The 144,179-nt window shown below is 36.0% G+C and overlaps 7 protein-coding genes and 1 long non-coding RNA gene across 10 annotated transcripts; 7 read left to right on the top strand and 1 right to left on the bottom strand.

Moving 5' to 3' along the window:
* Window positions 1–24,987: 24,987 nt before the first annotated feature.
* LOC111910406 (alpha-aminoadipic semialdehyde synthase) lies at window positions 24,988–31,529 on the bottom strand. Of its 2 annotated transcripts, none has more exons than XM_023906256.3 (24): window positions 31,224–31,529; window positions 30,835–31,142; window positions 30,672–30,758; window positions 30,458–30,587; window positions 30,195–30,368; window positions 29,971–30,053; window positions 29,667–29,771; window positions 29,470–29,545; window positions 28,927–29,098; window positions 28,742–28,838; window positions 28,487–28,647; window positions 28,350–28,407; window positions 28,128–28,268; window positions 27,695–28,039; window positions 27,466–27,612; window positions 27,246–27,363; window positions 27,045–27,174; window positions 26,880–26,959; window positions 26,200–26,358; window positions 25,859–26,102; window positions 25,670–25,778; window positions 25,436–25,597; window positions 25,274–25,343; window positions 24,988–25,183 (listed from the first exon to the last, which is right to left on the bottom strand). In XM_023906256.3, exons 2-24 carry the CDS (start codon window positions 31,081–31,083, stop codon window positions 25,131–25,133), a joined length of 3,150 nt encoding a protein of 1,049 aa, XP_023762024.1. In that variant the 5' UTR covers window positions 31,084–31,142; window positions 31,224–31,529; the 3' UTR covers window positions 24,988–25,130. The 2 variants fall into 2 exon arrangements, with proteins under 2 accessions (XP_023762024.1, XP_023762023.1); XM_023906255.3 differs by having other exon boundaries at window positions 30,835–31,139.
* A 13,698-nt stretch (window positions 31,530–45,227) lies between these two features.
* LOC111910405 (F-box/kelch-repeat protein At3g06240) lies at window positions 45,228–48,334 on the top strand. Its single transcript, XM_042895403.2, has 3 exons — window positions 45,228–45,420; window positions 46,538–46,658; window positions 46,816–48,334. The coding sequence occupies exon 3, from the start codon at window positions 47,277–47,279 to the stop codon at window positions 47,988–47,990; it is 714 nt and encodes a 237-aa protein (XP_042751337.1). The 5' UTR covers window positions 45,228–45,420; window positions 46,538–46,658; window positions 46,816–47,276; the 3' UTR covers window positions 47,991–48,334.
* A 3,008-nt stretch (window positions 48,335–51,342) lies between these two features.
* On the top strand, window positions 51,343–52,086 carry LOC111910156 (uncharacterized). Its single transcript, XR_002856459.3, has 2 exons — window positions 51,343–51,721; window positions 51,835–52,086. It is a non-coding gene; the product is annotated as an uncharacterized LOC111910156 (long non-coding RNA).
* A 6,331-nt stretch (window positions 52,087–58,417) lies between these two features.
* On the top strand, window positions 58,418–60,089 carry LOC122197928 (F-box/kelch-repeat protein At3g06240). The gene is made up of 2 exons (XM_042902126.1): window positions 58,418–58,480; window positions 58,571–60,089. Exons 1-2 carry the CDS (start codon window positions 58,418–58,420, stop codon window positions 59,699–59,701), a joined length of 1,194 nt encoding a protein of 397 aa, XP_042758060.1. The 3' UTR covers window positions 59,702–60,089.
* Window positions 60,090–73,059: 12,970 nt separating this feature from the next.
* Window positions 73,060–76,941, top strand: LOC111910404 (F-box/kelch-repeat protein At3g06240). The gene is made up of 5 exons (XM_023906254.3): window positions 73,060–73,218; window positions 73,974–74,020; window positions 74,721–74,836; window positions 75,233–75,395; window positions 75,473–76,941. The coding sequence occupies exons 1-5, from the start codon at window positions 73,137–73,139 to the stop codon at window positions 76,700–76,702; spliced, it is 1,638 nt and encodes a 545-aa protein (XP_023762022.1). The 5' UTR covers window positions 73,060–73,136; the 3' UTR covers window positions 76,703–76,941.
* A 4,847-nt stretch (window positions 76,942–81,788) lies between these two features.
* On the top strand, window positions 81,789–85,414 carry LOC111910403 (F-box/kelch-repeat protein At3g06240-like). The gene is made up of 5 exons (XM_023906253.3): window positions 81,789–81,921; window positions 82,700–82,746; window positions 83,243–83,358; window positions 83,723–83,885; window positions 84,006–85,414. Exons 1-5 carry the CDS (start codon window positions 81,840–81,842, stop codon window positions 85,257–85,259), a joined length of 1,662 nt encoding a protein of 553 aa, XP_023762021.1. The 5' UTR covers window positions 81,789–81,839; the 3' UTR covers window positions 85,260–85,414.
* A 23,060-nt stretch (window positions 85,415–108,474) lies between these two features.
* LOC111910155 (F-box/kelch-repeat protein At3g06240-like) lies at window positions 108,475–121,877 on the top strand. Of its 2 annotated transcripts, XM_052771775.1 has the most exons (4): window positions 108,475–109,045; window positions 109,831–109,877; window positions 110,609–110,691; window positions 110,784–112,078. In XM_052771775.1, exons 3-4 carry the CDS (start codon window positions 110,629–110,631, stop codon window positions 111,990–111,992), a joined length of 1,272 nt encoding a protein of 423 aa, XP_052627735.1. In that variant the 5' UTR covers window positions 108,475–109,045; window positions 109,831–109,877; window positions 110,609–110,628; the 3' UTR covers window positions 111,993–112,078. The 2 variants fall into 2 exon arrangements, 1 of the variants encoding a protein (XP_052627735.1); XR_008232572.1 differs by lacking the exons at window positions 110,609–110,691; window positions 110,784–112,078 and adding an exon at window positions 121,668–121,877.
* Window positions 121,878–136,994: 15,117 nt separating this feature from the next.
* Window positions 136,995–141,979, top strand: LOC111910402 (F-box/kelch-repeat protein At3g06240). Its single transcript, XM_023906251.3, has 5 exons — window positions 136,995–137,519; window positions 138,311–138,357; window positions 139,141–139,256; window positions 139,613–139,775; window positions 139,868–141,979. Exons 1-5 carry the CDS (start codon window positions 137,318–137,320, stop codon window positions 141,131–141,133), a joined length of 1,794 nt encoding a protein of 597 aa, XP_023762019.1. The 5' UTR covers window positions 136,995–137,317; the 3' UTR covers window positions 141,134–141,979.
* Window positions 141,980–144,179: the final 2,200 nt, after the last annotated feature.

Raw genomic sequence — 144,179 nt, 5'->3', positions numbered from 1 at the left:
TGGGACTTTAGAGTACAACAGTGAACACATCGTTCACAACACCTACAGGTTGCGAGTCTGCTAGTGTTCCACTGGACTGTCTAGAATAGTCCATGGTTGTCATCTATACTCTGTTAGATAACGAGACCATCATTTGGGTACAAGGCTTCTCACATCGTCCACCTCTCACCCTCACCTCATGGTCTATTTCACCTCTCACCTCATCATCCAACTCATATTTCATTTATTACATCTACCCATGTTTTACCCCAACATTTCGTAGATATAAAATACATATACAGTTTAAATCATTTAAAACGTGTATAAAATCGTTCATCTAGCATAGACAGCAAGTACTCAGATAATATGCACACTTAGCACGTAATTTATATAAAATACTTCATATATATATGTGTAAGATGAAAGTAACTATGCACTCACCTGATACGGTGGTGACTCGGTACTCGGACAGCACTTCGTTACTCTTAAAACAATTTCTCTCGATAAAACCAAGTATCATTACCACTAGGGTTTAGTTCAGTATTTACCGAGACTAATTTAATAGTCTAGTTGTTATTATTATTATATAAGCATTAAACAACACTATATAACTCATAATAATAGCCCAAATAATTATTTTAAGGTCCTAATAATGTTACTATAATTAATTAGAAGCTATATTAAAAATAACGTAGGCGTAGCTCACTTACAACGAATTTTATCGAAAACCGGGTTTCGCTTGGAGCAGCGTTTCCGAACCGAAAGACCCTTTTTCTTGGGACTCCGGGAGCCTCGGGGCTTCCTTCAGGTGCTAGGGGATCACCTAGGCTTAGGGAGGGTTAAAACCCTTAAAGAGAGAAAGTTTAGAGAGAGAGAAATGATTTTGGTGTGAAATGCTCGGATCCCTTCGCATCTATTTATCGGCCGGAGCTGCTGGGAAACGCGTTGCGCTCCTCGGACCTATGTTGGGCGCTCCTTGGACGCATGGCGTTCAGCAGCTACGCGGCGCGTAGCTTCGGATAAGAAGGCTAGGTGGCGAAGGCTCGGTGGTGCAACGTGGCTTCTTTCTGGACCGAGCAAGGCCATGCGAACACAGCGCGTATGAGATCGGACGCTGGGCGTAGCGAGGGGGCTACGTGTAACGATCTGAGGCGACTTCAGCGATCATCATCGGACGGCTAGGAAAGCGCCAAGTCAGCGACTTCGTATCACATCTCGCAAAATCGAGTGCCAACTTCAAAAATTCGTATCTTTCTCATACGAGCTCCGTTTTTGACGTTCTTTATATCTACGTGAAGGCGGGAACGTACTCTACAACTTTCTTTTAGACTCCATCGGCTAATTTTGACTTTATATTAAAAGTTATATTTTTAACAGGTCGGGACACGATTGGTCCGTTAAAAATTCATAACTTCTTCATCCGATGTCCGTTTTCGTCTGTCTTTTTATCGTTACGCTATTATTAATGAGATCTTTGATTCTCATTAAGGTTGTGTTGGCTAAAAACCGCTCGATCTAATATTCGAGTTTCGGGCTATACACTGCTAAGTTGAAACTTCGAAAAATCATAACTTCCTCATACGAAGTCAGAATTGAGCGTTCTTTTTATGCTCGATTTAACGTATTCTACGACTTTTGTTTAGATCGCTAAGGCTGAATATCGCTCCATCGTAAATTCACTCTTTATGCTTCCCGGTGTCGTGCCGGTTCCGTCGCGAAACTTCGACGGGTCATAACTTCTTCGTTATAACTCGGATTTCAGCATTTTTTATATGTACGGAACCCTTGAGAGATATTCTACAACTTGGTTAATATTATTTATTCTAAATAATCTTTTGTCGAAAAAGTTGTTTTCGACCCCTATTATCTCTAAATTGACTAGCCCGGATCTGCGGGAGTTACATCTTACCCTAAATCGGAGTTAATGGCGGCGATAAGGCAATGGGTGTTTGATGATATTAGTGGTGGCTCTAGCTGCCCCGTTTCTCTTCTTCCAGTAGAGAACGAGAGGGAGATGAAAGAGGAGTAAGGGGTACTTAGTGATCGGAAACGACAACAAGGTAGTAGTTGCGGATGTTGGAACTTCCCCAGCAATAGTAGGAGGCGGCGATGACAGTCGATGGTGACTGAACTCACGATAAGAACATCGATCGGTGGCAACTTTGCTTCTTTCTTCCTCTTCTTTGGTTGTGGACAACGAGTGAAGAGAGTGAGGGTAACAATGAAGATGGAGGGGTTATGGTATTCGAAAGGGGAGGTGGGTTAAGATGGTGGTGGCAGGCAGCGTTCCCAACTGCATGTAGTGTGTCGCTCTAATGCTCGTAGACGGGAAAGGAGGTGAACGGAGATAGGGATGGCGGAGGGAGGAAGCAACAACTTTGATCGATGGTGGGGTGTTTGGAATGTTGAGTATTTACATATATATATATATATATATATATATATATATATATATATATATATATATATATATACTTTTTTATTTTTCTTTTAATCAGAAAAAACATTTAAATAAATAAAAAAAAATAGAAAAAGAAAGTACCAAGGGTAAAATAGTCATTTTGAAAAAGTTTATAGAAAACTGGACCAAACTCACAACAAAATGAAAAGTTTTGACCTCTGGTGCTAGTTTAAACCTTTTTGGACCAAAGTGGCAATTTTCAGCTAACCATAGGGACCATTTATGCAGTTTTGTCTTTCGAATTTGACTTGACTTTAAATTTTGAAAATATCATTTAAATTTGATAAAAATGCAAAAATGGTCCTCATGGTTGGCAAAATTCTATAGTTTCGGTCCAAAAAGTTTTAATGGTGCACCAGTGGTCTAAAATTGGATCTTTTTATTGGTTTTGGTCCATACACACTTAAAAAAACGATTACGCCCTTATAATTTATGTTTTTCATTTTTTTAATTGCTAAAATACATTAATTAATTGTAAAAATGGTCCCTTCATCTCCAAATCCACCCTATATCACTGTTCTTTTGAACCACCTTCGGCAGCCGACATTCTCGTTGGAGTTCACCCAAATCACCACCACCACCTCCGCCATAGATCTCAAATTCCCCATCCACACTGTCCTCTCTCCTCCTATTTTGCTAGAATCAAATCTCTCCCCCGATTAAAATCACCAAAACCACATGCCGCACCACCAGTAATCATCGTTGAAGCTCACCACCATTAAAACCACCATCAATCATCTAAGCTGGTACACCAAAAAACGAGATCCTTATGTCACCGAATTACAACGACATTGGAAACAAAAACCTTCATCGCATCCACAGCCTTCATCACCATCTGTTAAACCTCACACAACACCATAAACCTCCATCATTCCACTAAAAACACTCCTTCCACCATCGAGCATCACCTCAGCTGAAACCCACAACAGAGCAGCACGTCATCTAACCTCCTACAAACGACATCAGTGGGGTTATGGACCGATTTGATCAGATCAGAGCAGACCTATGAGAGAGAGGGATGGGAAAAGTGGTGATGGGGTCGGTGGCTATAGGTGAAGACTGGTAGCAATAGAGGTCCAAAACTTTTAGGTTTAAATAGGATTTAGCGGAGGTAGTGTGCAACAAAAATTAGATTGATTCTCCGGTTGTTGAGCCACGACTTCCTTCGGTCTCGTAGATTCTGATGGAAGACGGAGTTAACATGGAGCTGGTTTTTTTTGGATTTTCCATGGCAGATCTGGTGGTGTCCGACAAAAATAGAGAGAGAGAGAGAGAGAGAGAGAGAGAGAGAGAGAGAGAGAGAGAGAGAGAGAGAGAGAGAGAGAGAGAGAGAGAGAGAGAGAGAGAGAGAGAGAGAGAGAGAGAGAGAGAGAGAGAGAGAGAGAGATTGATCGGAGATGGGGAAGAGAGAAAGAGGGTAGGTGGGTTAGTATGGGGTGATATTTTTTAATTAAAATTAATAAAGGGCATATTCGTCATTTTAGGTTGGCAATGGACCAAAATCACATAAAAATGTCATACATAGGGACCAAAACCACATAAGGTATCCGAATTTGGACCACTGATGCATCATCAAATTTTTTTGGACCAAAACCGTATAATTTTACCAACCACATGGGCCATATTTTCAATTTTGTCTCTAAATTTCAATAAGTTCTTACTGTTTTAAGGGTTAACTACACATACTAATAATTTTTAAATTTATGACATATCATAATAATCATCTTTCATGTGTTTTAGGCTAGATAATTAGCTTATTTTATACCATATAGCAATGTATTTTAACTTTTTTTTTTTGTCAATTATAATAATGATTAATGTATTTTAATCGTTGTATTGGTCTTTGGATCAATATTTGACATAAAACTCGTTACAATAGTTCTATGCGAAGTTAGAAAATTTCACTTAAACATAAATAAACTGAAAGTAGTTATTTACTACTTACTTTAATTTAGAGAAATATATTACGTATTTATCTTAAGATAGTCATTCTTTTTTATTTTTTTATATTGTTTTATATTTTTCAACTAGTTTATCAGATAATTTTTACCGAATGTTATTTTTATCAGTTGGCAGGTAATAGTTAGATTCTCAGTTAGCAGCTAATTTGTCAAACTTAGCTTTAGATCATCGTAGTAGTAAAATGTAAAAGATGTTTATTAATTATACCAAGCCAGCTTTTTCAATTTCATTCCAAATCAGTACAACTTGATATTCTTTCAAAAATGAATACAGTGACTAACATATTAACAACTAGTTTATAACCCGTGGGAACCACGGTTACAAAATTAATTAAACTTTTATAGTGAAAACTCAAAATTATTAATCAAATATTTTAAATAAATTATTAATTAAAAGATATTTTTTTAATTATATAAAATTATAATTGTTAATTTAAATAAATATATAAATTATATCATCTTATAATTTGTATTAATTTTATTGTAATGTTATTAATTTAATATAATTAGAGTGAGAAATTTAAAATTGAGAATTAATATGTTAATAAATGACATGCATTAATTAGGAAAACTAATAGGGTGACGCATGTCAAAAGTAGAATAGAATATGTATTTATTAAAAGGCCTAATAAGATGACACATGTCAAAAGAAGATTAAAGTTATTTTTTTATTAGAATAGGAAGATTATTTTATGTATTTTTTTAATCATTTATAGTTTAGAATACACATTTAAATAGTAAGTAACATATTAGTTAGTTATTTAAATAACAGAATATAGAATCTTATAAGAAGAAGTTCAACTTATTAATTTAGTAGTAAAAAAAAAAAATCTTTAAACAGGGTAATTATACCCAATTTGTATAATATTTACATATTATATACACTTTGATTAAGACCATTAAAAAATTGGTGCGCTGCTCTTATAAATAATAATATTAGATCCTGGAACTTAAACCTTACATGATATAGTAATCAACTTGCATTTGTGCAGCTTAATTTAATCAAAAATGTTTATATCAACAAAGTTATGCTTTGTTTCAACTTTATCAATGACCATCATGACTACCACCTGGAATTGTTTGATCATGGAGATCTTCATATTTCCATGGGACATACCTCGGACGAATGATAAAGCATATTGAAATATATGCAAGAGCGCTTTTTAGACAAAGAAATGGTATCGAGTGTTCTTCAACATGAAATATTTAACTTTGACAAATTTCACAATTGGTCCCTGTGGTTTACAGAATATCGCACTTTGAGAACTTCCTAGCAAAAAGTCACGTGACTGGTCCCTTTGGTTTGTAAAATTACATGAAAGGTCCTCCTGCCGTTAAATCTAACATTTCAGCTGTTAGATTTTAATGGAAAAGACTATTTTGTCATTGTGCCAATATTGCAATACACTACAAACCTCAAGGACCATTTATGTAATTTTATAAATTTGAAATTCTGTATATATAAAAATTATAAATCTAAATTATAAATATATGTATATATATTTTCAACAACTTGATAATTTTTTTTTATCTTTTTGACATTTTGTTTTAGTGACATTCTCATTTTCACGGCCAGAAAATACCGATTTGTTTATGTTTTATTTTGAAATCAGAGTATCTTTTAAAGAAATATGTTGTAGAATTTGTTCCCAGAAAAACATGATAAATATATTATCAAAGCATGTTCGAAGAAATGTATTTTATTCCTTTTTAAAACATTGGATGTCATCATCAATATAAAAACATAAGCATAAACAGACCTTACATTCATTTACACTGGTGATCTACATTTTCTTAGTCTCTCAGTATAATGTAGCTTCGTATCGACACATGTAATACAAATAAAGTGAGTGTGTCAAGATGGGAACCCTGGTGAGTACATAGGGGTTTCAATTCCACAATGTTATATCATATATATATATATATATATATATATATATATATATATATATATATATATATATATATATATATAATTAAGCAACTCTTACCACACCCCGTCGATCCTCACAACGACACTAATCCATGCTTTCGGATCAATAACTATGCCCATTCCATACTCTTGGACTAGGGACAAATGTCTAAATCCATACTCCCGGATTAATGTCAAATAACTATGTCCTATCCATACTCTCGGACTAAGGACAACTGACTATGTCTTAATCCATACTTTCGGATTAATGACAACTGACTATGTCTAAATCCATACTCTCGAATTAATGACAATTGACTATGTCCAATCCATACTCTCGGACTAGGGACAATGACTATGTCTAATCCATGCTCCCGGATCAATGACATATTTTAAAGTTCTATTCTTTTTGTATAACTCACTCGTACTCATAAGAAGATACTACCCAATATTCCCCATAATTAATTTAGGTTTACTCTTTATCCTAAATCATCATATATAATTAGGTATGTTCTTTAACACATATTTCAGGCAACATCAAATAACTCGCACATAAACATATATTTAATACTTCAATCAATACTTGTATTAAAATCATGTTCATGAAAGGGACTATGCACTCACTTGTGAAAGTGACGACTCGAAATTCAAGCAACGTTTCGCTTTTAACGATTCTATTTTCCTTCGACGAAACCTAGCATTATTATCGTTAAGTTTTATTCTAATCTTTATTGCAACTAATTATTAGTCTAGATTCATCATTAACTCAAAGTCTACTTCATGATCTATCAAGTAAGAAACAACCAGGTAGGATCATATCGGAGGTAGGGTTTGTTTGGTATATGAAGTACACTGTTTGGAAATCTCACTTTAAACACCTCACTAAATCACAGCCTAAACATCATCCCCATAAGTAGATCAATCAGTATAACGACTTGGAATCACTGATAAATCTTGTTTATAGGTTCATAATAACGATAATGAACTTAAACATAAGTTATACTTAAAGTAGGGTAAGCATAACTCACTTACCAGGGGTTTGGCTAGGAGCTGGGCTCTGCAGGGGCAGAACTTCTGAGCCGAAATCTCTCTTCTTCTCAGAGCCTTCCGGTGCTCCGGGACTCGCCTCTAGCACTTAGAAGTTGTTAGGGAAGGGGGAGAGGGTTTGGGGGTAATGGGAGAGAAAATGTATGAAAGGTGTGAGTTTTGGGGGTGATTAAGGCCTCTATTTATAAGTTGTCTGGGCCTTCTCATGTCGTGAGACAAGGTGCTCACATCGTGAGCATTGCGTAGGCTCCAAGGTGAAGTCTGGTGCTGACACGTGGCGTCGGACACAAATAAAACAACAAATCTTTAAAAATTCATAACTTTCGCATACGAACTTTGTTTTCAACGTTCTTTATATCCACGCATAGGTAAAAACAAGATCTACAACTTTTCTTTTGACTCCGTCAGCTAATTCTTGACCGCTTTTAAACTTAATAGTATGAGAAGATTATATTGTTAAATGACTGCGTAAAATTCATAACTTCTACATATGGACTCCATTTTTGTCTGTCTTTTTATCGTTGAGTCCCTATTTTTCAATTCTCATTTAGGTCGCGTTGTCCTAAAACCGCTCAATCTAAAATTTGAATTCTGGGTTGTGCACTGTTAGGTCAAATCTTAGAAAAATATAACTTCCTCATACAAAGTCAAATTTGGATGTTCTTTTTATGCATGCTCTCGTTTTAACTTATACTACGAATTTTGTTTAGATTGATAAGGCTAAAAAGTTTTCTATCATAAATTCACTATTTACTTCACATAACATCGTGCCGGTTTTGTCGCGAAACTTCGATGGGCCATAACTTCTTTGGTATAACTCGGATTTCGGCGTTCTTTATATGTACGGAACACTTGTGACATATTCTACAACTTGGTTAAGATTAATCCTTCTAAATAACATTCCATCAAAAACTCATTTTTTATGCTCATTGTCTTCAAATTGACTAACCTGAATCTGCGGGTGTTACAGTTTTCTATTTTTATTTTATAATTTTAGTTATTTATGGTTTTTTAATGTTTTTATTTATGTTGATTCAAGTAAATAAACCTAAATTTGATAAACCATATCGAAACCTTTTTTTTCTTAATTATGAAATGAAACGTTAATGTTTTTTTAATATTATGTTGTTACATTTTATTTTATTTTATTTTATTTTACTTTGATACTCCATAGTTAATATCGTTAGCAACTTTATGTTTGCATTTATTATTATCATTAGTTCACCTTTTGTTTTTATATTTTTCATTATTTGAATCAAAATAAATAAAAACAATAGAAAAATAATAAATAACCATATATATATATATATATATATATATATATATATATATATATATATATATATATATATATATATATATAGTTATTTACTATTATTCTTCTATTTCTTTTATTTATTTTGATTCAAATAATGAAAAATATAAAAACAAAAAAAAAAACAAAAACTCAAACACCAAAGCTGCAAAATACTCTAATATATTAATACATTTTACACCTTTCATATTTTTTTGGTTTTTCCGCATATTTTATTAATTTTTGTTATTTATGGTTTTTGTAACTTTTTTTATTTTGATTTGTTTAAATAAAAAAGTTATGTTTATTTTATTTATTTATATTTGTAAATATAACTATTTTATTTACGCGAATCAAAATAAAAAAAAAGTTACAAAAACCATAAATTACCAAAATTATAAAAAACAAAACCAAAAAAACTCAAACACCAAAAGTGTAATATACTCTAATATATTCATACATTTTACACTTTTTGGAAAAGGTCAAAAAAAGTTATCAAGTTGATGAAAAATAAAACGAAACAACGAAAAAAAATAGGAAATACTTAAAAAATAATATGAAAAAATTTGTTTAAAAATACTAAAAAATTTTAAAAAAATACGAAAAAACCAAAAAAAAGATGAAAATGTAAAATGTATTAATATACTAGTCGAATGTCCGTGCGTTGCACAGAAACACATATATAGTTGAAGTTTTTACAAATATATGATTTTTTAAATATAACAATAATGTCGTTGTTAAATTTGATATAATAATTTGTATATACTAAATTGATATAATATATTGATTATTTTGAATTATATGGTGATATATACATTTATTACACCTTCATAATCTCAATCGTTTGAATGACTGCTACCCGCGAGTTACACATGAATAAAATTAAATATAATATATGATTTGATGTTATTTATAGTTGTTTTTATTGTTAATTAAGTTTTTTAAAATTTATTTGCTTAATGTTTTAATTTCTATCATTATAGTTATTTAAAACATCAAACATTGTTTTTTTTTTATTTTAAAGCTAACAATATAATCATTTATATAGAGTTGTTTTTAACTATTGTTATTGTAAGTTATTTTAAGCTACTTATTTGGAAACTTTAAACGATTATAAAAATATATTTAAGAAATATTTTAGTTAAATTGATATTACAATTTAGTTTTTGCTTTTATCACTACAATTTATCACTTTTAGCTATTTACAAAATATTCTTTAGTTTTTTTTTATAGAAACTGAAATTTATATTTGAGTTGGCATTGTAATGCGCAGAAACACCTATATAGTTGAAGTCTTTACAAATATATATTTTTTAACACTAACATTGTTGTTAAATTTGATATAATCATTCGTATATTAATTTGATATAATATTTTGATTATTTTGAATTATATGATAATATATAAATCTATTATAACGTCATAATCCCAATCATTTGAATGACTTCCGCTCGCGAGTTACACATCAATAAAATTAAATATTATATATGGTTTAATATTATTTATAATTGTTATTTTTAACTAATTTTTTAAAATTTATTTGCTTAATGTTTTAATTTCTATCATTATAATTATTTAAAACATCAAACATTATTTTTTTTATTTTAAAGGTAACAATATAATCATTTATATAGAGTTATTTTTAACTATTGTTATTATAAGTTATTTTAAGCTACTTATTTGAAAATTTGTAACGATTATATAAATATATTTAGGAAATATTTATAGTTAAACTGATATTACAATTTAGTTTTTGTATTTATCACTATAATTTATCACTTTTAACAATTTACAAAATATTACTTGGTTTTTTTAGTAGAACTGAAATTTATATTTAAGTTGACACTGTAATGTTATATTTAAATTAACAATTTAAGTATTTTGTCTAAACTGTTCAAAAATTATAGTTTTAAACTGATAATGGTTTACATGCAACAACATTTTAAATCTAATAAATTAAGTATAATAATTAAAATTTAAAGACATAACTTTACAAATAGAAGTAAAGATATTATTTTAAAATTGAAATTTAGTCTATTTTTTATTACACTTTAGGTTTGACATTTATTTAACCTTATTAACCAACTTACAATCATTATTTGAAAGACACTACAATTTATCACTTTTAACTATTTATAAAATAATCTTTGGGTTGTTTAAGTTAAGTAAAATTTATATTTAAGTTGAGCCTATAATGTTATATTTTAATTAATAATTTAAGTATTTTATACAAATTGTTCAAAAATTATACCTTTAAAATGATAATGGTTTACATACAACAATATATTAAAACTAATAAATTAAGTATAATATGTTAAAAGTTAAAAAACATAATTTTATAAGTAGAATTAAAGATATTATTTTAATATTGATATTTAGTTTATATATGAATACAATTTAGATTTGATATTTATTTAACCTAATTACCAAATTATAATTATTATTATAAAGATATTGAAAAATCATAGGAGTTTCAAATGAATATGGTGAAAGGAAAAAAGAATGGGAGTTTCAAATGCATGCGATTCAAGAAAAAAATGCTAGCTTTATAAGTATGTATGATTAGAGTATATTAGAATTTGGTGTTTGAGTTTTTGTTTTTTGTTTTTCATTTCTCATTACTGGAATCAAAATAAATAAAAACAATAGAAGAATAATAAATAATTAAAATTATAACAAAAATAGAAAACAAAAGGTCAAATAATGATAATGATAAATGCAAACATAAATTTTCTAAAGATATTAACTATGGAGCATCCCAAAAAAACATGAACAGTAACGACATAAAATTAAAAAAAAAAAAAGAAAAAAAAAAGAAAACATTAATGCAATATGAGAGAGGGTGAGAGAGGTTCTGAAATCGGCCTAGGGTTCTCTTAGAATCAAGTGGTAGCCGATTTCCATAGCCTAGGGGTCTTATTTATATTGTTGGCTGCTAGGGTTTCGGCCTAAACCCTAATGGACAGCTTAATCACCAAGCAGCCCATAGAACCTTCTAGATTAGGGCCCTTGGACGAAAATATGATGGATCCCCATCATAATTTCGTTCCCCCTTAGTCCATTAGGTTCTCCAGCCCAAAACTCAACTATCATGCATTTGACAGTTTATACCCCTTTATTTAATTAATCTCTTTTAGTCACTAAATTAATTCCTAATTAATTTATGACTAATACTAATTAAATAAATATGATTTCTCCTTTAATATATTATTCTTATAATATATTAATTAACCATAATATTCTCTCTTTCTCCTTAAATTACCTTGTCAAGTTGCTTTGGAGAAGGCAACCCAAAAGGACCATGCACAACCGGGTCAAGTACATACCAAATATAGTTACGGGCTTAGACACTATTCCAACAGTCTCCCACTTGGATAATTCTAGTAACTATATCTCACATACGACTTCAGAATCCGATTAGCAATCGTATCTCTTATGCTTCGTTGTCAACTCTGATCAACTTGTCCTTCAGATAAGGGATCGTATAATCCTCTGTTCTGGATATCATGCTAACAATGCTTATTGTCCAGCATTTGTTCCTTGATTCCCGATTTGTTTGACATAGAATTTAGTTGAACACATCAACTTCATTCTGACCGGGCTTGGCACATAAGTCAAACCAAATCATCAAGTGGCCAAGATTTCACTTTTATTCTCATAGAATAAAAGGAACAGATCAACTTCGACTCATATGCATCTATTATTCACTAATTGAATCATGCACAACAATGCGTTTTATAACATCAAGTTACTGATGCGTTTACACATCATCAATGCATAACCAACCAGCAAACAACAACCATATCTCTAAGTTTTTAAGACTATATGATATTATCGCTTTGCGATCAGTTAAGGCAAAACACCACGAAGTGATACCAGCAAATGCGGGTTTATTCCAATGCTCAAATCATATTCATAAGCATTCATGAACTTCGCAGCAAACCTTTGCTATGCCCAAAACCTTTTAGACAATCTACAAACAATTCATGACACTCTTCATTCATATCTACTTCCAAAATATGACCGACTGTGGACTGTTTGAATAATCCTATCATTCAGGAAGTCAAAACATGCAAAACTGAAACAATAGATAAATAACCAACACAAGATAGTAGCTTTACTCATAAATAACACAATTTTATTTATTCATCAAATGTCAAGTATAAACTATCTATTACACGTTTCCTATCTAATCCAAACTTATATCATCCTTCAGCCCAATGCTCCTAGCATGCTGCAAGTGTTTGACCCTACTCAGTCCCTTCGTAAGGGGACCTGCTGGGTTTTCTTCTGATGATACCCTCTTCACAACGAGGAGTCCCTCTTCTACCCGATGTGTGATAAAATGGTACTTTCTGTTGATATTTCGAGATCTACCATGATCTCTCGGTTCCTTGGTCAAGGCAACCGCTCCTTCATTATCACAGAAAATTTCCATCGGCTCCTTTATGGATGGCACAACTCCAAGGTCTCCAATGAAGTTCTTCAACCATATAGCCTCCTTTGACGCTTCGCTCGCCACAATGTACTCTGATTCGCACGTTGAATCAGCTACGGTCTCCTGCTTGGAACTTTTCCAAGTCACTGCTCCTCCATTTAGGGTAAAGACCCAGCCCGATTGTGATCGGAAATTATCCCGATCCGTCTGAAAACTAGCGTCATTGTACCCTCATACCCTTAAGTCATCACTCCCACCGAGGACTAGAAACCATTCCTTGGTCCTTCTCATGTACTTAAGAATATTCTTAACTGCAATCCAATGGGCTCTACCAGGGTTCCCCTGATATCTGCTGACCATGCTCAAGGAGAAGTCCACATCAGGGCGAGTACAAGTCATAGCGTACATGATAGAGCCTACTGCGGAAGCGGAAGATACTCGAATCATATCAGCTATCTTTGCCTCTGTACTCGGGCTCTGAGTCTTACTCAACTTGGTATTGCTTTGGATTGGAACTTCCCCTTTCTTGTAATTTTCCATACTTAAATGCTTTAGTACCTTATCCAAGTATGTATCCTGACTAAGTCCTATCAGTCTCTTTTCTCTGTTTCTTACTATCCTTATTCCCAGAATATAAGCAGCCTCTCCAAGGTCCTTCATAGCGAAACATTTCCCAACCCAGGACTTGACCTCCTGCAAGGTTGGGACATCGTTTCCTGTGAGCAGTATGTCGTCGACATACAATACGAGGAAGCTCACTATACTCCCACTGGCTTTGACATATACACAAGATTCATCTTCGCTTCACAAAAAGCCAAACTCTTTAACTTTCTCGTCAAAACAAAGATTCCATCTGCGAGACGCTTGTTTCAATCCATAAATGGATTTCTCAAGCTTGCATACTCTATTTGGATGCTTCGCATCGACAAAACCCTCTGGCTGATTCATGTAAACATCCTCAGCCAATTTTCCATTAAGGAAAGCGTTTTTCACGTCCATCTTCCAAATTTCATAATCATGAAATGCATCTATTGCAAGTATTACCCTAATATACTTTATCTTCGCAACTGGCGAGAAGGTCTCATCATAGTCAACTCCGGGAGTTTGAGTAAAGCCCTTCGCAACCAATCGCGCTTTATAAGTATTCAATTTCCCTTCCATGTTCGTCTTCTTCTTGAAGATCCACTTGCACCCGACTGTCTTACGACCCGGTACATTATCAACCAAATTCCAAACTTGGTTGTCGTACATGGACTGAATCTCACTGTCCATCGCCTCTTTCCATTTCGCAGACTCCGGGCCTGCCATGGCTTCCTTGTAGCTGCTAGTTTCGTCCAAATTTACTAGTGTACTATCACTAATAAATGTATCCCCTTCAGTAGTAATATGAAATCCATATAACTGGGGTGGAACACTAGCCCTAGTGGAACATTGAAGAGGTAAGGACTCGTCAACAGGTTCAACAGGAGTTTCCTCCTCAAGTTGAGTGCCAGTGTTAGAGGTTTCTTCATCACTTTGATCTTGAATCTCTTCAAGTTCAATTTGCCTCCCACTGTCTTCTTGGCTTATCAATTCCCTTTCTCGGAAAACTCCTCTTCTAGCAACGAAGACAACATTGTCACTCGGTCTATAGAAAAGATAGCCAAAAGACTTGTGCGGATAGCCGATGAAATAACACTTCTCACTATGAGGTTCGAGCTTGTCATGAGTCTCTTGTCTTATGAAAGCCTCACAACCCCAAACCTTAATATGTGCCAATGAGGGAGCCTTTCATGTCCACATCTCGTGAGGAGTCTTGGAAACCTTCTTGGTGGGAACTAAGTTAAGGATATGGGCAGCAGTCTCTAATGCATACCCCCAGAAAGCTATTGGTAACGATGCCCGACTCATCATAGAACGAACCATGTCCAACAAGGTCCGATTACGTCTCTCAGCCACATCATTCAATTGTGGCGCCCTCAGAGGCGTCGATTGCGAAACAATTTCACGTTCTTTTAGATAGTCATGAAACTCAAGACTTAGGTACTCTCCTCCTCGGTCTGACCGAAGCATCTTGATTTTCCTGCCCAGCTGATTCTCTACTTCATTCTTAAACTCTTTGAACTTTTCAAAGGTTTCCGACTTTTGCTTGATTAAGTAGATATATCAACATCTGCTATAATCATCTGTAAAAGTCATGTAGAAGCAGCAAGCATCCCTCGTGGTGGATCTAAAGGGCCCACACACATCGGTGTGTATGAGATCCAATAAACCCTCGCCCCTTTCACAAGTGCCAGTAAAGGGTGACTTGGTCATCTTCCCAAGTAAACAAGATTCACACGTGTCATCGTCCCTAAGGTCGAAGGACTCAAACACTCCATCCTTTTGGAGTTGGGCTATGCGTTTCTTGTTGACATGGGCAAGGCGACAATGCCACAAGCATGCTTTGTCTAGACTAGTAGACGAATCAATATTCAAAACATTATTTCCTAAATTATCAACAACCATCACAGATTTATAAATCCCATTATAAGGTAATGCATTGAAATAAAAAACACCATTCAAATAAACATTAATAGAACCATTACTATTATCAAAAGAATATCTGAAACATTGTCTAAACAACCCATGAAATGAAATATTGTTTCTTGCCATATATGGCGAATAACAACAATTGTTTAAATCTATCCCTAACCCATTACTCAACACTAAAGAATAAACACCGACTTTGGTCACAGGTGACGATCTTCTGTTTCCCATAATCAGGTTCATCTTTCCATGTTCCACCTCCCTACTTATTTTTAGGCCCTGCATATTAGAACAAATGTGGTAACCACACCCTGTATCAAGAACCCATGAAGTAGCAAATGATGAGTTATTAGATTTAATAGAATACATACATTTAAAGGTGGGCTTAATCTTCCCATCCTTTATATCTTGCAGATACTGAGGGCAGCTTTGTTTCCAGTGGCCCTTTTGGTGACAATAGAAGCACTCTGCTTCCTTGGGATCGGATGAGGGTTTAGCAGGGCTTGCTTTGGTCCCACTTGAGGACGAACCATCACGAGGCTTCCCCTTATGGTGGCTCCTACATGGAGCCTTCCTCTTTTTACCCTTTCCTTGACCTATTGCCATCATAGGAGCGGCCACAGCAGGGGACGATGCAACGGATTTGTCTTTGAGGTTGCTCTCAGCGGTCCTCAAGAGTCCTTGGAGCTTTCTCAAGGAGACCTCCTCCTTGTTCATGTGGTAGGTCATCCTAAACTGGTTGTAGCAGGAGGGCAAGGAGTGGAGGAATATGTCGATAGCCAAATCCTCATCAAACTTAACATTAAGTTTGAGAAGACGATCGACATACCTCTGCATTGTTTGCAAATGAGAGGTTAGGGATTCTCCACTCCCCATCTTAGCGGTGATCATGTTAGTAATGATCTCATAGCGCTCTTGCCTCGCGCTCTGGTGATACCTGTCCAGCAAGTCCTGATGCATTAAATAAGGATACATGTCCTCGTAGGAGTTTTGGAGTTCGAGGTTCATGGTGGCCAGCATGATGCAGTGAACTTTTGTAGCATCACGCTCGTGGGCCTCAAAGGCGGCCAACTCTTCAGGAGTAGCAACATCTGGGATGATCTTTTCAAGGTTTTCATCGAGGACATATTCTTTGTCCTCATAGCGTGTGATCATGCGAATATACCTCATCCACTCGTTGAAGTAAGTTTGACCCATCAAATGTCACTTTCTAAAACAGGTTCATCAACAAGAATGACCCAGAAGCGTTGTTGTTGTTATTGTTGTTTGCAGACATCTGAAAAAGAAAGGAACAAAGTTTGATTAGAATTGAATCCCTAATTAAACACCCAAATGAGAAATTAGGGCTAGGATCCAACAACATTATTTACAACTTAGAAAGGGATGTCGTACTCTAAAAGTAAATAATTTGAAGGTAAGTGAATGACGATTCACTAATTCTCACCATGAAAAACGAAAAAGACATTTAGGTTTTAAATGTATTGAAAAATCCTAGATCTTTGAGATTCATTGAACTTTTCAATGGCATGTTTAAATCTCGATATGCATTTCAAATTTGCGACTGGGATACCGAGGATCGCAAAAAAATTGTGAATAACCATGCGAATCAACATGGTGCACTCAATGTCTCTATCACCTAATCAATGTGCCGGTAAACCACACATGCTCCATTGATCTATGACAAACATCGAGTCACCCTTCGCTACCAATGTCATCCCCAAATTGATGTGTCGATTAACCACACGCGCTCCACCAACGTTTGACAAGGGTACAAAGTGTAATTCCATGGATTAGCATCATTTTCACATTTTGCCCTAAAGTAACTAAGATTGGGAATTTGTAAAACGTGTAGTTACTTTGTATTTTACATTATACTTTTAATGAGGAGAGGGTTGCCCTATCCTACCCGTTCGGCTAACGACCCTCCACCAGTCAAGCAAGCGATGGGTGTGAGTGTACACCCATTAAGCGCCATTTTATAGGCAGCAACCTTATACCCACCTTATAGATTGGCTTCGTGAATGAGGTCTACTAACGGTAAGACTAGAATTTTAAGTTTTATATATATATATATATATATATATATATATATATATATATATATATATATATATATTAGTTAAACTTGTAATAATATATAATAGTATAGGGTTGAATTTTAAACTTGTAAAATTCTAAGGGTTTGAAATTTAAATTGTTCAAAATTAAACTTTTAATCACAAAATTCAAATTTCAAAACTTGAGGGCGAGTTTTTGAAATTTTCAAAACATAAGGGATCAAATAACAAATAATTTAAATTAAACAATTAATTTCATAATTATCTATATTTGACCTAATCTTATTTTAGTCATTAGATAATTACCAAATAATTTTAAATAATCCATATTTATCATATAAACAACCAATGTTCAAAAGATTTGAAATTATCTATTGTTTTGGCAAGGATGATCATTTAATTAAGATAAAATTCGGATTTTAACTTCAAAAAACGATTTAGGCATCAAATCCAAGTCAAAACATCAACTAAATCCCGAAGTACCCTCTGTCTGACGCACAAACTCGCTGAGTCAACTCTGAACTCGCCGAGTAGGGGCCAACTCGCCGAGTCTAGATACTGACTCGCCGAGCTGAGTCGGGTAGAGGCAAAAAACTCGATTTTCAGCAAGTAAAACAGTTAAGCATCACATACAATTGAAACCAATCAAGGCTCTGATACCACTGATGGGTTTTATGCATAAGAAACATTTCTATGTGCTCATACAAACCCTAATGCTTGGATCTAGGTTTCTCTATTGTACATGCTTTGATTCCAAGACTTACAAACCTAGATCTATCATATATAATTCGAAGTTATCATAAAGAAAACAGATCTAAGTAGTTTACCTCTTCCAAGTAGCTTGAATCCTTGTAATCTTCTTGATCTTGAGCTTAGAGTCACAATTGTAACTCCTCTAATGGTTCACAAACCCCGCAAGCAAGAAGGCAATATGAGAGAGGGTGAGAGTGGTTCTGAAATCGGCCTAGGGTTCTCTTAGAATCAAGTGGTAGCCGATTTCCATAGCCTAGGGGTCTTATTTATACTGTTGACTGCTAGGGTTTCAGCCTAAACCCTAATGGACAGCTTAATCACCAAGCAGCCCATAGAACCTTCTAGATTAGGGCCCTTGGACGAAAATATGATGGATCCCCATCATAATTTCGTTCCCCCTTAGTCCATTAGGTTCTCCAGCCCAAAACTCAACTATCATGCATTTGACAGTTTGTACCCCTTTATTTAATTAATCTCTTTTAGTCACCAAATTAATTCTTAATTAATTTATGACTAATAATAATTAAATAAATATGATTTCTCCTTTAATATATTATTCTTATAATATATTAATAAACCATAATATTCTCTCTTTCTCCTTAAATTACCTTGTCAAGTTGTTTTGGAGAAGGCAACCCAAAAGGACCATGCACGACCGGGTCAAGTACATACCAAATATAGTTGTGGGCTTAGACACTATTCCAACAAAAGGGAGTGGTGGTGAACGGTGACAGGTGGTGGAAGGGAGCTGGTCAGATGGAGCCACACAAGCAGCAACATTAGCACACGGTGTTTGGCTAGCTCTAATCAACAGCAAATAGTGAGAAACATGATGATGGTGGCTGGTGATATAAGAACGAGAGGAAGATAGGGGTTAAGAGAGAGGGAGAGAGGGAGGGGGGGAGAGAGAGAGAGAGAGAGAGAGAGAAAAAAAAAGAGGGTGGGACCCCATTTTCATATTATTTCATTTTTTTAATTTTTTTTAAAATAAGTGAAAACATCATAAATGGTCCCTGTGGTAGTGAAATGACAAAAATGTCCTTCAGTTAATGGACAAAAAAAGGATTTAGTAATAAGGACCAACCGTCAAAAGTTTTGAAAGCATAGGGACCAGCTATGATGTTTTTAAACCACGGGGACTAAACTTCAGATTTTGGGAAACCATAGGGACCATTTATGATGTTTTCTCTCTCTCTCTCTCTCTCTCTATATATATATATATATATATATATATATATATATATATATATATATATATATATATATATATATATAGAGAGAGAGAGAGAGAGAGAGAGAGAGGAATGATCATTTGAGAACCTATACTTTCCCGGGAACCAAACAAGGACCGTTATATCAAAATAACAAAGGGTTAAGATGATTTGTGGCATTTTTGTAAAAACTTGGAAATAAAAAACACGGGGGTATCTTATTTCAATTTGTTAGAGGGCATTTTAGGGATAGAAAACTTATACCCGATCCTGTTAAACCCTTTCCTTATACTATTTCTCTATGTTCGTCATCAAATCTCTCTCCCTCTCACGTTCTTCATTGACGATAAAGACGACTACCTCCTCCATCATCTGTCGTCGATCGCCTCCCTCCTACCATCACCAACCACCTCTACCTCTGTCGACCACCATACTCCTTGATCTCACATTCTTCATAGAAAAAATTCCATTGAAGATGCTTTGATTTTGAATCGTTTTATCCTCCATCAATTCGTTCCCCGGAGTACACCATAATCGCCGACTTCATCTCGGCCTCCTCTGTGGATTGAACACCTGAACGAAGAAGAAGATCCTTTGTTGATCAAGAATTCAAAGTGCAAACAATATGAAAAGTGCATCTGGTCTCAATCGCTATACTTACGCCTGAAGCACTTGGCCTTAGCCTATTAGACTATCCCTAACTCTCGATATTGGTCTCAATTTTCCTCCACTAGAAGTTGCCTAAACAAAGGTTTTTATTTTTCTACATTTCTTCGGTTTTTAGATCAGATGTCACTTTTGCTTTTTTGCATTACCAAAATTAATTTGTCAATCTATATGATTGTTCGTATTTTGATTTAGTTATCAAATTCAATACATTATGTGATATTGAAATTACTTAGAGTTTAGAAGTTTTCTTATTAAGAATAACATTTTCATGAAAATATAAAACTCTAGTGCTCTTTTCCTTCATGTATTGCCATATGAATATTGTTGTTCTCTTTAACATGGACCTTTCTGGTGAAAATATAGTCAATTTGTATTCAAAGTGTCGGGTTTTCTGAAGTGCACACAAGTTGCTCGATGAAAGTCATGAACCAGATTTAGTTCCTTTGCTTTAATTTTAAAGTAGATTGGCTTAATACAAGTATACAACTTTGCATTCCTTTATTCACTTCTAATAATCCATAATATTTTCTTAGGATTTTACCGGAGTTCTATTTGTAGTTAACCTTGTTTGTATATGAGATTCTATGAACATACTTAGTGGTGACTCCAAGAAGATCAACCCATTGGTAAGTAATATTCTAATTATCCCATTCACATATTTTTTTAAAGCATCAATAGCTTTTAATTATGTCATATCTTCGTATTTCCCAGGTGCCAGTAGACCTTGTGATTGACCATTTAATTCAAGTTGATGTTTCAAGAAGTTCAAATGGTGAACTTTGCAAATCCTTAAAGTTTTCAAATTGAAAACAGAAATGATTATGGATTTGTTAAAGTGATAAGAAATTTAAAACAAGGAAGGAATCTGGTATTTAGACAAAATAAGGTTTCTACATTCAACTTGAAAATTGAAATTTTTATGCCTAGTTTGTGTTTTGAGTGAAAAAAGGATGTATGAAATATGAATGTTCTAAAAAAATCCAAATGAAGTCATACACATGCTTTAAGAGTTTATATGCACAGTAAGGTGAAATTCAAAAAGTTGTGCATTTGATAGAAGGTCTATAGACGTTTTATTATGAAAACAAGTTTCGTTTAATTCATTAGATATTCTGAAAGTTGGTTAAAGAAGTGGCACCAATTGACAAGTTATCCAATGATACCTTGAAGATTTTGTAATTATTATTATTATTGGTGTTTAGAAACTGCTTTAAGTTTATTTGTAATTATAAGTTATAACCACATTTTTTTAATATATTGCAGGTTGATGTTATTATTGTTTGGATTATGAAAACTAGGAAAGTGTTGAGTCACACTCTTTTGATAATTGAACTCTTTTAGCGGGTAAATTCATTTTCCTTAGAGAAAGTTACACATTTGATCTTTGAATATAGCTGGTTTTTGCAAATATGGTACCTAATTCCAAATACTAAGACTTTATTTTTGGTACCAAAATTGCAAAATCAGCTTTACTCAAGGGATAAAGGTAGACATTTTACCGGTACGTGGACCAAAAATGTTACAAAAACTAAAATTGCAAGAAAAAATTTATCAGGACCAAACTTGAAAAATTCAAATATATTTGTGGACAAAAAAGGTTGATAAAAAACTACAAACATAATAAATCTTGAAAGTTTAGTCATTTACTATAGGCAAAAAAGGTTGATAACCTTCAATAAGAACACAACTTAATGATTTGATTGACCACTTCACCTCCTAATCACACATTTTACTTTCATTGTTGCCCTATTTCTTACCATTTCAATTTGTTTTTCAATTATAAAGTAAACAAATGAACAAAATTATGTTGCTATTTCTTAAGTTTACCCGTATCTTGAGTATGAATGATAATTTTCCATGTTTGATTAAATTTTAGAATTTATGATTTGTTTGTAGTTTTCAATTTTCATTATGTTTCAATCATGTACAGAACCCAAAGGCCAACTTCTATTAGTTAATGGAAAAACAGAAGATGAAGTTTATAGAAATATGGAAAGAATTTTTCTTCCAATGAAGATAACAAAAGAAGAACCTAAGGTAACAAATGACTTACATTTATTATTGATGCAATTACTTGTTGTGTTTGTTTGATTTAAATTTAATTAGAAGGTATGTATGTATTTTGTTGCAGGATGTGGCTTTTATGATTGATGGATAGGCTCTTGAAATTGCACTCAATTATTATCGGAAAACATTCACATAGTTGGAAATATTATCACAGACAACTATATGATGTTGGATTACACCATCCTAGAAGGCACAAGTACAACTAGCTACACTTTGTTTATTTTATGATTGCAAATTACAGACCAAATATGTATGTCTAAAGTATCTTTACGTCTGTAACTATTAGTTATTTATGATTCAAAGCCAAAATGCAGGTAATTTTCAAGTTGACTAAAAAAATTCCATTTCTTAAAAAAGAATTAAAAAAAAGTTACTAAAAATCGTTCCTTTTTTTATTGATTAATTATTGTTCTTGAATCACATGTAATTCCTTTACAGTAACCTAGACAGCTAGTTACATTACGTGTCTGATTGATAAAAATCACATGTAATTCACATATAAATCACATGTTATTCACATATAAATCACATATGATTCACATATATATCACATGTGATTCACATATAAATCACATGTATTTCACAAGTGAATCACATATGAATTACATGTGATTTACATATAAATCACATGTGATTCACGTATAAATAGCATGTAATTCACATATGAATCACATGTAATTCACAAGGGAATCACATATAAAATATGAATTACATGTAATTCACATATAAATCATATGTAATTCACATATGAATCACATGTAATTCACAAGTGAATCAAATATGAATTACATGTGATTCACATATAAATCACATGTGATTCACATATAAATCACATGTAATTCACATATGAATCACATGTAATTTATATGTAAGTCGCGAGTGAATCACATATGAATTACACTTATATGCACACATGCATTTTGTGTGAGTGTTCTTCGTTTTTATTTTCTTATGAATTTCACATTTGAATTTTAAAAGATACATTCACATGTGAATATCATATTATATAATCGAATGTGAATCTTACATGATATATACATATGCATTTTTGTGGGTGTTCTTGCATTAATCATTTTTTTTCTTGTAGATTTGAAAAAATTTGTGGAAAATTTTGAAGATGCAAAAAGTGATAAATTGAAGAAATATGGAAATCTTGATATGAAGAAATGATAACATTTTGAATCTTTTCTTTTTTATATATTATTTTGTATTGAACAAAATACTTGTACCATTATGTTTATAGATTCATTAATAAAAATAAGATCTTTTATGATTTACTTACGAATATTATAGTATAAGAAAAAATTACAATTATTTTTTGAAAAAAAAATGTAGTTTTTTAAGAAAAAAATGCAGATGTTTTTATAAAAAATTGTAGGTTTTTTTTTTTGAAAAAATTGCAATTTTTTATTTTGAAAAAAAAATGCAGTTTTTTTAAAAAAATTGGAGTTTTTTTTTTTGAAAAAATTGCAACTTTTTTTTGAAAAAAATGCAGTTTTTTTATAAAAAATTGCAGGGTTTTTTTGAAAATTTGCATTTTTTTTTTAAAAAAAACGCAGTTTTTTTTTTAATTTTTTAAAAAAGCAGTTTTTTTTTAAAAAAAATTGCAGTTTTTTTTTATTTAATTTTGCAGTTTTTTTAAAAAATTACATTTTTTTTCATTTATTTTTTAAAAAATCATGTTTTCTGAAAAAAAATTAAAAAAATCCATTTAAAACAAATATTAAAATCTGAAATTTGATTTACTATGTTAATTTTGTCCAATAACACAAAAAAATAAACATTAAATGAGATCGGTTACGATCATGCCCTTAACGAGTTAATTTTGATTTAACGCTCCACATTTAGTTTTCAGGTTCTCGGAAAACTATGAGTTCTCAACCGATCTCAAACATATATATATATATATATATATATATATATATATATATATATATATATATATATATATATATATATATATACACGAATGGTACTTGAGGTTTGTAGTGTATTGTAATATTAGTACAAGGGCAAAATAGTTTTTTTAATAAAATCTAACAGCTATAAAGTTAGATTTAACGGCAGAAAGACCTTTTATGTAATTTTACAAACCATAGGGACCAATCACGTGACTTTTTGCTAGGAAATTCTCAAAATACGATATTCTATAAACCACAGGGACCAATTGTGAAATTTTGTCTTTAACTTTTTATGGGGTCAATCTAAATCTTTTAGAGTTGTCTTTGTATGTTTTTCAAAATTTTCTTTATAAGAAAAGGGTTAGGGACCACTTTTAGTGGTGTCCTCGTCCCTCTTATTTCTAAAGAGATTCTAATCATATAGAAAACAAAATTTCACAATTATAACTACCTAAGATTTTCAAGATATAATAGTCTAATAGAGAAAAAAAAAAATACAACACGATAATTGGGGAAAAGAATCAAAATACAATCCCGTAATAAGAAAAAAAATGTACAACATTGTAATAGAAATAAATGAAGTGGGATGCTATAATAAATTACAGAAGTAGATGAAAGTAAATTGCTCTTTCTTGCATTTAGTCCTTTTAAATAATAAGCAATAGCATAACAAACAACCACACAAAGACACGTCCATGTATAAACTTACACAAATGTAACGAGCAAGTGTAGTATGAAAGAACCCCTTCATGTAGAATAACAATACACATGATACGTATATACATACATGATCAATCTACAATGATGAAATTATCAACTTAATTTTCATTTGTTTTTACTTTTACACCATTTGTTAATCAAGAAGACCGAAGTTAATCAATTTTCTCCATTATATTGAATCCATAAGCATGCAACATTTCGAGTGCTGCAAAATCACAAGTAAAAAGTAAGCAACATAACATAGTCTTTTTTTTATTGAATAAAATTTATTTACCACAAGTGAATTGACAATTACCTGGCTCATAAACTTCCGTATCAATAGGTCTTAAGACACCCGTACTTGTAATTTTTCCCGCAAGTAAAAGCTGTAGAATCAAAGCTATAGTTACACTTTATACCAAACACAAAACTTTTGAGGTAAAAAGTTAAAATTATTAAAGCAAAAAAGTAAATATACCAAAGCACCAATTGCTACAGGAATCCCAACTGTTAAGGCCATGCCACTTATTGTTTTCCCATTCTGAGTCCTCCCAAATTCCAATAAGGTTGCCTCATGTTTTTCTGTAGGCCGACCATTTGGGAATTCCACCACTACTTGATGATACAAAAGAACCATGTCCTGAAATATATTTTATTAATAAAAATTACCCACATTCAAGATAATATTTCATTTTAATGAATTATCAGTTACCTGTTCTGTGGTGTTATAGGCTAATCTTTCTTCCATCCGAAGGCATGTCACATCAAATGCACTTTCACAAGATGAAGGTACCTCTGTTTGCTCATAAAATCCCAAAAACCTAAAATCCATGAAGAGATTTCCATTTTTAAATAATTAATAAAAAACATGCTAATATAATATCATACAATTTATGCTTACATAATTGCTTTAGCTGTCTTGATTGCTGTTCCATTCTCTTTGCAGAATCCAAGTTCTATTATCCTTTCTGTAATAAGCTTATCTGGCTTCACAGATTCATCAAAACTCCTGCTTTCAATCTTCAACAGTTCAAATAGAAATGTTCTATACGTAGGTCTATCTTTATCTTTATTTGTAAGAATCAAACTAACATCACTTTCAAAGAAACCAATTTTTGCCAGTGTACCCATTATTTCACCAAACCCTGTGCACATAAGTTTCACATTACACCCTCTAGAACCAAAAACTTCTATATCGGCCCAATTTCCAAAAAAAATGTCAATCCAAGTTTCAAAAACTACCTTCATAACGAAGAGTGCCACGAAAAATGGTCGATGCTTCATTTTGTATCCCATATAAATCTCCATAAGTTAAGGAGTTGCGATTAGGTAGGACCTCAAGTGCAAAAGCTGGAAAATCATGCATCCGAAATTTTATAGCTGAATCATATAGATCATCTCCTGGAAATTTGCACCAACTATAAATTATTAAAAGAAATAACCAAGTAACATCGTAGGTGTCGACTTGATTTTTTGATGTTAGCAAAAAGAATAAGTAAATTACAATTTTGGTCCCCTGAGTATAGCTGATTTTTGGGATTTTGTTCCCAAAAAGTTCTCTTGCAATTTTTGTCCCAAAAAGTACTCTTACAATCCTTATTTTAGGTTCTTGTAACGTTTTTAGTCCTTGTACCAACTGAAATGACTAGTTTTTAGTCCTTGTTCTAAGTAAAATAACTAGTTTTAGTCCCTGTGTATAGCTGATTTTTGCAATTTTGGTCCCAAAATAGACATTTTATTGGAATATGGAACAAGGAAGTTACAAAAACCTAAATTAAGGACCAAAACTGCAAGAGAAGAACCAAAGTTTTAAAAAATTTTTTTAGCTAATATCAGGGACCAAAAATGTAATTTACTTAAAAATGAAATTTCCAAGGTGCATTTATGTAGAATTGGGGTGTTCTTCATCTAGGGTTTCCTACCATCAACATGTACAATTCCTCCATCTTTTCTGTAGGTGGCAGGATTGCGTCCAGCTCGTATAGCTCCAGCTGGATTCCAGCTGAAAGTGTTTTGTAACACATAAAATGTTTATTTTCAACTGTTAATATTGGCATCAAAATGACTCATAGAGAATTAGAAGCTACCTGAACTTGTAAGCTAATGGATTATTTGCTGCAGCAGGGGATGGAATACCTCCACAATTGGAAACAAAAGACCTGATTTTCCCTCCTTGGGCATGTGCTTCGTTGATCATCTTCATTGCCATCATATGATCTGAAGGGCATAAAAGTCATTATGCAATGATAAACACCACCATGCTTAGAAGAAGCAGAAAGAAAAATGACCTATTCCAGGATCCAACCCCATTTCACCAAGAATTGTAATGCCACAATCTTTGGCTGCTTCATGTAGCTTGTAAATTGAATCATTAATGTAGCTAGCAGTCACAAGATGTTTTTTAAGCTGCATTAAAAACAAATGTTCTTTAACAAAACAAGAAACAATAAAACCATAAGAAAATTTGCTAGATCATAGATCCAAAAAACCAAAAGGAAAGTGAAATACCTCAATGCAGACATTAGCTATGGTGGAATGAAAACTTGGAGGCAATAGACTGATAACAAGATCAACCTGCATGATGTACTTATAGAGACTATCATGATCCATCACATCCAGCTGGCATGCAATTGCATAGGGTATACCTTCAGTTATCTGCATTCAAATAATCAATCACAATGGCAAATTGGTAACTTAACAGTACCAAAAAAGCTAGGTACCAAAAACTTCATTATACCTCCTCTGCATCCTTAAGAAAAAGTGATGCAACAATAACTTGAATACTATTCTGCTCTCCAAATTCACCTATTCTACATGATTTTAACCATTCTGGAGACGAATCACTTCCAATTGATGCCAAAAGTTCAACAGCAGGTTGACAAACACGCCCTGCACCTAACACAAGAACCGTGTTCTTTTTTGAACCATATCCTAATTTGACAAAACTATCCTTCACTTCACCAACTTTCAGTGCAAACATGTTTGTTTTTCCATTGGGAATTCCATGACCTTCTTTAGGTTTTGCTATAGAAGTCAAAGTATCAACTATTTTATCAAGAACAACACTATCATCTGCACCAACCTGGTAACAATGACATTGAAAAGTCAACACTCAACACATCACAAGAAAGAGATTATGTGATATGTCACACACACACACACACTCTTACTTCGAGTTCTGAGTAAGATGTAGAGTCTGTGCATTGACCAACTTGACATTTGACCAGGTGAAAAGAGCCACCAGCAGCTTCAATTATATCCAAGGCTTCATTAATCAGAAACTTGTCAAACAGATGACCACTAAGAGAAACCTGTAGAAGTCGAACTATCAATAATTATAAAGTCAAAAAGGTAAAACGATAATGAAGCATGATAGATAGATAGAAACAAACCAGCATAGTGTATCTATTCTTAAAAGATCCAAAGTTGGCAACATCCTCAGACACTTCTCTGTAAATAAATATGGGAAAAGTTTTTTTTAATAAAGCAAACATAATATCGAATGAAAACATATTTGTGAAAAACTTACTGTGAGTTCCTCATTCGGGGAATATATTCGTATAAGTGAGTGAGAGCTCCTTTATGTGCTATACAAGCTCTCTTTAAGTGAACAGGTAGATCTTCTAGATCTTTTGAAGAAGCTAAACTCCCAATAAAATTGGAAAGTACATCACCAAAATGTTGTGAAGCCTTTATGACAGATGCTACCATGTTAGATGCCATGATACCAAAAAATAAAACATTTAACTAGAAAAAGACTAGTAAGGTACAAGTTTCACAGCACCTCTTTGGCAAACTCAGTAGGGAGAATGTCAACAGCTAAACAAATTACGCCATCGCCCTCCACGTCATCATGATACGAGTCCCCAGATGGATCATATCTAGTAGCCAAAAATGTGTATTACTATCAAGGGGTACAAAAGTGAAGTTCCACAATATGAGTTGAAGAGAAATGGATTATAGATATACCTGAAAAGAGGTGAATCAATTGATGTGGATTTGTTTATAAATTCTATGGATCCTCCTATATCACAAGTTATATCACAAATCCCAACAAGTGGACAGCCTTTATGTGTTAAATCTTGTAGTTGCTTGGTAGTCAATAAGCGAGGGTATCTTTTCTCCCAATACATGCAATTAACTGCTCAAGGGGCATAACATCATTTAAGTATTTGACAGATAGAGCATGATAAATAATAAATAGGTCAGATAATTGAAGGAACTAAACTAATTCCATAATAGTGGATGTTATCCAATCAGAAAAAGGTATTGTGGATAGTGTGGTAGTGGGGTAGTGGGTAGCCTCCAATAAAAAAATTGGTTGGTGGATGATATCCACTATGTGGAAAGTGGGATGTTTAACACAACACTAATTGCCTCCAAATTAAAGAGAATGTCTATGCAAGTGTTAAGACTAATTTTCATGTAAATGGAGAAATGCCTCTATGCACCAAGGAAATGTAGCCTTAGTTTAGTAACAAAAACAAAATAACTGAAAAAATGGCTGCATACCTATAACAGATGCATATGGAGCAACCTTCTCATGAAAAACTGGTCTGTAGCGCTCAGGATGTGCATAGTAATCAACCTGGAATGGAAATTCTGGTAGTCAACATACATTGCATAAAGTAATATAATGATAATTGATACCAATGTGAGGCAAAGAAGAAGGAACTTAAAAATTAATGCATAAAACCAATGTTACGTACTTTATCAAAAACTTCATTGGGATCATTGTGTTCAACCATGTCTTCACTAGTCACAATACAGCCATACACTTGGAAAGCCCGTTTAGGTTGACAAAGATCCACGCCCTAAGCAACATGAATAAATACCAACACAATGAGTCAAATTTATCTCATCATTCCTAAAAGCAATGTACATTTACATTTTGAAGAGAAAAATTAGCAACAGATGTAACAATTGGACATAGTAGGTTGAGTTTCTTCAACATTCTCCATGTCACACAGATACATATAAGAAAAGAGAGATGATAAATAAGGCCAACATTACCTTGTCAAATAGTCTTGGAAGTTTACTTGAATCCACAAATGTATGAGGAAGAAGCTTGAATATTTCTTGAGCTCCAAGAGAAACTAAAACGTGAATCAAAAAATAAATTACCATCTAAAGTCCTTGATAAGATTCTATTACAGGAAAGAAGCTAGAGCCTAGAACTAAGTTAACATTGTGTACAAAGAGACAAAGTAATACATCAAAAGAGCAATTAGTAATACCATTTCCAGAACCAGTGAAAATAAAAACTAAAGGAGAAATGCTTGAAGGCAATCCGGTAGTAGCTATCTCTTCACCCACAGAAACAACTGCAGCTTTTGCAGCAGCCAATGATGGATACATATAAGATGAACCTAGTGACAGGAATGGTGTTGAATATCCAAGACTTAGATACCCTGAAAAAGAGTGAATCAATAAATATATCATTGGACTCATTTATGGGTAAATGCTAGAAAAGGAAAAAGATTCAGTTCATGTTGCTTACTTCTTCCCAATCCACTTAAAAAGTCAATAAGTCCAGCTCTACCAGCAAACTTGCCAAATGCAAGTAATCTCTTCCCTTTATCTCCAACTATGAGCTCATAATCAAACAAAGATGCCCTCTCATCCAAGATCTACACATCAAAAAGAATGTTGTTAATAACACCAGAACCATCAGTATAACATGGTGTTATTTTGATGGAGAAAGAACATCATACTTTATCTAGCAAAGGCATATTCTCTTTTTGTGCTTTGTGAGTATGGGAGAAAAATGCATATGCTCTGTCAGGGAGAATCATCTCCAACTGCAGCAAAGGAAAAACGTTATTCTGTAATGTGAATTTTGTTGTGTAAGAATACAATTATGTCAGATTATAGCACCTTTGGTTGCTTGATACCCAATATGAGACCACAGTCGGATAAATCCTCAGAAATCTCACAGCCAACATCCTCATACAGAGCATCATGATGTATCCGCTTTGTTGATGGCTGTACAATAATGCGTGTCACTTCCACTTTACCCTTCCCACTGTGCAGAAGTCTAGCACAGTGTGATGGCGTTAAAGGAACCCTTCTTTCCCACTTGTTTGTAGACTCTGAAAGGATCCCGATAACTCCATTGCCATGCATGATAACTTCCCCCTTCTTTCCAAGTACTAACTATCTGTATTTCAATCCGACAATCTCTGCTAATCACGAAACCAAATATCAATAGAATTATTAATCTGTTTGATTGGATTACTAACAGAAAAATAGGTAGCCAAACCAACCTGCTTCTTTTTTCCTTAAAAGGATGAGACAGTCGCTGCAGAAGGATATTCTGCTTAGGGATCGCATTAGGATCAACGCAGCAGATATACATAAGAAAAGACAGTAAACATCGTAGGTGATTCATACTGACGTGTGCGTTTGGCGATGAAAGGGATAGGGCAGCAAAGAGCACGAGATAATGATGATCAAGATGACTACAAACGTGTGAAAGCTTCCCACGATTATATTAATTTCTTCATTGAAAAATGTCTATAATGCAATGGATTGTTGCCAACTGTCCCGAGATCCACATGATACTGTTAATAGATTGTCGAGTACATAAGTGAGAAACCTCCCCACGACAAAGCCATCTCTCATCAAACTCAACAACTTTCCAATATTTTACTCCGAGTGGCCCTGATGCTAGTCGTTTTGCGATTGAGTTTTGTCAGGACGTCTCCTCCCATTCAGCGCTCCACATTTGTTTCTGTTTTACCTACTTCTCCGTTCTTATCAACGCCTCTAACCTTTTTCAGCTTTTCTACATGTCTTTGTTTGAACTTCGAATCGGTGATTACGTCAACGTCTACAGCGTTTTCGATTCTTTGATTTCACCACTGATATGTTCCATCCTCTGATTTTATTCGGGATTTCATTGTACTCTTTTCCAATTTCTATGTTCAATTTCTTCAATTTCGTCAAATTCATTGTAATTTTTTTTTGGTCCAGAACCGGATAAATGGTTTTTTTAGCTTTTTTTTTTTCTTTTTTTTTTTTAATTTGGAGACCATCAAATTGAAAAGTTTATTTTATCTTTTTAATTTTTTTCTCGTTATTTTTAGAATAAATTACACGAATGGTCCCTATGGTTTAGGGTAATTTATGCATTTGATCCATAACTTATTTTTTTAACTCGGAAGGTCCCTACTGTTTGTTTTTGTTACATGCTTGGTCCCTGTCTTACCTAAAAAAACTATTTTGCCCTTGATTTTATAAAAATATTTAAATAAACACACCCCAATTCCAACCCCCCCTCACCTTACCTTATCTATCCCACAATTTTTTCCTATTTAAATAATAGACTTTTTAGATAAGATGGGGACCAATCGCGTAGCAAAAACAAACAGTAGGGACCAAGCGCGTAACAAAAACAAACAATAGGGACTTTTCAAGTTAAAAAAATAAGTTAGAGACCAAGCGCGCAAATTACTCCAAACCATATGGTCCCTTTGGTTATGTCAAAATTGTCACTTTGGGCCAAACAGGTATGAACTAGCATTTCATGGTCCAAAGGTTTTTATTTTCTTGCTACTTTGGTCTAATTTACTCTAAACTTTTTTATAATGATGATTTTGCCCTGGTTTTACTTTTTCAATTTTTATTTATTTATTTATTTATATAGTTTAATATTTAAAAGAAAAAGAAAAAAGAAAATACCTCTCTCTCTCTCTCTTTTAACAAAAAAATAGTTGACCCAGTCATTTCTCACTCTCTTCCTCCGACGAAGAAAGGAGGTTGCCAACCACCACCTTCGCAGTCCCTCCCCGCCTCCCTCCGGTCGTGTAGCACCACCAAACACCCATCCCTTCACCTACTGCTTCGTTGTTCTCAACTCCAACAAATTGACCATCCCAACTCTAACAAATCGACTTAGCCACCAAGAAATGAAAACCCAAGCCGCCAATAAACCCTAACTTTTGAGTTTGCAGTGGCTCAACCATCGTCTTTGTCGAGTTGCTAGGGTTTGCAGCGGCTTCAAAGACGATTATTAGAAAGGCATCAAAACCCCCAAGGGTTTTCAACATTGTCGTGCTCGTCGTAACAGGTGTAGATCAGCGTCGTCCTACCAGATCTGCAACATTGTCGGATTTGTGGTTGTATGAAGGTGAAGATTCGTTAAACACCCTATCTTACCAGATCTCCACCTCGAGTGTCGGAAGCCACTGCCGACAACTACTACGTCGTCGTTGACTTGCTCTCACCTTCACCATTTTAGGGTTTTCAAACCCTAGCTCCGTCTGACCCCTTTCGTTAAAAACCCTAGCTTTGTTTGGAGAAGCTCCAACGATCGTATAATCGCCTGTCATCGCTGGAGATATTTGTTCGTCGTAGTTCATCCGTTGTATCGTCGCCGCCATCCTTTTTTTGTTTTCAAATCAGAAAACACTTTTGATACATTTTGACTGGTAGTGGTGGTTGTAGCCTTCTCAGTCTAGATCTGTAGGTCGATTCGCCTTTCATATGATGCTAGGGTGTTAGTGGAGGTATTCACAAGTGTTGTTGTCGCGTTGATCAATGGTGGTGGTGGAGTTGATCGGTGGTCATGGGTGTGGCGGCGATGACCGGTGGTTTTGGAGGATTCTAGCAAAAAGAGGTGAGCAATACATGTAGGAGAGAGAGAGAGAGAGAGAGAGAGATAGTGGTATTTTTTGTTTTTCTTTTAAATATTAAACTATATAAATAAATAAAACTAAAAGAGCAAAACCAAGGGCAAAATCGTCATTACAAAAAAGTTTAAAATAAATTGGACCAAAGTGGCAAGATAATGAAAACTTTTTAACCATGAGTGCTAGTCCAAACCTATTTGGCCCAAAGTGACAATTTCGACCTAACCACGGAGACTATTCTTGCAATTTTGTCTTAATTGTTTTATAATTTCTATTATTAAAAAATGGTAAAACAACTAATATTGTAGTCCATTTCTTATGACACAATTAACAATTTAGTTATCTCTCACTTCGCATCGGAGACCATCTTCCACCTATCAAACATAAGCTTGCCTTTCCTTCTCCAACGACTTTTACCTTCGACAACTCTCAATTCCGCCAAAAAATTACTCAAAATGATAAAATAAATGTCAAAATTATATTTAAAATGGTAAAAATAGACATTCCAAACTTAGTGATAACCAAATTCACAAAGAAACATGTTCAAAATGACCATTTATCCAATTTTGTGAGGACCAAAACCTTGAAAAAAACGCAAAACTAAGGGATTATTTTTGCATTTTTGTCTTGTTTATTTAAAACTAGGCTATAATTTGTGTAGTATATGGTTTTGAATTAATAAATATAATAAAAATTAATAATAAATTTGTAAATAAGTATTTTTTGGAAATTTATATACTCTTTTTAACGAAATGTATAATTGTTAATTATATATACATCTAAATTTTGGAATGAAAAAATGGAAAGTTATATTTTGATGTTTTAAATTTTAGCTACATTAATTTATAATATTGGCATGATCCTTTATATATTAAAATTATATAAAAAGTGGAAAACTTTTAATGGTTAAGAGTTTGGTCAGAAATCTTTGTGATATTGACAGTTTTGGTCATCCTTATAAATAAAAAAAATTTGGTGGTTAAGACTTATTATTTGCAGAATTCTACCACCTCTAAGTTCAAATGATTTTAGTTCAGCTACATAACATTTGACACTATTTTTCAACACCACTGAATTAAACCTAAAGATTAACATGATTGAATGCTTGATATGTGTATAATTAGTTCATATTAAGTATAGATTTTTATTCATTTATTAGCTAAATTATTGCATTTTATGGACAAAAGGTACTTAAAAGTGTTTGAATTATATTTTCAGTCCAAAAATGAAGCTCGGAAGCAAAAGGAAGCAGGAGAAGCGGTTAAGAGCTCGAGAATGGAACAAAGAAGAAAAACATTAAAAATAACACCTACTCGGCGAGTAGGGTCGACTACTCGGTGAGTCCAAGCGAAGATTCGAGAAGATAAAGACTCGGGATCCCAGAGACTTATCACAATACGGGGACTGAGAGATGGACTCGACGAGTCGCCACCTGACTCGACGAGTCGATTCGTATATATAAAGATAACTCCACAGAACGATGGAAGAGAATTCTGGAACGATTCAGAAAAGTTTAGCTGCGATCAAGAAGTCAGAAAAACCCTAGAAGACGAAGTCATAAGCTAGAATTCAATCCCGAAGAAGAACTGAGGCAAATTTCATCATTCCACTTAATCATTTGTTTTGTCATTATGGTTAAACAATTAGACTCTGTTTGTTTGTTGTTATTTACTTCAATTATGAGCTAAAACCTTTAGACTTCTGTTTGGGGATACAAAATTGATAATATGGTCATTTTGATATGTGTATAATTAGTTCATATTAAGTATAGATTTTTATTCATTTATTAGCTAAGTTATTGCATTTTATGGACAAAAGGTACTTAAAAGTGTTTGAATTATATTTTCAGTCCAAAAATGAAGCTCGGAAGCAGAAGGAAGCAGGAGAAGCGGTTGAGAGCTCGAGAATGGAACAAAGAAGAAAAACACTAAAAATAGCACCTACTCGGCGAGTAGGGTCAACTACTCGGCGAGTCCAAGCGAAGATTCGAGAAGATAAAGACTCGGGATCCCAGAGACTTATCACAATACGGGGACTGAGAGATGGACTCGACGAGTCGCCACTTGACTCGACGAGTCGATTCGTATATATAAAGATAACTCCACAGAACGATGGAAGAGAATTCTAGAACGATTCAGAAGAGTTTAGCTGCGATCAAGAAGTCAGAAAAACCCTAGAAGACGAAGTCATAAGCTAGAACTCAATCCCGAAGGAGAATTGAGGCAAATTTCATCATTTCACTTAATCTTTTGTTTTATCATTATGGTTAAACAATTAGACTCTGTTTGTTTACTGTTATTTACTTCAATTATGAGCTAAAACCTTTAGACTTCTGTTTGGGGATACAAAATTGATAATATGGTTTGATTGATTGGTAGGATTAATTCTAAGTTGGTGATTTTTGTTATTTTAGCTTGCTAAAGAACCTTGTGTGTGAATAATAATTAATTTTCTGTTAATAGGAAGATAATTGATTAGCATGAACATCTATTGATTATCAATCTCATATGCTAAGTGATCACTTTGTCATAGGTCTAGGATTAATGAACATGAAACTAAAGTTAATAAGAAAATTGAGTAAATTCATGTGCAAGCTTGTGTGATGACCATCAACAAGAAGTTAATTAAAAGATTAAATTAGTTAACTATTGCAAGTCTAAATTAACCTGAATAATTAATCTAGTAAATCTAATTAAATTAGACAACTGGCCACTGTTTAAGTTAGTTTATTTGCTAAGGATTAGTGTAGTGAATGCGAATCTAATCACTTGAATCGGTAACCAACAAAAGAATTAATCCATTGCTCCATTACCTTGAAATCAACCATAGGATCAATTGAGTTGAACTAAACAGAAGTTCCTTCCCATTATTGAATCTAGTTAGTTCTTTGTTTTCTAGTTTTTAAATTAGTAATAGTTAGCAAGTTTCTAGTCTTGTAAAACTAGAGAAAACCCCCTACTTATTAATTAATCTAGATAGAATTAGTTTTTAGTTTTAATTTGCCGTTCCCTGTGTTCGATACCCTACTTATTCAACTATACCACAATTGATAGGTTCACTGCCTTTGTGTGTTATTTTATAATTAAAAGTAGGTTTAAAACTAAGTGAGTTTGCACACATCAAGTTTTTGGCGCCATTGCCGGGGAACGGTTCTAAAAATTAACATTAAATTCTAATTTAATCGATCCTTTGTGTTGGATTTATCTTACACAAAGTTATTTAAAAGGTAATCCAGTAAGTAGAATTAGTTTTAATAATATTAGTCAAGAATTAATAAGAATTAATTTTGTGGCTAAAAGAGATTAATTAAATAAAGGGGACTGATATTGCAATTATATGATAGTTTGAATTGGGCTATGGATTCCTAATGGAAAGGGCATTGGACGAAATATATGGGAAGCCCATATGATTTCCATCCAAGGGCTTTCTAGGGAACTCCATGGGTTGCTTAAGGCCTAAGCAAAGAATCAAGGTTTCACCTGAAACCCTAGCAGCCCACACAAGTATATAATGACCCCTAAGGCTCCTAAAAACGTGGCTAAGTGATCTTTAAGGGTTCTTGGACATTTTTGTGCCTTCTCCTCCTTCTCCTAATTTATCTTGTTGCTCATGGTGTTTGTGACTCCATTAGAGGTGCAACATTTGAGGAACTAGGCTTTCAGATGTCAATTAAAAGAAGAATTTAGATTGTTATTGCAACATAACAATCAACGTAAGATCTAAACTCTATTCATTTGTCAATTTCGATTATTGTATGCTAGAATTAGGGTTTATGAGCTTTGAATGATTATCACATGTATATTAGACAAACTAGATCCAAAGCTTTAGGGTTTGCATGTACACCATAGGATTGATGTAGGGCTCAAAACCCATCATCTTCGGCATATAGATCCAACTCATAGGGGTCCGTAGCGGAGTCGGGCCTATATAGCTCTAGGCGGGTAGGACCCGTGGGTGAGGCAGCTTTGTGGTATAGATGAGTGGGACCCGTGGTCGAGGCCTGTGTGATTTTGGCAATACAGGGGAAACCTGGTTGATACCGTTGAGTCAAGGATTTGGATCTTGAGTCGCATGATTAGGTAGTTGTCAGTGTCTGACGTAGAGAGGTTTATAGGCTGGGTAGCTTTGTTATTTGGACTCTTGGGAACTTGGTGGTTGGACCAGGTTCGAGCCTAGTAGTCCCAGCGTTGGTTTGGAAACCTTTACATCTCGATCTAGAAAGGGTTGTCATTATCAAAAGGTGTTAGGTGAAATTCAAGTGTAGATCTGTGGATGTCGGGTTATGAGATGAGTAGCGGGTTGGTTTTTGGGGTAAGATATCGAATCGGGTATCGTGAATGTTTTGTGCATAATTTTTGTTTCGTGGGTTGAGGATCAGGGTATCTGTGTGTCGAGGGCATCGATCAAAGGGTTCAAGGGTGATGAATGGATTCAATTTTGATGATAGATTAAGCTCTTGTGATTGTGACTTGGAATGGTTCTATTGGTAAAGGGCATCAAGATAAGTCAAGGCGGTATTATTAATTTGGAACTCGAGTGTGGAGTAGCTTGTTATTCCGAGGATAGGTCAATTGCAGATGGGTTTGGATAATCTTAGAGTAAATGACTTGATCCTGTTGTGCAGCTCTCGTATGAGTTTAACTGTTGCAAGGACGAGTCTCCTACTTGAAGGATTATATGAGCCTTGGTCAAGTATACATGTTCTGCAAAGATAATTGGTCAGTGATTATGTTTCTAATGGGAATTTCAAAAACAAGAAGTTGAGTAGTCAATTGGGAAACTAATGGGACAGATTCAACATTGGTGCAGTATGGGCGGTATGTCATGGAGTTAGACCCTCTCGAGACTTCATATTTCAGGTTGAGAAGTTGTGGTTATTTCGCAATGGATTACTGTCGGATGGTGAAGGGATTCGTTCATCTGCGGGTTGGAGAGCCTTGCGAGGGTTGGTTTCGGTTGCTTTGGGGAAGGTCGTGGTATGCTCGAGGTTGTTTCCCAAGTTGTTGGCTTGCTAGAATTGGTAAGGAATGATTTCCAGGAAAAAAAATCTAATTTAAGTGGGGGATAATTCTAACATTCCATTTAAAATTAAATGAAATAAGAAAATAAATAATAAACCCTAAACCCCGATATATAAATCATATTATTTTATTGTAACCCTACATCCTTAAAATTTTAGCAGGGCGTTGGTTTCGGGAGTTAAAATGTCACAATTTTTTAATATTGGGGGTTAAGTGTAATTTTCAGAGTGGTTTTGTAAAGATTTTAGAAGGCAGGGGGTGTTTGGTAAGTTTGGGAGTTAATCTGAAAAATATCTTGTAGAGAGGGACCAAACTTGGAAAGAAGGGATTTAAGTTTGTAAGAAGGCACGAGATTAAACCGACACTCCTTCCCTCTCGTTTTAATGATACAAACCCTAACTCTAGCTCTTTCTTTCTCTCTCTCTCTCTCTCTCCAGTCGCCACCATTTTGAATCCTTCTCAGCCGCCACCAGCTACCTTGCCGTTGAACGCCACCACTACAACCCCGCTGCCGGTGATGTCGTGAGCAGCCAGGAGAACTACTGATGATCGAAGAATGAGTTGTGGACGTCGATGTATGGGTCGTGAGCGATTGGAAACTCTCGGTAAGGATAATCACAACCCACCTCTCCTCTTCTTTTTTGTGAGCATGACGTTGCGTACGTCGTTGCTATCGCTGTCGGCCTTGGTCACTGTTTCTGTTGATTCCAGCGTTATCAGTCGCCTAGTTGGCGATTGAGGGTTATGGTCTCGTGTCGTGTATATGCATGTGTTGCTGCTGGAGCCCGTGAAGTGTGTGTGTGTGTGTATGGGGGGTGTTATGTTGGCCGGAGGTGAGGCGAACCACCATGGTGGCTTCCGCTAAGCCTCTTTCTTTTTCCGCCACCGGCCACCGTGAGGAGGTGGTTGTGTGTGTGATTTGGTGTGTGTTATGGATGTACAACTTATGTGTGTGTTTGGTTATTGGAGTTATCCCTCGAGCCGCTGCCGTGTGCGGGTGGCTGTAGCCAGGGGCGGATCCAGGATTTAAGATTAAGGGGGGCCCACCTTGGTCAACAAATCTCACAAAAATAGCCATTTGCTCTTTCTTAGATTACTCGTCAACTATTAAACAAAATTTTGACATCCCGATTTCATCACGAATTGCTTTTGGTACATTTGTAGCTAAAACATGTAATATTTCTTTTTGGATATTTGGTGATGTATACTTTGCATTTTGATGAGCATTTTCTAACACAACATCAACAACAGTCTTGTTATAAGAAGCAAGGAACTTTATTAATTCAAGAAAATTCCCTTGATTTCTTGAGTTAGGTCGTTCATCATGACCTCTTAAAGCACATCCTTGAAACGTGAGCCATATAATGGATTCAATAAAAACTTTAAGGCATAGTCTGTTGTCCATAACTTGTTGAGTCGTCTGCTTCTCTATCACATTCTCTATGTGACATAACTGGTTTTTTAGATCTTCATAGCACCTAACAGAAAAATTATGTGCTGAGGCTGGAGTCTTACCTTCATGTACAATGAAAGCACAATCTTTACCATAATTTACCTTTTTCCATTTATTAAACCCTGATATGGTAAATGTATCTGACCCGAATTTGCCAATAGGTTTTTTATTGAAAAGGAAGCAAAGGAAGAAAAATGCAGCGTCTTTTTTCTCAGAATATTCCAACCACCAATTTTTTTTGAACCAAGCTTGTTGAAAACTATGCATAGATCCTCTTGGACCACTAGGACTGAATGGATACTTTGCTTTTTGAAGTTGGTATGGTCCAAGTTTAATATATAATCTTCTAATCTCATCACGCTGGTTACTTGGATAGCTTAAGATTGAAGGTCGTTCTCCTGGATCACGAATCAAAGAATCTGACATATTATTTTTTTCATGTTCAATATTATTGGACTCTTCAATGTTAATTCCTATCAGGTTATGGGTGTGTATTATGAACATTTTCTTCAATATTATCACTAACCGGATGCAATTGTGGGTCACACATATTCTCTGTTCATTTGAAAAAAGAATCGATGGTTCTTTTCTTGTTTGTAATTTATCCTATAAATTTATAATTATAATAAACCAAATTATAAAACTATAATTAAATTATTAATTACAAATAACAGTAAATAAAATATGCAATAAAAAATAAAATTGACCTTAAATCGCTTGACGTAACAGTGTTGCCGAAAAACAAATTTAACCCCTTTGAAGTCGCTTGACGTAACAGTGCTGCCGAAAAACAAATTTAACCCCTTTAAAGTTGAACCCTTGATGAAGGAATGAAGCGTCGATCAACAAACCTTTTTTTGTAAACAATTGGAGGTATTTTTCTATGGGTATTGATTAATTAAATAAAATATATATATGGTGAGGCGGTGGTTGTAAAATAGACATGGGGATGGGCCTCATAATTCTCAATCTCTACTCATTCTCTCTCTCTCTCTCTCTCTCTCTCTATATATATATATATATATATATATATATATATATATATATATATAGATAGATAGATAGAGTTAGGTTCAAATGTTTTCAATAAATATTGTGTGCCTAAATGCACCAATGAGAATTCAAGAAATAATAATTAATTAAATAAATCAATAAAGGGTATTTTGGACCTTTTGTACTTTTAATTAAGGAAATTATTTAATTGAAATCTTACAATTATGGAAATGAAGTAAATATATTTGACCTAATCCTTCACCTTCGTTTCCTGCCTGGAACATCACCACTACAGAGAAGAAATTCAGCAACTTCCCACCGCCGATTGCAGCCCTTCCTTGCGATTGATTAAGAGTCATCGGCCATTTTCTGAATGTTTGTGTGTTTCTTTCTTCTCCGATCAACTGAGGATCGAAGTCTTTCCCTCCCTGCGTGATTGTTGTCGGATAGAAGGAGCAGCCGTCGCTGCCACTTAACGACAACACTGCTGCCTCTGTTCCATTCCTTTCCACGATTGGTGGCTGACGGAGACGGAGATAGTGAACCAAGGGAAGCCTGCCAGAGATTAGATCTCCCTTCCTTGCGATTTGTTCAACCATCGGTGAACCCATTGGAGCTGCATTCAGGGGCTTTTTCATGGAAGTTGTTCTAACACTATATGTAAGTGTTTGATTTTTCCTAATTTTATCTACCCATTTGATACTATATTCTTGATTTTTTGAGATCCATCATATAAAGATGGTGAAGTTTTCAGTCAATGATTCACTTGCTCAACCTGAATTTTACAACTACATCAAAAAATCAGATGGTGAAGTCATCCGACTTCAGGCACATAGAATTTTAGAATAGTTTCAGATAACCTATAAACAATTACTTTATCATGTTTGTATTCTATCTTGTAGAATTTGATATTTGAAAAAGACATTGGTGAAAAATTTATTTATTATCTTCCTCATGAATATCAAGCACCAAAGGAATAATCTTCAATTAGTAGCAGTAGCAAAATTGTCTTAGTATTTAATATGATTAGGGTAATTCTGCCAGAATGGAATCACGAATTCCAATTTTGTTCAAATGAAATCTAATATGTTGGTTTGATAAAATGTTCACTTCAAATTATTCTACTTATTCTAATGTATGTTGTATAAAATCATGCTCATGTTTATCTCCTTTTTGCAGCTCCTTGTATAAAATCATTCTCATGCAATACAATTCTAACAGAATGCCAATCGCACAAAATGTCAATCTCATAGAATGCTAGCATATTTTGAAGTGGCTTAGAGGTCAAACATACACAAAATTTCAATCTCACAACAAATATATTTGTTTAACTGGTAATGAATTTGTGATACTTTATGGTTGACTTTATAGTCTTTACTACATTATGTCAGAATTTATAGTTTTTATTTTTCTACTATATTCTGTCAAACTTTATAGTCTTTAATACATTCTGTCAGAATTTATAGTTTTTATTCTATTAGAACGCATTGAATTGTTTAATTTTTGAAACTTGATTATGTTTTCTTTGTGGATTTATGTTTTGAAGAGGCTAACATTGATGTGGAGAAGGAAGAAAACATATAGAATGAGAGTGTATTATACCAGAATGTGTTATGCTACAATGTATAAAGTGTTGCTTAAAAATCATTTCTTTCAGAATGTTGTTATTATTTAATGAATCACAATCATACAATGTAATTATTTGTTATATTATTAGTTCAAGAATTGATTTTGTGTATTCTTTCAGAATGTATTTACTAGTTTATGGTTGGCATTATGTCATTCTGACAGAATAAAATCGAAAAATATATTTACTAGTTTATGGTTGGCATTCTATCATTCTGACAGAATAAAATCGGATTTTTAAATTTGAATTAATTTAAAATATTCATATTTTAAAAAAAGAAAGGAATTAACTATCCCTAAAAATCCGAAAATTTCATTTTTTAATATAGTTTAATTGACTAAAATGCCCTTATGCTGAAGTTTGTGTGATTATATGGTACATGCTATCTTATTCTACTATCATAGACCTTCAAATCATGATCTTTGATTACATTCCATCCGATGGTCAAGATCTGTGCATTCTGGCACACAATAGTTAGTAAAAACAAAATAACCTAACCCTATATATAATAATAATAATAATAATAATAATAATAATAATAATAATAATAATAATAATAATAATAATAATAATTGTTTTTTAAAAGATTGGTAAGGGTTAAAATAAAGTTAATTGACCGATGTGGGCTTATTGGGCTTTTCTTATCAATAATGTAGCTGCAACTTAAAAGAAATTGGGGGGGGGGGGGGGGGCAGAACACCCGACATCCCCCATGGTGCCTCCGCCCTTGGCTGTAGCCGTGGACCACCACTGCCCGAGGTGGCAGTGGGTGGTGCCCAACCTAGTGCAACCCAAATTACTCTAAAAACTTAACCTTGACCTAATTAGGGTTTAGGAAACCCTAATTTTGGAGACTTTAGTTTGGACTTGTGGGGACTCGCGTTTTGGACCGTTGGATTGGAATTATAAATTATTACTGACCACATTGTATGGTTGACCTAGTATAGTGATGGACACAATGGATTAAGTCCTTAATGAGTTAAGTTTTCTTAATTAACCCTAATCGTCATTTTATGTGAAAACCCTAATTGTGTTTGGGCTTCAAGTTGGGCTTTTCTTTTGGGTTTAGATGTTTGGAATCTTGATGGGCCATATGAGAACAAGTGTATGGACTAAGAAAATTTGGATGGGCTTTAGAGTAAGGCCCATGTAAGGGGTTTGGGCCAAATCTGGAAAATTAGGCCATATATTGGGCCTTGGTTGATTCTTTGGCTTTTGAGCCTTAAGAGTGTGAGTTTGGGCCTTGGGCTTGGATCAAGCTAGGTTGGGGGTAAATGCTCTTTTCACCCCAAGTATGGATATATGGTTATGCTTTGGAACCTAATTATTAATTGGGTGTTGTTTTGTTGTTGACAGTTCGGGGATCTGTCAGCCAGCAGCCAGAGTTTTATCCGAAGGACTTCAGCAGTGCGAGTGAGTCTCCTCACTGGGTTTAGCGGGTCGAAGGCCTCAATGTCGGCCCATGATTTATATGTTAGGATGATAGGGGTCTGCGTGACTCTTGCATGTGTTGTATGATGATATGCTTACCGGTCGAGGCCCGATACCAGGCGGGGCCTGATGATTAGATTGTATGTTAGTTATTAGTATCTGATTTTATGCTTACCAGGTGAGGTCTGATGCTGGGCGGGGCCCAATAACTGTATGGCGTGCTATAGTCTTTGTAATTATTGCATGTGCTAGTATGGTTATACGTCTATATAACTATATGGTTATATGGTAATGTGTGTAACGGGTGAGGTCCGATGATTGGAACATATGCTAGTGTTTATGATTATTTTATGTGTTAACATGATTATGTGATGTTTTGTATGTGTACGGTGGGCGAGGCTCAGTGACAGGCGAGGCTTGAAAATAATAGATTTGTAATCCGAGCGGGGCTCGATGTCGGGCGAGGCCCGAGGATAAGTGAGACTCGAGACATGGCGAGGTCAGATGAAGGTCAGGGGCCCAATATGTGATTTGTGTATGCGTGATATGTGGTATATTGGGGAACTCACTAAGCTTCGTGCTTATGATTTTCAGTTTATGTTTCAGGTACTTCCTGTGGCAAAGGGAAGAGCTCGGGGTGACTGCATTGCACACACCATTGGGATTCCGCATACTATGTTTTACTATGATTTTAATGATATTTAATACTTTGTTTTGGGATTGAGTTGTATGAATGATATTGGAAATATTATTTTATCTATTTTAAAAATGAAAATTTTGGGACCATGTTTTTGGATGTTACACTGGACTTCTAGTCGAACGAGTTTAAGAGGGTGTTTGGAAGTGCTTTTATCAAAAATCTTTTTTTAGATGGATTTTTTGCAAAAGAAGCTATTTAAAACGTGTTTGGATTAGCAAAATGACTTTTGATGTAACTTTTATATGTAAAATCACAAAAGTCACTTTTTTGACATTTTTTAAAACCTTTTATTTTTCTTTATGTAAAAAATCATTTTCAAATAAAATTTTCTATTATCCGAAATCTTTACTTCTTTATTTTAAAGTTAAAAGTTTCTAAAATCAATGGCACACGCCCACCCCACATCGAGTTTTATCATATATTAAACACAAATAAAAGCCCTACTTTTTTCGCTCATTCCTGTGACGTGTCTCCATTTCTCTTTCTTAATTTCTACCTACGCGAGACAACTTCAGCTTCATCTATGGCGACGGCGGACGATGGAAGGGCTCCCCACGAAAGCGGCGCAGTGGGAGAAATGTTTCGAAAGAGACATTTCCGGCCAGGTTCAACATTTTTGTTCTCAGTTAGATCAGCTTTTAACTAATTATTGCCCCTGTGAGCTTAGTTAGGACCTATTTGGCTGTATTGGTGTGGCTTTGTATCATGTTTTTTATTTTATTTTTACTTTATTGCTGCCTTCTTTTTTCAAATGATTAGTTTTTTTGGCTGTATGCAAAAAGCAATAGTAATAATGTATTCTTGATAATTTCCGAGTTCTGCACTTTTGAATTGCTTAGGGGTTAATTTGGTTGTTAAAATATGCTTATCTCTTCTTATATTGTACGTAGGTCTTATAATCTTTAGAAAGGTTTTTGCTAATCTGATTTTCTACTCTTTTTAGCTGTGCTACATTTGCTTTAGATTGTTAGTTTTGATAGTCCAAGAGCCTTATAGCAGGGGCTGGACCTCTAGAAATAGCATACTGATGAGAAATAGAGGTATTTATGAGATAATAGCTGAAAAACTAAAAAGTTGCAACTTGCAACTAATTCCCAAAGAAATAAATTATTTGAAACATAATCATAACTGTCAATGTTGACAAACAATCACATTAGAGTATTAGACTACACAAACCATTAAATCTTTGCATGAACCATTGTCTTTATACTAGGTTATGAATCTGCAATATGTTATACTAGGTGGGAATTCTGCTAGCATATCTGCCACCATTGGGATATTTTCAGTATAATTTTTTACAATGCTATTATATACGATGTAGATGGTGACATTTTTATGCTAACTTCATAATGCATCTTTGAACTTGAGGAGTGTGCTCTTTTGTCAATAAGCTGCAATATGTTTTACATGACAAAAACTTGCTTTTTGAGGTATAACACAGTGAGTGCATGTGCATCAATCAAACAGAGTAAATATGCTCATGTTCCTCACCAATTTGTTTTTTTAAAAAAGAGAGCAGAGAATTGGTCAAAATAGACAGAAATGGCACTTTTTTAGTATTATGTTGTGGTTAATTTCATATGTAACATCTATATTCATATCTTTTAAATAATATAAACATAAAAGTAAATTGATGTTGGTTTTGAAAGTATATATATTCAGTAAGTGTGTTTGGTGTTGTGCCACTACTGATGTGTTGTTATACATATACTGCTGCTACAGTTCTGAAACCCAGCGCTTGATAGCGTTGTTGCATTCCAGAACCATGGAAGAGTCATCATCTCCTATTATAAGGTTTGAAGCATCAACAACCAGTAGCTCACTGAAAAAACATAAACATGGAGTGAGTAATATTTTCATTCTCGTATTTTTTGTGCCTTTATTCACAACAGTTTCGAGCATATGCAATTTGGTGGCTTTGTTATTTACCAACCATCCATCCATTATTAGATCATTAAGTACATTATTATTATTATATTATATTATATTATTGTTTTCAGGTTGTTGAAGAGCATATTGCTTCGCCTGCTAAGCTTCCAATAACATCCATGGCTTCACCACAACACCAAATGACTATGGAGATGCTCCCAGATGAGGTTTTATTAAACATATTCATCCGATTATCGGCCAAACAGCTTGCTCAAATGAGGTCTGTCTCCAAATCTTGGAATTCTCTCTTATCTCAGTCCTCCTTTGTGAAATCCCACCTTCATCGTTCTTCTCACAACAACAATCAAATTCTCTTGGTCTTTCACGGATCTTCCAATCCTAAACAATTTGTAGATTTCCCCATCTCGAGCTCACTAATTTCATCAAACTCCCGGTTAACCCCGAACCTGAATATACTAGTATTAGTGTTATTGGTTCTATTAACGGCTTAATATGCTCTACTTATGGTGATTCTGTGATTCACATTTGGAACCCTTCTCTCTCCGCCGTGTTAACTCTCCCGCCATATTCTATGCCCTCCCATGATTGTGATTCAATCGAAATCCATTTCCGGTTTGGGTTTGATCCCAAAACTGATGATTACAAAGTGGTCAAGCTCACAGGCCTTACTGGACCACGAACATATGCCGTTAGATGGTGGCTGCAAATTGAGATTTATTGCACGAGAAAAGGTTCATGGGAGTTGATCACTGAAAGGTTTCCACCGCACATCACAAACATTATTGATGGCGATTCTGTTTGTGTTGATGGCCATGATGGCCATCTTCATTGGCTTGGTTATGCTAATGGGGAGCAAGATCCAAAAACGATAATCGCATTTGATTTGGGTTCAGAGACATTCCGTGAGATACTTTTTCCAAATTCTATACGTCAAAACCGTGTGAATGTTTTAGGAGTTTTGTCTGAGAAGCTCTGTGTGATGTCATATATTGAGGATGTTGCATATGAGGTGTGGGTGATGGATGAGTATGGGGTGGCTGAATCATGGGTCAAACGCCATGTCTTATCACCCTTTTTCGATGATACATGGCCGTATGGATTCACATTGCACAATGAGTTTCTTATTGAAGATAATGGTTATCTTGTCTTGTATGATTCATCTGCAAACAAGCGGTGTATCTTGGAGGATCATTGTGCCGAAGAATATGGTGTAGAAAAAATTGTGGAGTATGTTGACAGTCTTGTTTGGGTAGCACCTGCCAAGCATGAGATGGTGGATGGTTGAGGACAAAATGAAATGGAGAGACTTCAAGTATGATGTAATGTTTCATAATTAGGTTATAGTAAAGTATCCATTTATAGTGCATTGCAACTACATTCTCTCTTGTCGGTGTGGTTTAAGGTTGATTTTCTGAGGACTCAGGAGGTAGACCCTTTTTACCTTGTTTAACATTCTCTCTTGTCGTCAGAATTGTTGCTATACATGACATGGGACAAATGATATGGAGCACGTTTGAAACAATACTATTAAATAGTAATGATGTTCCATTTTTGTTCGAATGTTTGTGAAACTTGGCATAATTAATGACTTTTGCCTCTTGTATAAAAATCACTCGCACAATAAGACTATCAGTCATGATCATTAAAGTCGAGTAAAATACTGATGCTACTGGACACTTGATGCTTTGGTTTGTGTAAAAAATGGTTTTCTTAGTAGAAATCAATGGTTTGCTAGCTAATGGCATTGATTTGTGGGTTCTTTCTATTTTATATTTTATCATGGTTTAGCTTTACATCTATCATTAACCTTGGGATAACGAACTCTTTCTTATGGTGCTTTACAGAAAAAACAATTCATATTAACTATTTCGGTTGGGTCTGCATGAACATGTCATTGATTTTGAATGGAAGCCTAATTATAGAAAAGAAAGTAAGAACACCACGGTAGACTAAACTTTTTGGTTTGGCATAATGTCGTACTCTGGAAAGGGGTTTCCATTAACATCTATCATATGCTTTTGTGCGTGATTTTTTTTTTAATCAATGAAACTTGTCTTCTTTTTCTTGAAGATTCAAATATGTTTGAGTATGTCTAGAGTCTTGTTTGGGACCAAAAACTATTAACATTTCAGTGCATGTTTCTTTTTAGGATCATAAGGATTAACCATCGGAAAAATACCAATGTCGTTTTTAGTGCTTAGCTTTGTCCACTTTTCCCAGTATTTTTGTTTTGAAAACTATCACTGTTTTGCAAGACAAGTGGGGAGGAGTCGGTGATGTCTTACGTCTAACCTAAAAGTTGTGTGCAAGATACAATCGAGTTGGTATCAAGATTTAGATGGGGTTTCTATGATTCATCATTTCATCTGGGCATATATATATATATATATATATATATATATATATATATATATATATATATATATATATATATATATATATATATATATATATATATATATATATATATATATATATATATATATATATATATATATATATATATATATATATATATATATATATATATATAAGGTTAGGTTCATTTGAGACCACTTATATTTTGTGAGACCGTGAGACGTATTTTTTTATTTTTTTTATTTATTTATTATTTTTTTATATTTTTTTAGTTAACTCAAGTTCCGAAAATAATATTTAAAAAAAGAATTTTTTGATTTTTCCATTTATTTTGCATTTTAAAATTATTTTTAGAATATGTACAGTGTAATATTCTATTTAGAAATTTCACGTATTTTTCAAAAAAAATGGAATTTTTTTTATTTATTTTTATTTTTTTTAGTTAATTCAAGTTCCGAAAACAATATTTAAAAAAAGAATTTTTAGATTTTTCCATTTATTCTGCATTTTAAAATTATTTTTTTATAATATGTCAGTGTAATATTCTATTTAGAATATTTCACGTATTAAAAAAAAAAAAACGGAATTTTTTTTTATTTTATTTTTATTTATTTAGTTAATTCAAGTTCCGAAAATAATATTTAAAAAAAAGAATTTTTGGATTTTTCCATTTATTTTGCATTTTAAAATTATTTTTAGATTTGATCTCATGGTCTCACAAAATTAGAATGGTTTCAAATAAACCTGAACATATATATATATATATATATATATATATATATATATATATATATATATATATATATATATATATATATATATATATATATATATATATATATATATATATATATATATATATATATATATTAAAAGCATTACATGTTTATGAATAGTGTTTTCTGTGCTGGAGTTGGCTTAATTTAAATATATGGTCCCTAGATTTTGTCAGATACTTTTGGTCCCATTTTTTTATATATATATTAAAGATTTTGTGAGGGAATTGGCTTTATTTACATAAATGGTCCCTAGATTTTGTTGAACTTTATATTTTTTTAGTCTAATTTTTGTTTTAAAAAAAACGTTTTGGGCGAAGGCCGAGATCACCTACTAGTTTTTACTCTATATCCTTGCATTCATACCATAATAGATGTTTGGGTTTTCAACTAAAAACCAATTAGGTATGGAAGAATTTAATCATATACGCTTATAGCAATGGGAAAACAAATAAAGTGATGTCTAAATTTTTAAGATATTCTTATCTTTTCCTTTTATGCCCATCAATTGATGTGTGTGTTGGGTTGGAGGTATAGGTCAAGGAATAATAAAAATGACACTAGCAAAATGTTTGTTTTATTAATATTAATATTAACTTGAATTAGTTTTATACGGACATTTTATTTTGGTAAATAATATTTTTTTTTCGAAACGACAATTGAAACGACCCTAGTGAGCAGGAAGCTACAGTGAAGCCAACAAAAAACAGTACAATACAATGAAAGCAACACAATTACAGTGAGGAGAAAGAAGAAACCTTCCAATCATCCTAATTACAAATTACACCTTTACCCTTAACTTTAATCCACAAATACACCAATGATTTAACATTCTCCACAACTTTTGAAGGGGTGCTAGAGTTCGCCTGAAATAGCCTTTCGTTTATGGTCTTCCATAGTGTCCACATTAACTCGTACATATAACAGTTAACTTCTTGCTTTTTTTTTTTCAAACATCCACCCCACCTAGCCACGTAGTCTACTAGTTCCCCAACACCATGCACAGTGCATATCTTGTCGCATATCATAGTAGCATATGGGCATCCCACTAATACGTGATCAACACACTCCAAACCGTCCATGCACGAGCCAAATAGGATGGAGTCCAATTTGAAAGATGAAATATAATATTTTTTGGGATTTTCTAATACGTGTCTTAAGAGTACATATAAGAAACATTAATTATGAAAAATATTACCATAACTGAATGTAAAATGCATTTATTATATAGATAATTAATGTATTTCATATTTAATTATAATAATATTACTTATAATTAATGAATTTCATATTTAATTATGATAATATTTATAATAATTAAAGTTTTTTATATGTCTCGTTAGGACACATGTTAGAAAATCTCTCGTTCTATATATCTAGAAACGCAATCCACAATTAACTACTCATTTTGGGGTGTTTGAGATTACTTTTTAAGCTCAAAAGACTCATTTTGTAAAAGTTTTTTTTTTTTTTTTTTTACTTTAGTTTTGAGGAGGTAAAAAGTTGATTTAAAAAGTGTTATTTTTTTGACTTTTAAGTGTAATTTGACTTTTTAAAAGACTAAAAATCATAAAAAAAAAAATCATATTTTCCTGACTTTTAAAAACTTATATTTTTCTTCTTTATAAAAAATTATTTAAAAAAAAAAACTTTTGTATTTCTTAAACGGCATTTTCTACAATTTTAGAAAAGTTAAAATTAAAACTAAAATAAAAAAAAGTTAAAAGCCAAAAAGTAATTTAAAAAAAATAAATCACATTTTTTTCCCTCTTTCACTTTCTCTTTGCTACTCGACAGCTGCAGTTTCCTATGGCCACGGCGGAAGATGGAAGGTCTCCTTATGAAAGCGGCGGAGGGTTCCGTAAGAGGCTTTTCGGGCCAGGTTCAACACGTTTGCTCTCACTTAGATTAATTTATAATTATTGTTTTGCCCCTGTGAGCTTTGTTAGGGCTTATTTGCCTGTATTCTGATGCTTTTTGTCATGGCTATTGTAGGGTATCATAAGTTAAGGAATGATGTGGATTTATATTAGGTTTTTCTGTATTTCATTTCTTTTCGATTGATTACTTTTTTTGCTTTGGCGCATCCATTTTACCATATCATAGGTCATGCAAGTATGTTTTAGTTTGTTTTTGGATGATATATGAATTCTGCACTTTTGAATTGCTTAGGGGTTACTTTGGCTGTCAAAACATATGCTTATCTCTTATTATGTTGTAGTTCTTATTTATAGAAATGTTTGGATGTGGACGATCTTCCCATTCAGTGACCAGTATTTGATATTAAATTACCTTTGTATTGCTTTACTTGTATTTCTGCGTACAGACTCCTTATAAAAGTTATTAATATGTGACTAGAGATGTATGAAGAACTCCAAAATGTTTCTCATGAAGCAGGGCGAATTGTAAGTTTCTTATTTCATGCTTCGTGAATAATTTTACTTGTGTGCTTGACATATTAGAATGTTGTATAATGGTGTCAATAAGTAATGCTAATAACATCATAATTTGTTTCTTAATTGCTAGTTTTCAAACTTCATTTATTTTTCACATATTAATTTTAAATCAAGTTCTTTCTTGAATTTTTGGTAATTTTAGTTAAGTGGGCAAATAGTAATATTTTATTTTTTGAGGGGTTTTATGATGTTTCCTCATGATTTCTGTTGCTGTTTTGATTATGCTTACTATATATTGTTTCTAGTTCTGAGTAGCGTCCTCTTATGAGTTCAACTTGGACGCCCTTCACTTGAAGTCATGAACAAATATAATTTGTTGTTTCTTGTGATTTGCAAGCGTTTCTTTATCACTGGAATTTCTCATAAAGTGGTAAATATTGACAATAGTGGTGGGGTGGAATTTTTTCCAACACTTTTCTCTGCTATTGTGTTTTTTTTGAGTTGAAACACCTATCTAATAAGTCCATCTACAATATGTAGCTAAGAACCTATTATGTTGTTGATAGTCGTTCGTTACAGTTAACTATGTAAAGTAGATCACTACAAGAAAATTTCGATTTAACTACGGAAAAATTCCGTAGCCAAATGATGTAATTCCGTAGCTAAACCTAAATAACTACAGAAATTGCTACAAAATTTGCCAATTAGATTCCATAGTAAGATTTCTTGTAGCAAAATGTTTAACTACGAAATTATAGTTCCGTAGCAATTTTGCTATGGTTGTTGCTACGACGTCTATCCGTAGCATTTCAACTACAACACACTTCCATCACAATTTCGTAACAATGAATTCTGTAGCAAATTCCGTATATATTTTGTTATGTAGCAAATTTTGTAGCCATTTGGTCCATAGCAAATTTTGTAGCTAATTGTTCCGTAGCAAATTCCGTAGTCATTTGGTCCGTAGCCATTTGGTCCGTAGCAAATTCCGTAGCCATTTGGTCCATAGCAAATTCCGCAACTAATTGTTCCGTAGCAAATTCCGTAGTCATTCGTTCCGTAACAAATTTTGTAGCCATTCATTCCGTAGCAAATTTCGTAACAACTTTTTTGTAGTCAATTCCATAACAATCGTTCCATACCATTTTTTCTATAAAATTCGGTTATTTAATTTGACTTATTATATCAATTTACAAAAATACATAATATAAAACCAAAAATAACAAAATATTTCTATAGAAACTAAAAGAAATATCCAATACATCAAAAGATACATATTGCAACATCAAAAGTCGCTACAAATTTAACGTAAAACACTATTCGATACATCATATTCTATCATTGATTAATAAAAGTTTTGACCTGTTCACTCAACGTGTTAATGACATTTATTGCTTGTGCAAGTTGTTCAAACTTTGCTTGAACATCCACATTTTTCTGCTGAAACTCTACATTCTTTTTCTAAGCATCTTCATATTTTTGCTGAACATCCTCATATTTTCGTTGAATATCTCATATTGTCGGCTTTGCGTCTCAACTAACTTCTTCAAATTCTCAATCTCGACTTTTTCTCGACATTATTATCCTCGTATTGTTCGCAATGCATTTAAGAAGATCCTTTACTATCGAACAATCCAAGATAGATATATCTGCAAACCAAAAACATGTGACAATCAATAACGTCACCCCTCTACAATATTTTTAGTTAATATAAGATAAGAGTTTTTTTATATACTTTTTCGAAAAAATAACAAATCTTAACTTTTTTCAAAATTTAAACAACAAAAAATTAATTCTATCAAATAATCATTAATTTCACAGATCCAACTCACTAAATGACAAAACTCACTTTTTCCCAAGAAATTGGCCCATTCGAGCTTCCCAACGACCATATTTGTGTAGGGTAACACCTCTATACTTTGAGCTTCCTCTTGAGAATCCAGTGCTTTGACGACGAAGTATATGCACAAACTCTTCCTTGGTCAAGTTTTTTTATCTGTGTAACATAAGATATACATAAATTAACAGAATGTTCATTGGGATTTTCAACTAATTATAAGAAACAATTTTTATATTATACATCAAATTTAGTTAAATTAACTGATTCAAGTCATCCTCGTAATCACTTATATTGAAATTAATATCAGCATTAACACCACAAAATTTTATAGCAGCCCGATCATATGCTCTGTAGAAAAATATCAGGTTTATAAAATTTAACATGATTAAATGATGAAACTAATGTCAGAAAACTGAAAAAGTGCAGAAGATATTTACCTAGCAGCAGCATATGCAGTATCAAATCCACCTACAAAAATAATAAAGAATATATATATATATATATATATATATATATATATATATATATATATATATATATATATATAGAATTTAAATAAATATAATTAAACATATTCATATACATATTGAAATAGAGTGGGATTTCAATGCTACGTATAATTTCTTAAATACCGAGGTAAACTTGTTTCCCACAGTCCCTGCAGAAATCATAGAAATAGAATGAGGTTTTGCCTATTTTCCCACGTGTTGTTCAACTTCCATTGGACAAGTTTCAGACAGCACTGGCCAAGTTTCAATTTTTTGTGGTTCAACATTTAGTATAACTAAAGATGAAGTAGTATAATAATAGAATAGAAAATAGTTTTACCTAAAAATTTTGTTGTTGGTATGAGCAGGGTTCAGCTCATATGGGGCCCGCACTGACACCAGTAGAAGTATTGGTGGCAATCCATGACATTAGCCCTGAGAAGGATGGTGTTCCACTAAAAAAGGCATGCTCTGCTCATATTTCATATTTTCGTTATATATCAGTTGTCAAAATCCATGAGCCATTTTTCAAACTTTTTGCAGATAATGGATGCTTGTTCAGCTTGTTTTGAGCAGCAAACTATTTTCACACAGCAAGCACTAGCAAAAGCATTGAACCAAATGGTGTCCTAATAATTATCCCAAAATAAGAAGTAAAAAATCACTGGTATCCTCACAAATTACAGAAATGGACTCTAGTCAGGAACGGTGAATGCAATACAAAAATAGCTACAAGTCCAAGAGACATTGATTTGATGATTAAACATGGTAAAAGATCTCAGAAGACTATAATCAAACAAACTAATCATAAATCCCGAATAGACATACGATATTCAAAGCAGAGGAACTATAATCAAGAGCAATGTCATCGCTAATTAGAAATTGGTTCATGTAAATGCCGATCAAAAATCATATTTTTTTTTTCTCAGCAATCAGGCGTGAAACCACTAAATTGGCAAACAATTTGACTCAATCGATTGATTTTCTCAACTACCACATAAATGTTAAGAACTGTTCAATCAATCTGCATTGCAAGTAGATAATCGATTGCAAAACAAATAAATTTACAACTGGAGAACGCTACTAACAGTTGATTTCTAGGGTTTTTGAATTAGTGATAAGTTAAAAGATACCGACGTTAAGCTCTGTAACTGTCAAATTAAAAACAAAAATTGGATGACAAGTATGAGGTGCGGGTCTGTATGATCGTTGGTTAAATAATGTAAAGCAGTGAATGAAACAGATTGTCATTCGTTCACAATGCATGATTCTTCTTACCATTTGAGCATATAAGAAACTTATGACTTATTTATGTTGAATAATCTAATGGAGAGATCAATATACTTTGAGTCATTGGATGATAGAAAGAGAAAATGGAGCAAAAAGAACAGAGAAGGATGTTACCTGGTAGGGATGAAGACGATCGAGAAAAATCTACAGGTTGACAGAGCAGGAGGCAAACGACAAAGCAAATGAGAGTGCGAGGAGCTCCGATCGATAAACCGTTCGGGGAATGAGAAATGAGATCGACGATTGAAAAGTTTGATCCGGATACCTCTGATTTGGGGAAGAAGACTTATTTGGGTCATGTGATCTGACCCATTTGCCCTTAATAAGACTGGTCAAAAAATTTGGGTACTCTTGTATGCACGAAGGATTCGTATATAAAGGTCAAATGACAAGATAAAATTAATTCTACAAACAACAGTCATCGGTTTTAATGTCCAATCGATTAATTTGTCCCTCAACTTGCAAAGATTTTTCAAAATCCACCCTTAATGTTCTATTTAAACTTTACTATTTTTTGTTATATGGTTAAGAAAGTTTTAACATTTTTTATTTGGTGTCGAGCACTTTAAAATTCTCAATCATTGAAAAGAGACAATGTTGAAAATAATAATAATTACCATGTGTTTTATTTTATATATACAAAAAATAAGTTTAGTTAATAAAACAAATTAATAAACAAAACAGTAAAATAAAAACTATAAAGTGGAAAGTGGAAGGTAGATTTTGTTACTTTAATAGAAAATAAAGGGCATTAAATGAAAAGTGATAAAGTATAGAAATATTTTTGAAAGGGATATTTTTAAATCATGATACCTTTAATTTGGGGTTGGATGAAGTAGATTTGTATGGATTTAGTAATTTATTCTTAATAAAACATTGAAACAAATGGTTCAAGTTCATCAAAGGATTCTCATTCTATTTTTTTTACTAAAAAACCAAAATAAAATAAATTAATTTTTTTTTTAGAAAAAGCTGGTACAAGGCAGAGGGTAAATAAATTTTGATTTAAGGGTAATAATTTTCAAAGCCTAAAAAATATGGGGATAATATTATTATATGAAAATTAACAAATGTATGTCATCGAAATCTAAAAATTACAGAATATTTATAATGTATAAATTATATTATAATTAAAATTTCAAAACAATTAAAAATAAGATTTTATTTTCGTTGTTGAGTTTTCAAAGATAATTGTGTATTTTAATATATTTTTTTCAATAATCTTATATATTTTGCTACGGAATAACTACTTGACTACGGAATTTTCCGTAACCAACTACTTATGGATTTTGATTTCGTAGCTATTTTGCAAATTCATCTTTTTGTAACAAGTTTCATAATAGATTAGCTACAAACTTTTATTTTGTAGCAAATTTTCCTAGCAAAATAACTACGGATCTCAATTCCATAGCTAACTAGCTACGTATTTTTATTTCGTAGCCAATTGTGTAGCCAACTAGCTACATACATGGATTTTGTAACAAGTTTCATAAAGAACTAGCTACAACCAAAAAAATTGTAGCATTATTTGTAGTAAACTAGCTACAGATTTTAATTCTGTAACAACTATTCATGATTTAGCTACGAAATGCAATTCCGTAGCAATTTCCGTAGCAAATTAGTTACAACCAACCATTTTGTAACATATTCCGTAGTAAAATAACTATAAATTTAGATTATGTAACAATTTTACGTAGCTACTTAAGATTTAGCTACATAATGCAATTCCGTAACTATTTATGTAGCAAAATAGCTACGACAAGTCGTTTCGTAGTATATTCCGTAGTAAAATAACAACGGATTTTGATTCCATAGTAATTTTCCGCAGCTATTTATGATTTTTCTTGTAGTGGATGAAGGGGACTTGTTTAAATTGTTGTTGGTCTTAGTATTTTTTTTCATTATGAGTTGATTAATAATAAGTACTCATCTCAATGCTTTATTTAACCATTTATGTCTGAATCTATTGTAACCTTGATGCACTTCCGAATTTCTGAACTGAAGGGTTCAACCAGAGCATCCAAACTTAGCACTTCTGTTACTGTTGGGAAATCAGAGCTTGAACAAATATTGAAACAGATGACCTTTACTAGGTTTGTCTTTCTATTACTACAATCTTACACTGCTATCATACTGCATATTTGAACTTGAGGGGTATGCTCATTTGTCCATAAGCTTCAATATGTTTGCACATGACATTCATGCTTCCGTGGCATTTAAAACAGCGAGTCCATCATTCAGTTAATAAACTTAGCAGTGTTATTATACTGATATTTCTTGCCAATTTGTATTAGAAAAGTAGGGCAGAAAAATAGTCAAAATGGAATTGCTTTTAGTATTATGTGATGGTTAATAATATATTTAACACTAAAGTAAGTTGATGTTGGTGATAAAATTGTAAGTATCTAGTCGGTGAATTTGGTGTCTCATTCTTTGGAATTATATATATATACTGCCGCTTCAGGTCTGAAACCCAGCGATTGATATTGTTGTTGCATTCAAGAACCATCGAGGAGTCACCAACTTCTCTTTTAAGGCTTGAAGCATCAACAACAAGTGGATCAATGAAAAGACACAAACATGGAGATGAGAGGGATAACTTCCATGCTTCCGTTGTCAGTTCAAGGGTGAGTAATATCTTCTTGTTCGTCTTTTAAGCAAAAAAAATTATTAGCGTATTTTCATGTGCAATATATTGTTATAAATATTTACTTCAGGTTCTTGAAGAAGAGATTGCTCAAGATTCTAAGTTTATTAGTAATAATGGGACATGCCTTCCAAATCCAACCACATCGACAGCTTCACCACAACAACCGGCGACTATGGAGAACCTCCCACATGAGCTTTTATCAAATATATTTATCCGTTTATTTGCCAAACAACTTGCTCAAATGAGATCTGTCTCCAAATCATGGAATGCTTTTCTGTCTCATCCCTCTTTTGTAAAATCCCACCTCCATCATTCCATCCATAACAACGATCAAATTCTATTGATCTTCCAAGATGAAGAATTTTATTCCGACACCAAACCATTCACAGCAATACCGAGTCGATCTCCCCGTCTTGAGCTCACTAATTTCATCAAATTCCCGGTTAAACCCCAATCTGGACATACAGATGGCATCAGGGTTATTGGTTCTGTTAACGGCTTAATATGCTCTTCTTACGATAATCATTCTGTGATTCACATTTGGAACCCTTCTCTCTCCGCCTTGTTAACTCTCCCACCATACTCCACGCCCTGTCATGGTTACAATTCGTTCAAAATCCATTTCCGGTTTGGGTTTGATCCCAAAACAAATGATTATAAAGTTGTCAAGCTCACAGGCATTAACGGACCATATGAAAATGTGGTTACATGGTGGCTGCAAGTTGAGATTTATAGTATGAGAAAAGGTTCCTGGAAGTTGATCACTGAAATGTTTCCCTCTCACATCGCAATCCTTATCAATCGCGATGATGTTTGTGCTGATGGCCATCACGGGCATCTTCATTGGCTTGGTTGTACGGATGGGAAGGAAGATACAAAAACGATAGTGGGATTTGATTTGGGTTCAGAGACATTCCGTGAGATACCTCTTCCAGATTCTACACTAGATCACAATCGCTCAAATGTAGTAGGAATTTTGGCCGGAAAACTCTGTGTGATGTCATATATTGAGGATGTTGCATATGCGGTGTGGGTGATGGATGAGTATGGGGTGGCTGAATCATGGGTCAAACACCATGTCTTTTCACACTTTATTGGTTATACCTATCCATTTGGATTCACATCACACAGAGAGTTTCTTACTGAAGGTGATAGTTATCTTGTCTTATTAGATCCATCGACAAACGAGCAGAAATAATTGGAGGATCATTGTCCAGAAGACCATGGTGTAGATAAAATCGTGGAGTATGTCGACAGTCTTGTTTGGGTATCACCTACTGAGCATGAGATGGCAGGTGGTGTTGGACAAAATCTAAATGGAGAGATGTAAAATATGATGCAATTCATGTTTCTTAATTACGTTTATGTAAAGTATCTATTTTAGTTGCATTGCATCTACGTTCTCTCTTGCTGTTGTGGTTCAATTTGATATTCTTAGGCAGACCCTTTTTAGCTTGTTTAACATTTGGACATGTTGGTTCTAATTCGGCATATGTCTAAGTCTAACCTTATTGCTATTCAAGGAGTTTTCTAGCAAGAAACTAATTTGATGTCTTTGATGAGACTAATGTATAGCCATCGATCTTGGTTACTATTCATATCTTGTGAAAACGTTAAAGTTAACTTTATGTCTCCGGGTGTTTGATTTCTTGGGTTTCTGCATCTTAATTTCTTGCATTTGAGTTCTTGTTTTGGATACAGGAAATTGCCACTAAATAGTAACCAAGTTTGACAATTGTTCCTCCTAGTACCTCAATTTTCTTTGAAAAGGTTTAACAAACAGTTTATATATATATATATATATATATATATATATATATATATATATATATATATATATATATATATATATATATATATATATATATATTGTTAAATTAGGTAATTTTGGTTTTGTTACATGTTGGGTGGTGATGTGATGGTCATCGCAGCATGTTTAAACTTCAAACAATAGTATTAGATTTATTGCCCAAATGTTGAAAGCAGTAAGTAGATGAAGCTTTACATCATTCATGACTTTGCCTCTTGTCCAAATAACAGCCGGACTTGCAGCAATGAGTCAAGTGGGTTGTGTGGTTTATCAAATGGGATGCGTGGTTGGTGAAGCTTCGAGGCTTGTTAGATTCACGGAAATTTTGGTCAAAAGAGATGGGTGTTATATTAAACCCCATATATATATATATATATATATATATATATATATATATATATATATATATATATATATATATATATATATATATATATATATATATATATATATATATATATATATATATATATATATATATATATATATCAAGAACGCATGCATCTGGTTAAAGATGGAACACAAAGCTGTTGTGTATATAGTCAGTCATATCATATCGTGTATTTTAAATGTTAACTTTTGAGGAGAATCTTGATCTATGTCTCTCAAAGGTATTAACTCTTTCGTTCTACCTGTAATCGTCTATGTGATGGCAGGATTCCACTCATTCTACCAGAAATATATATGATCAACCTTTACATGCATTATTAAGATGGACAGATATCCATCAATAATATTGCTTATCTGTTTCTGATAATCATTTGTTAGTTGCAAAATAAATAAAGTGATCTCTGATATGCAGATGTAGGTGTTCGGGGTTTCAACTGAAAACCACTCAGGAAATCATATACTCTCGTAGCATTAGTAAAATAAATAAAGTGATCTCTGAACATTTTTTTTTGTCTAATAGTCATCCGAAGAAAAAACTGAAGTTAAGATTTAGGTGGTTCAATTGAAAGGCTTATTTGCTTTAGTATATGCTCTAACCAAGGTTTTGAAAACCGGACCGGAGACCGAACCGGTCGTCTTACTGGTTCGATGGTTCAGGTGGTCCAACCGGTCGGACCGGTCTCAAAAACCGGAAAAACCGGATGATGTCATAATTATATTTAATTATATAAAAAATACAAAAAATGAAAAAATTAAATATTTTTTAAAATTTCCGGTTTTGACCGGTTTTACCGGTTCAACCGGACCGGTTTTTACCGGTTCAAATGATTACCGGTTTTTTGGCCTTTAAGAACCGGATCCGGGACCGGTTCCCGGTTGAACCGGTCGAACCGGCCGGTCCGGTCCGGTTTTCAAAACATGGGCTCTAACTGTTATATCTAGCGTTTTCTTCGTGAATGATTGTTAATATTTGCTTTACTTGTATCCATATAGTTCGCTTGTGTATTTGCTAATAACGGCATTTTTAATAGATTTAATTATTCATTTATTTATGTTAATGTTTGTTGGTGGAATTATTGCTATTTGTTTTTCTTTTACTCTTCTTTTTATATTGTTTAGGTGTTGTAATTGAAAGACTATTTCTTGTAGAAAAGCATATGTCATAGCAATTGGCGAAAAGAAGATGGTTGTAGATCACTTGTTGCTATTTTTTTTTTACATAGTTGCAATTTTGTTTGAGATTTTTGCGTTTAGCAAATGAGAGTTACAAAAGTCTTGTAATGAGTTTTAGGATGTATACTTGAAACAAACTGGTTACTTTTAGATTCTAATGCAATATATATACTTCATTATTTTATTCCAACCCCCTGGTTTCAAATGTGCTATGTAATCTATTTACCATTTCGCATTAGTGTCCCCTATTTCTAAATGCTTGAACGTACGTCCTTTTCCTTATTTAGGCTTTTAAAAGCCCTAGTCCTTTGTTTAATATGCTCGATCCTTACTCTCTGGCATCAACCATTTCCATAAAACCAATGTGTTAAGATCTCATAAGCTACTAAAGGAAATTGATAAACAAATGTACTTCTTCTGACGTTGCTTGAATCAACAAGAATGAGAAATGTGTATAAAGAAGGTAAGGAAATTGAAGCTTACGTCTCTAACTCCTAACTTTTAACATACTTCGCCATTTATTTTTTTCTTATATTTTACATTTTTCCGGTCATTTTTTAAATATCATCTATCCAGACATGACGGTTCTTAATAAATGACTTTTGGTTCTTTGTGCTTCCCAATGAAAGAAGTACTTAGGCTACTTGAAAGAAAACAAAGAACAATAAAGACTCTAGTGTCGGATTCTGAGAATCTCATCTACCAAGTCCGAGTTTCGGATGCATATATTAAGTGGTTGGCATAGTGCATATGGCCAAAAAGAAAACTATCAAGTCTAGAAATGGTTTGAAATTTGAATATGTTAACACAAATGTGAAATAAAAGCTAAAAAAAAATGGTAGGATTGATTTAAAATATTGGTTAAGGTAAATTTTACTTTCATACCAACTCAAGTTTTATTAAGGTATTGTTAAAAGATAAATGTGAAATAGAAGCTAAAAAAATAATATTGGAACACTTTTTTAATTTAAAGAAAATAGAAAATTCAATTTAACAGATAAATATTGGGAAAATGACTTAAGAGGGTAATTATCTCTTATCCGTGTTCACATATTGACAACTTGTTCTTTTTTGTACATAATAAAGCAACTAACTTGTTTTAACTGTTTAAATTACACCAATATTACCGGTTAATACCTGTTTTAACCGGTAACTAAAAGGGAAAATGAATTAGGATGGTAACTACCTTTTATCCGTGTTCACATATTGACAACTTCTTATTTTTTGTACATAAGAAAGCAACTAACTTGTTTTAACTGTGTAACATCCCAAAAATCATGAACAAAAATTTCAATTTTAATTTAATACTAAAACCATATTTGTCAAACCATTAATTTAATACTCCAGCATCGGCCCCGCCTGACATCAGGCCCTGTCTGGCATCGAGCCACGCTCGGTATACAGATCTGTCTCTCTTAGGCCCCGCCCACTAAACACATGCAATCATATAACATGCTAACACATAAAGAAACATACTTTACCGTATCCATGTCCTAAGAAAAATACTCTGCTTATAATGAGATACGGAACTTCGTCTATACTCAACTAGTTCCAACCAGGGCTTCAGCAGTGCAAGGTGGGTCTCCTCACTGTGTGAATGGGTCTAAGGCCACAATGTCAGCCCATGTAGTCTATGAGTAGGAAGACCCGGGGGTTAGCCCTAGGCATTGTATGATAGTATGTTATTCCAGACCAAGGTCCGATGTCGGGCGGGTGCCCGAGGAATGTTTGCATGTTAGATTATACTTGTTGTCTGTGTGATACTTGTATGTGCCTGGTAAGGAGGTGAGTGTGGGCGAGGTCCCATATCTCATCACTAGCTGAGTACGGACGATGTTCCGTATCTCATTATTAGCAGAGTATGTTTCTTAGGACAGAGATACAATAGAGTATGTTTCTTTATGTGTTAGCATGTTATATGATTGTATGTGTTTAGCGGGCTGGGCCCGAAGACAGGCGCAGACTAAGAGAGATAGACCTGTATACCAAGCGAGGCTCGATGCCAAGCAAGGCCTGATGCCGGGCGGGGCCCGATGTCGGAGTATTAAATTAATGGTTTGACAATTATGGTTTTAGTATTAAATTAAAAACGGAATTTTTGGTCATGATTTTTGGGATGTTACACAATTAAAACAAGTTAGTTGCTTTCTTATGTACAAAAAATAAGAAGTTGCCAACATGTGAACACGGATAAGAGGTAGTTACCATCCTAAGTCATTTTCCCTTTGAATTACCGGTTAAAACAGGTATTAGTCGGTAATATTGGTGTAATTTAAACAGTTAAAACAAGTTAGTTGCTTTATTATATACAAAAAAGAAGAAGTTGCCAATATATGAACACGGATAAAATGTAATTACCCTCCTAAGTCATTTTCCCATAAATACTCTTTAAATACTTTGCATATAAACATATTCATTCATTTAAAATACATATTATATGTCTGCAAATAGTTCAAAAAAGTTATCAATGATTTAAAAAAATTATAAAATAAAAAACAACTAGATACCATGAAATCACAAATACCCTTATAATAATTTTTTTATTATTTTTCTAAATAATTATTTTTGCTTAATTGAAGTTTTAGAACTTTTTAAATGATTAATATTTATTGCATTTTGTCTTTCAGACAACCAACAAACGTATTTTTATTACATCGGAAGTAACAAATTATTTATTTATTTATTTATTTTTGTGTTTTCCACATGTTAAACGGCAACCACACTATCCTAGTATCTTTATCAAAGTTAGCCTAGGCCCGTGCAGAAACTCAATAATGGGCCCTTAATTTAATTTTTTCTTAAGACTAAGGGGAGTGGTAACATTCCTATCACCTTATTACGTAGGTTTTTTTATTGCCACATAGGTTTTTATATTGCCAAGTAAACTTAGCATGTATATGCTAAAAAAGGTAGATATTAGTAGTGAGAGGAGTTTAATATGTTTTGTTTTGAAAAAAAACCCAACCAATCACAACCAATCTTTTCCTTCTCTTTTCTCGCACTACCTCGAACTATTTTCAGCAATTGACTTCGAGGATGAAGTCTGATTCAAGTAGGGGAGATTTGTAACACTCGTGTCAGATATGAGCTAATATGTTAATGTTTGAATTTCATTCATGGGTGGCCATGGCGTGGTGGATCTTCACCACGGTGTGACAATTGTTTTCATGGCTGCAAGGCTTAATGACCTGCCACAGCGTGACTATAAGTGCCATGACGTGGCAAATGATTTTAATGAAACCCTAGATTTCTGGGTTGGACCCCTATTTAAAGGAATGAGGAGGCTAGGGTTTGCTCACCTTCAACCTCTACTAGCCTCTTAAAGCTCTGAAGAAAACCCTAACATCTTTCCTCTATTGTTGAAGCCCTTTTCTGATTTTGGAAGTTTTAAAGAGAGAAGAAATAAAGGGGAGTTAAGATCCAACAAGCAAGCCTCCATTCTTCACCTTAGCACTCTTCCGGACCTTGGTAACAAGACTCGATTTTTATCATGTTAGGTTGCTAGATCTTGGGTTTTAGCTCATAATATTCTTGTTCTTGTTAGTTGGAATGATGTGACTTCATAAAGCTTGCAACCATATGAATCTATAGAACATTTGGAATGGTTTTGGATTGGATCTGAAGTATAGTTGAGTTTTTGAACCATGCATGAGATTGTTATTAAAAACCCATATTTTGGACCCATTATGGTGTAACACCCAAAAAATCGGTATGTCTTAAGACCCTAAAGAATTCATATTTTGCATATTTGGTTCCTTGAGTACGTTGGGCGTACCTATGGCTACGCTTAGCGTACTCTGCCTGATTGATCGCGGAGGAGCCTCACGTACGCTGGGCGTACGTGAGGGTACGTTGAGCGTACGCATCAGAGGGTCAAAACCCTAAATCTCATACTTGTTCCCTATTTAAACGTCTTTTGGCCTCTTGGACCAAACCCTATTAGTCTCTTTAGCCCCATTTCGTGGTCCTACAGCTGAGTTAGTGTGTGAGTGAGAGTGGGAGCCTAAGAAGAGGGTTTTGGTGGTTATTTTGGAGTTCTTTCAAGAAGGAGAGTTGTTAAGCAAGCTTGGATCAATTGGGTGCTTCAAGAATCTGCTTTTGGGTCATCTTGCAAGGCTTCTGGAGGTAAAAAGCTTGTACCTTTCCATTTAAATCTTTAAATCTAGCTAAGGTTTTCTAGTTTGGTCCCTTTGTTGGATTTTAGACCTCTTTTGGCGAGTTAAGTAACTCCATGAGAGGAGAATGGCAGATCTGAGGTCCCTTGGTGGTTTTGAAGTATAAAAATGGAGTCTTGGTGGAAGTATTGGTCTCATGCATGGGTTAAGGACCTTGGAAAGGTCTTAATGAAGGTTTTTGGGTGTATGTGAGGCATGCAAAAGCATAAAGTTGGCAAATTTATGCCTTAGGACGTATTAATCAACTCAGATCTGGCTTTTGGACGTAAAGGAATCGAGTATTAAGCACTCAATGTACGATGCGCGTAGTCCTTAAGACCCCAGTATGCTGCGCGTACCATAATGGTACACCGAGCGTATGTGCTGCAGATTGGGTCGGATTTGTTTTGGGCCTTTGTACTTTTGGGCTTCATTTTGGTTAATGGGTTGGTTGCATTCTGTGAACTGTGGTCTATTTCTTCTGTTATGGGCCATGGATACTTTGTTGGGCCTTATTGGGCCAAGAGGCCCATTAATAATTTTGGACTATGATTTTGGGCCCATTAGCAAGGGAAGGATAATTAGGCCTCATGGAAGGATTTGGGATTGGGTTTTCCTTGATTAATTTAAGGTCCTAACATTGATTAATATTATTTGTCCAACACGAGAGGTTACAGACTGTTAGGAGAGCAGCTTTTGTGTTCAGCAGACTGAGGTGAGTCTTCTCACCATACCCATGGGTCTAAGGCACCAAGGCCGGCCCATTATGTGATTATAGTATATGTGTTAGACATTTTGTGATCTGCTATGATATGTGATTATGTGTTTTGCATGAAGACCCTAGGGGGAGCCCGTGACATTGGATGTAAGACCATGTGGGGTAGCCCATGACAGTCCTAGGTAAAGACCATGTGGGGTAGCCCATGACATTCTTGCAGGTTTTATGTATGCATGACTTATGTGATATGTGTGTAGCTTTAATTAGCTACTAGGATATGTGTATGTGTGGTGTGTGGTATGCTCTGGGGAACTCACTAAGCATTTCGCTTATAGGTTGTTGATTTGTTTCAGGTACATCCGAGCCCAAGGGCAAGGGCAAGGCGTGATGGCGCGACGTGCACTCTATCTCTCTTTCACTGATATGTTTAGGGATACTCTAATGATTTAAATAATGATGTAATGAATGATGTTTTGAAAACAAATACGTGGGATCTCATGGTTTATGCAAATGTGTTTATTAATTTAAATAAAAATTTTCCTTGAAAATTTGGGTCGTTATATATGGCTTCAAGACATATATGTCTTTAAAGCACAAACATTTATGCTAGATCTGGTATAGGAAACTCTTATGGAGTGGTTAGGTTAAGGAATTTTTTGGAATAAGAGCTTAATGGTTAAGAAATTATTGTATTTAGCTTTATATGGACCGAGGGTTTGGGATTTTGACATTTGGGGTGGTCTTAATGGATAAAGTTGGAAAATTTATCCTTCTAGACCATGTTTGGGACCAGATATGAGCTTTGGAGCTCTTAGAATCGAGGAAAACAACTTAATAATGGGTTTTGAGCAACTTAATAATGGGTTTTGAGCAAAACATATAAAACAAGTTTAGATGATTACCTTTTAATTTTTGCAAGAATCTTCAAGCTTTGAGAGCCTAATATCACAAATGTAATACCTCTAATCGATCACAAACACCAAGGCAAAAAGGATAATCTTGGAGAGAGGATATGAAGGCACAAAATCGGCTCTAAGGACTCTAGGGTTCTTCTAGTCGCCAATTTTGGATGCCCTAGGGGTCCTTAAATAGTTGAGTTGCTAGGGTTTCAGTCAAAACCCTAATTGGATAACTTAAGCCCTAAGCAACCCCAAGAACCTTTTGGAATAAGGCCCTTGGACGATTTCAAGGTGGGCTTCCACCCTAATTTCGTCCACCCCTATAATCCATAAGATCCATAGCCCAAATTCAATTATCTTATAATTGCAATTCCAGTCCCCTAAGTTCAATTAATCTCTTTTGATCACAAAATTAATTTCTTAATTAATTCTTGACCAATATTAATTAACTAATATGATTTCTCTTTTAATATATTATTCTTATAATATATTAATAAACCATAATAACCTCTTTCTCCATTAATCATCCAGTCAAGTTGCTTTTGTGAAGGCAACCCAAAAGGACCATGCTACAACCGGGTCAAGTACATACCAAATATAGTTATGGACTCAGACACTAATCCAACACTTAACCCATTAAGTTGTTGGGAACCCAGTTCCCACGACATGACCTTAGGTCGCCACGACATGGCAATTGGGAAACACCCAACTGTCTTAATGTATGAAGGCAACGACATGTCCATGGATGGCAACAACGTGGCGGTTGACTAAAGTCAGCATCGACCATTGCCTTTGACTTGATTTGACTTTTGGTCAAACTCCTAGTCTTGGATGAAGAGCTAAGGGCTTACCTTGTGTAATGGTATAGGAGGTGCATATCATTGGTATTTCTGGCAGTGAGAGCAGCATCAACTGAGTCTCGACTGAGATGTGAGTCTCTTCACTATACTCGTGGGTCAAAGACACCAACGTCGGCCACTGAATTATGTGTATAGGAAGCTAGCAATCTTTGTGACTTTGGTTGATATGACCGCATGCTTATTTATGTGGGGCGAAATAGATCCGTTTATTATGTACTTGTTGTATTTGTGACTCTTACTGATATGCTTGTATGTTATATGTATATAGGGGTGAAATAGACCCGTTTGGTTGAAAAACACCGATTGACTTGAAATAGACTCAGGGGTGAAATAGACCCGTTACAACTTCGAGCTAATATGTATGTATGGTATGTGATATTTTATGGAACTCAGTAGCTTTGTGCTTACGGTTTTTGTTTATGGTTTTTAGGTTTTTCCGGTTCTAAAGGGAAGGGATCGACGTGATTGTACCACATCCACCAGTATTCCACATGATTTGATTGATATGTACTATGATAATTGTATGTCATATTTTACACTATGATTGGTTTCCAAACTAAACGAATGGCTATTTGATCGATTTAAAAGAAATTTTTTACTCATAAATTTTGGGATGTTACACTAACAGAGTATAGATGACAACCATCAGACTATTCAAGACAGTCTTGTGGAACACGGGGAGGTTTATAACCTGTAGGTGATGGACTATGTGCTCATTTGATGTACTCCAGTTTCTACTGACATGTATTGTGGAGAAACCCCTGAAACAGTACTGTCAACAACGATGATTATGATAATCCTTAGGATATAATATAAAAGAAAACCTGCTGACCTGTATTGCGGAGAAATCCCTGAAACAGTACTGTCAGCAATGATGATTATGATGATCCTTAGGATAGAACCTTAGGAGTGAATATAAAAGAAAACCTATTGACATGTATTGCAGAGAAATCCCTGAAACAATATTGTCAGCAACGATGATTATGATGATCCTTAGGGTAGGTTCTTAAGAATAAAAAAAATGATGAAAATGAGGATGGGTAATCGGGTTAACTATTTGATAATTAAACATATTAATTATGTTATTGTGGGTTGAAAACCCTATGTACTCACCAAGTTTTCCAACCCGACTCACTTAGGTGCTGTTTGTTTTTTCGAAGCGAAAATTCATGAAGTCTGCGGACCACCTCTGCAATCCTCTGTAGCAGAAGAGGTGGAACAAACGGCTGCAGCCTATAATAAGAAGCATGTTTGTTTTTTAAAATAGACTGCTGCAGTAAACTGAAATTTAAATAAACTAATTTTATAAACTGAAAATAGTTCTCAACACCGAAATTTAATAATTCTAGTTTTAAAACATTGAAATAATAATAAAAAGAACATGTAAAAAAACAAAAATATAAAACTTTTTTTTTTAAAAAAAACTTTAAAAAATGTAAAAGAAGCTAATAGCTTTATTCTAGAAAAAAAACTAATTTTAAAAAACATTAAAAAAGAAAATAATAAAAAAATTAAGAAAGTATTGCAAACATTACAAAGTTCGTAAAAAATTACACACGTTAAAAAAGATACAATTGAAATTGAAAATATTATTAATAAAACGGTAAAAAAAATTAAAAAAATCATGTTAATAAAAATCGTGGAAATTATAAAAATAAATTGTGTCACATCCGTAAATAAAAATTTAAGAAAATCAAAGTTTTAAAAAAAAATTTAAAAAAAGGTTATACAAAAATTCTTAAAAAAACACTTAGAAAAAATGAAAGCTGAAGAGGTTAGAAGAGGCAAATCAAGTGTTGCGCCACGCAACACACACGCAGAGGTTTTGTAGTCTGAAGTCTTCCAAAAAACAAACTGTTGCGAGAGGAAAAGTGCTGCGCGTGCGCTGCGCTGCGCAGCAATAAGTGGTTTGAAGAGGTTTTTATAGAAAAACAAACAACACCTTAGTTTCTTTGTCTCACAGGTATCGATACGAAGGTATATGATGTTTGGATCTAATGATAGATTACAGGAAATGTAGGCCATTAGATATTGTAAGACCAATAATAATTACATTTATGCTTATGTTTCTTGTATCAGTTATGATATCTCAAGTTTTAATAATCAATGAACAACATTTCTTCGAAAATACTTTTTACATGACAAATTCCGCTATATAAAGAAGACTCTCTTTATGAAATAAGCATAAATAAAAAGGTCTTTTCTGATTGTGAAATTGGAAATCTCACACTAACTACTAAAATGGGGATGTCACACTAACTACTAGGTATTGGCACTTAATTATGACCTTACTACAAATGAACATTTCCTAATATCAGTTTCATTTATAAACTAATAAAAATTAACCTTAAAATAATATTAATTTTGGAATTACCAATTTACCTAATTTCTCCTAGACCTGGAGCAACAAGTAACGAAGTGTCATTTGATTTGAATTACAAAAATACCCTTCTTAATTAATATAAGTATCTAAAAATGCTAAAACAATCAATTTTCTATAAACCCGTATTTAAATAATCCATTTTATGTTATTTGTATTTCCATATAACCAACCAAAACTTTGAGCCATATAATTAGGATGTTACAGTTATAAGAGTTTACTTTGGCATATGTTTAGCTAGCTCTGGTTTGGTTTATATTTTTATTACATCCACTAAGGGCAACATGTATCCACTTGTTTTTTGTTACCATTTGGTTTCCTTTTTTGGAAATATAATTATTTCGACATTTGGTACAACTGGACGGGTGGTACATGTTAGCCACATTAAAACTTATGTAATAGTTAACCCTGTTAACATTATTACATTGTTTTGAATGTTTATTTGGTTAATTTTTATTCCTTTTTTAGTTCATTACCATTTTAGGAAAATACATTCCATATACTGAAATGTTATTCCTTGTAATGTTATTAAACATTATATAATGGTTAACCCCACCAAAGTATAATTGGATGTAAAGTACCATTTCCTTTAGTTCATTACCATTTAGAAAAGTATACCACCATTTCATATTTTGCAAACCAACATACAATATTATTTCATGTAAAACAAACAAAGTAGGATGGTTGTATCCTTCATTAGCCCTACTTGGGAATGTACATTGACATTTCATGTATTACAAAAGAAAAGTACATTACCATTTGTATGAAAAACCAAAGTACATTACCATTTAATGTAAAACAGACATAACACATTACCATTTCAGAAAATACATTACAATTTCATCTATAATATACTAATCAACATTACATTCCCATTATAGAAATTACAAAAGATATATGACACATAACAATGTCTAAGACAACTTAAAAATCACTAATATGATGATCAATAAAATACCTCCAACAACCATATAATAATCTGTAAAAAATGCAACATATACTTTTATTGTGGCTTAGTTAGGAACTTTCTTGAACTTTTTTTTTTTCCATCTATTCATTCATTGCAATGACTTTGATGTCGTTTGTTTTTTCGAAGCGAAAATGTCTAAAGTATGCAGACCACCTCTGCCACTCTTTGTAGCTGAAGAGGGAGACCAAACGGCCGCAACATGTAATAAAAAATCTGTTTGTTTTTTAACCTCTGCAGACTGCTGCAATAAGTTAAAGTAAGGTGTAAAGAGGTTTGAAGTAGAGGGTCAAGTGTTGTGCCACGCAGCACACACGCAACAGTTTTTAAGTCAGAAGTCTTCTGAAAAACAAACAGCTACAAAGGGCCAAGTGAAACGCGTGTGCTGCGCGGCACAACAATTAGTGGCCAAAAGTGGTTTTTTTAGAAAAAAAAACAAACAACACCTTACAAGGGGTCAACTCATTTGAAAAAAAATCACAACTAACTCCGGGAACCTACAAAATAGGGAGGTTATTCACTAAAAAAATAATAAGAACTTAATAAAAATTACAATATAGGACAACCTATATTGTAATTCGCTGAAAAACAAACAACTGCAAACGGTTAAGTAATGCGCGTGTGCTGTGCGGCGCAACAATAAGTGGAAAAAAGTAGTTTTTTAGAAAAAACAAATAGCACCTTACAATGGGTCTAACTCATTTGAAAAAAAATCACAACTTCGGGATCCTACAAAATAGGGAGACTTAATAAAAATTACAATATTAATGTTTGAAAACTAGGACAACACCTATTCTTGAAACCCAAATTAGACAACCATTATCACTTTGCATTTGACGACGATCTTGTTTTTGCTTCGTGAACCTCCATTGAAGCTTAATTTCTTGAAAATCTTGACATTCTGCCGAGAGGAAAAGCTTGACCTTTTTGTCTTGTTAACTTATCATTTGAACTTTTAATTTGGGATTGTAAGGAAGCATATGAGGGGTGTGATGTGTGACATGGCATCCTGATCATCTTATACAACCCATGCAAGGTTCCACATAGGTTGAGATAACAATCATAACATGCTATGGTTTACTGATAAATGTCAAAAATGAAAAAAAAAAAAAACATATTTGGGATAAAACCGTTAAATTTTGCTAAATTCAAGGGCTTTGTGGCGTTATCCCCCAAATAAAATCCCCAATTTCACACTCCATACTCCATAGACAGTCCATTCCCTCTTTTTCCTCTCTTCATTTTCACGTTCCCTTTTGTACTCGACAGCTCCAGCTTCCATATGGCGACGTTGAAAGATGGAATGTCTCCTTACGAAAGCGGTGGAGCCGAAGAAAGGTTCCGTAAGATGCCTTTCCGACCAGGTTCAGCACTTTTGCTCTCAGTTAGATCAATTTACAATTATATATTTCCCCAGTGAGCTTTGTTAAGCCTATTTGGCTGTACTTAGATGCTATTTATTATGGCTATTGTAGGATATCATAATTATTTGGCTTTGTATTAGGGTTTTCTCTGTTTTCATTGGATGATTGAGACGTTCTTTTTTTTTTTTTTTTTGGCGCATTCATTTCTAGTTTGCTTTTGGCTGATATATGACTTCTGCAATTTTTATTATATTGTAGTTCTTATTTTTAGAAATGTCTGTTTTCTATATGTCCAATACTCATTGCTGCATGTTTTATTTATTTATTTATTGCTAGAGGCTTTCTTCAATATGGCTGCAGAAAGCTACTTCTTTATAAGTAATCAGTCAATTTAGGGTTACATATAGTCTTTGCTCAGTTGCCAGTAAACTCTCAAAAGAAGTAAATTATCTGAAATATAATCATATATAGTTGTCATGTGGTCAAACCTTAACATTAGACTACACTAACCATTTCATCATTGGATGGATCATTGTCTTCATAGCAGGTTATGAATCTAAGCATCCAATTATCTCTCATTGTCATTAATATGCATTTTTCAATCATGTTTTCTTGTAATAGTTGACAACGTTTGTCTTGTAAATGTTTATACATGTCTGGAACTTAAGATATTGATATTAAATATCCTTTCCATTACTTCATTTGTATTTCTGCGTACATGCCTCATACAATTACAAAAGCTATTATGTGACCAGGGATTTATGAAGAACCCCAAAATGTTTCTCATGAGGCAGGGAGAGATGTAAGTTTCTTACTTCATGTTTCTTGTGCGTACATTCTGAATTATTTTAATTGTGTGCTTAACATATTAGAAATTTAGAATGTTATATAATAGTGTCATTACTTAATGCTAATAGCATTTTAATGTTTTACTTAATTGCAAGTTTTTAAAGTTCATTTATTTTTCACATATTAATTTTAAATCAAGTTCTCTCTTGAATTTTGCTAATTGTAGTTTAAGTGGGCATTTTTTTTTGGTTTTATGATATTTCTTCATGACTTGTGTTGCTGTTTGATCGTACTTTCTTTATATTATATCTAATACCAAGTGGTGTCCTCTTATTAGTTCAACTTGGATGCCCTTTACTAGAAGCCATGAACAAACATTATTTATTATTTCTTGTGAGTTGCGAGTGTTTTTATCACTGGAACTGCTCATAAAGTGATAAAATATTGACAATAAGTTCATCTAGAATATGTGGCTAAAAACTTGTTATGTTGTTGGCAACAACTTATTTACTAAACCTCGTCTATTAATCTGTTGATACCTTTTTCCATACTTGTATCAAAAGTCAATGGAGGGGAATGTTTAATTGTTGGTTGTAATACTTCGTTTACAAGTACGTTGCTTAATAATGTGTACTCGTCTCAATGCTTTATCCTACCATTTTCTCTGTAACCATTCTCTAACCTCAGCGCACTTTTGGTTTCCTGAAATGAAGAATTCAACTGGAGCATCAGAAATATGCACCCATCATGTTGGGAATTTTGCTAGCATTTCTTCTGACAGTGAGATATCAGAGCTTGAACAAATGTTGAAACAGATGACCTTTACTAGGTTTGTCTTTCTTTTACTACAGTCCTACACTGCTATTACTTCATATTGCATTTGTAAACTTGAGGTGTGTACTCATTTTTCAATAAGCTGCAATACGTTTTCACATGACAACATACATGCCAAAAACTTGCTTTTGAGCCATTAAAAGCGGTGCGTACATCAATCATCTACTAAACTTGGCAGTGTTTCTAAATTGATATTCCTTGCCAATTTAATTTAAAAAGAAGAGCAGAAAATTTGTTAAAGTGGACAGAAATGGTATTGCTTTTCATTTTATATGGAATTGTTCTGTGACTGCTGGCGTGTTATATATATATATATATATATATATATATATATATATATATATATATATATATATATATATATATATATATATATATATTGCTTCTACAGGTCTGTAACCCAGCGCTTGATATTGTTGTTGCATTCAAGAACCATTGAGGAGTCACCAACTCCTCTTTTAAGGCTTGAAGCATCACCAACAAGTGGATCAATGAAAAGACCCAAACATGGAGATGAGAGGGATAACTTCCATGCTTCTGTTGTCAGTTCAAGAGTGAGTGATATTTTCCTGCTCATCTTTAAGCAAAACAATTCCTTACCGTATTTTCAAGTGCAATGTATTGTCTACAGCTTCTTGAAGAAGAGATTGCTCAAGATTCAAAGTTTATTAGTAATAATGGGACAGGCCTTCCAAATCCAATCACATCAACAACTTCACCACAACAACCGGCGACTATGGAGAACCTCCCACATGAGCTTTTATCAAATATATTTATCCGTTTATTTGCCAAACAACTTGCTCAAATGAGATCTGTCTCCAAATCATGGAATGCTTTTCTGTCTCATCCCTCTTTTGTAAAATCCCACCTCCATCATTCCATCCATAACAACGATCAAATTCTATTGATCTTCCAAGATGAAGAATTTTATTCCGACACCAAACCATTCACAGCAATACCGAGTCGATCTCCCCGTCTTGAGCTCACTAATTTCATCAAATTCCCGGTTAAACCCCAATCTGGACATACAGATGGCATCAGGGTTATTGGTTCTGTTAACGGCTTAATATGCTCTTCTTACGATAATCATTCTGTGATTCACATTTGGAACCCTTCTCTCTCCGCCGTGTTAACTCTCCCGCCATACTCCACCCCCTCCAATGGTTACAATTCGTTCAAAATCCATTTCCGGTTTGGGTTTGATCCTAAATCAAATGATTACAAAGTTGTCAAGCTCACAGGCCTTAATGGACCGTATGAAAATGTCGTTACATGGTGGCTGCAAGTTGAGATTTATAGTATGAGAAAAGGTTCCTGGAAGTTGATCACCGCAAGGTTTCCCTCTCACATCACAACCATTACCAATGGTGATGATGTTTGTGTTGATGGCCATGACGGTTGTCTACATTGGCTTGGTTATGATTATATTATCGAGAATACTGATTTAAAAATGATAGTGGCATTTGATTTGGGTTCAGAGACATTCCGTGAGATACCTCTTCCAGATTCTATACTAAATGATGACCGTGAGATTGTTTTAGGAGTTTTGGCCAAAAAGCTATGTGTGATGACACATGTTGGGGTTGATGGCACATGTGATGTGTGGGTGATGGATAAGTATGGGGTGGCCGAATCATGGGTCAAGCGCCATGTCTTTTCACAGTTTGATGTTGGTGCATGTCTATTTGGATTCACATCACACAATGAGTTTCTCATTGTGGATGATGGGCACCTTGTCTTGTACAATCCAAATACGAATGAGCAGATAAGGTTGGAGGGTTATTGTCCTGAAGATTATGATGTACAAAACATCATGGAGTATGTGGACAGTCTTGTTTGGGTAGCACCTGCCAAAGCATGAGATGGTGGATGATGGGGGGACAAAATTGAAATGGAGAGACTTCAAGTATGATGCAATGTTTCTTAATTAGGTTTATGTGTAGTATCCATTTTAATGTGTTGCATCTACCTTCTTTCTTGTTGTTCAATTTGATATTATGTAAGATTAACATTTGGACATGCTGGTCTGAATTCTAACAGATGTCTAGCCGTATTTGATTTATGGTAAATTACACGAATGGTCTCTGTGTTTCGGGGTAATTTGTATGGTTGGTCTCTAATTTTTTTTTCTTTTGACTCGGACAGTTTTTGTGGTTTGGTTTTGTTTTGTGGTTAGTTCCTCACAGACTTGGAATGATTATTGTACCCTCATCTATATTTTTTTTTATCAGTTTAATTTTCTGAATATTATTAATTATAGTGGGTACCAGTCCAATTTATCTCTCATAAACATACACTTTCATTTTTTGTAAATAGTTAAAAAAAATATTTATGATTTAAAAAAATTCAAAATAAAAAGAACTAGACACCATGAAATCACAAAATATCCTTATAATAAAAAAATATTTTTATCTTTTTAAATATATAACTATTTCTGTTTAGTTGATGTTTTAATTTTTTTAACAGGTTAATATTTAGTTGATGTTTTGCTTCGAGAGAATTTGCGATCCAAAGAGGCGTGAGGCAAGGAGATCCAATCTTCCATTTCCTGTTCATTCTTGCCATGGAGGGCCTTAATATTGCTATGAGTGAAGCTTGTCGTCAACATTTGTTCTAAGGTATTTATCTTCCCAAAGATAGTCATATTCTATCTCATCTTATATATGCGGATGATGCTATTTTTATTGGTGATTCGTTGAAATTAAATTGTCAATCTCAATAGAATCTTAAGGTGTTTCTTTTTAGCTTTAGGATTAAAAGTCAATCTTTATAAAAGTTTAGTGTATGGAGTTGGTGTGGAAGAGAGTGAAATTATTCGTCTTGCTAGCACTTTACGTTATGAGCCTGCTAAATTTCTGTTCTCTTATTTGGGTATCCCAATTGGAGCCAATATGAATCTTTCGAAAAATTGGAAGCCTATTATTGATAAATTTAATTCCAAGTTCTCGAAGTGGAAAGTCAAGGCTCTTTCTTTCAGAGGCCGCTTAACTCTTGTGAGATCCGTTCTTGGTAGCTTGCCCCTTTATTATTTCTCACTTTCAAATCTCCCAAAGAAGGTTGTTACTATATTGGAAGGTTTGAGAAGAAAGTTCCTTTGGGGAGGGGTGGATGATAACAAAAAGATAAATTGGGTTGCTTGGGATACTTTGGTGAAGTCGAAAAAGTTGGGTGGTATGGGTATTGGTTGCCTTCGTTCCCTAAATGTAGCTCTCTTGGTGAAATGGAGATGGATACTTAAAACATAATATAATAGCCTTTGGTCGAAGTGTATAAAATTGTGGCATAATATCTCTTGTATTGATGGGAAACCGGTGGCCAAAGCTTCTCTTCTGGGCATTTGGCACCATTTCGAAGCTTGATTTAGAGTTGGAAGATTGGGGTATTTTAATTGATGACTTGATGGAAAGGCGTTTGGGAGATGGTAAAAACACCCATTTCTGGAAAGATAAATGGTGTGATGGTTTAGTTTTCAAAGAGGGACATAAATTTTTATTCTAGTTCTGGCAGATTTCATTGGTGTTGGAAAAGACAACCAAGAAGGGGTATAGAGGAGAATTTGTTGCTTGAGTTGTGTTGTAACACCCTGTAACGCCCGTAGATCCGGGCTAGTCAATTTAGAGATAATAGGGGTCGAAAACAATTTTTCGACAAAAGATTATTTAGAATAAATAATCTTAACCAAGTTATAAAATATGTCTCAAGGGTTCCATACATATAGAGAACGCCGAAATCCGAGTTATAACGAAGAAGTTATGGCCCGTCGAAGTTTTTCGGCAAAACCGACACGACACCGGGAGACGTAATGTAACGCCCCGAACCTAGCAGGTATATTTCGAAACCCGCTTTCTTTTGATTATTGCCTTTGATAGTCCTCGGAGAAGTATGTTAATTCCCGGGAGGTATAAGGACTAAAGTTGAAACTTTGGACCAAGGAGGGAGTACGCTAAGCGTACATAAGAGTACGTTGGGCGTACTAGGCGTGCCCTAGTATGCTGGGCGTATACTCATGTACACGGGCGTACTCACGTCAGGTGAAAAACCCTAATGTTCGGGGTTGGGACTATATAAACACCCTTCTGGTTCATTCTTTTGCCTTACCTCAGCCTCCATACCTCAGAGAACGCCCCAAAACCCTAGTTTGTGTGTGAAGAGTGAGTTAGTGTGCATCTTGAGCCTTGGAGAGTGGAGTTATTGCACCAAGAAGCTAGAGGAGGAAAGTAAGGCCTTAGATCTGAAGTTGGGTTATACCATTAGAGCTCCAGAAGGTAAAAAGATTGAAACTTTATGCTTATTTGCTTTAGATCTAGACATTCTAGCTTTATGAAGGTCTTATGGTCCCTAGAAGGGGTTTCTCTAATTTTACAGAACTAGAAACTTAACTAACACTTAATTAAGCAACTAACAACTAAACAATTAAATTGCAACTAAATTCAATGATAAAAGGACTTCTGTTTAGGTTCGAATAAATTGATCCTATGGTTGATTTTATGGTAAATATATCAGATTAACTTTTCATTGGCTACCGATTGAGATGATTAGGTTCACGTTCATTATTGCTAATCCTTAGAAAACAGATTAATTCAAGCAATGGCCAGTTGTCTAAATTAATAAGTTCCTTAGTTAATTAATTCGGGTTAAGTAAGACTTGTCATGGTTAATTAAATTGGTGATTCAATTAACCTCTTGTTGATGGTGTATCACACAAGCTCACGTATTAACTTACCTTTCTTCTAGTTAATTTTAGTTTCACATTCGGTATTCCTAGACATATAACTATGTAGTCACATAAATCATATGAAATTAATAACTAAGAGATGTTTATACAACTTAATTACTGATTTATTAACAGAAAATAGTTGTTATTAATATATAGGGTTCTTTAACAAGCTTAACAAAACAATATCACCAATTAAAATTGATCCTAACCATAAAATCAATCCATATTCACAAAATCATCTACCCTAAACAGAAGTTAAAGGTTTTAGTTCATAATTGCAGTAAAAACACACTCAAAAACGAATTTAAACAAACTAGACATAGTTCTATTCAAAGGTAAAGTAGAAAATTAAACCTAAGTTGCCTTATTCTTCTTAGAATTGAGGATTAGGGTTCTTCTCATGTTCTTCAGATCTCCAACAGTCTCCTTAATCACCAAGTAAGCTTCCCAAAAGCCAGAGAGAGTCAATTCGGATTTGTGGCTTCTATTTATAGATATCTCAAAACAGGGGCTACTTGTCGAGTAGACAACCGACTCGGTGAGTCCCCTTGAGGAATCCGTATACGGCAAGGACTCCACGTGTAGCTTCGCGAATCTTCGTATGTACTCGTCGAGTAGACGTCACTACTCGCCGAGTAGCTTCAGAATTTAGCATTTTTTCTTCTTTCTTCAGTTCCCGAGCTTCCGATCGTATCTCTTGCTTCCCTTTGCTTCCGAGCTTCTCTTTTGGATTGCAAATACAATTTGAACACTATTAAGTACCTTTTGTCCATAATATGTAAATAATTAGCTAATAAATGATGAAAATCTATACTAAATATATAGCTAAATATGCACATATCATGTATTGACATGATCTTGGCGATGTTTTGATAAACAAATTTATAAATCACTAAATAAAAAACAAAATTTTTGACCTCAAATTTTGGGATGTTACATGGTTCTTTCCCATGCATGCTCTAGAATGGTCTTTAGGTGCTAAGAAGTTAAGTTTGTTGGTATTAAGCACTTAATGGTCATGCAAAGTCATAAAGTTGGAAACTTTATGACTATCAGTGGTATTTTGGCCTAGATATGCAATTGGGACGTGAAAACTTAATGCATGAAGCTCTTATTGAGGAAAAAGGGTTTCGGTGCATACGTCGTGCGTAACCCAACATACGTCGCGCGTACGAGGTCAACTGCCCGATCCCGGTCAAGGCTTGTGTACGCCCAACATAAGAGCTGAGTATGCCCCGCGTACTCAGCTGAGTGGACCGAGTTGACTCGTTGATCCTAACCTTTGACCTAGGGGTATTTTGGGTATTTTGAGCTGATTAATTGAGATTAGGTCCTTGGTTTTGGTTAGGTGATCGTTGAGCCGATTTTTTTGCAACAGAGAATTATTCCGCTTGCATTCAATGAGGGGTGAGTTTTCCTCACTGTACCGTGGGTCGAAGACACCAATGTCGGACCACTAGATTTTGTATCATGGTTATAGGATAATGATATGCTAGTATATGGCTGATTGGTAGAACCGTATGATTATTTGTATTTTTTGGTTCTATGTTTATGTTTATCTGTTATATATGTCGACATATTGTATTGGGTTGAGGCGGTCCGGCTTTATGTTGTTAGGCCAAGACACCTGCGGACGACCAGATAGGTTGTAGGCCTTGCGAGGAGGTCCAGTTAGGCCGACGACCCGTAGAGCGGTCCAGATAAGCTATATGCTCCGCGAGGCGGTCTAGTCATGCCGAAGGCTCGTAGAGTGGTCCATATAAGCTGTAGGCCCTATGAGGCGGTCCAGTCAGACTGACTACTTATATTTGTATGCTTGTTGTTATTTGGTGTGATGGTACTTTGGGGGAAACTCACTAAGCTTTCGCTTACAGTTTTTAGTTTATTGTTTCAGGTACTTCTAAAGATGGTGTAACATTCGAGATTTGGTATGTTTTCTTTATATTTTGGATCATTATGGTTAACCGATATTAACCTTAACCAACTAAAATCATTAACCAAAACCAATATTAATCGGTAACCAATGACTATCAACATGCATTAACCAATTATAATGGTTATGATTCGTTTTGATCAATAACCAAAACAAACTGTTCCATACACAGTCCTAGAAAAAAGTCTCAATATTTGAGCTTTTCACAGGAAAAATAACATTTGGGGTAAAACAATTACATTTTACTAAAGTCAAGGGCCTTGTAGCGTTATCCTCCAAATAAAATCCCCCTTTTCTCCTCTCCTCACTTTCACGTTCACTTTTCTACTCGACATCTCCAGCTTCCATATGGCGACAGCGAAAGATGGAATGTCTCCTTACGAAAGCGGCGCAGCCGAAGAAAGGTTCCGTAAGAGGGCTTTCCGACCAGGTTCAACACTTTTGCTCCCAGTTAGATCAAAATATTACAATTATATATTTACCCTGTGAGCTTCGTTATGCCTATTTGACTGTATTTAGATGCTATTTATTTTGGCTATTGTAGGGCATCATAATTTCATGGCTTTGTATTAGGGTTTTCTTTGTTTTCATTGGATGATTGCGGCTTTCTTTTTCAATTGATTAGTTTTTTTTTCTTTGGCGCATTCATTTCTAGTTTGCTTTTGGTTGATATGAGTTCTGCAATTTTTATTATATTGTAGTTCCTATTTTTAGAAATGTCTGTTTTATGTATGTCGAATACTCATCGCTGCATTTATTATTTATTATTATTATTTTTTTTATTATTGCTAGAGGTTTTCTTCAATATGGCTGCAGAAAGCTACTTCTTTACAAGTAATCAGTCAATTTAGAGTTACATATAGTTTTAGCTCAGTCGCAAGCAAACTCTCAAAAGAAGTAAATTATCTTAAATATAATCAATAGTTGTCATGTGGTCAAACCTTTACATTAGACTACACTAACCATTTCATCATTGCATGGATCATTGTCTTCATAGCAGGTTATGAATCTAAGCATCCAATTATCTCTCATTGTCATTGATATGCATTTTTAAATCATTTTTTCTCGTAATAGTTGACTACGTCAGTCTTGTAAATGTTTCTGCATGGATGGAACTTAAGATATTGATATTAGATATTTTTTGCATTACATCACTTGTATTTCTGAGTACATGCCCCTTACAAGCTGCTACTATGTGATGTGAGCAGGGATTTATGAAGAACCCCAAAATGTTTCTCATGAGGCAGGGCAAAATGTAAGTTTCTTACTTCATGCTTCTTTTGCGTGCATTCTGAATTATTTTAATTGTGTGCTTAACATATTAGAATGTTGTATAATGGTATCATTACTTAATGCTAATAGCATTTTAATTTTTTGCTTAATTGCAAGTTTTTAAACTTCATTTAATTTTTACATATTAATTTTAAATCAAGTTCTCTCTTGAATTTTGCTAATTCAGTTAAGTGGGAAATATTTTTTTTTTTCTTTTGGTTTTTTGATATTTCTTCATGACTTGTGTTGCTGTTTGATCGTGCTTTCTATATATTATTTACTAAACCTCGTCTGTTAATCTGTTGATATCTTCTAGTCCATACTTGTATCAAAAGTCAATGGAGGGGAGTGTTTAAGTGTTGGTTGTAGTACTTTATTTACAAGTTGCTTAATAATGTGTACTCGTCTCAATGCTTTATCCTACCATTTTCTCTGTAACCATTCTAACCTCAATGCACTTTTGGTTTCCTGAAATGAAGAATTCAATTGGAGCATCAGAATTATGCACTCATCATGTTAGGAATTTTTCTAGCATTTCTTCTGACAGTGAGATATCAGAGCTTGAACAAATGTTGAAACAGATGACCTTTACTAGGTTTGTCTTTCTTTTACTACAGTCCTACACTGCTATTACTTCATATTGCATTTGTAAACTTGAGGTGTGTACTCATTTTTCAATAAGCTGCAATACATTTTCACATGACATACATGCCAAAAACTTGCTTTTGAGCCATTAAAAGTGATGCGTAAATCAATCATCTACTAAACTTGGCAGTGTTTCTGTATTGATATTCCTTGCCAATTTAATTTAAAAAGAAGAGCAGAAAATTTGTTAAAGTGGACATAAATGGTACTGCTTTTCATTTTATATGGTGGTTAATTTCATATGTAACATATGTATTCTTTTTCTTTGGAATTGTTCTGCAACTGCTGACGTGTTATATATATTGCTTCTACAGGTCTGTAACCCAGCGCTTGATATTGTTGTTGCATTCAAGAACCATTGAGGAGTCACCAACTCCTCTTTTAAGGCTTGAAGCATCACCAACAAGTGGATCAATGAAAAGACCCAAACATGGAGATGAGAGGGATAACTTCCATGCTTCCATTGTTGGTTCAAGAGTGAGTAATATCTTCTTGCTCGTCTTTTAAACAAAACAATTACTTATCTTATTTTCAAGTCCAATATATATATATATATATATATATATATATATATATATATATATATATTGTCTACAGGTTCTTGAAGAAGAGATTGCTCAAGATTCAAAGTTTATTAGTAATAATGGGACATGCCTTCCAAATCCAATCACATCAACAACTTCACGACAACAACCGGCGACTATGGAGAACCTCCCGCACGAGCTTTTATCAAATATATTCATCCGCTTATTTGCCAAACAACTTGCTCAAATGAGATCTGTCTCCAAATCATGGAATGCCCTTTTATCTCATCCCTCTTTTATAAAATCCCACCTCCATCGTTCCATCCATCACAACGATCAAATTCTCTTGATCTTCCAACATGAAGAATATTTTTCCGACTTTAAACCATTCACAGCAAAACCGAGTCGATCTCCCTGTCTTGAGCTCAATAATTTCATCAAACTCCCAGTTAACCCCCAACCTGAATGTACAAATGGTATCAATGTTATTGGTTCTGTTAACGGCTTAATATGCTCTAGTTATGGTGATTCTGTCATTCACATTTGGAACCCTTCTCTCTCCTCCGTGTTAACTCTCCCGCCATACTCCACCCCCTCCAATGGTTACAATTCGTTCAAAATCCATTTCCGGTTTGGGTTTGATCCTAAATCAAATGATTACAAAGTTGTCAAGCTCACAGGCCTTACCGGACCATATAAAAATGTGGTTACATGGTGGCTGCAAGTTGAGATTTATAGTATGAGAAAGGGTTCCTGGAAGTTGATCACCGAGAGGTTTCCATCACACATCACAACCATTACCAATGACGATTATGTTTGTGTTGATGGCCATGAAGGGCATCTTCATTGGCTTGGTTATAATTATAATAGCGAGAGTACTAATCCAAAAACAATAGTGACCTTTAGTTTGGGTACGGAGACATTCTGTGAGATACCTCTTCCAGATTGTATACTAAATGATGACCGTGAGAATGTTTTAGGAGTTTTGGCCAAAAAGCTATGTGTGATGACATATGTTGGGGTTGATGGCACATGTGATGTGTGGGTGATGGAGGAGTACGGGGTGGCTGAATCATGGGTCAAACGCCATGTCTTTTCACAGTTTGGTGTTGGTGCATGCCTATTTGGATTCACGTCACGCAATGAGTTTCTTATTGAGAATGGCAGATACCTTGTCTTGTACGATCCAAATGCAAACTTGCAGAAATTGTTTGAGGATTATTGCCCTGAAGATTCTGTTGTACATAATGTCGCGGAGTATGTGGACAGTCTTGTTTGGGTGGCACCCGCCAAGCAAGAGATGGTGGATGATGGAAGACAAAATTGAAATGTATACTTCAAGTATAATGCAATGTTTTTTAGTTAGGCTTATGTGTAATATCCATTTTTAATGCATCATATCTATTTTCTTTTTTGTTGTTCAATTTGATATTCTGATGCAGAGAGACAGGTTAACATTTGGATATGTTGGTTTGAATTCAACATATGTCTAGCCTATTTTATTGCTCTCTTTATGGGAATCGGTTTCCACTGCTTATACTGGGTGGCAATATATATATATATATATATATATATATATATATATATATATATATATATATATATATATATATATATATATATATATATATATATATATATATATATATATATATATATATATATAAGCATTCGATTGCAACTAAGAAGCTCTGGCAACCTTTTGAGGAAACCGATTACCATGTGTAGGTATAGTGTATATATATATATATATATATATATATATATATATATATATATATATATATATATATATATATATATATATATATATATATATATATATATATATATATATATAGTTTTTTTTTTATATTTAATATTATTTATTGAACAATATATTTATTAAAAACTTATAAATTTTTTATTTCATTTCATGGTTTTTATTTCTCTATTAAATAGAGTATAGTATTTATATATTTTGATACATATTTGAAAGTCTTATATAAAATGTATTGTTGGTTGTGTTAGGTTGTTGATAAATGTTAAGAAATTGAATTTGGTTGGTTGTATATGTGGACGATAGAGAAAATACTTTTTAATGAGAAATAGGTTGTGACTGGTTGCTTGTTAAACATAGTTTAAGGTGTCTTTTATTAAGAAATTATTTTATTGTTTTTTGTTGAAAATAATGTATAACTACAATATATGAAAATAGTAAAGACTCTAAAATGAGTATATTTAAGGAGTGTGGGAGTATGGTTTGAAACTAAGTTGAGCTCGGCCTTCTAGTTCCATTGTAAGTTGGATGAATCGAGTCACATATGCTTCAATCATGAGATTGACCATATATATTATGTACGAGCCTTGATATGTCGTATTGCTTTGAGCATGACGAAGTGATATCAAGACAATCTTGACAAGGTCCAAAGGATGGTAGTTAATGGCAACCGTTTGAGTATAGGTCAACACTTCATTTTCATTTTTTTTGGTTATCTCCCAAACTACATAGTCCACTCAACCATTCCCTCCACCTGTTAAACCGTCTTCCGCCTCCACAATTCATATTATTTCCATTTTGCCCTCTAAACGTACTATGAATTTAGCTATATCACATCTAAATTATTATTTTTTCCTTTCCGTCTACCTAACTACTACTTTTTCATCATGTTTAGTGTTCCAAACTCACATGAAACGACACATTTCAAAGTATATCATTAACCTGAAATCCGATACCATAATAAACGAGTTGTTACGACATGACATGTTTATTGATTAGACTCAAACTCTCAACCCATTTACTGTTACGACACTCGTAACATGACACAAACCAAATACGACATAACACATTTGTCAGCTCTAATGACGATGATAATTAAAGTATGCTCAACTAAAATATCATATATTTTGACTATTGTTTTGGATTAAAATTTTATTTTATTTTATTTATTTTTAAAGGACCTTGTATTTTTTCGATTTGGTTTTTAGCAGATTAATGGGTAATCTTTCAATTTTAGACAAAAAGAAACCTTAATTTGTTTTTTTTCCAAAAAATACTCTATCCTCGACGAAGTTTTGTAAAAGAAAAAAAACTAAGAGCTATTCACAAAGAAATTTGAAAAAAAATAATAATTAGAGCTATACCGAAAGAAAAGTAATCCAACGGTTTCTTTGGAAAAAAAATTGAGTTTTTTTATTTTTATTTTTATTTTTATTTATTTTTTTTTTTTGAGAAAAAGTTATTATTGTTTTTATTTATAACTTTACTAATACGACAAAATTGAAAAATACAAGTATTTTTTCTTTTCTTTTAAGCACAGGGTGATATCATATAAAATTATAAACCCAAATAAAAACCTTACTTTCTCTCCATTATTTCTCATTTCTCTCTCCACTTTAGGGGTGTTTGGGATTTTTTTCGAAGACAAAAGTCATTTTTATAAAAGTTCTTTTAAAAAGTAAAAGTTAAAAATTGCTTTTTAAAAATGTTTGGATAAAATTTCTTGACTTTTGAATTTTTTTACCTTTTAAAAGGCCAAAAGTTACAAAATAATAATAATAATAATAATAATTTCATGACTTTTAAAAAGGGAAATCTTTATAAAAGTCCCAATATTTACGGAAAAGTTACACTTTAGTCCCAAATTTTTTTTTTTGAACGAAAAAGTCCCAAAAACTGGCAAAAATTTATAGTTTGACCCTTTTTGACCGGTTGAAACCGGTACCAAATTAATTTGTGACTATTTCGTAAACTAATCCAAAATATTGGGACTTTTCTGTAAACAAAAAATATTAGGACTTTTCTGTAAACAAAAATATTAAGACTTTTCTACAAACAGAACCATTATTATTATTATTATTATTATTATTATTATTATTATTATTAAAGAAATATAAATAAGAATACTATTTTTTGAACTTGTTATTATTAATATTATTACTAATACATATAAATGAATTTAAGTGAAAAAAAATAATATTAATGACATTGTTTAATGGTGAATGGGGAGGAGATGTTGATGCTTTTAGCATTGAAATCATAAATGTTTGCTTGTATATTTTTACTTTGTTATGGTCATTTCACATTTGTTGTTATTGTTTTCAATTTAAAATAATAATACGTAACAATTTAAAAGAAGTTACATATTTGTAAAATTATTTATAAATAGTTTAAGCTAGAAGGATTTCTCAATTTGTATATAAAAATGTTTAAGGTGGAAGGATTATTTTTCAAATTCAACAGATCCACTACAAACATCTACATAGGTAGCCCATATCAAAATTCAAAAATATTAATTACAATATCTTGTTTAATAAAAAGTAATAGGACATGTTTTTTGGATTAATACTTTTGAATTTTGATTAACACTTTTGAATTATTCCTATTACTTTTTATTAAACAAAATATTGTAATTAATACCTTTGAATTTTGATATGGGTAACCTATGCAGATGTTTGTAGTGGATTTGTTGGATTTGGAAAGTAATTCTTCTACCTTAAACAATTTTATATACAAAGTGAAATTAAAGTATTAATATGCAACTTCTTTCAAATTGTTAAGTATTAATATTCTGAATTGAAAACAATAATAACAAATATGAAATGACCATATACAAAGTAAAAATATACAAGCAGACATTCACAATTTCAATGCTAAAAGCATCACCATCTCCTTCACCTCAACCCTTAAACAATGTCATTAATATTAGTTTTTCATTTAATACATTTATATGTATTAGTAACAATATTAATAATAACAAGTTCAAAAAATAGTATTCTTATAATAATAATAATAATAATAATAATAATAATAATAATAAGGGTTCTGTTTGTAGAAAAGTCCTAATATTTTTGTTTACAGAAAAGTCCTAATATGTTTCGTTTACAGAAAAATCCCAATATTTTGGATTAGTTTATGAAATAGTCCCAAATTAATTTGGTACCGGTTTCAACCGGTCAAAAAGGGTCAAACTGCAAATTTTTGTCGGTTTTCGGGACTTTTTCGTTCAAAAAAAAAATTTTAGGACTAAAGTGTAACTTTTCCGTAAATATTGAGACTTTTCTGAAGATTTTCCCTTTTAAAAAACCTTTTTTTTTTTTTATAAAAAGTTATTTTCAAAAGTTATTTTGTAATTTCCAAACATCTTTTAAATCTTTTTAATTTCAAAAAGTTATTTTAAAAACAATTAGTTCTACGCGATTCGGACAACTTCAGCTTCCCCTTATGGCGACGGAGACCGATGGAAGGGCTCCCCACTAAAGCGGCGCAGTCAGAGAAATGTTTCAAAAGAGACCTTTCCAGCCAGGTTCAACACTCTTGTTCTCAGTTAGATCAGTTTTTAACTAATTCTTGCCTCTGTGAAGCTTAATTAGGGCCTATTTGGCTGTATTTGGATGCTTAATCGTATGGATATCTTAGGAAATGATAGTTGGTGTGGCTTTGTATCGGGTTTTTTCTTTGTTTTATTGGATGATTGCTGCATTCTTTTCCAGATGATTAGTTTTTTTTTGGCTGTATACCAAAAGCAATAATATGGTGTATTCTTGGTTATTTCCGAGTTCTGCACTTGTGAATTGCTTAGGGGATAATTTGGCTATTAAAGTATGCTTATCCCTTCTTATATTGTAGGTCTTATCTTTTAGGTGTTGGTAAATAAATCCCCATTGATGGGACATGTGTGCATGGGTCCCGCCACACACATATATCACATCATTGAAGTTCATTTAAGATACCCCGTTAGAAATGTTTTTGCTAAACTGGTTTACTAAATTTGTTTTGATCAGCAATGGGGCTGCTTTCGGACCTGTAGAAATTGCTTACTGATAGATAATTTGAGACTAGAGTAGAAAAATGGAGGATAGCATATGACGTATACATGAGGTAATACCTAAAAACTAAAATTTGCAAGTAATTCTCAAAATAATAGATTATCGGAAACATTATCATAATTGTCATATGGTAAAACAATCACATTAGACTACATAACCACTAAAATCATCGCGTGGATCGTTGTCTTTATACCAGGTTATGATTCCAAACATCTAATTATCATTCATAGATATACATCTTTAGATTATTTTTTATCATAATAAAGGTAATGGTAATGTGTCAGTCTTGTAAATGTTTCTACCTATACGCAACTGAAGATGTTCACAATAAATAGCATTTGTATTACTTCACTTGAATATCTGCTTGTGATGTACATGTTTCTTACAAAAGCTCTTATTTGACTAGATTTTAACAAAGAACCCCAAAATGTTTCTTAGGAGGTAGAGCGAAATGTAAGTTGTTTATTTAATGCTTCTTGTGTGTCTTCAATCATTTTATTTGTGTGCTTCAAATGTTAGAATTTGGTATAATGGTGTTAGTAATTATGGTAATAGCATCCTAGTTTTTTTTTGGTTTAGTTGCAAGTTTTCTTACTTCCTTTGGTTTTCACATATTATCAATAAGTCATGCTCTTTCTTAAGTTTTGCTAATTTTAGTTATGAGGGAAAGTAGTAATGTTTGTTTTTTGGTGCTATATGTTATACTCTGTGATTTTTATCGCTTGTTTGATCGTGCTTGCTATAAATTGTTTCTAATACTGAGTGGTGTCTTCTTATGAGCTCAACTTGGATGCCCTTTATATAATAGATTGGTTCTTGGGAGTTGCAAGTGTTTTTATCACTGGAACTGCTCATAAAGTGATTTAATATTGACAATAGTGTTGGAGTTCATGAAGTTCTAACTTCTAAGCCTTGCAATGTTGTTTTAGACACATTACTGTGCTATCTTAGTTTGTTTGGGTTCACACATCTATCACATAAGTTTACATTGAAAATGTCGCTCAGAACTTGTTAAGTTGTTGGCAACAACTTATTTAAAAATCCTTGTCTACTAAATTATTAATAGTATTAAGTTCATACCTGAGAGTCATTACAATTAATTATCAAAAGTAGATGGAGGGGACTTGGTTGAAATTTTAGTGTTTTTTTTTTACTGTGTACTCGTTTTAATTCGTTACTCAACCAGTTTGTCTGTAACTGTTGGGATATATTCATATCTTTTTATGATATCAACATAAAAGTAAACTGATGTTGGTTTTGAAAGTGTGTTTGGTGCCTCTTTGGATGGAACTGTCGTGCAACTACGTATATTTATACATGAAGTCGAGATTTACAGTGTGAAAAAAGGTTCCTAGGAGTCGATCACACTGAAAGGTTTCCATAACATTTGAATATCATTGATGATTATGTTTGTGTTGATGACCAAGATGGCCATCTTCGTTGGCATGGTTATATCAGTGGGATGATTTATTCGGAAAGGATTGTGGCATTTGATTTGTGTTCAGAGACATTCAGTGAGATACCTCTTCCAGAATCTATACTACATGATGGCCATCACCGTGGAAATGTTTTAGGAGTTTTGTCCGAGAAGCTCTGTGTGATGTCATTTTCCAGGTTTGATACATTTGAGGTGTGGGTGATGGATGAGTATGTGCTGGCTGAGTCATGGGTGAAAAGCCATGTCTTTTCACAATTTATTGGTGATATATATCCATATGGATTCACATCACACAGTGAGTTACTTATTGATTTTAATGCTTGTCTAGACTTTTATGATCCATTTATAAACGAGCAGAAAATCTTGGAGGATCATTGTCTTGAAAGAGATTATGTAGAGAAAATTATGGAGTATGTGGACAGTCTTGTTTGGGTAGCACCTGCTGAGCATGAGATGGTGAATGGTGGAGGACAAAATTGAAATGGAGAGACTTCAAGTATGATGCAGTGTTTCATAATTAGGTTCAAGTAAAGGATCCATTTTTAATGCATTGCATCTATGCTCTCTCTTGTCGTGGTTCAGTTTGATTTTCTGAGGCAGACACTTGTTACCTTGTTTAACATATGGACACTTCTGTTCAAATTCAGAAGATGTCTAAACTTTTAGCTATGCAAGGAGTCTTTTACTAAGAAACTACTTTACTGTTTTTGAATCTATAGCTATCGATCTTTGTTATGTAAAAGCAGTACCTTGTAAAATCTTTAAAGGTTTGTGGATTTTATGTCTCTGGATTGTTTTTGATATCTCAGGTTGTTGCATCTTAATTTGTTGCATTTGAGTTCTTGTTTCGGATATGGGAAGATGACACCAAACAGTAACCAACTTTCCTAATTATGGAAAAGGTTGTAAGTACAAGGTAAATTAACATTTTTTTTTCCGGTTTGGCATAATGTCGTACTTTGGAAAGGGGTTTTCATTAACATGTGACGCTTTTATGTGTGATTGCTTGAATCAATATAAACTTTTGCCTTCTTTTCTTGTGGATTCAAATTTGTTGGCCATGTCTAGAGTCTTGTTTGGGACCAAAAACTATTTGCATTTCGGTTCATATTTCTTTTAGGAATACAAGGATTAATCATCAAAACAATGACGTTGTCCCTTTTTAGTGCTTGGTTCTCTCCAATTTTCCTCGTATTTTTGTTCCGAAAACTATCACTATTTGGTTAGTTAAGTAGGGAATAACTGATGTCTTATCTCCCAACTTAAAAAATGGTCTACTATGAGATAGAGAGTAGAGTTAGAATCAAGATTTAAATGGGGTTTTTATGCTTCATATGGGCATATATTTTTACTCTATATCCCTGCGGTTAGACCATGTTTAGATGTTTGGGTTTTCAACTAAATCCAAATGTTGTGATATTTTAAAGATGGTTTGATTGAGGTCGTTGATGGGTTCCTTGCAAGTCCTGTCTCCATATCTCCATATATCACAGTGCAAAAGAGAGATGATCGTTAGTCGACATCCGGGAGGAATTTCCGGGACGAAGCTCCGGCGATCATGTTAGAATGAGATCTGAGAGAAGTAAGAGTAAATCACAGGAAAAAGAGTTTGTCCCCTTCTTCGTGAGGAAGAAGGATCATTTTATACCTATTTGAGAGGTGTGTGCCCCTCAACTGATTCTGTTGAGCATTCCCTCGTGAGGCGTGACGTGGCGGACCCATATTGGAGGATCCTCCGTCACGCCTTTTTGCCTCCTTCCCTCGTTGGCTAGAGGAGAATCTTTTGATATTATGATGACCGTGGCTATCATCAGATGGGCAAATGGAACACTCTGATTGGTCCCACATTTGCCGGGGTGTTATTCCTTGGAGAAGAGGTTAAGGCATGGTTATGCACCTTGGGCAAATGGAACACTCTGATTGGTCCCACATTTGTCGGGGTGTTATTCCTTGGAGAAGAGGTTAAGGCATGGTTCTGCACCTTAACCGTCATGCTAGTGAACTTTGCGTTGGCGAAGGCCCGACCTTGGCCTCAGTTTGAGTCTAACCGGGCTTTGAACCGACCAAGCCGTCGTTAGTTAGACTTCTCCTTTTTTGTCGTTCTCCCCGAGAGATATGTTAACAAGTCCCTTAGGTTTGTAGGTGTATGTGTCGGCTTGACAGCGTCGCCATGCGAGCCTATATATTAACATGTGTATGTATGAGATTGTTTCTAGCATTTGATAGGCTTTAGACAACGCCGTCAATGTGTGTCAGATCCATCGAGGGACGGTTTGTGACACCAGTTTTGCCTTTAAAATCCCCCATTTTTCCAAGACCTTTCATCCTCATCTTCTTTCTTTGCTTTCGTTGCATCAATCCGAGCATTTTGTGAAATTTTCTTTTCTTATCATCCATCTTTTTTCGACAATGGACCGTTACGGTAGAGTCCCTACTGCAGAGGAGTTTCGATTTCTGCAAGATCGCTTCGGTTTCTTACCGAAACATGGTGTGGTGATTTCGACAAAGGGGTTATCAATCTACGACTGTCCTCCGGAGATATTGGGAGTTCCGATCCCTCTATTCGAAGCGGGGTTGGGCCTGCCGACATCTGATTTTTTTGACATGATTGTAGATCACTATGACTTTTCCGTTAACGAGTTGACCCTAAGCGTTGTTAATAAGATCGTAGGTTTTGAACTGATTTGTCGATCTCTGGGTTGTATACCAACTTTTTGGGTTTTTAGTTACTTTTTCTGTTCAACTACAAATTCTGGCGTCCGCACTCTAGCGAAAAGGCGGGGCATTCACCAGTTGATCTCTGAACAAGATGCTCTAAAGAAAAATTGGCAGAGGTAATGGCTCTGGGTTAACCGAGACCTTGTGGGGCGTGGGTTTCGTAAAACACGAGACGTTCCTGACCGTCTTCCCAAATTGTTTGGGAGTAACCTAACTCTTGGCAAACGACTTAGAAACGTCACAACGTTGGGGAGAACCGGGAAGATTCCATTCTTGTCGCGGGCGGTATGAGTGCCGCCTGGAGAGCTCGTGGGAAGATGGCACAATTATTTGTCGTGAGATATGGTATTCACTCATCTCCTCCCCCCTCCTTTTTTTTGCAAAAATAAAAGAGAATAGGAACAAGGTATCTTGTTGACTTATGTGTTCTTATACTTGGCGTTTATTTGCACAGGTGCTGAAGCCGAATTTCCTTGAAGATGACTCTGCGTGGTCACTATCAGGGTAAGTTTTGCCATTGGGAGATTGATCTTGTGGAGGCTCTCCCCCCTCCTGTTTCTGAAAGACACATACGAGAGTTCGTTGGATTGTTCTCAACAGAAGGGAGAAATACTGGTTCTAGCGGGCCTGCATCGCTTTCTCAACCGGCTGTTGGGGTCGTTTCTCCAGTTCGTTTACCAGTTTCGGCTTCTTCTGGTTTGCCTGCGAGGGTACAAGCAGAAAAAGGTATTTCCACTATTCGGAAAAAACGAAGTTTACGTGTGGTGCCATCGTTGGACGAGGATACTGAATCCGATGACACGAGCCTCCATCCTCGTAAAGCGTGTAAGACTGTGTCTGTGACCAAACTTCATGATGGTATTGGAGATGTTCTCGGTGATAGGTTTTCTGTGCCTGGGCAGAAGGAGAGAGTGGTGGTGTCTAGTTCTTAGATGACACCACCTTCACCACTGACTAGTTTACTAGCAGTTGATCCTGGCTTCGACTTTGTGTTTGGGGGTGCACTGTGTTCTTTCCAATCGGAGAAGCCTTCCTCAATTGACGAAATGAGAACTTCGTCTCACTCCTTGTCTTTCGAGGCCTATACTCCGGGCTGAGCGATCACTGGGGATTCTTTGCTGTCGGAAGATATCACAACCCAGGAGTGGAGAAACTGTGCTCACCTTCCGGCTACAATGGATTTTCTTGCAGGCCAATCGAACGCTCGTATGGCCGGTGACCTTCGTTATGTCGTAGCTCAAGCTTCTGCCCTCATGGTTGCTGCTGCCGACCGGGTTTGCTACGCCGACGTGAATGAAACGTAGTTAAAAATTTTACAAGGGGCCATGACAAGCATAAGGGAGGAGCTTCGGTATTCAGAGGGTAAGCGTCAAGTACTTTCTTAGTAGAATTGCATTGTGGCTCAAGCAGAATTGCATTATGGCCTGTGAGAAGGTCGCCTTCGAAGATCATGTGGCCACTTTAGAGGTTCAAACAGAGTGACTCGAAAGTCAAGTGAGTTCTCTTACTCAGGAGAAGGGCGTGTTAACGAGCGAGTTGGCTAGGTGGCAACGTCAACCGTGATGGGTTTAGAACAAACAATCCTATATGTGCATGCAACCCTAGATTTGGATCTATGTTTTCACTATTAGATACACAACTTTATGAACACATGAAGAAACCCTAATATGCCCTAGTATTTTCGAAATACACATAGAAGGTTGGATCACATATCTCTTGTTGTTATATTGCAATAACAACTCAAATCTTCAAACCCTAAGTCTTGAAAGCAAATACCACAAGTGTAGTACCTCTAATGGCTCACAAACATCAAGAGCAAATGGAGAGACAAGAGAGAGAGGAAGGAGGTATGAAATCGGCCCTAAGAACCCTTTAGGAAGGCATGGACGAATTCATGTGCCAAAGGGATGTTTATATAGGTGTAGAGATTAGGGTTTCAGTCCTTATCCTTATCTAGTTGCTTGCCCACCAAGTAACAATAAGATAAGTCTTGAAAACCCTTTATCCTTTATCCTTTGGACGATTTCAAGGATATCTTATCCCTTGAATTCGACCAACCTATATCTAGGATAATCCTTACCCTACTTTGTAACTATCACAAAATTACAATTCAACCCCTCTAGTTTAATTACTTACACTTGATCACAAAATTAATTATTGACCAATATTAATTAAACAAATATGATTTCTCCTTTAATATATTATTCTTATAACATATTAATAAATCATAATAACCTCTTTCTCTATTATTTCTCCAGTCAAGTTGCTCTGGTGAAGGCAACCCAAAAGGACCATGCACAATCGGGTAAAGTACTTGACAAATATGGTTACATGCTTAGACACTAATCCAACAGTCTCCCTCTTGGATAAGTATAGTAACTATAATAGTAAGTACTACCCGATTAGCAATCGTAGCACTCAAAGACGCTGTCGAACTCTGATCTTATCAGGAACCTGTCCTTTAGATAAGAGATCATATATTCCTCCATTCTTGATATCGTATAGACGTGAGACATGAATTGAAATCATTCTCTCAATCTATGTTTTGTTTCTCGATTTCCGATTTACGACCATTGACTAATTGAACAAATCAAATTAGCCCTAGCCCGGCCGAGCATTTACGTTTGTCATCACTAAATCATCGAGGGGCCTACAGATATCACTTTTATCCCACTTTGGGTAAAAGGAATGGATAAACTTCGACTCAATGCTTGCTTGCACTCACTCACCAAATCACACACAACAATAAGTTTTATAACACCAAGTTACTGATGCGTTTACATATTATCAATGTGCAATCAATTCGCAAGATACGACTCACACATCTCGGTTTCAAGAATACAAGATATTATCATCTCACCAATTGCTTGTGACAAAATTCATGAAGCAATCTAGGTGAGCGTGGGTTTAATCCAATGCTCAAAATAATATTCATAAGCACTCATGAACGTTGTAGCAAACCTTTGCTATGTCTAATACACTTTAGACAATCTACAAACCAATTCATGACAGTCTTCAATCATACATACTTCCAACATATGACCGACTGTGGACCATTTGAATAATTCGATTATTCTTAATAAACTCAATTATTCTGGAAGTCAAAACATGCAAAGAGAAACACAATGATAATACTTAATCTTATATGACCCCAAACTTGTGAGTATAAATAAAACACTTTTGTTTAATCACCATATTGATTACTCATTATCCATTGTTTAATGTTTTAGATAATCAACTTTATAACTCGAATCATAACCACAATTGTCCCATGCTCCAAGCATGAACACTTTGGTTTCCTATGGTCCATACTTTGTGAAATAGATCAATTGAAACTTTTCAAATGCAAATCATTTCACAATCCCCAATCCTTATAATTAATGTAAGAATACCAAATTTTTGCCAATTTTTTAGAATATGTCAAATTCTAATATTTTATGCAATGATCCTCTTATGAAGTCACGGCACAAAAATCACAAAGACTCGGCCAACGAAATCACAAGGTACTCTATCAAAAATTGTTACAGAACAATTCTATAGATGTGATGTCTTTCACTCAAAGTACATTCCTTTGAACATCCTTTTGCATAAAATTTTCTAATCTAGACATAAAAAGATAATTTCCAACTCCCAATTATGGAAACATTTCCATATTTACCATATGACAACTCATTCTTAATAGAATCTTATCTATTCATAATAATAATGTCGATATGGTCCATTCAATACCATACTTCCAACTACTCACAAGCGACCAATCCTCAATGAACTTTAGATCGTCCTTTGATAGTTGTTTAATTATCTTAGTCAAAACCGATTCTTGTCTTTTTTCCCTTCTTAATGCGCTATACATTTGGAAAATTTTAGAATGGTCAAATATTATAGCATATGCAATTATTCCTATACTCGAAGTGTATGGGACATGATGCATAATGTCTTACATAAAGATATGATACTTTATCAATCTTCTGCCATAATATTTTATGTGTCACGTTCTCACTATTCGAACTATGAAGAGGAATACCTTAATCAAAATATAAATTTGAGAACAGACTATGTATCCTTGACTAAATTTATTAACATTCCACAATCTAAGCCTTCAGATTTGAAATGAAGCATAATATTCTCTCCCTTAATTATAGCAAAACAACTTTTCAACCCTTACGACTTTGCAAAGTATAACTCTTGTTTTCTATAATTAATATTGCTAACTAGCAATACTTACCATAATAATCATGCTCCCACTTACATGATGATTATTTCTTTACCAACATAACACTTATGCTCCGACTAGCTTCGACATGTATTCAGAAATCAGCTGAACTTCTAGAAAACAATTTCTTAATTAAGTTCATATTTCTAATACTAGATGCTTTGATAAGACTTTATCTAAGCTTCTCAAACTCATACACTTTTCCTTGGACAGCTCATATGTATATGTCTAAACGATTCTAGGACTCATATCAATAAGTCTAAAATGTTCAGACCCATTTGCCATTGCCCACAATTCGAACTATGAAGAGGTATGCCGTAATCATAGTTGAATTTGAGAAACCCAAATCACATAATGCTATCTTCAAAATCTCTCTTAGTGAAAGCGTTTCCTCACAATCATTTTCATGAATGAGAGAAACCTTATGACACTTAGATTTTGTGGTGTATACATTCCCATCCATGTGAATTTGTCATAACCATAATCACAAGATAATGTTAGTGACAAATTCAAACTTCTTATGGATAGAACTTGTTCTTCTTAATTTCTTGTCATCAAGGGTCCCACCATTACTTCCAAGTTATTGAACAACCCACCCCTTCATTTCAATGGACTTTCCATTGAACAAGGTGCCTTGGCCCTATACAACCCATTGAGAACTCGTAGAACTCACATGCATAATTAACTCAATTGGAATGGCACAGAAACAAAATTAGTTTCAACACGATAGGTTGTAAACCTCAAGTCGTGTGCTATGGATGATTGATAATGTTTATTCTTGATTTGTTCTTGAAACCTTTCAAGACCATTAAGACTCCCACTGACTCCATGACATATAAGATTCTCTTGTCAAGAAACATTTCTTGGCAAACAAATATTCAAGAGTTGGTGTAGCTTTTATCTAGACAAAACACTTCACATAATTGGTCCTAGTTGGTCATCGTCTTATCCAAGACATCACAACTTACCAATTTCAAATGTGCAAGAATAAGAAAATTCTTTTCCAAATTCCACATTTGATGGATGTTATAAACTTTCTTAAGACTTGTCACTCAATTCACAATCTTGGAGTATAACTCTAAGACTTGATATTGGAACGAAGTATGATTGACTTCTTGATTTAACCATTTCCACAATTCTCGAATCCTCTTCTTAGACATACAAATTGTACTAAGACTCACTTAGAGGATTAATTGAGATAATGTTCTTAATCATTAAGACTTATCATAAAACATAATAAAATGTACTCTCCCTTCTTCCTAGAATAGAGAAACTTTTATCTTTCTGCCTACTTGATTCTTCTTATTCGTTTTGCTATTGATTGAAAACCTTTCAATCAACTTATAATTATACTCAATCTTTATAAGTATAATCATATTCACTAAACTTTAGTAAATCATGACGAATGTCTTTGTTACTTTTGTGGTAGACTTGATCAACGTACGACCTAGTGCACTCGATCTCTTAGTCCTTAATTTGACACTTTGTCAAAAAAATAGTCTAAATTTCCCAAATGTGAAAGTTTTCATTCATCATATAATACTTGTTATATGATTCCAAGTTCCTATCCACTTGAAACTTGGGCGATGAGAAACTCTCCCTATTTGGTAAACTCTAGACACTTCCATAAATAACCTAATTAAGAATCAAATCTATTTTGCTAATAATAGAACTATAGAAGTACACAAACATCAATTTTTCATATATGCCATTGTAAGGATAAACAAATAAGATAAAACCAAATTTTATTTTATTCATAAAAGCAGCGAAAAACATGTCCTTACAATGCAAAATTCGAATGAAAAACTATGTAATCAAATACTCCAAACAAATCTATCATAACTTACTAAGCTCAAAATCTGATCTTCGAATCCATGCAATCGTAATCCATTTCTTCGTGATCAGACTCATCTTGCTCTTCCATCAAACTTCCTCTCTTTTCTCTAATCCTGCAAAACATGCAAATGTAATCTTATCACATTATGTATAAAGAATAGGAATTTAAATGGAGTTAGATAGTGGATTTTATACCTGAAGTAGAGTCATACTTCTTGACTCTCCCATCTCTTAGACTCTTTAGGTCCTTTGGGCAGCTTCGTATCCATTGCCCCTTCTCTTGGCAGCAGAAACAGGTGGGTTCTTCTAGAGTGTCCACGGAAGCATGGTTGGTTGAATTATCAGACAAATATGCTCTATTACTTCGCCAAATCATTTCTGATTCAACAACAATAAGCATGTAAGTTAAGTCAATGAGGGTCGCGTCAAGATCCATCATATAATACTCTCTTATGAACTTATCATATGATTTAGGGAGTGACTGAAGAACCCAGTCCATAGCCAACTTATTGGGGAAAGATGCACCCAAAATAATCAACCTATCAATGTGTAATTTCATCCCTAGGACGTGAGCACACACGGGTTTACCATCTTCATGTTCCATTGCCAATAGGGTTTCGGTGATCTTGAACCTTTCAAATCTTCGATCTTGTGGGTCAGGGAGAACAACGGGAGGAGGAGGAGGGAGTGAAATTAAGCTAATCCACATTGATCCTTCACTTTGGAACAAGCTTTCACTTTCAACAGGAATACCTTTTCCTTGGGATTCGGGAAGACCACGGTTAGAATCAGACATCTACAAAACGGGAGAAATTTCAAGTTAGTTGATTGAATCCTTAATGAAACACCCAAATGAGACATTAAGGCTAGGATCCAACAACATTATTTACACATTAGAAGAGGGATGCCATAATCCAACATGCAAATAATTCGGAGGTAAGTGAATGACGATTCACTAATTCTTCACCATGAAAACATAAAGGGTTAAGTTTAAATGTATTAAGAATTCCTATATTTCCTTTGAGATTCATTGAACTTTTCAATGGCATGTTTAAATCTCGATATGCCCCTCTCGTTTGTGACTGGGATGCCGATGATCACAAAGTGGGTGTGAATAACCATGCAAATCTACATGGTGCCCTCATTGTTACAGTCACCTATTCGATGTGCCGGTAAACCACACACGCTCCATCGAACTATGACAAACATTGAGTCACCCTTTGCCACCTTTTCTTAGAACCCAATTAGTGTGTCGGTTAACCACACGCGCTCCACTAACGTCTTAGCAATGGTACAAAGTGTAATTTCATGGGATTGCATCAATTTCACTTTTGCCTAAAGTAACTAGGATTGGGAATTTGTAAAAGCGTTTAGTTACTTTACATAGATTCATTATACTTATTAATGAAGAAAGGATTGCCCTATCCTACCTGTTCGGCTAATGACCCTCCACCAATCAAGGAAGCAGTGGGTAAGAGTGGATACCCATTAAACGTCCATTTTATAGGCCATAACCTTATACCCCCCTTATAGATCGGCTTCGTGAATGAGGCCTACTAACGGTAAGACTAGCATTTTAGTTATACATATATAATATTAGACTTTTAATGTTATACATAGTATAAGGGTGTATTTTACACTTTTAAAATACTAGGTGGTTTAAATTTTATAAATTACACTTTTAATAAAATACAAACCTCATCATTATGGATTTATTAACTCTCTTTTAATTATACACTTAATTAATTTAATAAAACCATAAGGGTGTAATTTGAACTTTTCCAAAATTAGGGTTTTAGAATTTAACATTTTTCAAAATTAAACTTTTAATCAACCAATTTAAATTCCAAAACTTGAGGGCAGATTTTTGAAACTTTTCAAAACAATTAGGTTTTAATCTCACTTTAAAATTTTCGAAATTTAAGACTATTTAAATTAAAATTATAAATATTAAAACTCTTGATTTAATAATTATCTTCAATTAAACTATTAATTTAAATTATTAAATCATAAGGGATTATCTAAATCATAAAGGATAATTACCAATTAAACAATTAATTTATCCTAATCCTTTTAATCCTTCTAAGTTTCGAAAATCATGGGATAGGATAATTCAGAATCTTTAATTACCATATATAACCATTAAAGGATAATTACAAGATATAGGACAATCCAAATCCCTAAAAATTAGGATCTTATCTTGGGGAGGAGGCTAATCTCGAAAATCCTAGGGTTTGCAAACCCTAGATTTCGAAATCTTGAACCAAAGGAATGGATTTAAAAACCCTTTCATAATATTCGCAAATTTAGGGTTTAGAAACCCTAATCTCATAATTCTTGCCTCCTAGGGTTTATTGGCTATAAACCCTAATATGTCAAGTTCATACCATTGTATAATACTAATTGAAAACAAGTTAACCAAAGTCTCTGATACCACTGATGGGTTTAGAACAAACAATCCTATGTGTGCATGCAACCCTAGATTTGGATCTATGTTTTCACTATTAGATACACAACTTTATGAACACATGAAGAAACCCTAATATGCCCTAGTATTTTTAAAATACACATAGAAGGTTAGATCACATACCTCTTGTTGTTATATTGCAATAACAACTCAAATCTTCAAACCCTAAGTCCTGAAAGCAAGTACCACAAGTGTAGTACCTCTAATGGCTCACAAACACCAAGAGCAAATGGAGAGACAAGAGAGAGAGGAAGGAGGTATGAAATCGGCCCTAAGAACCCTTTAGGAAGGCATGGACGAATTCATGTGCCAAAGGGGTGTTTATATAGGTGTAGAGATTAGGGTTTTAGTCCTTATCCTTATCTAGTTGCTTGCTCACCAAGTAACAATAAGATAAGCCTTGAAAAACCTTTATCCTTTATCCTTTGGACGATTTCAAGGATATCTTATCCCTTGAATTATTCCAACCTATATCTAGGATAACCCTTACCCTACTTTGTAACTATCACAAAATTACAATTCAGCCCCTCTAGTTTAATTAATTACACTTGATCACAAAATTAATTAATAATTAATTATTGACCAATATTAATTAAACAAATATGATTTCTCCTTTAATATATTATTCTAATAACATATTAATAAATCATAATAACCTCTTTCTCTATTATTTCTCTAGTCAAGTTGCTCTGGTGAAGACAACCCAAAAGGACCATGTACAATCGAGTCAAGTACTTGACAAATATGGTTACGGGCTTAGACACTAATCCAACAAACCGGCCCGGGCCCGGGTTGATGGTGATGTTGCTCGAGGCGGTTTGCAATGGATGATGGAGAAGGGAGTGACTTGCGTAATTGATGAAGTTATCGAGAGCACGGAGTTTGCCAGCGGGATCCAGGGTGTCCGTAAGGCATGTGAGGCCTTGGGGTTTGAGAAGGGGAGGCAGGTAGGTGGTTGTTCCACTATTTTCGGTGAATTCGAAGCCCTGAATCCTGGCCGTGTCGTGAGAAGGGATGAAGAGGTGGATATTGCTCTTACTTCCTTTGCTGAGACGGATTTTGAGGGCCTTTTTCATCTGGGGGAGCTAGATTATGATAGCTTCCGCCAGTTTTGTCGTAGGCCGGGTCCGGGACGCTCTTCCTCGGACTTTGAGGACTAATTTTCGTTTGTCCCTCTTGTTAATTCTGTAATGTATTTGCATCCCCATATACTATATTTGTAGGGAAAAATGTTTGTTGTTAATAACCATGAATTGTGTATTTTGTATGGAAGTGTTCTCTTCCTTTTTTTTGTATATATATATATATATATATATATATATATATATATATATATATATATATATCTTGAATTGACCTATGATATCTTTATGGTAGGGTTTTTTGATGTTTATACTATGATTCTTTTCCGCACACTCCCTTGTTCAAGGGTTCACATGAATCGGTTAATGTGTGCTTCAGACGTCATATAACAACTACTATTGAATCATATTGCGATGATTTGTATGTTGTAATCAGGCTTTTTTATGTCGAGTCAGGAAATGTTGACTAATTTCCTTGACTATACTTTGAAGTTTAGCTACCTGTATACTGGCCGAGATCGTCACCTCAAGACCTTTTTATTGTTCAAATGTCATGGGAAAGGGTATGATTCTTTTAGAACCCCTTTTTCTATGCCATTAGTTGGGATTTATACCTTCTCAGCTCTGAGATGTTATTGGCACATTGTAGGTAAAGATTATGACTCTTTTAAGACCTACAGTTGCATCCTTGCATAGATTTTGCTCAAGTAGCGTAAGTGATCGGCCATTGTTGCTACTTGGAAAATATGCACAACCTCTTAACTTTGCGTTTTTGCAATTGGTTAAACGAATTCTGGAAAGCTCTTTCGAAATGCAAGTTATATTAACTCTTAAAAAGAAAAAAGCAAAAGAAGTGAAACACAAAACAACTGACTCTGAATGTTTAAGTATCAGGGCGCATGCCCAGTTTTTGCGTTAGCACCTGGAGTATGGTTATCCTATGTGGAGTTTGACCATCCTCCTTTTTCTCGGTATCCGCTTCATTTTTCATTGAGTGTTCCGCTATGACTACCTCATTGTGGCTGTGCATATTTTCCTCATTTGTTGCAGGTGCTTCTTGACAGGCTGAGATTTCCTCTTGTTTCTACCACCAGGGCCCGACGTGAGAGCGGAATTTCGTCTTACATGCTCTGGAGGTTCTTTCACTTTCCCTTCTTCTTGACCTAGTGTGTGCTGAGACTGTGGGAAGTGCCTCATCTTGTTCGGGTGAGGGTACCACCTGCGCGTTTATGCGCGCCTATCGACCTTGCATGTCACACTGTCACTTGGGGTGTTGTTTAGCTCATCAGAGGGCCTTGTTAGTTCTCTTCTATAGGAAGGCTTGTGTATTAAAATGAGTGGCAATCTGCCTTTATTTTTGTTGTACCAGGCGCTTGTCTCTTTCATCCCACTAGATTTTGGTTAATGTTTGACATTGGTCAAGATTTGCTTCAAGTTCCAAATCGCTCTTTGGTTGGGCATGGTTCAGTCATTGATTGTGGGCCAGGCTGGTGCCCGTGCCCATGGGTAGACATTTCTTTGCTTCGCGATTTTTGCTCCATACTCTGGCTGAGCCATCCTCGGGTCAGCGCTTGCTTCTTTCTGTAGGGGAGATGTTGTGAGTCGACTGAAAACATCTTGTAATGCCCCGTTCCTGGTACACAATTATCTAAATTATTTAGGTAATTAATTGAGCTACACGATGATTTGGTAGCCCAAACTCGTCGAGTAGATTGCAGAATGGACGCGGGATTTAAAGAGTCTACTCGGCGAGTCCAAGCATGGACTCGACGAGTAGGTCTGCCAGGGGGAAACCCTATTTTAAGGGTTTTGCACCTTATTTAAACAACTTAAACCCCCTTTGGGCCTCCTTTATTAGCCTCCATATCCTCTGGAAACCCTAAATCGTTAGAGGGCCACCTTCTTGAGCTTTTGAGTGTATTTTGGTGCCATTGAAGGAAGTTGCAAGAGCTTGGAGCTAACAAGATTGGGGAAAGAGAACAAGATCCAGGAACACACTGATCTTTGGCAACCTTCTGAGGTAAAAAGCTCTTAACTTGGTGAATTATAACTTAGATCTCTTTGTATGTTGAGTTTTTGGGTTTTTGACCCTTTTTAGAAGGATGAGTTAGATTATATGGGTTGTATGCAAAGTAATCCCTTCTTCCTATAGTATTCAGCCTCTAGGGTCATAAAAGGAGGCTTGAATCTGTTTCCATCCAAGCCATGGCCACATTTATGAAAGTAGATTGCTATAACTTGAGTTTGGGTCCATTTAAGGTGTGCAAAGCCATCAAGTCTCCAACTTTATAAAAAAGGGCCTTGGAAACGACATAGATCTGTAATTTGGAGCTGTAGAGGTGTGAAACTAGTTATCTAGGTTAGATCTGCAAGGGACTCAACGAGTTCACGAGGGAACTCGGCGAGTCCGATGAAGAAACCCCGATGATGTTCATAGGACTCGACGAGTTGATTAAGGACTCGGCGAGTAGTATGAGTTTGTCCCTTTTTTTTATTATGCTAGGACTCGACGAGTTTGAGGACGACTCGACGGGTGAGTTCGTTTAGTCGCGACAATGGTTAGTTTGGGAACTCGACGAGTCATAGGGTGACTCGGCGACTCGAGTCGTGAATTTTAGGGTTTTTGAGTTCTAGAACTCGGCGAGTCAATAGGCTGACTCGGCGAGTAGGTCAACCCAGAAGGTTGACTTTGGCCAAGACGTTGACCTTGACCAGGGGTAAAATGGTCATTTTACCCTAAGAAGGATTATCAGTTTTTGATTAAGTGTTGTTATGGTATTTATATCCGAATAGTCACCGGAGCAGTAGATAGGGATCTCTCACCCAGCTTTTCAGCAGTTAGTCATACAAGGTGAGTTTCCTTCTAGTAGGCACGGGTCTACGACCACAATATCGACCTGTTTAGATGTTAGTAGTTCCGGAATTCGGTCCAATGTCGGGGGTTAGCTCGATGCAATTTACATGTTTCCGGACTTCGGTCTGATGTTGGGGTGGTCCCGAGAAGTAGTTATGTATGCTTGATGTCTTCGTGATTCATGCATGTTTATGATATGTGTTATATGTTCCGGACTCCGGTTCAATGCTTGGCAAGCCCGATGTAGTATATGTGATTATGTTATATGTTCATGTTTATGTTATGTTCAATTTATTCCGGACTTCGGTCCGATGCCGGGCGGGGCCCAAGTTATTCCGAACTTTGGTCTAATGTCGGGCGGGGCCCAAGTTATGCCAGACTTCAGTCCGATGCCGAGCGGGGCCCAATGCAGTGGGCAAGGCCCAATATGTGTTATTGTATGGTATGTGGTAGTTTGGGGGAGCTCACTAAGCTTCGTCCTTACAGTTTTCAGTTTTGGTTTCAGGTACTTCTTCTAGGAAAGGGAAGGGCTCGGGTTGATCGCATGACACACACCACAGTTTTCATCCTGGACTATGATATTTTCTCATTTGGTTTTGATACAGTATTTGATATGAGATTTTGAGATACATGACACTTGGTTTTCTTCTTGAACATGGATGATTATAGTTTTTGATAATGTTTTTCAAACGAAATTTTTGGCTTGTATTTTTGGGATGTTTCACATCTCTTTGTCTTTTCCTGGATTCGTGGATCAACACTTGTGTTGTTGCAGACCTCCATTGTGGATCCTCCACCTTCTGGCAACATTCTCTTTGACATAATTGGGTGTCTTGTTTCCTTTCTCGTTTGGAATCACGTCCATTACCTGGCTTAGTTGCCACTACCGTTGCCGATCCATCACTCGTGATGAATTTGCGAACACCATGAAGAGTAGACGGAATCACTTGTAGTTGGAACAGCGCTGGCCGGCTTAGTATAATATTCTGATTTGACACGCTTCCTTGAGGGGCTTGTAACCCATTCAATTATTAATCAAATCAAACATTTTTATAGTCTTAACTTAACTACAAAACCTAAACTGCGTGTAGGAAAAAGATTCAGGTCAAAACAACTTAAATTGAGTGAGTTATGCACATTTGAACAACAAAGTCAGATTACGTTTAATTGATGTAACATAAATTTTTTTTTGATTTGACACCCTTCCTTGCAGGGCTTGTAACCCATTCAATTTTTTTTTACCAAATCAAGCGTTTTTATAGTCTAAACTTAACTACAAATCTTAATCTACATGTAGGAAAAAGATTCAGGTCAAAACAAGTAAAATTGAGTGAGTTATGCACATTTGAACAACAAAGTCAGATTAAGTTTAATTGCTGAAACATAAAAAAAAAAAAATCTTATTTGACACTCTTCCTTGCGGGACTTGTAACTCATTCAATTTTTAACCAAATCAAGCGTTTTTATAGTCTAAACTTAACTACAAAGAAGTAAATATTGCTAATGAGCTAATCTTACTTGGTCATCAAAGTCTTTTCCAATCCAAATAGACGGATTACCATCTTCATTATTGGCATCATGAACATCCAAGTTTCGGTATCTTGATGATGGTACGTTTGGTAACCCATTCAAATCATACATTGTCAATATAACACATTAATTATATAACTAAATAAATTCTTAGTTTTGACAATTTTACATTCATACTATAAACTAATCTAACAGAAATCTTGCATGTATGTCTACAAAGTACAAAGTACATTGTTAAATGGAACTTAAAACACGAAATACAAATATATAATCTTACTTGATCTTCATGAGCATCCATAGTTTGAATCATTGAAGCAAAATATGAAGATGTCAACTTGAGAATTGAGAAGATGATAATTGATGATGAAGATCGATGGAACCGGAGGTCAAACAATCTTAGGATGATCGATTAATCAAGGAATCGTACAAGCGATGATCGATTCTTGGATTCCTTGGAGATGTCGATGATCGACAGTCACAGTCACAGTGAATATGCTTGGTAGGGTTCGTCCGTTCGTGACTTGGAGTTGAGGTTTATCGTGGGTTTTTTTTTTTTTTTTTTTTTTTTTTTTTTTTTGAAGATATATCACCTTTTTTTTTTTCTTTTTCTTTTTATTTTTTTATCTATGTCACTATCGCTTTTTTTTTTTTACGTCCAAATCAGAAGTCCAAACGGCAAAAGGCATGACTTTTTTTTTTAACAGATTATCCGGTCCGGTTCCCTGTTATGAGCCGGTTCCAACGACCGGTTCTTACCGTGCCCCGGTTCCAAAAGTTGACGAAATTATAGTATCGGTCCCAGCCCGACCGGTTCCATCGGGTCCCGATTGCGGTCGGTTCCCCGGTCCATATGTTCATCCCTAAAATAGTTCATGTCGTCTAAAAGGGCTTTGTGGCGTTATAACGCGGAAAAAAAACTACCGATGTAGCACCTCTACGCGGTAAATGGCCCAAGCTGTTAAAAGGGCCGGCGTTATCCCGCAAATAAAAAATTTCCTTACTCCATACGACCGTACTCCATTCCATTTTTTCTCTTTTCGCTTTCACGTTCACTTTTTTTTTACTCAGACAGCTCCAGCTTCCATATGGCGACGGCCAACGATGGAAGGTCTCCTTACGAAAGCGGCGCAGCCGAAGAAAGATTCCGTGAGAGGCCTTTCCGACCAGGTTCAACACTTTTGCTCTCAGTTAGATCAAGTTACAATCATATATTGCCCCTATATATGAGCTTCGTTAAGACCTATATGGCTGTATTTAGATGCTATTTATTATGACTATTGTAGGTATCATAATTGATGTGATGTGGCTATGAATTAGGGTTTTCTTTTTTCATTGTTTTTCAATTGATTAGGTTTTTTTCTTTGGCGCATTCATTGATTAGGTTTATTTCTTTGGCCCATTCGTAGGATGAGATCTGCAATTCTAAATTGTTTGGGGGTTAATTTGGCCGGTAAAATATGCTTATAATCTCTTATTATATCGTAGTGTCTTATTTTTAGAAATTTTGTGTACTCAACGCTGCATGTTTTTTTTACTGCTAGAGGTTTTCTTCAATATGGCTGCAGAGTGTAAAAAGCTACTTCTTTATAAGTAATCAGTCAATTTAGGTTTACATATAGTTTTAATTTACTCAGTTGCGGGTAACTCTCAAAATAAATAAATTATCTGAAACATAATCATAGTTGTCATGTGGTCAAATCATTATATTCGAATATACTAACCATTTCATCATCGCATGGATCACTGTCTTCATACTAGGTTATGAATCTAAGCATCCATTTATCTCTCATTGATATGCATTTTTAAATCATTTTGTTGTAATAGTTGACAATGTCGTTCTTGTAAATGTTTTTGCATGTCTGGAACTAAAGATATTGATATTAGATATCCTTTGCATTACCTCACTTGTATTTCTGCGTACATGCCTCTTACAAAAGCTCTTATTTGACCAGAGATTTATGAAGAACCCCAAAATGTTTCTCATGAGGCAGGGCCAAATGTAAGTTTCTTAATGCTTCCTGAATCATTTTAATCGTGTGCTTAACATATTAAAATGCTGTATAATGGTTTCAATACTTAATGCTAATAGCTTTTTAATTTTTTGCTTAATTGCAAGTTTTTAAACTGCATTTATTTTTCACATATTAGTTTTTAATCAAGTTCATTCTCGAATTTTGCTAATTTTAGTTAAGTGGACAAATAGTAATATATTTTTTGTTTGGTTTTGTGATATATCTCCATGGCTTGTGTTGCTGTTTGATCGTACTTTCTATATATTATCTTTAATACCAATTGGCATCCTCATATTAGTTCAACTTGGATGCCCTTTCCTAGAAATTGTGAACAAATACAATCCATTGATTCATGTGAGTTGCAAGTGTTTTTATCTTTGCTCATAAGGTGATAAATGTTGACAGTTGTAGTGGGGCGAATTTGTTTAAACACTTTAATTACTTTGCTATCTTGGTTTTCTTGTGTTCACACATCCATATCACAAGTTCATTTAGACTATGTATCCAAGAACCTGTTACGTTGTTGACAACAACCTCTCTAGAAAACCTCATCTGTTAATTTGTTAATAGTTTTTAGTCCATACTTGAGAGTCATTACAATTAACTATTAAAAATAAATGGAGGGAATTGTTTAATTGTTGGTTGTAGTACTTTTTTTACGAGTTGATTAATAATGTGTACTCATCTCAATTCCGTATACTACCATTTTCTCTGTAAGCATCAACAACAAGTGGCCCGATGAAAAGACATAAACATGGAGAGGAGAGGGATAACTTCCATGCTTCTATTGTCAGTTCAAGGGTGAGTAATTAGTATCTTCTTGGTCATCTTTTAAGCAAAACAATTCCTTAGCGTATTTTCAAGTCCAATATATTATTATATATCGTCTTCAGGTTCTTGAAGACAAGATTGTTGGAGATTCAACATTTACTAATAATAATGGGACACACCTTCCAATCACATCAATGGCTTCAATGCAACACTCGGCGACTATGGAGAACCTCCCGTACGAGCTTTTATCAAACATATTCATCCGATTATCGGCCAAACAGCTTGCTCAAATGAGATCTGTCTCCACATCATGGAATGCCCTTTTATCTCATTCCTCTTTTGTAAAATCCCACCTCCATCGTTCCATCCATCACAACGATCAAATTCTCTTGGTCTTCCAACATGAAGACGAATTTTCTTCTTGTTACTACTTTAAACCATTCACTGCAAAACTGAGTCGATGTCTCCTTCTTAAGGTCGCTAATTTCATCAAAGTCCCAGTTAACCCCCAATCCGGACATACAGATGGCATCAGGATTATTGGTTCTGTTAACGGCTTAGTATGTTCTTCTTACGATAATGATTCTGTCATTCACATTTGGAACCCTTCTCTTTCAGCCGTGTCAACACTTCCGCCATATTCCACGCCCTCCCCTTGTTACAGTTCGATCAAAGTCTATTTTGGGTTTGGGTTTGATCCCAAAACAGATGATTACAAAGTTGTCAAGCTCACATACCTTAGCGGACCACCCACATATGTATTTAAATCGTGGATGCAAGTTGAGATTTATAGTATGAGAAAGGGTTTGTGGGAGTTGATCACTGAGAGGTTTCCCTCACACATCACAACAATTACTGATTGCAATTATTTTTGTGTTGATGGTCATGACGGGCATATTCATTGGCTTGGTTGTACGAATGGGAAGGAAGATACAAAAACGATAGTGGGATTTGATTTGGGTTCAGAGACATTCCGTGAGATACCTCTTCCAGATTTTATACTTGATGATAACCGTCAAAATAGTTTAGGAGTTTTGGCTGAAAAGCTCTGTGTGATTACACATGTTAGGGTTGATGGAACTTGTGATGTGTGGGTAATGGATAAGTATGGGGTGGCTGAATCATGGGTGAAACGTTATGTCTTTTCAAGGTTTAATGAGCATGCATGTGTATTTGGATTCACATCACGCAATGAGTTTCTCTTTGAGGAGGACGAATACCTTGTCTTGTATGATCCAAATGCAAACACGCTGAAAATGTTTGAACATTATTGTCCTCTAGATTGTTGTATACAAACATCGTGGAGTATGTTGACAGTCTTGTTTGGGTAGCACCTGCCAAGTATGAGATGGTGGATGATGATAGAGGAAAAATTTGAAACGGAGAGACTTCAATTATATGATGCAGTGTTTTTTAATTAGGTTTATCTATAGTATCCATTTTTAATGCGTTACATCTACGTTCTTTCTTGTTGTTCAATCTGATATTCTGATGCAGACAGATTAACATTTGCACATGTTGGTTTACACTAAACAGATGTCTAGCCTTATTTTATTTAGGGCAAAATTACATGAATGGTCCTTATGGCCCGTGATAATTTATATGGATGGTCCCTAATTTTTTTTTTTAACTCGGCCCATTCCACTGGTTTAGTTTTTGTTTGTGGTAAGTCTAGAAGAGACCTGAAATGACTCTTGTACCTTTATCTATATGTTTTTAGTTTTTTTAGGGTTTAGGTCATTTTTGGTCACTTAACTTTTGGTTTTGTGCTCATTTGGTCACTTAACTCTTTTTAAGTTTTAAAAGGTCATCAAACTTTTGACTTTGTGCTCATTTAGTCACTTAACTTTTATTTTGGTCACTTAACTTTTAAAATTGTGTTCATTTAGTCACCTAACTTTTAAAATTGTGTTCATTTAGTCACTAAACTTTTGAAAAATTCTAAAAGTTTAGTGACTAAATGAGCACAATTTTAAAAGTTAGGTGACTAAATGTGACCAAACTAAAAGTTATGTGACTAAATGAGCACAAAGCCAAAAGTTTGATGACCTTTTAAAACTTAAAAAGAGTTAAGTGACCAAATGAGCACAAAACCAAAAGTTAAGTGACCAAAAATGACCTAAACCCTTTTTTTTATTACTGATTTTATTTCTTTAATTATATTAATTTTATCTCTCGCACACAAAAACACACACATACTCAAGTTCCTCTCTGAAAATCACTGAAAAGTAAAACTCAATAGATATCATCATAGGCCTTTCGGTCTCTTCCCCTCTTCTCTCATCTCATCGGTGGTACATATACCCGGCACCTTCGACAAGCAACACTGTCACATCCGCCACCATCTGCCGACATCGTCCTATGATGAATCATCGACTGTCCTCTATGCTGTAACTCCACCTCCAAATCTGTCCTCTATGTCACTTCTTGTCCGGAGTACAACGATGACTTGCGTGGTGGCGCCGATGATCTCCTTCTTGCCCTCAACTAGTTCTTGAGTCTCATTTTGATCCACCCCAACACACTAATCCCTTCCGCATCAGGATGTGCTCATCATTGCTGAAGAAGGTGCATATGCTGGGTGGTGGTGATGGTTGAGTTCACTAGCATTGTATTAGATCCGGTGTCAAGTGTCCCAGATCAAGAGGAAGAATGAGATGGGTTTGTTTGCAAGGGAGGAAAACGAGAAAGAGAAGGGTATGCAAATGTTTCAGCGGTTGTTGAAAGGTGGTTGATGACGGAAGTATAACCTCCGACTTCTGGTTGCCAGAGGAAGAATGGTACGGGGTTGGTTGCATGGGAGGAAAAACGAGAATGGGAAGTGTAGGTGGATCTTTTTGACGGATGTGGGTGAGAGGCGATCGGCATCGTAGATTTCTGGCGGCTGTTATCTCATATGGTTCTCTAATGAGTTAGGGCTCTCTTATGGGTGATGGTTCTCTAATGAAGTAGGGTAAGAGAAAAAAATAGAATGATATAATAATATACATAATTATAAATAAATTAAAAAATAATAGTCAAGTACAAAACAATCTTTTTATTTATGGTAGGGACTATATATGTAACAAACATTGAGTACTATCCAAGTTAAGAAAATGTTAGAACCACCATGCATATTAACCCAAATAATAGAATGAAATTTACCCTTTTATTTAAGACCCATGTTTATTGGTCACAGGTAATCTATTTATCCTTAGTGGCAAAAATAAATAAATAAAAAGTATATATATTTAAGCATTGGACTAGTATAATATAATTTTTTTTTTGATAAAATTGCAAAAATGGGTCCTGTGGTATGTATTTTTTGGGGGTTTTAGTCAAAACCACAACTTTTTTGGATTGTTGATCCTTTTGAGGTAGTTTCGTTGCGTTTTTGGTCTCTTGGTAAATTGAAATGACTGTAATGTCCTTCTGATATTTTTTTTTATGTTTTTTTCTATTTAATTTAAATGAAAAAGAAAATAAATAATTAAATTAGACCCATGTCTCTCTCTCTCTCTCTCTCTCCCTCTCTCTCTCTCTCTCCCTCTCTCTCGATACACACAATAATATGAATTTGAAAAACACTTGTTTTTTTCTTGATAAATACACAAGAATTTGAATCTCAAGAAAACTTTTTCCCTGATTTCAACAACAAAAACATTACATTCACAAACCCATACATTATTCACGAACCCATAAATCTTTTCTTGATTTTCCAGAAACCATTCATGGACCCCTAAAATTTCTTCTAAAATCCTTTAAACCCAAAACTGAAACTCATCATACCTTGTAACACCTGGTTCTTGGTACGTATTCTTTTATTTAATTCTTTATGCATTTTGCATATTGGCCTTGGACTCGGCGAGTCAAAGGATCGACTCGCCGAGTAGAAGCGGGAAGGGGCACGGGGTTTAAGTTGTGGACTCGCCGAGTCGGGTCCCGGACTCGGCGAGTAAGCTGCTGTGTGGACAAAACCTTAATCCAGGAGTGTGCACCCTATTTAAACACTCTAACTCGGCCTCTCTTGCCCTTAACACTTCCAGAAGAGCTATAGAGCGAAACCCTATCCCCCATATTGTTCTTGTGAGTGATTTTTGGCGTTATGAAGGAAGTTTGGAGCTTAGAAGAAGAAGGAGAAGGTTGAAGGGTGCAAGGAAGGGAAGTAGATCCGAAATCTACTCTATGTAAGGCTTCCATTCAGGTAGAAAAGTTCCTACCTTGATCTCTAGTTCATTAGATCCCCTTTTTGTCCCTAATTTGTGGTTTTTAAGCCCTAAAACCTCAAACTCTATGTGTTTATGCTCTATGTTCTGAAAGGGCTTCAGATCTGGACCTTTTGGACATCTTAGAAGTGTAAAGTTTATGCGGTTGAAGTGATTAAGGTCCCTATTAAGTGTTTGACCTCATAAAGAGCTTGGAATTGCCTTTTGGAGCTCATATGGCCATGTATGCATGTAAAGTTTGCAACTTTACGTGACAAGCATGCCCTAAGAGCTTAGATCTATGGTTTGGAGCCGTTGCATGTCTCAGATTTGGCCTGTATGGGAGGAAAGTTGAATGGACTCGGCGAGTGCCAAAGTGCACTCGACGAGTTCTATGAAGATGGTCTTAGACTCGACGAGTTGGATGAACCACTCGGTGAGTCCTATGAAGATTTCCTGGAACTCGGCGAGTTGTTCTTCAAACTCGGCGAGTCATATGAACAGTTACTGAGTTAAGAGGGGTTTAAGTGTAGAAGGTCCAACCCTTCGTCACTGCTCGCGGAATTAGCAATTTATCGAGTAGCGATAGCCCCAGAAACCCAAATCCTCTAGATGGACGTTTTGGTGAGGATTTGGAAGGAAGTAGGGGATCTGCCCGTGGGACTCGGCGAGTTGTTCCAGGACTCGGCACGTCAGATGAGTTTCCTTGTGGCTTTCGAAAGGGAGAAGAACTCGTCGAGTTGTCGGCCCAACTCGATGAGTAGGGTCGCTGGTGGGGACGAGTAGAGAGCGAGGGACTCGGCGAGTTGATGACCCAAGTCGGTGAGTCGGGTCAACTGGAAGTTGACCTTGACTTTGACTTGACTTGGTTGAGGGTAAAATGGTCATTTTACCCTAAGTATAGAGATCAGTTTCTAACTGAGTGATGTGGGGTTTGTAGCCGGAGGATTTCCGGAGCAGCAGCGGACGGAGGTTTCCCGCACTGATTACCAGCAGCTACTTGTATGAGGTGAGTTACCTTCTAGTAGGGGTGGGTCTAAGGCCACAATGCCGGCCCACCAATGAGGAGTATTTAGAAGATAATTGTCTTTGTGATAATTTATCTTGGTCTGGTATGCGTTTGGTTATGAGTTATATCTATATGATATGTTACATGATAGGGATAGTTTTCCTGATAGTGATCCTTAGGACCAAGGGGTAGGTCAGTACCCGGATATGCTTGACTATGTGCTTATATCTTGCTATTGTATGCTAGTGGTAGGGGTGGAATAGTCCCCAGTTACCGGTTGAAAGATACTGATGACGATTACCGGTTGAAAGATACCGATGACGAGTACCGGTTGAAAGATACTGGCATCACACACACATTTGATTTTCCGCACAGTGTTTTCTGGGATTGTACTCTGATATGTTATTTGCTTATGATGTGGATTTGAAACATGATACTTGATTTTATGAGATGGCGTGTTGATTCAATATTTTCTAGTGAATGTTTTATGAATAATTTAATTAAAAATGAATTTTTTGGACTTGAATTTTGGGACGTTACAAGTTGGTATCAGAGCCCTGGTTTGAGGGATTCGGACACGCCCTCGGGGGTGTCTGGACTCAAACTAAGGGGCTAAAAGATTTTTACAATAAAATGGTTTTCTAAAAATCTAAACGGAAGGATTTTAAGAAAGACAAGGTGTGTGATGCATGCGACCAGCCGGGCTCAAGTAAGTTTTCCCCAAGATACCCATACATGTTATGTTATGCTATATAGCTTTGATTCAGAATTGCATGCTAGAATAGGACTAAGGATCTAGGAAGATGCCTTGTGTGCCTGATATATGATTCCGATAATTGCATGCTAGTTAGGGCTAAGGATCTAGGAGGATGCCTTATATGCCTGTTGTATGAGCTATATGCTAGCACTGTTTAGTCAACAGTAGGATGGCCTGTATAGGTTATGCCTGATTTGGTTACTCGATGCACGAATGCTGCTTGCTTTGTGCTATGGGGGTTCTGGCTATCTCCAACTAACTAAGGAGCGGATATGTAACAGTACCTGCAAGTTAGTTAGGGGGAAATGGTAGGGGCCCCTGGTGCAGCTGATGGCGGAGGGTAGGTTGGAGAGTGCCCTAGGGAAGCCTAGGATGAGGTTAGTGGAAAGGGTATCGGTAAAAGGGACTTGGTGAGGTCGAAGCAATCCTTAAGGAAAGTACAGGTAGATGTGGAAGGTAGTATGGGCCCGTACTACTGAAAGCAGAGGACCTATACTCGAATCAAGGAAGGCCTAGATGGAACCAGAGACCTTGGAGAGTGAGTTAGATCTCTCGAGTATATGTATGATCCTGACATTTATGCGGGTATTTTCAGCATGGTGACCACACGTCATGGAACAGGGGGTTCCGGATTAGGATCGGGATCAGGCTCGGGTGCGGTATCCGAGCAGGTTGATGACGGGCTGCACGAGTTCATCGCGTCTGAGATCACGAGAGGCATCCTTGAGTCGACCCCTATCATCTTCGGGTCGATCAAGGAGGGGATTGTTAAGCTGATGGAGGATCGCCTCCGATCATTCAGGAGTGACATGGCATCTGGCCAGTCGGGATCTCGCACACTGTCCTTTAAGGACTTCAGGGGAAGTGGTGCGCCGAATTTCCATGGGGCGAAGGACCCCATTGCTGCCAGACGATGGATTGCGGACATTGAGTCCGTACAACAGACCAACTTCTGCCCCGAGGGGTCGAAGGTGAGATATGCAGCAGGATGCTTGCGAGACAGGGCTAGAGATTGGTAGGAGTCTGTTGGTGACTCATTGGGAGCCTCGGCTGTTGAGGTTATGACTTGGTCGGAATTTGTGACCAGATTCAGGGCGGAGTTTGCGCCAACTGTGGAGCTTCAACGGCTGGCCAGGGAGTTTTTGGATATGAGTCAGACTACAAAGACTGTGGCGGAGATCACTGCCAAGTTCCGGGAGAGGGCATTGCTGGTGCCTAATAATCCGGGTGATAAGGATATGAGGAGGACCCGCTACCATGACATGCCACGAGCTGACATTTGAGAGCATGTTAGTTTTTCAGCTTGCCCTACCTTGGATTCCATGATTGCCAGGGCTAGAGAGAGGGAGATTGATCTGGAGCACGTCCAGAAGAGGAAGGCAGTGGAGGGGCTGACGATCGGGGCTTCGGGGAAGAAGCCCAAGGGATCTGATGGTAGGCCGAAAGGCCAGGCAGGACGGGACCGTTGTGGAAAGTACGGTCGGTCACATGAGGGAGCTTGTCGCACTGGGTTGGGTTCGAGCTGCTATAAGTGGGGCAAGGTGGGGCATTTCGGCAGGGATTGTACTGCCCCTGCCCCTGCGGTATAGATGACAGACCTGATTTGCTTCCATTGCAATCAGAGGGGCCACAAAAGGGCCAATTGCCCGAGATTGACAGCAAAGCCAACAGTAGTGCCAGCAGCGACGCCGGCCGTAGGGACGGCGCGTGTTACAGATGGCCGGAAGGTCAAGACAGAGGCTCCAGTGGTATGGAGCCGAGCATTTCAGCTGACAGCCGAGGAGGCACACGCTGCACCTGATGTGGTGATGGGTATGATTCTTTCCCTCTGATTTATGTATATGATGTTTGTGATATTGATATGTGCTTTGTTTAGGATCATTCCATGTGAACGGCATCCTAGTTCAGGTATTGTTCGATTCGGGTGCTACCCGATCATTTGTTTCTCTTGCGCTTAGCAAGAAGTTTTCTGAGTCTTCGGGCATGTTGGATTTCCCTTTAGAGGTCGAGATTGCGGACGACCAGTCAGTGCGGGCATCTGAGGTCTTCCAAGATTGTGTGCTGAGATTATTTGAGGAGCGCTACTTGGTAGACTTGGTTCCCATTCCATTGCGTGGGAACAAGGTGATTATAGGCATGGATTGGCTCAGCCCTAATAGGGCAGTGATCGACTGCGCGCAACAGTTGGTGCGGGTCAGGACCCCAAGTGGGGGAGAGCTGGTGATTCAGGGCGAGAGGCCACAACGAGGACCAACTTTATGTTCAGAAGCGAGAGCTAGGCGTTACCTCCAACAGGGTTGCGCAGGTTATGTCGCGTATGTTATGGATACCTGGGAGACGGGTAGGGCAACGGTGGACGATGTGCCTGTGGTACGAGAGTTTGCGGACGTATTCCCCGAGGAGTTGCGTGGGATACCTCCGGAGCGACAGGCGGAGTTCAGGATCGACTTAGTACCTGGTGCGGCTCCGATAGCCAAGGCACCGTATCGGTTGGCTCCTCCTAAGATGCAGGAGTTGTCTACACAACTGCAGGAGCTGTTGGACAAGGGTTTCATTAGACCGATCAGTTCACCCTAGGGAGCCCTGATTCTGTTTGTTAGGAAGAAGGACGAGTCGCATCAGATGTGTATAGATTATCGGGAGCTGAATAAGTTAACAGTAAAGAACTGTTACCCACTCCCGAGGATTGATGATCTCTTTGACCAGTTACAGGGAGCATCTTGGTTCTCCAAGATCGATTTGCATTCAGGCTATCATCAGATGAGGGTCAGAGAGGAGGATGTGCAGAAGACCGCGTTTCGGACGCGCTATGACCATTATGAGTTCGTGGTGATGCCGTTTGGGCTCACCAATGCTCCTGCCACGTTCATGGACTTCATGAACCATGTATGTAGACCGATGTTAGACCGGTCTGTGATAGTGCTTATCGACGATATCTTGGTTTTCTCCAAGACGCGAGAGCAGCATGAGGAGCATCTGTGGGAGGTTCTGGAGACTTTGAGGAGGGCATCATCCGATTCAGGAAGTGGGGCAAGTTGGGCCCCTGGTACATTGGACCCTTCAGGGTTGTAGCCCGGGTGGGCAAGGTGGCGTGCCAGTTGGATCTGCCAGCCGAACTCAGTCAGATCCACAACACATTCCACGTCTCTCAGCTGCGGAAGTGCCTGGTGGACAACTCAGCAGTGGTACCTTTGGAGGACATTCAGGTTGATGGCAGCCTGAATTACATCGAGTTGCCTGTAGCGATCCTCGACCGGAAGTCGAAGGATCTGAGGAACAAGAAAGTGGAACTCGTGAAGGTGAAATAGCAGCACCGTAAGGGGTAGGAGTGGACTTGGGAGCCAGTGGACGAGATGATGGAGCATTACCCCGAGCTGTTTCAGGATCGAGCAGCAGACTTCGAGGACGAAGTCTAAAATAAGTGGGGGAGATTTGTAGCACCTGGTTCTTGGTGCGTATTCTTTTATTTAATTCTTTATGCATTTTGCATCTTGGCCTTGGACTCGGCGAGTCAAAGGATCGAATTGCTGAGTAGAAGTGGGAAGGGGCACAGGGTTTAAGTTGTGCACTCGCCGAGTCGGGTCCCAGACTCGGCGAGTAAGTTGTTGTGTGGACAAAACCCTAATCCAGAAGAGCTATAGAGCGAAACCCTAGCCCCCATATTGTTCTTGTGAGTGATTTTTGGCTTTGTGAAGGAAGTTTGGAGCTTAGAAGAAGAAGGAGAAGGTTGAAGGGTGCAAGGAGGGGAAGTAGATCCGAAATCTACTCTGTGTAAGGCTTTCATTCAGGTAGAAAAGTTCCTACCTTGATCTCTAGTTCATTAGATCCCCTTTTTGTCCATGATTTGTGGTTTTTAAGCCCTAAAACCTCAAACTCTATGTGTTTATGCTCTATGTTCTGAAAGGGATTTAGATCTAGACCTTTTGGACATCCTAAAAGTGTAAAGTTTCTATGGTTGAAGTGATTGAGGTCCCTATTAAGTGTTTGACCTCATAAAGAGCTTGGAATTGCCTTTTGGAGCTCATAGGGCCATGTATGCACGTAAAGTTTGCAACTTTACGTGATAAGCATGCCCTAGGAGCTTAGATCTATGGTTTGGAGCCGTTGCATGTCTCAGATTTGGCCTGTATGGGAGGAGAGTTGAATAGACTCGGCGAGTGCCAAAGTGCGGTGCCAAAGTGCACTCGATGAGTTCTATGAAGATGGTCTTAGACTCGACGAGCTGGATGAACCACTTGGCGAGTCCTATGAAGATTGCCTGGAACTCGGCGAGTTGTTCTTCAAACTCGGCGAGTCATATGAATAGTTACTGAGTTAAGAGGGTTTAAGTGTAGAAGGTCCAACCCTTCGTCACTGCTCGCGGAATTAGCAATTTATCGAGTAACGATAGCCCCAGAAACCCAAATCCTCAAGATGGACGCTCTGGTGAGGATTTGGAAGCAAGTAGGGGATCTGCTTGTGGGACTCGGCGAGTTGTTCCCGGACTCGGCGAGTCGGATGAGTTTCCTTGTGGATTTCGAATGGGTATAGAGATCAGTTTCTAACTGAGTGTTGTGGGGTTTGTAGCCGGAGGATTTCCGGAGCAGCAGCGGACGGAGGTTTCCCGCACTGATTACCAGCAGCTACTTGTATGAGGTGAGTTACCTTCTAGTAGGGGTGGGTCTAAGGCCACAATGCCGGCCCACCAATGAGGAGTATTTAGAAGATAATTGTCTTTGTGATAAATTATCTTGGTCTGATATGCGTTTGGTTATGAGTTATATCTGTATGATATGTTACATGATAGGGATAGTTTCCCTGATAGTGGTCTTTAGGACCAAGGGGTAGGTCAGTACCCGGATATGCCTGACTGTGTGCTTATATCTTGCTATTGTATGCTAGTGGTAGGGGGTGGAATAGTCCCCAGTTACCAGTTGAAAGATACCGATGACGATTACCGGTTGAAAGATATCGATGACGATTACTAGTTGAAAGATACCGATTGTATTGTGTGGTATGTGGTATGATGGGGGGAACTCACTAAGCTTTATGCTTACGGTTCCAGTTTTGGTTTCAGGTACCTCTTCGTCTAAGGGGAAGGAGCCGGCAGCGTAGCATGGCATCACACACACATTTGATTTTCCGCACAGTGTTTTCTGGGATTGTTCTCTGATATGTTATTTGCTTATGATGTGGATTTGAAACATGATACTTGATTTTATGAGATGACGTGTTGATTCAATATTTTCTAGTGAATGTTTTATGAATAATTTAATTAAAAATGAAATTTTTGGACTTGAATTTTGGGACGTTACACACCTACCTTGAAACCAATCTCCAACCAAATAACCCTTGAATGATTTTCAACGTCATCAACCCACAAAAGAAACCCACTCCTAGGTCCTGTAGATTTCAATAATCATCATTTAGCAAAAGAAACCCAAATGTTATCAAGGTTAGAATAAGAATGGAGTATTATATTCGGGCAAGTGTAGTATTCCCTACCGAGATTCTTCTTAGTGGTTGAAGTTCTTATGATTGCGATGCTTCCACAATCGCACATCACTATCTTTTCTTGCTTGGATGAGAAGAAGTAAGAAGAAGACGAATATCTCATGAGGAAGAAGAAGAAGAAACTGAGAAAAAGAAGGAAGACCGGTCAAATGGACAAGAATTGGTCAAATGGACGAATAAAAAGCATGGACTGGCCAAATGGGTTTTAGATGAGGAACCTGACCCCGGTTTTTACAAAAGGACATATTCGACCTGACAAAACCAACTTTATTCCCTTAAAAGACATGAAAATAATATAAGATACTGAACGAGCAAATGTGAAAAACATCGTAGGGCTATAGTGTCATTTTCCCTTAATGTATTTTGTACACATATGTGAAAGTATTATACATGTATTGTTTGTTGTGTTAAGGTGTTGATATATAGTTGATAAAAAAAATAAAGAATTTGGTTATATATATATATATATATATATATATATATATATATATATATATATATATATATATATATATATATATATATATATATATATATATATATATATAGTAATTGACATGAGTCTTGTGGGTTGGTGTGGTTGATCAAACGGGAGGCTTTGTTGGTGAATCGTTGAGGCATGTTAGATTCACGGTGATTTTGGTTAAAAGAAAGGGTGTCAAATTAAACCCCATATCTATCCATTGTTCTCAAGAATGAAAGCATCCACTTAAACATAATATCATATCATTATAAAAGAAACATATTTTTTTCTTTCATCAAAATCATTTGAAACTCTTATGAATTTTCAGTTTCTTTCGAATAATATTATAAATTAGTTAAATAATGTTAAATAAACAAAAAAAACATTTGCCTAAACACAAACTTATAATTGTTTTGAAAATCTCTTTGATTTATAAGCACATACGGTATACTTGATTATATTTTCTAAATGAATTCATTTTATAATGAATTTTTGAATCATGAAAATACATATAAACGAGCTTTCTATATTTGGTAGATCTGTTAGATTTATGATTTTGTGATTTAACAAGAAGTTATTTAATAAAAAATTACTTCTTCTGATAAAAACTTACAAGATTATTGAAAAATGGAATTATTGAATAATATTTTTTTTACAACGCTTATTTATTTATTTTATTTACCTAATATGTTATTTAACAAAATAAAATTATTGACAAATGTATAATGGAGTTCGATTAAAATTTATTCTTCTCATAACGATGGTGAGAGTAAACAAGAGAATGTCTCGTTCTCTATGTATATAGGAAAGATTGAAATTTTCAAATGCAAAAAGCCATAAGAACTTCATTATGCATGCCTTTTTAGGATACTTTGTTTTTGGTAAGTGTCCAATTAAGTTTCTGATTTTTGAAAATGGTTATGGACCATATTTTTGCTGGTTCAAACTGGGTTTTCAATAAAAACAATTATGTTGTTGGATATATTGAGTTGAATCTGTCTGAGTTTGACCAATTTGTAACATCCCGAATTCCCATGTATTATTTATTTTTGTATTTTTGGTGATTTGTGAGAAGACTCGGCGAGTTGGAGCCCAAACTCGCCGAGTATGATCGCGGTTATGGGTGCGAGTTCGCGTCTGGACTCGGCGAGTCCACGCTGTTTAATGAAACCCTAATTCCCCGGGTTTGGAGCCCATTTAAGGGCACTTATAGCCTCCCATTGCGGCTACCAGTCCCTTGAGAGAACCCTAAGAGAGCTAAAACGCTTTGAGAGAGAAGAAGTCACTTTTGGATCTTTGTATCCTTTGTTTAGCAAGAAGAGGGTGACAAGAGCAAGGAGGAGGTGAGATTCAAGTAGATCCAGAGTCCAGAGGCTTCATTTTGAGGTAATAGTTCGAACCTCCTTCAGTTTTAGGGTTGATCTTTAGAGTTAGGGTTTTCTAACCCCCTTTGGAGAGTGATTATGTGAAGCAAATGGTCCCTCTTCGAGTTTGTGCCTTGGATCTGGACTCAAAGAGGTCCAGAGACCTTAACCCTTGGAGCTTTTTGGGTTAGTATGGAGTTATTGGACTTAGGTTGTCATTTTTGGGACCATATCTCCTTTTGATGCCTTGTTGTGGTTATACAAGCATCAAGTTTCGAACTTGATGTGACTTTCATGCTTGGGAAGACCAGATCTATGGTTTGGGTGTAACAACCCGATATTTCAACTCTTTGTAATGACCTAAAAAGTCAAGTATTGTAACCACTTTTGAGTTAATAAAATTAACTTTGATAATAAAATCTCCAAAAAGTTCTATTTAAATTCCCTCTATGTTTAAATGTCATTAAACCATGATCGTACGTAAATAGAACGCCCAAATCCGGCTTCATATATTGAAGTTAAGATTTTTCCAAGTTCGGCTTAGCAGCAGACAGCTAAAAACTCGAATCGGAGATCGAGCGACTTTTGGCCGGAATGACCTAAACGAGAATCGAAGGTCTCGTCAATGGTATTTCAGCGGTAAAAAGTCTGGCAAAAACCGACGTCAGATAAAGAAGTTATGAATTTTTAAAGAAATTCCTTAATCACGTCATTTTAATAAATAAATAATAAAAATAATTTCATAATTTGCCAACGGAATCTAAACGAAAGTTGTAGATCTTAGTCTCACCTACGCGTGGATATAAAGAACGTTGAAAACGGAGTTCGTATGAAGGAGATATGAATTTTAGAAGTTTATTTAAAATAAAAATAAAAATAAATAAAAACTCTTGATAATATCCGAAGAGGAGTCGGCGGATAGGACCGGAGTACACCCTGCGTACCCTTGTACGCCCCACGTACTCAAATCAAGGGCTCCGAACTGTCCACGTCGCCCCTATGCGAAGCTACCGACCCGCCCCATCCGACCCGCCCCATCCGACCCGTCCCAATCCGTCCCATCCGAAGCCGAGGCAGTCGAGGACTCGCTCATGCATGACGTACGCGTACGCGCTGCGTACGAGCGTACGCCCCGCGTACCGAGGCTTCTCAGACCTCCTATAAATAGAAGTGCGAGGGTTTCCGAAAAACTTGCTCATTTCTTCTCATTTCCCCTGCGTTTTGCCTCGTTTTCCGTGCACGTTCAAACCCGAAGCCCTGGTCATTTTTACTCAAGTCCCGAGAGTCGATTTTACTCCCGAGATTCCCGAGAATCCCGAGAAAGATCCGCTTCCCGAGACGAAACTCTGCCCGGTTTTCCATCTCGCTATCTTCAAACTTCCAGGTGAGTTCATATCCCTTTCAAACACACTTTAAATACATTTTAATGCTTTTATACTCTTTTAGGGGAGGAATACAAGTAAACATTCGGTTATTATCGTGTATTTCATAAAATTTCACTGTACTCGTTTTTATCAAATGAATCACTTGTGATTTAGTACTACTATGTGAAAACTCTTGTCATACTTCGCATGCACTAGATTTATACAAAGTATTTAGTAACTCCAAAGTATCTTTTGTTGCTAAACCGTTTCATATATTCTAAAAGCTTATGATTCATGTTTGTCAAACATTGTGAAAAAGGATAAACTTTGCATGCAAAACTATCACTTTAATACAGACTTAGTTGAGAATCCATGAGACGTGTACATCTTCAAACACTGCCTTTTTGATAAAAGGTATCGCTATAAGTCCTGTCTATAACCAGAGTCTCCCATTCGGAGAACGTGTCAAATGTGTATAGATCTATACGGGAAGTCATGATCCCGCGCCCTGACTGTTAGCTACATTCCGTCTTTTGGGGTGACAGTTTGTCATAACGCTACGACGCCTGAAGAACGTCTCTACAGGCATATTATGTTTAGTATGGTTATAAAACTCATCGGATATACAATTATTATAGTACTTCTGATTGATGAATGGGTAGTTATTAAAACTATCCTTCATCTAACAAACTGAAATCTTCTAATGGGTTTTATTATATAAAACCATGTTTCAACTTTCTAAAGCATGTCTTTTGCTTTCGGATTTTAGTCTGGGACATTAGGCTAACTATTACTTTAGGAAAATATGGGATTTTCCTTGTATACAAAACAAACGACTAATAGGAAAATAAGGGATTTTCTTGATTCAACTAGCTATATTATCCAATACATATATTCACATGCATCTCACACTTTTATAAGAAATTAAGGGATTTTTCTTGGAAAATGTATACTCATTTTAGAATGGCATTAAATGTTTCTAATTCAGTTATGAACTCACCAACTTAATTGTTGACACTTTTTCTTTAAAATAACTTGTATTCTCAGGGAACCGTTAAGCAGGTTTGGAAATCAACTTTTGGGGATTAACGCGCTGACGTTAATTATTTCTTTTGAAAGATGTTTATGCATTTATCTTTTGAACATGTAATGAATACAATGATGTAAACATTTTTAAAACCTTTATATATGTATGGTGGTGTGTACTTTCCTTTCTATGAACTGTTATGATACTGAACATGACGTCCTCCGCCCCCGAACGTTTCCGCCGTTCTGGTTTGGGGGTGTGACATTGGGGAAACAGATCTGACCTCAGGAGGTCAATAGAGTTTGTGCATGGCATGAAATCGCCGAGTTGTTCTTGAGACTCGGCGAGTAGGGTTTGGGTTTCACGTAAATTGTTCAGCGAGTAGACTCGCCGGGTTGGGGGATGACCCAGTGAGTCAGGGAGAGTCAAATGGGGGCTGAGTCAAGCCAGAACTCGCCGAGTTGTTCTTGAGACTCGGCGAGTTGAGTCGTGGTGGCTCCGCGATTCATGCCAGGTGGAACTCGTCGAGTTAGGGAAGTACTCGACGTGTCAAAAAAGGATCTGAGGGAGTCAGTGAACACGTATAGACTCGCCGAGTCGCTCTAGTGCACTCGCCGAGTCCGGTCAAAGTTGACTGTTGACCATTTACCAGTGTTGACTTGATAGGGTTAGTCAACCTTAGTTGTGAAAGCGTTAATTAGAGATATATTGTGTTATAGGAGGACTATAGCTCGGGAGATCGAGCGCTAGTGATTTCAGGGATTTGCGAGTTATCGAGATACGCGAGGTGAGTCTTCTCACTATACTTTACCTTGAGTAGGTAATCAGAGTTATGTGATAGAGTATTTGTATGTTATATGTATGTTATGTGTTGTACTGCATTATTTCTATGTGATTTATGTTGTGCATGCTTATAGAGTTGGAACCGGAAGGTTCACAGAGTTAGAACCAGAGGGTTCACAGAGTAGGGTCTACGGACCCACAGAGTTATAGCCTCGAGTGGCTAATATGTGCTATGTGTGGTATTTTGGGGAACTCACTAAGCTTTGTGCTTACAGTGTTTGGTGTTAATTGTTTCAGGTACTAGTGATGACCGTGGGAAGGCGCCGGCTTGATCAGTACACACACGGGATTTTTATGTTATGAGATCTTGGGATTTTTATATGTCATGGATTGACTTTCAAACATTGATGTTTTTATGAATATTAAATGAATTATGTTTTCATAAACTGCGAAAAATTGTTTTGAATTTTAAGGTGTTACAAGTTGGTATCAGAGCCTTGGTTTGAGGGATTCGAGTACACCTTCGGGCGTATTTGAACTCAAACTGAGGATTTGAGAAATATTTTCAAAAAGAGTAAAAGATTTTTGGAAAAACGCAGAGCAGAGTTGTGTGTACGATCAGTCCGCGCCCGAATGATGATTTCCCAAGATACCCTCATATTATGTGTTATGATATTGATATGATGTATTCTCATGCCAGAGTAGGCTAGGTACTCCTATTAGGACTAGAGTGGCCTGATTTGTGATGCCTTAGCCTAGGGAGAGGTGAGCTGCTATGAGATGCTTAAGAGTGGGTAAGTAGCAGCGATGAGTTTATGAGAGATCTATTAGAGAGTGGATTATGCATGATAGAGTACTTGGAACTTGGGATCCGAAGAGGAGGACTTGGGGTGTATTCTGATATGGTGCGGACAGTAGTATTGGGCCCGTACTACTGAAAGCACCGGGGCGGTGTACAGCCCAAGTAAGAATCTTTGGAATGCCAAGGATCAAGGAGGGATGAGTTGTCGAGTGGGAGTATGCTCGAATGGATTCTAATTTATCGTATGTTGTATTTTAGAGGTAGATCATGGTGAGGACACGTCTTATGCCTGAGAGCAGTGGGGCCAGTGATGAGGAGATCCGCCGGATCATCCATGAGGAGGTGGATGCGGCCATCAGGGCAGAGATACCAGAGATGTTCGGGTCTATTAAGACCACGTTGATTGAGACTTTCGACGAGCGTTATGCTGCTCTTTCTGAGGCTGCTGTTGCAGCGGCCACCACAGCTATTGCTGCCGCGAGGCCGCAGGGTGGTGATGCGTTGCTGTTCCGAGAGTTCAGCAACACGAAACCGCCGGAGTTTGATGGGACCCAGGACCCGGTGGCGGCTATGAGATGGATTTCAGACATAGAGGGGTGTTTTTTCACTTGCTCATCTCCTGAGCATTTGAGAGTTCGATTCGCGCTGAACCAGCTTCGCTTGGGAGCGAAGGACTGGTGGAAATTTGTGACGACGCACTTTACGCCAGCTGAGCTAGCGGCAGTGACCTGGGAGAGGTTCACTGCCATGTTCCGAGATGAGTACGTTCCCCAGGTGGAGAGGGAGCGTTTGGCCCAGGAGTTTCTGACCCTCAAGCAGGGTACTGAGTCTGTTACGGTGATTACCAGGATGTTCCACGAGAGGGCGATGTTCTGCCCTAAGCACGTGTCCACTGAGCAGGCACGTATGAGCCGATATTTGAGTATCTTAAGGCGAGACATTCGGGAGTTCGTGGCGAACTCCTCGTACCGGATATTTGCCGAGCTTTAGGCAAATGCCCGGAAAATGGAGATTGAGCTAGAGACTCGGGCTAAGGAGGAGCCAGAGTCTCAGGGGAGGGATCAGCGACCGACACAGTCCCAGCCGGCAGCCAAGCGGGCCAAGCCCGCTGATCCCAAATCAGGGAGCCAGAAGGGCCGCACTTGTGGGAAGTGCGGCAAGGGTCATGATGGAGTTTGTAGAGCTGGATCTTGCTTCAAGTGTGGCAAGGAGGGGCATATGGCCAAGGACTGCCCCAAGGAGTTTGCAGTGTGTTTCCACTACAACCAGACCGGACACCGGAAGGTAGAGTGTCCGCAGTTGCGGGGATCAGCTCAGGGAGCACCTTAGGGATCTGCTCCTGCCGCCATCAGAGCTACCGAGAGTCGGCCAGTAAAGGCCAAGGCGCCGAGGGCATGAGGGAGAGCCTTTTAGTTGACCGCGGAGGAGGTCCGCACAACACCCGATGTCGTGGCTGGTATGTATTCTTTCGTGTATTTATTTTGATGTTGAGATATTATGCTTATATTATGTTATGCGTATGTACTTTTCTTGTGAATTCTGTACCTGCCTTGGTGTTATTTGACTCGGGTGCGAGTCGGTCTTTTGTATCTTTGGCTTTTAGTCAGCATATCAGTGTTAGTCGTGAGGCGTTGAGTCGGCCTCTGAGAGTTTCCATAGCTGACGAGAGGGTGATATATGCCACGGAGGTTATCCGTGGGTGCGTATTCAAGATTTTCGGTGTTGAGTTCCCGATTGATTTGGTTCTTATTGTGATGGGTGATGTCTGTGTCATTGTGGACATGGACTGGTTGAGCAGATTCGATGCAGTTATCGACTGCGAGCGGCAGCTGGTGACCATACGAGACCCTAGTGGGGGAGTTCTTACGGTGTACGGTAAGGGTACACGTTCTGGGTCAGCGTTTTGTTCGGCCGCTAGGGTGAGGCAGTGTTTACAGCAGGGCTGTAAGGGCTTTGTGGCGTATGTGATGGATACGCGGGTTGATTCAGAGAGGCCGAGGTCAGTTGAGGAGGTTCCGATAGTACGTGAGTTCCAGGATGTATTTCCAGAGGATTTGCCGGGTGTGCCTCCCGTGAGGCAAGTGGAGTTCAGTATCGATTTAGTTCCGGGGGCCGTGCCTATCGCCAAGGTGCCTTATCGCCTTGCACCTCCAGAGATGCAAGAGTTATCCTCGCAGCTTCAGGAGCTGCTAGGAAAGGGGTTTATTCGGCCGAGCAGCTCGCCGTGGGGAGCGCATATCCTTTTTGTCAAGAAGAAGGATGGTTCACACCGGATGTGCATTGATTACCGGGAGTTGAACAAGCTGACGGTCAAGAACCGTTACCCATTGCCAAGGATCGACGATTTGTTCGATCAGTTACAGGGAGCATCTTGGTTCTCCAAGATCGATTTGAGGTCTGGATATCATCAGGTGAGGGTGCGAGATGAGGACATCCAGAAGACAGCGTTCAGGACGCGTTATGGACATTACGAGTTTGTGGTGATGCCTTTCGGGCTCACCAATGCCCCGGCAGTGTTCATGGATCTCATGAACCGAGTGTGCAGGCCGATGTTGGATCGGTCGGTGATTGTATTCATCGACGACATTTTGGTGTAATTGAGATCTAGAGAGCAGCATGAGGAGCATTTGAGGGAGATCCTCGGAGTCCTGAGATCGGAGAGGCTTTATGCCAAATTCTCCAAGTGTGATTTCTGGTTACGAGAGGTCCAGTTCCTAGGGCATCTCGTTAACCAGAAAGGGATATTGGTCGACCCGGACAAAGTTGAGGCAGTGATGAGTTGGGAGGTGCCGAGATCACCCTCCGAGATCAGGAGTTTCTTAGGGTTGGCAGGTTATTATCGGAGATTTATCAAGGATTTCTCTAAGATCGCAGTGCCACTCACCAGGTTGACTCGGAAGGGTGTCGCTTTTTCATGGGGCCCCGAGCAGCAGGCCTCCTTTGAGACGTTTCGCCAAAGGTTATGCGAAGCCCCGGTGTTAGCCCTCCCGGAGGGGATGGAGGACTTTGTGGTATACTGTGATGCGTCGATCTTGGGGTTGGGAGCGGTGCTGATGCAGAGAGGGCATGTGATAGCATATGCATCGAGGCAGCTGAAGCCTCATGAGACGAGGTATCCCACCCATGATCTAAAGTTGGGGGCAGTGGTGTTCGCCCACAAAATTTGGCGTCACTATCTGTATGGGGTTCGGTGTACGATATACACGGACCATAAGAGCCTGAAGTATTTGATGGATCAGCCCAACCTAAATATGCGGCAGAGGAGGTGGTTGGATGTGGTCAAGGATTATGATTGTGAGATCCTGTACCATCCGGGCAAGGCTAATGTGGTAGCGTACGCCCTGAGTCGTAGGGCGGAGAGCGCCCCATTGCGAGATGTATGTTTGTGATTGACCGTGATGGCTCCGGTGTTGGACACCATTCGTGGAGCACAGGCTGAGGCTGTGAGATTCGAGAACCAGAAGAGAGAGCGAGTTGTTGGGTTGGTATCAGAGTTCGTTACCGATGGTCGGGGGCTTATGACATTTCAAGGGCGTATATGGGTATCATTTGTGGGAGGGACGTGTACCATTTTGATGGAAGAGGCTCATCGGTCGAAATTCTCGATCCATCCTGGGGCCACTAAGATGTATTTGGACCTGAGGAGAGAGTATTGGTGGCCCTGTATGAAGAGGGATGTTGCGTGGTTTGTTGAGAGGTGCTTAACCTGCCGTAGGGTTAAGGCCGAGCACCAGAGACCACATGGTAAGTTGCAGCCGTTGGAGGTTCCCGAATGGAAGTGGGAACAGATTACCATGGATTTTATCACCAAATTGCCAAGGACTGCTAGGGGAGTCGATGCAATTTGGGTGATTGTGGACAGGTTGACAAAGAGCGCCCACTTCCTTGCTATCAGTGAGAGCTCCTCCGCAGAGAAGTTAGCAGAGATGTACGTTAGGGAGGTGGTATCTCGGCATGGGGTGCCGATCTCGATTGTCTCAGACCGGGATGTACGTTTCACTTCCAGATTCTGGAAGAAGTTTCACGAGAAGTTGGGTACTAGGCTGCATTTTAGTACCGCATATCACCCCCAGACAGACGGACAGAGTGAGTGGACGATGCAGACGCTCGAGGACATGCTCCGGGCATGTGTGTTGGATTTCGGGGGGAGTTGGGATATGTATTTTCCCTTGGCAGAGTTTTCCTACAACAACAACCATCATTCGAGCATTGGTATGCCACCCTTTGAGCTGTTGTATGGGAGGAGGTGTCGGACCCCCATTTGCTGGGGAGAGGTCGGACGGCGTGTTATGGGCAGTACAGAGATCGTGCTTCAGACGACAGAGCAGATCCAGCAGGTCAGACAGAGGTTGTTGACCACTCAGAGTCGTCAGAAGAGTTATGCGGACAGACGCCGGTCCGAGCTTGAGTTTCAGGTCGGCGACTTTGTGCTCCTGGAGGTCTCTCCTTGGAAAGGAGTGATTCGATTCAGGAAGAGAGGCAAGTTAGGGCCCTGATATATTGGTCCATTCCGGGTGGTTGCGAGGGTAGGTAAGGTAGCCTATCGCTTGGAGTTGCCAGCAGAGTTGGGTCAGATTCACGACACTTTCCACGTGTCACAATTACGGAAGTGTATAGCCGATGAGTCAGCAGTGGTTCCATTAGAGGATATTCAGGTGGATGCGAGCCTGAATTATGCTGAGAGACCGGTGGCAATCAGAGATCGGAAAATCAAGATTTTGAGGAACAAGGAGGTACCCTTGGTTTTGGTTCAGTGGCAACATCGGAAGGGGTCCGAAATGACTTGGGAGACGGAGCGTGAGATGCGTGAGCAGCATCCGGAGTTATTTGCGGAGCGAGACTTCGTGGGCGAAGTCTAGTTCTAGTGGGGGAGAATTATAACATCCCGAATTCCCAGGTATTATTTATTTTTGTATTTTTGGTGATTTGTGAGGAGACTCGGCGAGTTGGAGCCCAAACTCGCCGAGTATGATCGCGGTTATGGGTGCGGGTTCGCGTCTGGACTCGGCGAGTCCAAAAGTGGACTCGGTGAGTCCACGCTGTTTAATGAAATCCTAATTCCCCGGGTTTGGAGCCCATTTAAGGGGACTTATAGCCTCCCATTGCGGCTACCAGTCCCTTGAGAGAACCCTAAGAGAGATAAATCGCTTTGAGAGAAAAGAAGTCACTTTTGGATCTTTGTATCCTTTGTTTAGCAAGAAGAGGGTGATAAGAGCAAGGAGGAGGTGAGATTCAAGCAGATACAGAGTCCAGAGGCTTTATTTTGAGGTAATAGTTCGAACCTCCTTCAGTTTTAGGGTTGATCTTTAGAGTTAGGGTTTTCTAACCCCCTTTGGAGAGTGATTATGTGAAGCAAATGCTCCCTCTTCGAGTTTATGCCTTGGATCTGGGCTCAAAGAGGTCCAGAGACCTTAACCCTTGGAGCTTTTTGGGTTAGTATGGAGTTATTGGACGTAGGTTGTCATTTTTGGGACCAAATCTCCTTTTGATGCCTTGTTGTGGTTATACAAGCATCAAGTTTCGAACTTTACGTGACTTTCATGCTTGGGAAGACCAGATCTATGGTTTGGGGAAACAGATCTGACCTCAGGTGGTCAATAGAGTTTATGCATGGCATGAACTCGCCGAGTTGTTCTTGAGACTCGACGAGTAGGGTTTGGGTTTCACGTAAATTGTTCAGCGAGTAGACTCGCCGGGTTGGGGGATGACCCAGTGAGTTAGGGAGAGTCAAAGGGGGGCTGAGTCAAGCCAAAACTCGCCGAGTTGTTCTTGAGACTCGGCGAGTTGAGTCGTGGTGGCCCCGCGATTCATGCCAGGTGGAACTCGTCGAGTTATGGAAGTACTCGACGTGTCAAAAGAGGATCTGAGGGAGTCAGTGAACACGTATAGACTCGCCGAGTCGCTCTAGTGCACTCGCCGAGTCCGGTCAAAGTTGACCGTTGACCATTGACCAGTGTTGACTTGATAGGGTTAGTCAACCTTAGTTGTGAAAGTGTTAATTAGAGATATATTGTGTTATAGGAGGACTATAGCTTGGGAGATCGAGCGCTAGTGATTTCAGGGATTTGCGAGTTATCGAGATACGCGAGGTGATTCTTCTCACTATACTTTACCTTGAGTAGGTAATCAGAGTTATGTGATAGAGTATTTGTATGCTATATGTATGTTATGTGTTGTACTGCATTATTTCTATGTGATTTATGCTGTGCATGCTTATAGAGTTGGAACCGGAAGGTTCACAGAGTTAGAACCAGAGGGTTCACAGAGTAGGGTCTACGGACCCACAGAGTTATAGCCTCGAGTGGCTAATATGTGCTATGTGTGGTATTTTGGGGAACTCACTAAGCTTTGTGCTTATAGTGTTTGGTGTTAATTGTTTCAGGTACTAGTGATGACCGTGGGAAGGCGCCGGCTTGATCAGTACACACACGGGATTTTTATGTTATGAGATTTTGGGATTTTTATATGTCATGGATTGAGTTTCAAACATTGATATTTTTATGAATATTAAATGAATTATGTTTTTATAAAATGCGAAAAATTGTTTTGAATTTTACGGTGTTACACAATTTAAGCAGAGTTTGATTAATGTATAAGTGCTTTGGCTGGGTTAGCCAAACTCGTCTTAGTTGAAGGTGAAGTCCGAGTAACTTGTGGGTATTTGGTTGAGTTGGTCAAGTTTTACACCTTGTAACTGTGACATCCCCAAAATCACGGCCAGAAAATACCGATTTCATTTATGCTTTTTAAAATAATTTCAGAGTAAATCTTTTTGATTTAAAAGAGTTGCGGAATTTGTTCCCAAAACAAAATATGATAAAATAATATTTATCAAAGGATTTCATCAAGAGATGCATTTTCATTATATAATCAAAACTCGGGTTGTCATGTTCCGATACAGACCATAAAGCATAAACGATAACATTACAAGTCATTCAACAAATATATACACATACAAACTTGTAAACAAAACAACTCGATGATTCATCCATCTTATGCCCTTGCGCCACTTCCTGTAATACAAATAAAACTGAGTGGGTCAGGCTTGGGAGCCTGGTGAGCATATAGGGTTTTCAACCCACAATAAATAATTATATTTAATTTCACCAACCAACAATAACCCGATTACCCATTCCCGCTATCCTCACTTTATGTCCCTAAAACAACATCTATCTCAAGGGACCTAATGTAGGATTTTCATCGGGACGGACATTACTACCAAGGGGTTTCCTCAACAATAGATATCCTAAAGGAAACCATGAGGGGGATAAAGTACACCGGTGAACACATCGTTCACAACACCTACAAGTTATGAACCTGCTAGCGTTCCACTGGACTGTCTAGAAAGAGTCCTTGGTCGCCATCCATACTCCGCTAGATGACTAGGTCAACATCAACAACATCGAGGCCTCTCATCTGTTTATCACACATCAACTATCTACCCATGTTCTACCCAACATATTAGTAGATAAAAATATATGTTTTTATACATAGTTTAAAACTTGTATAGCATTCTCATTCAATACATATTCCAATCAACAGATGAGACACATACACATAATATGTATTTCATAGAGAATAAATCATATCTATGAGATAGAAGAAAGTGAATATACATTCACACATATAACAACAAAATATACACATAACACGTATTTCGTATAAAATACTTCATAGTTATGCGTTAGAAGAAAGTAACTACGCACTCACTTGATGATCGGACAGCACTACGACTTGCAGAAGTAGTATTCTTCGGTAGATCTGGAAGATCTTCACAAAAACCGGGCTCCTCGCGGGCAGAGCTTCGGCTCAGGAATTGCACTTCTCGGGATCTTCGGGCTTCGGGACTCGGGAATGATACCGGGGCTTCGGGGGTACTTCTTTGCACGTAAATCGATGCAATACAGGTGATAGATGGGAGAATGAGCAACCAAACTCGGCTGGTCCTTCAAATCTATTTATAGGGCAAATGCATCTCTTGATGAAATGCTTTGATAAATATTATTTTATCATATTTTGTTTTGGGAATAAATTCCGCAATTTTTTTAAATCAAAAGGATTTACTCTGAAATTATTTTAAAAAGCATAAATGAAATCGATATTTTCTGCCCGTGATTTTAGGGATGTCACAGTAACCCATTTAATTATTAATCAAATCAAGCATTTTTATAGTCTTAATTTAACTACAAAACCTAAACTACGTGTAGGAAAAAGATTCAGGTCAAAACAACTTAAATTGAGAGAGTTATGCACATTTGAAGAACAAATGTCAGATTACGTTTAATTGTTGTAACATAAAAAATTTCTGATTTGACACCCTTCCTTGCAAGGCTTGTAACTCATTCATTTTTTTTTACCAAATCAAGTAGTCTAAACTTAACTAAAAATCCTAATCTACATGTAGGAAAAAGATTTAGGTCAAAACAAGTTAATTTGAATGAGTTATACAACTTTCAAAATTTGGACATAATGCTAAAGAAGTAAATATTGCTAATGAGCTAATCTTACTTGTCATCAAAGTCTTTTCCAATCCAACTAGCCGGATTACCTTCTTCATTATTGGCATCATAAACATCCGAGTTTCGGTATCTTGATGATGGTATGTTTGGTAACCCATTCAAATCATACATTGTCAATATATATAACACATTAATTATATAACTAAATAAATTCTTAGTTTTGACAATCTTACATTCATACTATAAATTAATCTAACAGAAATCTTGCATGTATGTCTACAAAGTACAAAGTATATTGTTAAATGGAACTTAAAACACGAAATACAAATATATATAATCTTACTTGATCTTCATGAGCATCCATAGTTTGAATCATTGAAGCAAAATATGAAGATGTCGACTTGAGAATTGAGAAGATGATAATTGATGATGAAGATTGATGGAACCGGAGGTCGAACAATCTTAGGATGATCGATTAATCAAGGAATAGTACAAGCGATGATCGATTCTTGGATTCAATGTCGATGATCGACAGTCACAGTGAGGATGCTTGGTAGGGTTCGTCCGTTCGTGACTTGGAGTCGAGGTTTATCGTGGGTTTTTTTTTTAAGATCGTTTTTTTTTTGTTTTTGTTTTTTATCTATGTCACGATCGCTTTTTTTTTAATGTCCAAATCAGAAGTCCAAACGGCAAAAGGCATGGTTTTTTTAAAGATTATCCGGTCCGGTTCCCGGTTATGGGCAGGTTCCAACGACTGGTCCCGGTTTCAAAAATTGCCGAAATTATAGTATCGATCCTGACCCGACCGGTTCCATCGGGTTCCGGTTGCGGTCGGTTCCCCGGTCCATATGCTCATCCTAAAATAGGTCATGCCGTCGAAAAGGGCTTTGTGGCGTTATACCGCGGGAAAAAAAAACTACCGATGTAGCACCTCTACGCCATAAATGGCCCATGGGCGTTATCCCGCAAATAAAAATTTCCTTACTCCATACAATCGACCATACTCCATTCCATTTTTTTCTCTTTGCTTTCACGTTCACTTTTTTTTACTCAGACAGCTCCAGCTTCCGTATGGCGACGGCCAACGATGGAAGGTCTCCTTACGAAAGCGGCGCAGCCGAAGAAAGGTTCCGTGAGAGGCCTTTCCGACCAGGTTCAACACTTTTGCTCTCAGTTAGATCAAGTTACAATCATATATTGCCCCTATATATGAGCTTCGTTAAGACCTATATGGCTGTATTTAGATGCTATTTATTATGACTATTGTAGGTATCATAATTGATGTGATGTGGCTATGAATTAGGGTTTTCTTTTTTCATTGTTTTTCAATTGATTAGGTTTTTTTCTTTGGCGCATTCATTGATTAGGTTTATTTCTTTGGCCCATTCGTAGGATGAGATCTGCAATTCTAAATTGTTTGGGGGTTAATTTGGCCGGTAAAATATGCTTATAATCTCTTATTATATCTTAGTGTCTTATTTTTAGAAATTTTGTGTACTCAACGCTGCATGTTTTTTTTACTGCTAGAGGTTTTCTTCAATATGGCTGCAGAGTGCAAAAAGCTACTTCTTTATAAGTAATCAGTCAATTTAGGTTTACATATAGTTTTAATTTACTCAGTTGCGGGTAACTCTCAAAATAAATAAATTATCTGAAACATAATCATAGTTGTCATGTGGTCAAATCATTATATTTGAATATACTAACCATTTTATCATCCCATGGATCACTGTCTTCATACTAGGTTATGAATCTAAGCATCCATTTATCTCTCATTGATATGCATTTTTAAATCATTTTGTTGTATAATAGGTGACAATGTCGTCCTTGTAAATGCTTTTGCATGTCTGGAACTTAAGATATTGATATTAGATATCCGTAATTTGCATTACCTCACTTGTATTTCTGCGTACATGCCTCTTACAAAAGCTCTTATTTGACCAGAGATTTATGAAGAACCCCAAAATGTTTCTCATGAGGCAGGGCCAAATGTAAGTTTCTTAATTCATGCTTCCTGTGTGTGCATTCTGAATCATTGTAATCGTGTGCTTAACATATTAAAATGTTGTATATTAATGGTGTCAATACTTAACGCTAATAGCTTTTTAATTTTTTGCTTAATTGCAATTTGCAAGTTTCTAAACTGCATTTATTTTTCACATATTAATTTTTAATCAAGTTCTTTGTCGAATTTTGCTAATTTTAGTTTAGTGGACAAATAGTAATACATTTTTTTGTTTGGTTTTGTGATATATCCCATGGCTTGTGTTGCTGTTTGATCGTACTTTCTATATATTATCTCTAGGCATCCTCATATTAGTTCAACATGGATGCCCTTTCCTAGAAGTTGTGAACAAATACAATCCATTGATTCATATGAGTTGCAACTGTTTTTATCTTTGCTCATAAGGTGATAAATGTTGACAGTTGTAGTGGGGTGAATTTGTTTTCAACACTTTACTGTGTTATCTTGGTTTTCTTGTGTTAACCCATCCATATCACAAGTTCATTTAGACTATGTATCCAAGAACCTGTTATGTTGTTGACAAGAGCCGCTCTAGAAAACCTCGTCTGTTAATTTGTTAATAGTTTTTAGTCCATACTTGAGAGTCATTACAATTAACACTATTAAAAATAGATGGAGGGGATAATTGTTGGTTGTAGAACTTTTTTTACGAGTTGATTAATAATGTGTACTCGTCTCAGTTCCGTATACTACCATTTTCTCTGTAACCATTTTAACCTCAATGCACTCTTGGTTTCCTGAAATGAAGAAATCAACTGGAGCATCAGAACTAAGCACTCATCAAGTTGGGAATTTTGCTAGCATTTCTTCTGCCACTGGGATATCAGAGCTTGAACAAATGGTGAAACAAATGACTTTTACTAGGTTGGTCTTTCTTTTAGTAAAATCTTACACTGCTATTAGTCATTTACTTCATACTGCATATGTAAACTGAATTGTGTGCTCATTTGTCAATAAGCTGCTTTACTTTTTCACATGACATACTTGCCAAAAACTTGCTTTTGAGCCATTAAAAGCAGTCAATGCATCAATCAATTAGTAAATTTGGCTGTGTTTCTATATTGATATTTCTTGCCAATTTAATTTAGTACGGAGAGCAGAAAATTTGGTTAAATGGACAGAAATAGCACTGCTTTTTGTTTTATATAGTGGTTTATTTCATATTCTTATTCTTTGGAATTGTTCTGGCGCTACTGATGTGATATATATTGCTGCTACAGGTATGAAGCACAGCGCTTGATGGCTTTGGTGCATTCCAGAATCATGGAGGAGTCGCCAACTCCTCTTTTAAGGCTTGAAGCATCAACAACAAGTGGCTCGATGAAAAGACATAAACATGGAGATGAGAGGGATAACTTCCATGCTTCTATTGTCAGTTCAAGGGTGAGTAATTAGTATCTTCTTGCTCATCTTTTAAGCAAAACAACTCCTTAGCGTATTTTCAAGTCCAATATATTATTATACATTGTCTTCAGGTTCTTGAAGATGAGATTGCTCGAGATTCAACATTTACTAATAATAATTGGACACACCTTCCAATCACATCAATGGCTTCAACACAACACCCAGCGACTATGGAGAATCTCCCAGGGGAGCTTTTAGAAAACATATTCATCCGATTATCGGCCAAACAGCTTGCTCAAATGAGATCTGTCTCCAAATCATGGAATGCCCTTTTATCTCATTCCTCTTTTGTAAAATCCCACCTCCATCGTTCCATCCATCACAACGATCAAATTCTCTTGGTCTTTCAACATGAAGACGAATTTTCTTCTTGTTACTACTTTGAACAATTCACTGCAAAACTGAGTCGATGTCTCCGCCTTAAGGTTGCTAATTTCATCAAATTCCCAGTTAACCCCCAATCCGGACATACGGATGGCATCAGGATCATTGGTTCTGTTAACGGCTTAATATGCTCTTCCTACAATAACGATTCTGTCATTCACATTTGGAACCCTTCTCTTTCAGCTGTGTCAACTCTTCCGCCATATTCCACGCCCTCCCCTTGTTACAGTTCAATCAATGTCTATTTTAGGTTTGGGTTTGATCCCAAAACAGATGATTACAAAGTTGTCAAGCTCACAGGCCTTAGCGGACCACCCACATATGTCGTTAAATCGTGGCTGCAAGTCGAGATTTATAGTATGAGAAAGGGTTTGTGGGAGATGATCACTGAAAGGTTTCCCTCACACATCACAACCATTACCAATGGCAATTATGTTTGTGTGGATGGCTATGCCGGGCATCTTCATTGGCTTGGTTATATTAACCGGAAGATGGGTCCAAAAACAATAGTGGCATTTGATTTGGGTTCAGAGACATTCCGTGAGATACCTCCTCCCGATTCTATACTAGATGAAGATGATAACCGTCAAGATATTTTAGGAGTTTTGGCTGAAAAGCTTTGTGTGATTACACATGTTAGGGTTGATGGTACTTGTGTTGTGTGGGTGATGGATAAGTATGGGGTGGCTGAATCATGGGTCAAACGCCATGTCTTCTCACTGATTATTGGTGATTATACATCTGTATTTGGATTCACATCACGCAATGAATTTCTCTTTGAGGATGATGGATACGTTGTCTTGTACGATCCAAATGCAAATGCACTGAAAATATTTCAGCATTATTGGCGTCCAGATTGTTGGATAGAAAACATCGCGGACTATGTCGACAGTCTTGTTTGGGTATCACCTGCCAAGTATGAGATGGTGGATGATGATGGAGGAAAAAATTGAAATGAAGAGACTTCAAGTATGATGTAGTGTTTCTTAATTAGGTTTATCTATAGTATCCATTTTTAATGTGCTACATATACACTCTTTCTTGTTGTTCAATCTGATATTCTAATGCAAACAGGTTAACATTTGCACATGTTGGTTTACATGAAACAGATGTCTAGCCTTATTTTATTTAGGGTAAATTACATGAAAGTCCCTAACATCTGGGATAATTTGTATGGTTGATCCCTAATTTTTTTTTAACTCGGCCATCTCTCTCTCTCTCTCTCTCTCTCTCTCTCACACACACACACACAAAAGTGGTACATATAAACAGCACCTCCGACAAGCAACACTGTCACATCTGCTACCATCTGTCGACATCGTCTTCTGATGAATTATCGACTCTCCTTAACGCTGCAATTCCACCTCTAGATCTGCCCTCTATGTCACTTCTTGTTCGGAGTACGACGATGACTTGAGTGGTGGCACCGATGATCTCCTTCTTGCCCTCCACTCTATTGAGTCTCATTTTGATCCACTAATCCCTTCCGCATCGGGATGTGCTCATCATTGCGGAAGAAGGTGCATATGTTGGGTGGTGGTGATGGTTGAGTTCACTAGCATTGTATTAGATCCGACTTTGAGTGTCCCAAATCAAGAGGAAGAATGAGATAGGTTTGTTTGCTGGGGAGGAAAACGAGCAAGGGAAGGGTATGCATATGTTTCAGCGGCTGTGGGTGAGAGGTGGTCGAGAACGGAAGTATAACCTCCGACTTGTGATCGCTGGAAGAAGAATGGGATGGGGTTGGTTGCATGGGAGGAAAAACGAGAATGGGAAATGTAGACAGATATTTCTGACGGATGTGGGTGAGAGGCGATCGACATCATAGATTTATGCGGTTGTTATCTCATATGGTTCTCTAATGAGTTAAGGTTCTCTTATGGGTCAGGGTTCTAATAAACTAGGGTCAGAGAAGATAAGGATATAATAATATACATAATTAATAAATAAATTAAAAATTAATAGTCAAGTACAACTGTACAAAACAATCTTTTTATTTATGGTAGAGGCCAAATATGTACCAAATACGTAACAAATAACAAATATGTACCAAACATTGATGACTCTCCAAGTTAAGAAAAGGTTAGGGAACCATGCAAATTAACCCAAATCATAGAATTAAATTTACCATTTTTATTTAAGACCCATGTTTATTGGTCACGAGCAATCTACTTATCCTCGGTGGCAAAAATAAATAAATAAACAGTATATATATTTAAGCATTTGACTCGTATAATATGAAATTATTTTTTTAATTTTTTTTTCCTTTTTAATTTTAATGTCTTTTTATTGAATAATATATTTATAGAAACATTATGAAAAATATCAAAATTCATGGTTTAGTTTTGGGAAATATTCAGAAAAATCCTAATATTTTAACCTAATTTACGAAAAAGTCCAAAATTAAAATTTATTAAAAAAAAGTCTCAATTACTGGTAAAAATGACGATTTGACCCATTTTTTCCGGTTTATCGGTTTCATTACTTATATGGTTTCATTAAAATCTCATTATTTTACCATAATTTAAGAATAAGTCCCAATATAATATTAATTAATGATTTGACCTTTTTCTCCATTTAACATATATTTTACCGGGTTCATTGCTGATTCGGACGTCTAGTCATTAAATTAGCAGATAAGATGAATATAATGAGTTATATAATGCTACGTTTACCATAAAATTTGATATCCATCTCATCGACTTATTTATTATTATGTATCCAGGTCAGCAATTAATGAAGCCAGTACAATATGTATTTTTGAGAAAAATAGCAAGAAATGAGCTGATGAGATAGATATACCAGGTTAAATAATATTAGATAGACAATTTGAAATTTATTATAAACTTAAAAATGATGAATTTGTTGTTAGTTTATGTAATTATTGCAGTTTTCGTTGGATGCATTTTCTATTTCAAAAAATATACAGTAGATCAGGATATCATTTTTATTGTAAACATGACATTATATAACCCAACATATCTCATCAATTAATTTTAGTTTTGGACTTATTCATAAATTATGGTAAAATAATGAGATTTTAATGGAACCAGGTAAGTAATGAAACCGGTAAGCCGGAAAAAGGGCCAAATCGTCATTTTTACCGGTAATTACGACTATTTTATAAAGGGAAGTGATTCGTACACAATAGTTTTTTGTCATACACAATAATCTATGCATTATATAATTGTACAGTACAACATTTTAAAACACCAATTGTTGTGTATGAAGAAAAGTTATTGTGTACAAATCATCTCCCTTTTATAAATAAATTTTAGTTTGGGACACTACTACAAAAAAGTATATGGGAACCCCTAGTTATGACCTGGTTTTGAAAAAAATGGGTTATATTAAAGAGAAAATCGGGGCTTTTCATATATGACCCTGTTTAAAATAAGTAGCCGGGTTTTATTCGCCTTACATGACCCATTTCTCGAGTTCATAGGCCCCTGTACTAACATCCGGGCTTTTTTTAGCCCACAAATGAGCACCAACCGGGTTTTATAGGACCACATAATAACAACTTTGACAAGTTCAACACCTAACTAATCTCAACAAATTTAGTGGAAATCGGTATTCTTCTACTGATTTCAACAAACTCCAACAATTATATATTGTTTTAACCATTACCTCCTTAGCATTTTTTGCACGTTACAGTATCCTCATCAACTGTCACTTCATTTTCCAAAGGTATGCTGGTTACTCTTCTGCTTATGTTATTTTGTTTCTCATAAGTTTGCATTTCTAAGTTTCCGTTTGTTAAAGCATTTCTAGTTTTTTATGTTACAGGATTACTTCTTTGCAATCTTTTCACGTTACAACTTCACCTTCACTTCGCATTTCACTTTTCCAAAGGTATTGCGATTACTCTGTATGTATGTTATTAGTTGGCAATTTGGCATTTATAAGTTGTTGTTTTGTTAAAGTATTTCTATTTTTTTAATAAAACAGAATTGCTTGCAAAAATCAATTGAACGATAAATTATATTTCTCTAGCAT

This window comes from Lactuca sativa, chromosome 5 (genome assembly GCF_002870075.4).
Source record: "Lactuca sativa cultivar Salinas chromosome 5, Lsat_Salinas_v11, whole genome shotgun sequence".
Classification (NCBI taxonomy): Eukaryota; Viridiplantae; Streptophyta; class Magnoliopsida; order Asterales; family Asteraceae; genus Lactuca; species Lactuca sativa.
The sequence above is the reverse complement of the archived record's forward strand: the minus strand, read 5'-3'. Positions and strand labels throughout refer to the sequence as shown.

What these genes read in the sequence shown, in the direction of transcription:
- LOC111910406 (XM_023906256.3), bottom strand. Translation starts at nt 31,083, where the DNA reads ATGCATGGCAATGGAGTTATCGGGATCCTTTCAGAGTCTACAAACAAG. An exon ending in CCAATGAAGTTTTTGATAAA is followed by an intron (nt 29,546 to 29,666) that starts GTACGTAACATT and finishes TTTCCATTCCAG; the next exon opens with GTTGATTACTATGCACATCC. An exon ending in TGGCACTCTTCGTTATGAAG is followed by an intron (nt 26,103 to 26,199) that starts GTAGTTTTTGAA and finishes TTATGTGCACAG; the next exon opens with GGTTTGGTGAAATAATGGGT.
- LOC111910405 (XM_042895403.2), top strand. Translation starts at nt 47,277, where the DNA reads ATGCCCTCCCATGATTGTGATTCAATCGAAATCCATTTCCGGTTTGGG.
- LOC122197928 (XM_042902126.1), top strand. Translation starts at nt 58,418, where the DNA reads ATGAAAAGACACAAACATGGAGATGAGAGGGATAACTTCCATGCTTCC. An exon ending in CTTCCGTTGTCAGTTCAAGG is followed by an intron (nt 58,481 to 58,570) that starts GTGAGTAATATC and finishes TATTTACTTCAG; the next exon opens with GTTCTTGAAGAAGAGATTGC.
- LOC111910404 (XM_023906254.3), top strand. Translation starts at nt 73,137, where the DNA reads ATGGCGACGTTGAAAGATGGAATGTCTCCTTACGAAAGCGGTGGAGCC. An exon ending in TAAGATGCCTTTCCGACCAG is followed by an intron (nt 73,219 to 73,973) that starts GTTCAGCACTTT and finishes TTATGTGACCAG; the next exon opens with GGATTTATGAAGAACCCCAA. An exon ending in CTCATGAGGCAGGGAGAGAT is followed by an intron (nt 74,021 to 74,720) that starts GTAAGTTTCTTA and finishes CCTGAAATGAAG; the next exon opens with AATTCAACTGGAGCATCAGA.
- LOC111910403 (XM_023906253.3), top strand. Translation starts at nt 81,840, where the DNA reads ATGGCGACAGCGAAAGATGGAATGTCTCCTTACGAAAGCGGCGCAGCC. An exon ending in AAACAGATGACCTTTACTAG is followed by an intron (nt 83,359 to 83,722) that starts GTTTGTCTTTCT and finishes TTGCTTCTACAG; the next exon opens with GTCTGTAACCCAGCGCTTGA. An exon ending in CTTCCATTGTTGGTTCAAGA is followed by an intron (nt 83,886 to 84,005) that starts GTGAGTAATATC and finishes TATTGTCTACAG; the next exon opens with GTTCTTGAAGAAGAGATTGC.
- LOC111910155 (XM_052771775.1), top strand. Translation starts at nt 110,629, where the DNA reads ATGAAAAGACATAAACATGGAGAGGAGAGGGATAACTTCCATGCTTCT. An exon ending in CTTCTATTGTCAGTTCAAGG is followed by an intron (nt 110,692 to 110,783) that starts GTGAGTAATTAG and finishes TATCGTCTTCAG; the next exon opens with GTTCTTGAAGACAAGATTGT.
- LOC111910402 (XM_023906251.3), top strand. Translation starts at nt 137,318, where the DNA reads ATGGGCGTTATCCCGCAAATAAAAATTTCCTTACTCCATACAATCGAC. An exon ending in TGAGAGGCCTTTCCGACCAG is followed by an intron (nt 137,520 to 138,310) that starts GTTCAACACTTT and finishes TTATTTGACCAG; the next exon opens with AGATTTATGAAGAACCCCAA. An exon ending in AAACAAATGACTTTTACTAG is followed by an intron (nt 139,257 to 139,612) that starts GTTGGTCTTTCT and finishes TTGCTGCTACAG; the next exon opens with GTATGAAGCACAGCGCTTGA.